Source organism: Amphiura filiformis, chromosome 2 (genome assembly GCF_039555335.1).
Source record: "Amphiura filiformis chromosome 2, Afil_fr2py, whole genome shotgun sequence".
Classification (NCBI taxonomy): Eukaryota; Metazoa; Echinodermata; class Ophiuroidea; order Amphilepidida; family Amphiuridae; genus Amphiura; species Amphiura filiformis.
The window spans coordinates 20,787,869-20,917,174 of NC_092629.1; the positions used below are offsets into that span (position 1 = coordinate 20,787,869).

The 129,306-nt window shown below is 37.5% G+C and overlaps 5 protein-coding genes, 1 long non-coding RNA gene and 1 other non-coding gene across 8 annotated transcripts; 5 read left to right on the forward strand and 2 right to left on the reverse strand.

Moving 5' to 3' along the window:
* The first annotated feature begins 2,665 nt into the window (after nucleotides 1–2,665).
* Nucleotides 2,666–4,400, forward strand: LOC140138925 (uncharacterized). The gene is made up of 3 exons (XM_072160711.1): nucleotides 2,666–3,274; nucleotides 3,517–3,889; nucleotides 4,075–4,400. Exons 1-3 carry the CDS (start codon nucleotides 2,666–2,668, stop codon nucleotides 4,398–4,400), a joined length of 1,308 nt encoding a protein of 435 aa, XP_072016812.1.
* Nucleotides 4,401–13,489: 9,089 nt separating this feature from the next.
* Nucleotides 13,490–15,359, reverse strand: LOC140145982 (uncharacterized). Of its 2 annotated transcripts, none has more exons than XR_011858163.1 (3): nucleotides 15,296–15,359; nucleotides 14,940–15,067; nucleotides 13,490–13,892 (listed from the first exon to the last, which is right to left on the reverse strand). It is a non-coding gene; the product is annotated as an uncharacterized lncRNA (long non-coding RNA). The 2 variants fall into 2 exon arrangements; XR_011858162.1 differs by having other exon boundaries at nucleotides 15,253–15,356.
* Nucleotides 15,360–18,988: 3,629 nt separating this feature from the next.
* LOC140145979 (uridine diphosphate glucose pyrophosphatase NUDT22-like) lies at nucleotides 18,989–34,703 on the forward strand. The gene is made up of 6 exons (XM_072167713.1): nucleotides 18,989–19,083; nucleotides 22,952–23,107; nucleotides 24,887–25,273; nucleotides 25,669–25,877; nucleotides 26,590–26,683; nucleotides 30,554–34,703. Exons 2-6 carry the CDS (start codon nucleotides 23,009–23,011, stop codon nucleotides 30,653–30,655), a joined length of 891 nt encoding a protein of 296 aa, XP_072023814.1. The 5' UTR covers nucleotides 18,989–19,083; nucleotides 22,952–23,008; the 3' UTR covers nucleotides 30,656–34,703.
* Nucleotides 34,704–37,313: 2,610 nt separating this feature from the next.
* LOC140145980 (bromodomain adjacent to zinc finger domain protein 1A-like) lies at nucleotides 37,314–80,667 on the forward strand. Its single transcript, XM_072167714.1, is given in 28 exon segments — nucleotides 37,314–37,575; nucleotides 37,775–37,925; nucleotides 39,322–39,597; nucleotides 41,304–41,441; nucleotides 42,223–42,327; nucleotides 49,444–49,531; nucleotides 50,677–50,890; nucleotides 51,400–51,668; nucleotides 53,240–53,335; nucleotides 53,569–53,704; nucleotides 54,256–54,408; nucleotides 55,975–56,070; nucleotides 56,413–56,637; nucleotides 57,316–57,481; nucleotides 58,506–59,631; nucleotides 60,343–60,483; nucleotides 61,334–61,521; nucleotides 62,014–62,177; nucleotides 62,845–62,946; nucleotides 64,020–64,255; nucleotides 64,683–64,960; nucleotides 66,934–67,149; nucleotides 70,362–70,567; nucleotides 71,169–71,236; nucleotides 73,977–74,117; nucleotides 74,120–74,339; nucleotides 74,802–74,962; nucleotides 76,561–80,667. Coding segments are annotated over 27 exon segments (5,619 nt in total). The 5' UTR covers nucleotides 37,314–37,575; nucleotides 37,775–37,812; the 3' UTR covers nucleotides 76,858–80,667.
* A 3,256-nt stretch (nucleotides 80,668–83,923) lies between these two features.
* LOC140145981 (uncharacterized) lies at nucleotides 83,924–89,388 on the forward strand. Its single transcript, XM_072167716.1, has 2 exons — nucleotides 83,924–85,733; nucleotides 87,868–89,388. Exons 1-2 carry the CDS (start codon nucleotides 84,722–84,724, stop codon nucleotides 88,959–88,961), a joined length of 2,106 nt encoding a protein of 701 aa, XP_072023817.1. The 5' UTR covers nucleotides 83,924–84,721; the 3' UTR covers nucleotides 88,962–89,388.
* On the forward strand, nucleotides 89,110–98,445 carry LOC140138934 (uncharacterized). Its single transcript, XM_072160721.1, has 6 exons — nucleotides 89,110–89,217; nucleotides 89,289–89,405; nucleotides 93,343–93,688; nucleotides 94,402–94,623; nucleotides 94,867–95,072; nucleotides 97,055–98,445. Exons 1-6 carry the CDS (start codon nucleotides 89,110–89,112, stop codon nucleotides 97,289–97,291), a joined length of 1,236 nt encoding a protein of 411 aa, XP_072016822.1. The 3' UTR covers nucleotides 97,292–98,445.
* A 30,717-nt stretch (nucleotides 98,446–129,162) lies between these two features.
* Nucleotides 129,163–129,235, reverse strand: Trnai-gau (transfer RNA isoleucine (anticodon GAU)). Its single transcript has one exon. It is a non-coding gene; the product is annotated as a tRNA-Ile (tRNA).
* Between the last annotated feature and the right edge of the window lie 71 nt (nucleotides 129,236–129,306).

Here is a 129,306-nt window from a genome sequence, read left to right on the forward strand (position 1 = left end):
AGTGCAATGGGACGCGACAGGCTCATAAGCGGACCTTTTGTGATTGAAGGGCTTATTTTCAACGTTTTTACAGAAAAAAGTGGACCTTTTCATTCGGATTTGCATTTTGTCATAATAATGTGAATCAATTTATCACTGTCAAACACGAGAGGGCGCTAGACCATTAAAACAGCGGTCGGACACCGGTGTTCAATACTATTTTATCTCCAGCCTTTATGGGCTTTATTGACACAGGCAATTACCTCTATTGAAATAAGCTGATTGGTACTTCAGAGTTAACAATGAAGTCAGATTACAGTAAACTTACTGAATCCCTTGCGTTTTCGTATCTGAACAATAGAGTTACGGAAACTGAAAAGATAAAAAGACCCTTTGTGACTTTATTTGTGAGGCGGACGCTCTAATCACTGAACTACACAGACTGTCCCTGATAAACAGGCCTCAAATCTGGTACTCATGGATACGGGCAGTCATGATCAGGGTAAACAGTACAAACAATACACAAAACACACCAGCGTACGAGATCAATTAATGATGCTTACCCGCCAGTCTAATATCACAGAGGAATTTCTGGTTAGCATGAGGCTTCACTCGGTCATTTGAGTTTTAGTTTTGGTTTTGGTCACGTGGTTTCCTATTAGACCCTACCCTGTCTAAGCTCTTGAGTGACGTCATTATCGATATCTTTGTCTATGCCTTTTGTTATAAACTTAAAATCTGTAGCAAGTCGTTTCAGTTAACAATTCAGTTTGTTATATAATCGGAAATCAGGTTTGAAGTTACCTTGATCAAATTATACAAAAGAAGTTTTAAACTTTCGCAGTGCAATATTCACTAGCAGAGAAGTCGTACAAGTCAATCTACATTTGAAAGCGTGATTTAGTTTTTGAAATAGCCTAGGCTTATTTCACTGTGAAAAAATATAGACCATCGAAATATTTCCACCGATATAACAAAAGAATACACTGAGAATAGATACTAAAGTGATAAACACTGTTATACACTTCTCTATTTATATGCATATCGCATGCATAGGATCAATATAATAGAAAGCTATAGGACTTCCAATATCTAGGTTGGTTTAAATTGACTTTAATTTATTACTCGAAATGAGAAGCGAGAGAGGTGAGGGGTGGGGTGTGTGGGGGATGTGAGGAGAAAGAGATACAAACATAAGGGAGAGAGCATTGGAAGTGGGAAGGGGAATGGAGTGGAATTTAGGGTGTAGGGGAGAGTAGATATCGAGTGTGGGGCAGGTAGGGGGAGAAGATTATATAGGTGGGGGAGAGGGGAGCCTAAAGAGGCCAGTTGTGCTTTCCGGGGACAATAAACCGGCACGCTTTTGATGGCGCTCGTCTGGCTGCTCATCACATCGGGCTGGAAATCAACTTGATTGTTTTACCGTATTTGACTCGAATTTTTAAATTTTACTTTATTGCTGCATTTATCTGATCATCAAGAACATGTTGTGCTGCAGAAACTGTTTTAACTGTTATGATTTAGTGTATTTTACTTCATTTTCGTCTCAACTGCTGTGCTCTTTTATACATTGAGCTATTGTGTATGTACAATCTCCGAATAAGTATCGACATATTTGTTTATAACTGGTACTTTAACAATTTTGTGCAATGATTCCTACTCTGCAATACACCAATTCCACGCTGATCAATATTGCGGAAAGTGTGATAAACACCTCTCAGAACAAGGTTGATGCACAGACATGGAACATTATCATTGAGTTTGGTTTATCTGCCAGAAAGAAAACCAGACGCGGCTGTCGAGTGGGTAAAAAAAAAAAACAAAAAATACCCTCGATCGTTACAATGTGTCACGATTCAATACCCGATTGCCAGACGAGCATGCCTGCAGTGAATCATTCCAATATTGTACCAATCCCTATCAACCATAATCAGCAGAACGCTCTAACGAATGTAAAACTGCTGAAAACTTTCCGTAAGAAAACCAAACCTCATATTCAAACTAAAGTTGCTACATGGAATACCCGTTCAATGAATAATAAGACGACTGTAATTTGTGATTTTATACTCAGAAAGGAAATTGATATTGATATATTCTCGCCATTCAAGAATCGTGGCTATGTGGTGACGAGCGAGACAATTTTACACTTGCGGACATATGTTACACCTTGCCTAACTTTGACTATTTCCATTCGCCTAGAAAGTCCGAAAGAGGTGGTGGCATTTGTTTCATCCTCAAAAAAGGATACCATCCTGTTATCCATAAGGGTGCAGTGTACGGATGTGACAATCTCCCAAAGATCTTCTTCTGTCAGGGTGTTTAATATATATCGCCCACCATCCTCCTCCGAAAATAAACTTACGTAGTCTATGTTTCTCGAGGACTTTGGGACATTCCTTGAGACCATTTCAGCCATACCTGGCGAGATACTTCTCCTAGGGGACTTCAACTGCGACGCAGACGACCGATTTGCCCGAGCCTTCCAAGATCTGTTGGACGCGGTTGGTTTGAAACAGCATGTCAATGGCGCGACGCATAAATCAGGACATACCTTAGATTTGATGATCAGTCGTGACACATCTAATGTCATCACAGGTGTAGTTGAAATAATACCAGAGATATTCTCTGATCATTATCCTGTTGGCTGCTACCTCAATCTACAACCCCCAAAGCACCCAGAAAGACTATGAAATATCGCAAAATCAGAGAAATAGGCACAACCGAATTCATGCGTGATATCGAGTCATCGTCACTCTATACTAAATCTGCATCTGATCTGGAAGAACTGGTTAACCAATATGAAACGGTAATGGGCATGCTCCTCAATAAGCACGCTCCGCTTGTTGAGAAGTCTGTAATTGGCAGACCACACTGTCCTTGGTACACCGACGAACTTCGATTGCAGAAGAAGCGTCAGGCGGAAAGAAAGTACACCAAATCCAAACTTGAAATAGACAAGCAAATTTATGCCGATCATAGCAAAAGCTACAAGACTACGCTTGAGACGGCAAAGCGTGACCATCACCGATCCAAGATAGAGGATTGTGACAGCAAGGAGTTGTTTCGCGTTGTTGACAAGTTATGTAATCCCGCTGCCGAACTAGCCCTTCCCGATCACAATTCTGAAGATGAACTTGCAGAAAATTTGCTACATACTTCGATGAAAAAATCCAAAAGATCCGCAATGACTTGGACTCGGCTGATCAACCCAAGACATCTTCTGCAACTGGAGGCTCTTGTGTTAGCTCATTTGAGACTTTTCGTGAACTCCCAAGTGATGACATCCGCAAGATCAGTATGGACTCCCCGGGTATGGACTCTCCCACGAAAAGCTGTCCGCTTGTTCCTATCCCAACTGATCTCTTCAAAAAACGCGTGGAGAGTCTTCTCCCTGTAGTCACCAAAATAATCAACCGGTCGCTGTCACTAGGAACTGTGCCTTCGAGTTTTAAAACGGCGAGAGTGTCTTCGTTGCTGAAGAAATCAAATTTGGACAAGAGCGTTTTCAAGAATTATCGCCCGCTTTCTCAATTGCAGTTCATGGGTAAACTTCTGGAGAGGTGTTGCCTGGCACAAATTCAAGAGTACTTTATGTCCAATTATCTCTACGCGGAAGCCCAATCTGCGTACAGGCCCAATCATTCAACAGAAACGGCATTACTACGTGTCCAAAACGACATCTTGCTAGGACTTGACAAACATCAGGAAGCAGCGCTGATCCTACTGGACCTAAGCGCTGCTTTTGATACCATAGACCACACCATCCTCCTTGACAGACTTCAAGAGCGCTATGGTATCTGCGGTGCAGTTCATGCCTGGTTTCGCTCTTATTTGGATAGTCGAACTCAAACAGTTGTCATTGGTGATTCTGAATCGCGTCCTCGAAATCTTGTGTACGGTGTGCCTCAGGGTTCGGTTGCAGGAGCTCCACTTTTCACATTCTTTAGTGCCCCACTCAGTGACATCATAAAGAGCCACAACATCAGCCATATCATTTACGTGGATGACACCCAGGTTTACTTTGTTCATACTTATGCTAAGGCGCTATATAAATTCCGTTTATTGTTTATTGTTTATTGTATCTTTTCCATCCAGATGACAAAGACTCCGCCGTTCGCCAAGTTGAACAGTGCGTGAAAGACATAAAAGCCTGGGCTGTCACTAAGTTGCAATTTAATGACTCTAAGACTGAGGTACTGCATCTAACATCGTGCTTTAAGGACACCAGTAACATCGATCCAGTAATTATCGGCGATTCCGTTGTTACCCCATGTTCGCAGGCTCGCAACCTTGGAGTAGTGTTCGACGAACATATCACGATGGAATCTCATATTTCCAACATTCTTCGTGCAGGGTGGGCATGCATCTATAAACTGGGCAAGATCAGGAGGTTTTGGACCGCTCATCTACTAAAAGGCTAGTGCATGCATACATAACATCTCGTATTGACTCATGCAACAGCTTACTTGCTGGACTACCCACGAAACAATTGCATCGCCTTCAAAGACTCCAAAATGCAGCTGCCAGACTTGTTTCGCGTACATAGTGGTGCCAGCACATCACCCCAGTTCTCCTTGAACTACACTGGCTGCCAGTTTGTAAACGAGTTCAGTACTTTATTTATTTATTTATTAAAACCATATTTATACAGGGTTACCCTTCAGATAAATCTGCTATTACAGGGGCCCTGTGTCATGTCATAAAATATAAAGTACATAGTAATTGGTAGAATTATACATATTAGAATGATTAAAAATACAAACATCCAAATAGAACCATATATCAAATACATCAAATATCAAAAGTCATTAAATTCATAAAATAAAAATCTTTGGCTAGTTATTTACATTTCTCTGTATCATAAAATATACATGTAATACTAGTATACATAAAATAATTAATAACTTAAAACATCCAAACATACATCAACTTATATATCAAATAATATCTAAAGCCATTAAATTCATAGTAAAGACCTTGGCTAGTTATTTACATTATTCACTGGGTCATAAAACATAAGATATGTAAAATAATTAATAACACAAACATTCAAGATATAGAAGCATACATCAAAATACATTAATCTTTAAAAGTCATAAAGTAAAGCTTTGGTACAAGTACAAGGTCTTACTTCTGACTTTTTTAGTGTCTCCACGATCTTGCCCCATCATACTTGAAGGAACTGATCCATCGGTACGAGCCCGCGCGTGCTCTTCGCTCAGCATCTCAAAACCTTCTGAAGCAACCATCTCGAATGCCGCGGACTCTCACTTATGGCACAAGAGCTTTTGCCGCGTACGCTCCTGCATTGTGGAATGAGCTTCCTACTAGTATCAGGCATCAGAATACCATTGGACAATTTAAATCAGTTCTAAAAACATATTTGTTTGAGCAATATTTTATGTAATTGTTTCTTGCTCTGCGTGAAGATCGCGTGTTGTGCAGCTTTTGGATTGTGTCTCAATTGTTTCTGTTCCAGTTATTAGTCTTGCTTTGTTCGAATTATGCTTCTGTTCCCTTGTTCATGGTGTCTGCTCCTTGCCATTGGTTTGTTGTCCCTTGTTTCTACTCAGAAACAATTTTATGGCTCGTCGCGGGCACCCGTGCGGGGGACCAGTAAAAGGTTTGGTGCATTGTATTTGATGAATGTTTTTACGTTTCGCTTTTTCTGATGCATGCATCGCCCACTGGGTTTTGTTTTTGTTCGTCCCCGGATGGGTTTTTGCATGCGTCAGGACAACGTGAACGTTTCCTCGCATAATCTTTTTCCAGAAGTGTTTTTTAATTGTTATTACAATATTATATATATAATGCTTGCCTTATATGTATGTTTTTGAATGCAAATGTATAGTTTAAGAAATATTATTCTATGGTATAACTTTTTAATCAATGTTTTGATGTTATTACTGCCTTGGGTTATGTGTAGCACGTTGTATGATTTTATATATTGTAGTTTATTACTTTTGTATTATACTGTTATAGAATTTATTTGTAATTTGAATTTTGCTGTTGTTTTTAAAACCTCTGTTTTATAGCGCCTGGATGCCGCATTTGCATGCATTAGTGCGCTTTTAATAAATGTCTTTTATTATTATTATACTAATTAAACTAATTCATAATCAAATTATCTCCATCATCTTGCATCGTTTATGTTTCATACAAAACAAACAAAGTCCCCCCTGAATATACGCGCAAGATTTCTACGTCGCGGGCCGTAGAACTCAGGCTGTAATTATACGGTGACATGAAAGTATGCCACCTACGACAGACTTCTCTGAAGAGCATCAACTACCGCCCGCGGTGATAGATATCCGACAATAATTATGCTTAGCACAATAGGCTATTATATACTTATGGTTATATACTCTACTGTGTCTTTCCAGCACAATAATGTCATGATTGCAGACCAGTTAATCTCCACTTTTAAATCCCTTAATTTTTAGTTGCTGAACAAAAGAAAAACTTAAACTTATAATTTGAAATGAGGGCTTGTATAGCCTATATAATAATAAATAGCGTATTGTTAATCAAATCTGTGCACTGCACTTTAAATAGCGGGCAGTATTCATGTTGCAGACAGAGGATGGTTCGCCATGTGCCGGGCATGTCCAAATGAGTCGCTGACTGAATGCGTATAATTACCTTATTGTACATGTCTAGGTATAAGCTGGTATATGTCGTATACCATTTCGTATACAAAATGTGAAAAAAAAAAAAACGTATTAAGGAATCGGATAGCAACATTTGCACAGTATCTTTGTGGGACTGAGAGTACGTCAGACATATCGTCATGCTAATAACATACAAACAATGCTTATGCATTGTACATAGACACATTACTAACTAACGCACGAGATCAAATTAATGATGCTTAGGCCTATAGGCCTAGTTGTCATCAATATGCAGGGGAAAGAGGAACCACGCATCGCACACTATACCAGAACAATTTAACATGAAATTACAATGGAAACATAACATACATAAGTCTTGTTCACACGGTCGGAAATAAGTCACTTATTACCGGTAATAAGTCACTATAACACCGGTCAATAAGTCACTTTTGTCCGACCGTGTGAACACGACTGTAGGCAGATAAACTAGAGAAAAAAACTCCTGACATACATGCCTGTGGTATAGTTCTTTATCTTCGATATCGACTTAAGGGTAGACGAGGTATTGTTGGTCGAAGCAACTTAAAAGCGGTTGGCATTATCTAGATCAATATATTATTGAAAATTAACACCTTGATGTTTTGTAAAAGTTCATTCTACAAATCGTATACTTTGCAAACTTGCTTAATTTATTGTTGTTAATGAGTTATACGTTTTACAAAAGTGTTGTTGGTTTCAGCCCTCTTTACAACGTAACTCAAGAACCGCACCACCTATAAAAGTATATCCGTGATATTTTAATTCTTCTATACGCTCGCTATGAATTGAGCAATGCAGTTTTTGCCTAGGCTCACTACCGTTCGTAAGATGCTGTGAACTACCAAATCACAACAGTTAAAAATAATTAATAACCTTAACTGATTTATCAAACGAAAACAACTTCATCAACGCCGATATTATCAGGAGGCCTATAACAGCTTATTTATAATCAGTCAAATTGTTCCTCACCCTCGATAAATGAAACCTATACTTCTTCAAGGCCGATTTCAACAGTAGATGGCTTACTTATAATCAACCAAGTTGTTCTTTACCGTCGATATCAGCTTAGAATGAATGAACATGTAGCCTACAGAGAAAGAATGAATCTTTATTGCCATTTATTTCCATAAAATAATACAAAGACAACAAAAGACCGAATAAACTAGTTGATTTATGAATCCAAACTCATCAAGGCCGATATAGATAGCGTACTTATAATCAATCATAATAGTTCTTCCTCATCGATATTAGCTTAGCTGATTTATTAAATGAATCCTACTTCATCAACGCCGATAATATATAGTTCTTTAACAACGAAATCAGCTTAGCTGATTTGAATCAAATGAAACATTCTTCATCAAGGCTGATATCAGCAGTAGATAGCTTATTAACATCAATTAAACTATTTAGTAGGTATCAGCAGTAGATATATAGCTAACATGTATTCACTCAAATAGTTCTTCAACGGAGTTATAGGGTAGGGTATCAGCAGTAGATATGCAGCTTACTTATAATCAATCAAATAATTCTTCTTTTTTGCTATCGGCTTAGCTGATATATTAAATGAAAACTTCTTCATCACCGCTGATATCAGCAATAGATAGCTTACATAAAAACAAGTAGGGTATCAGCAGTAGATATATAGCTTACATGACTTGTATTCACTCAAATTGTACTTCAATAACGCCTATATCACTCAGCAGTATAAGTATATATAACAACTTAATTACGATAAGTCAAATAGTTCTTCATCTTTGATATCAGCTTAGCTGATTTATCAAACGAAACCTACTTCGCCATGGCCGATATTAACAGTAGATACCTTACTTATAATTAGTTAAATAGTTCTTTATCTTCGAAATCAGCTTAGATAATTTATAAAATGAAAACCACTTTATCAACGCTGATATCAGCAGTAGATAAACTATTTAACAAAAACAAATAACGAAGATTCAAAATTTTGAACATTTTGGCCAAATTTTTTGAATGCCCAAAAAATAGTGTCAAAACACTTAAGAAGACTTAAAAGGGCATTTCGTGATCCCGCAGCCTCATCCCCCACTTTTCTCAAAAAAGTTGAGATTTTTATATCACTGGAAACCTCTGGCTACATAATGTTTATGTACAAAATATTTCTTACAGATTAATTCGTTTAGCAAAGATATTGTGAAATTTGAATTTCGTTCTGGTGCACGCATTGTCTATGGAGCAGTGTAATACACATAATCATGCATAACTCGCGAACGCAAAATCGGAATCAACTGAAATTTTGGGAATAGGTTTTCGTGGATATCTAATGAAAAATGACATAAATAGAGGATGCTAGGATCACGAAATACTCCTTTAATCTATACAGAAGAGTTGTTTTGAGGTCGAAATTTGGTCAAATACCGGTAACGAAATACAAAATTTTGAAATTTGCCCAAATTTTTTAAATGTCCAAAAATAGTGTCAAAAAATTTAGAAGACTTGAGCGATACATAAGACTTGTTTTTAGGACGAAATTCATCAAAATAAGGAATTTCAAAAATTTTAGCCTGTATTCAACGTATTGGTAAAGAATTATTCTGTAGGCCTATAGGCATCAAAGCAGGCGTCTTTATAAACTGCCCGCCGGCTGTTAAGAGTAACTTCTATCAAAAATGAGCTTATTCTTCATACTTGTACTCCGCGCTCGGTAAGCGATTGATTAAACGCAGATTTTTAAAATAAAAACCAATCGCTAATAGCTCAGCGATGTAGCTATGAGTTTCCTTTCACAATAAACAGGACATTTAAGGACTTGACGAGACAAAAAATGTGTTGAATGATTGATCAAAAGTCACTTGTGTTATTGTTTATGAGCTTTCTGTGTTAGTCCTACTCTTTAATATTTGACTGGCTACAATGAGTTTCTGTCAGTTTTGCCATTTTGCTTGTTTAAACCAGGAAAAAACTGGCAAAAAGAGGTCCCCATACACCCTTGGGCCGACCACCTAAACAGGCTAAAATTGTATTGAAATCAGTCTTTTTGGATTAGAAAATAAACACACTGTCGGTTGTCATCTTGTAACTCCCTACATTTTGGTCATCAAATTTTATGACCCCCCCCCCTCCGAGGGAACATACCCGTGGTCATGATGACACCCCGGGTGTCATCATAAGGAAAATTAATTGCGTTACCGTTTTTACAAACTCTCTTTTAAACTTAAAAAAAATAAATCTCAAAATGCCAAATAGGCCTACAACGCACTCATGTTTTTGCTAAACCCCAGAAGTATTTATTTTTATCAGTAATAAAAATATTTTTACTGACCACCAAAAAAATAAGTACTGAAAAGGTAAAAAAAGGTAAAAAAAAACCCATTAGGCCCTACTGATCACAAAAATTATTAAAATCCTTCTCAGGTCCTCCTGGGGCTTTTGGTGATCTGCGCCCCTACTTGAAAGGTGCTCCACTCACAAAAGGAAACAAGTTTCGTGGTGGTCGGCTGCTACGTGCTTAGCCTGAATCCTTCCAGGCCCAGAATTGCGGCGTCTTTATATTACCCACAATCCTTCACGTTGCCTTATTCAGGGCCTGAATTCGTAACATGAAAAATTTTGGTGCACTTTTTTCGTCTGGAGCCAGAATTCTGGCTCCACGAGCGTGCGCAGTAGGAAACTTTTTTTCTCATAGTCTCCAACACCGCCAGTTTTGTTCCGCTCAAACCATGGCAGCTGAGGCCCGGGTTGAGGAGACTATGTCATGAATAAGTAATGAGCTTACGTCATAGCTTGCATATTGTCGAAATCTGGACAATCATAACTGCAGCCAGCGGTGTATAGACAGCATTAATTGATTTTTGCGGGGATTTTTGGAAGAGCAACAGTTTAATATTTTTGTTTTTAATTTACTTTCATTGCCACAAATCATTATCATTCTTATTCTTTAATATTCTTCTTATTACCATTATTAGTAGACCTTTTTCCAAGGGGGGGGGGGTTGTGAAAAGTGGACTTTCTTCCTAAGATTTGGACCCCGGATTTGGACCTTCTTATTTAGACCAAAAAACGTTAAAAACTTGATTTTTGGCTCGTTACGCTCACAAATTGTGATATTTGGGGACTTTTTTTTATACTTTTGCCAAAATTAATTTTTCACTTTTTGGTTAAAAAGAAAACCAATCACAAAATGCCGTTCTCTCGACTTTCACTTTAACTGATTCCCCAAAACCCAGAAAAAAAATCACGCTGTAGTCCTACTACTTTCAACCAGGGTCCAGGGATGTTGTTTCATATCAGTCTCTAAATAGTTCAACAAAACTGATTGCAGAATTTTGCCCTATGCCTTCATTAAGATTTCTCAAAAGCAACCGCAAAAAGGTCGGGTTTATATAAAGGGCATTCAACGTTTTAATAAATAAATTTAACTTTGAACTTTAAAAAAAAAAATACAAATATTTTGACAACATTTAAAAATGTTTTTCTTTTTGGCAGAGTTTTTCATGTAAACACGTCTTCATGACCTTATGTTCTTAGGGAGTGTTCATGACTTCTTTGGTGGGGGTGTAAAATGTGGGGGGATCAAAAAATATTGGGTTCTAAAAAGGGGAATAAAACCAGTCCTTAATAGCGGAGGGGGGTAACAAAATTGAGGGTTAAAAAGTCCGGGGTAAGATGTACCAGAAGGCATGCACATTTTAATTCTTTTAATGAAAAATTGCGTTTCATTTTATAAATTCTAACATTTACAAGTTTGTGTTTTTTACTGGAAAAATGATCACCGAATACATCAAATATCGATTAGTCCTGAAAACACACAGATACCGGCACATGTTATATTTCTTTTCATTTTATTTTTCTAACACATGACTGATACAAAAAGGATAACAACTTGATATGGTCAATATGATTTAAACAAACATCAATTTATTTTAATTGAAAAATACACTAAGAAAAGTTGCATTAATAAAAATCAATAAAAATTGGAGGAAATAAAACTGCTTTTAACATGAAGTACCTGATATCCAGATTACTCAGTTTACTTATTTTTGAAAGTTGCCACGTCCCCAACTTTTGTCCAATCTGCAACCCTAATAAACTATGACCAAAGAGGCCTAGCCAATTCTGAACACCTTTTCATGAAATTGTACATCACTCATCACTGTCAGGGCCTAGATTTCAACAAGCATCACGGAATCGATTCTCGTAATGATTCTTGTAAGATTCGGGTGCGAGAATTAAAATCTCTCTTTGTATCATACAGTAAGTGCAGTGACTAGGATGGATTTTGATTCTTGCAAACCAAGGCGAAATCTAGGTTTCGACTGTGCTGATTTATACAGAGCCCTCGAAGTGACATGGAAGAAAAAAACGGGGTCTGAGATAGCCTTGAGATAGTAACTCGGGGTCCAAGATAGTAATACGAGGCCCGACTTAGTAACTCAGGGTCTAAGATAGTAACTTGGGGCCCAACTTAGTAACTCGTGCCCAAGATAGTAACTCGTGCCCGAAATAGTAACTCGGGGTCCCCAAACTACTAGTCAGGGCCCCAATTTACTATCTCGGACCCGAAGTTACTCTTGGACCCGAGTTACTATCTTGGACCCAAGTTACTAAGCCGGACCTCGATTTTTTTCTTCCATGTCACTTTGGGGGCTCCGTAGTCAGTGCAGTTGAAATTGCTGCTTTTGGAAGTAAGGCATTTTGTGATTGTGATCCACAGCATCATACCCCCCCCACTTTTCTCAAAAAAAGATTTTTATACCACTGGAAACCTCTGGCAACATTATGTTTATGTACAAAGAATTTCTTGCAGATTAATTTGTTCAGCAGAAATATCATGAAATTTGAATTATGTTCTGGTACACCAGAACAAAATTACAACAAATAATCATGCATACCTCGCAAATGCAAAATCGGAATCAACTGCAATTTTGGGAATAACCTTTTTTGGGGATATCTACCTAAAATGATATAAAAAGAGGATGCTAGGATCACTAAAATTGAAAATTAACATTATCTAATTATTGTCCACTGTTTAATACATACAGGTACATGTATAACCTACACCACATCCCTCTCTTCTAGGTTATTTATTATTTATTTATTACTATAATTCATAGTCTGTAAAATGGGTACATACATGTACAAAAGTCATACGTAGCATAACAGGGTAAGGGGACAGTTATTGGCAAGTTAAAAATGGGCGAGTAAGAGCGAGACAAAATGGCAAGTCAGATAAGTTTAATATCCCTGGTCCTGCAGAGGTTAAAGATTGATCCCTGCTGAGAATACGGAAGTCTCGCCATTGAGTTAAGATTTTTTGGCAGACGAGTTACGACAAGTCCCATCGATGAGTTAAAATTTACGGCAAGTCCCATCAGCAAGTTATGGCAAGTCTTATCAGCAAGTTATTTGATTTAGGGTAAAATGGATTTTTTTCTCATCATCATGAACCTCAACTATAGAAAAAATATTAAATTTGTGTACATCGTGGAACATTCAACTACGCTTGTTACTCCGCAACTAATCATGCTAACTACACGCGCAAACAATGCTACTCTACGCGTCCATATTAGCGAGGCTATCTGCGTACAACTGCTTACTACGCACAGCCACGCAAAGAGTATGTTCCACGATGTACACAAATTTGATAATTTTTCTATAGTGAAAGCCATTTTCCATTCATCATTACGGCATTCCTGTAACTCTCTTACAGGACTTGATAGCGTTGCTGTAGCTTGCCGATTTGATCGTGTTGTCGTAAATCGCCATTTGGACTTGATGGCTTTGCCGTAACTCGCTGGTGGGACTTTGATGGCTTTGTCGTAACTCATCTTTAGCTTACTTTGTGGGGGTAATTGAAAAAAACCACACCCTAATCTCTGGGGGGGGGGTAACTTGCCTTTTCTTTAACTCGCCTTTTTTTAACTCGCCTTTTTTTTAACTCGCCTTTTTTTAACTCGCCTAGTTACCACTGTGTCCAGTATTTGTTGACTTAATTGTAGTCCACATTATCATAATTATATATTATGAGTTCCACTGTGTGGTAAAACATGTTCCAAATTAACAGTGATGGCTAGTGGCTACCAGCCAGCTAGTCCACTAAACCTAATTGATAGGTAGGCGTGGCCGTAACAGCCATATGTTGACAATGTCTTTTTCTGTCGATAGTTTTCCCCTCGAAGTTAAATTCGCTTGATTTTTAGTTGAAGTGCCGTTGAAGCTATGGAGCATTTACCTGTCTCTTGCTTAAGCTTGTTGCTGCAGGTGGCTCCTTCCAATAAGTTCATATTTCATCTGTAAAGAAAAATAACCAAAATATCAATTAAAATATTTAGATTTTAATATTGAACAACCTACAGATCCCCAAAAGTGACATAGAAAGAAAAAATATCTTTGGGCCTGAATTAGTAGCACGGGCCTGACCAGGGTTGTCACCAGGACCCAAATAGTACTGGTTAGCATCATGAGCGAAGCTCTCGCCTCGCACTATCTTTTTAGTTGAGCGCTAGGGATCGGGAATAGGCTTTGAGGCCCCTAAAAAATTTTCTTCCTCTTTTTATGATGAAATATCATCATCCACTTCCGGAAATATAAAAAAAAAAATTGAAAAAAAACTTAAAAAACCCCAATTTAGTGAGTGCCAGCGGCCCAGTCCAGCGTGGTGACAACCCTGGGCCTGACTATTAATAAGGGGCCCATGCTACTAAGTCAGATACTATCTTGGGGCTTGAAGTTACTATCTTGGGGCCTGAGTTACTAAGCCAGGCCTTATGGCCTAATCCTTTCATCAACCAATATAGCAGTTACTCATGGACTGTCTTTTGGAACTTGAAGGAGAGCAATAAATAGCTCTTCATGAGCCTTCAAGGAGAGCCGTTTCACATGTCAAACATCACTCTCCTATATCAGATTTAAGGGGTACTACACCCCTGGCCAATTTAGTGCCTAATTTTGCATTTTCTCAAAATTATAGCACATTTGATACAAGTAAGATATGTATATTATAGGGGCAAGGAGTACAACTACGGTACTGCACTGAAAATTCAGCAACTCAAGGCAAGTAGTTATTGATTTATTGATCAAATACTGGTTTTCCTCATTTTTGACTGTAACTCCACAACTGTTGTTTGTGCTGAAATAAAATTTCCAGTGCAGTAGTTGTAGTCCTTGCCCCTATAATATACATATCTTACTTGTCACAAATGCACTATAATTTTTGAGAAAAATGCAAAAATATGCACAGAATTGGGCAGGGTGTAGTACCTTAAGGAGAGCAGTAGAAGCAATACTCTCACTCTCCTCAAAAGGCAGTCCCTGGTTAATCATAGTACATGTACATACCAGCTTTTTGTTGTACCAGTACTGTTGAGTTCATCACTATACATTCTGATTAAAAGCCACCACCTCCTGAAAACAGTTGCTGCAACGTAACTGTACAGTTCACATCAAGTTGACATCACTGGTATCACCTAGTTGGGAAGATTCAAGAAACAAAATATTAAAATGGAGAAACGTTTTACAAGAACAAGCATGCTTCACTGTGCCTCCAGGTTTCTGAAATTGGGCTGGTCCATGCTGCAAGCCCCAGAGTTACATATATGGGAGGCCTAAAGCACGGTACCAATTCAAAATATATTTATGGAAATTGTTTTACCATTTATTTGCACACAAAAGTAAACTGCGGATTTACTGCGCACCTTTTAGATAAAAATTTGATCATTGCATCTGTGTGTGACTTGTATGGCATGCGAGTTGTGTTGGAGATCAATAGTGGTGCATCCGTAGTGTACGTAGCACACGTATTGCAATTTGGCATTTTGCCCATTCATGCCTAAAGGCTAAACTATGATCAGCTCATCATCATGTGTGAGATGGGAGTCAGGACTAACTATAAAGAAAAGCCCAAAATTTTCCGCTTTACAAATGTCAAATTCGCTTTTTTCCGCCTTTGTAAATTTTGCGATCAAAATTTTCACAAAAAAAGCCTTACGCCTTAACATTGGAGATTGTCAATTTCGCACAAATAGCATTTGATTTAAGCATTGCTTGCGACCACCTGCATGGCAGTGCGTGCACCCGGTGGGGTCACTCCCTGGCATGGGGGACGCATAGGACCGTTACCACAAGTAGAAATTACCCCCTTTTGCAGTCAATTTGAAGGACAAATCATGAAGTTTTACCCCCTTTTTTACTCCAAAACAAGGACAAAATGGTACTCTGAAACACCCCTATTTTTTAGATTCCGAGGACACATTTGCAATTTTGACCCTATTTCAACATTTCAAGGAAGGGGTTTTTAGGCCTATGAATGTTTTTTTCAGTAATTAACAAGGGCATCACAGAATTCAAGTAGAACCCCTTGCATATAAATCAGAACCGAGAACAATATTGATCACGGGATGAGTACAAAGTAGGTATTCCTGTGATTTATTTATCTGCATTTGGCCACGGGATCAGGAGAAAATAATGAGAACCCCTTTTTGTCAATTTCGCAGACATTTGTGCAATAAAACACCCCTATTTTTTTTAATTTCACGGACAATTTTGTCCGCGGACATGCCATAAAAATGACCCCTTTTTCCTTGATTTTGGTAACGATCGTGCGGTCAGTATTGCAAGTTGAGTGACCCCACCGGGTGCGTGCATGCCATTCTACATACACATATATCAATACCATGTTGTTTCTTGTTACAAGTCTTATTTGTTCCTCCTTATAAAAAAACGAACAAACTTAAGGTGCCCTCAAAGATCATGTTGTCCGCCCGGGGTTGGCTGCATCCCAATTTAAATGCATGAATGTCACTCTCCTCAAAAGGCAGTCCCTGGTTACTCATTGTACATACCAGCTTTTTGTTGCACCAGTAGTACTGTTGAGTTCATCACTATACATTCTCATTAAAAGCCACCATCTCCTGAAAGCAGTTGCTGCAACTGTACAGTTCACATCAAGTTGACATCAGTATCACCTAGTTGGGGAAATTAAAGAAATAATATCTTAAAATGGAGAAAAGTTTTACAAGAGGGGCCTCTAGACTTCTCGCGTAAATTCACATAATCATGCGCCAGTCCTGCATTACACAACGCACAACTAGCGTAAAGCATTCATACGCTCCTATCAAAGCAGCCAATCAGAAAAGTATGAAACATGCATTGATTGTGTATATTGTGCATTCTGCGTAGTCTACGGCAGTGTTTCATGCGTGTTCGTGTCACATAGGATTGATTCATTTTTCGGGCGGGTTTATATTTGGTTCTAATTTCCAACATTTTGAGTGATAATTTGTTACATAAAAAAGTTAAAATTATGTGTTTTTTTTCTTGTCGTGTATGACATGCGCTTATTTTGGGGGCTTTGGGGCGCCAGCCCCCAGGGTAAAATCAGGGGCAGCGAAATTGAAGGGCTGCAAAAACAGGGGTGGCAAAACAAAAACAAAGGGGGTGGCAAAAAGAATTAATAAATAAAAAAGGCAGAAAAATTTGATAAAGCATACAAATTTTTGAAAAAATGTTGCTATATACATCAAAATGTGTTGCTTTTAGGGCGCTAGCGCCTGAAATCTTTTTTTTTTTTTTGCTCTTCACTTTTTCAAACAACCGGAAAAAAATGGGTCAACCTTTTCGGGCTGTTGAGGAAGGGGCAGCAAAATTTAATTTTCTTCAGCCCCCCGGGGTTGGGGCAGCCACGGTAGGCCCTACGCCACTGTATGAAATAGATTAATAAACACATATTAGTACTTAGGCCCTATTGCTCGAGAAATTAGGCAAAATAATGCACTTGCGCTGATGTCGATTCGTCTAATTTTGTCTTCCCCCTTTGGGGCTCATGCATTAGACGCACCAGCATCAGCGCATATGCATTATTTTTCGAGCAGTAAATAATACGCATTCATAATTACCTATAATTATTGAACCCCAGGCCTTGCCGTTTGACTTTTTTTGGTGGCGTTAAGCCGCCACCTTCCTCCCAAAAAATTTCTAGTGAGCGATTTTCCACTCGCCATGGACACTAAATATTACTGCGCACGTAATCTCACAAAATCAGCCAGCTTAATTAAGTGTTAAAACGATTTAGAAAGGTACAAATATTAGTGCCTTTCGCGTGCATTTGAACGTGAATTTTAAAACCGAAACTCTTATTTGAATATACCCCAATAAGTGTATTGTGAAAATTCAACCATTCGCGTACCATCATTCGCGTACCATCAACCACTCGGCTTTAAAATCTAGACAGCAATGCCTGGCGCTCAACTGCGTGCATGCCATATCAAATCAATTGTCATTGATACAGGTTGTTTATGACTGATGTTTTTTCGTGTCCTGATCCCGGGCCTGGCCTAGCCTACAATATAAGCAGGGCTGTCAACTTTTTGGAATTGCTTGGCGTGAGACAGAGGCGTACCGGGATTTGCCGACTCCAATGTTCATTTTGTACCATGATTATTTGAGCCACGGCGCTAGAGACAGTGAAAAGGGGGGGGGGGGTAGGAGTAACAAATTATTCATGACGATGCGTGAGATTTTACTCATTTTGCGTGAGATTTACTACCTAGGCGTGAGATTATACTACCTTGGCGTGAGACCGTGAGAAAGTGCCCCAATGCGTGAGACTCACGGCCAATGCGTGAGAGTTGACAGCCCTGATATAAGAGTGAATCAGTCATGAGTCACGACACTGCTCTTGTTTACGGTGTAAAAGATGGCCTTATAAACCATGCACACTACACGTGAAAATAATTGAAATAACTTCAGCTTTTATACTTACATTGTTTACCACCAGTGCCACTGCACCGCACCGTGAACGCCGAGGCTGTGCATAGTCAGCGCATCCATGTCACTGTGGTCTGAGCGGGGTCTGTGGCGACGTTCTTTCCTTCTCAAAATCAAGTTAAATATTGCGATCTGACGGTGTGCAATGGACTCAATATGTTACAAAACCACAAAAGTTTCACCATGATGACTAAAAATCGTGCAAAGTTGATTATTTTGGTTTAAAAATGGGAAAATTGTAAAAACTACTAATGGCGGACGCAACAGAAATTTTTTTAAACATCAGCTACCAAATTTGCTGGCAAAGAGGTTTATTCCCTGCATCGGTACTCAGCTGTTTGTTTTCAAGCTCGCTTTATGTGTAGCGAACAAAAGCTACCCAAATCAGCCAAATGTCGGGCTTTAATCAGGGCTCCGTTTGTCTTTATATTCCCATGGTAGCATCATGAACGAAGAATGGGGCACAATAGTAGCTGAAAGCAATGACGTAATCAAAATCTACTAAATATCATATTTTAGCATTTTCACTGCACCAATATTGGATTGCTGAATGATTCAGTCCTCACCATCAGCACAACCCGATGACCGTGCGTAGATGTTGAAAGGACTGGAGGATTTAGTCTACTACGTGCTCACGAAATCCATCCAGGCACCAAAACCGGCTTCAAAGTACTGTCAAACTACTCAGGTTTCATGTTAAATACAAATCAGCATTAACGTAAGAATAAAATGCCCTTTTCTGAAGGGTTACGTTTTCAGTTAAGCTTCATGATATTATAGTAGCTTAGCTTACTAGCTTGTTCGTAATAGAAAGAAAAAATGTTAAGCTTATCAACATCAACTTTAGTTTTCATGCAAATTTGCATGTATCATCATGATCATGATTCATGACTGCAAAATTTGGAAGCAAATATAATGCTCATTGCTCAAGCCAAGCATAATCGACGCATGGCATAATTTACCAGTGAAGGTAAAACCAAGAACTTTTGTATGTGTTTGCTAACAACATTCAACAATTTAGAAACAAAGTTAATGGAGCAAATATTAAACAAAAATAACAACAAAAATTGAAAATTTGGATGATATACATGTAATGTATGTTACTTATTTTACTTGGCCTAATTAATGTAGGCCTATTGATCAAGACCCAGCCATGTTTCAATCACATGACACATGCTTATCTAAAGATTCCTGCCTGCTATTTGATTGGTTAAAAGCGCGGGCATAGTTTTGTCTATATGCCCACAAAAGTGACTATTCTCCGGGCATAGTTCTGCGTGTGCTTCGTTCCCAGCATAAAACGATATTACGCACGCACACGTTAATGTTTTTGCGTGCTATAATTAACATGGAAATTGTAATCTGTGCGTTCGCATTGAAACTATTAATTTCTCTTCCCAAAATCGGTGCTTTTGATGACAAGAATCTTAAGATTTGGTATTATACTGCTTTTTATTCGAGGCATGGTTAAAGTTAGGCCCGCTACTACTACTACTAGTCTAAGGTGACGCAACTCAAGTTCAAGAACATGAGGCGTTGTGACTGAAAGAGTAAAAATACAGTTATTTAAAACAGATCCCACAAGTCTCTGCCATTCTGTGCGGTTTTGCGCTACTCTGAAGGCGTCCTTGATTGTCAAGTTAATGGCGTTGCCGTTGAGAGCTGAGCTAGATATGTGCGGCGAAGTGCACCACCACGGCGATAGGCTTCTGTTTCTGTGGCGTATGCGAGAGCAGGGATTCTGATAATCAGGGTGTCGTGTGGACATGCACCTTCTCACAGTGTAGCCGTCGTCAGAGTTTAAGAGATGTGCGCATTTATGTAGTCCATGACGATGACAAATAAGTAAGGGGGTAGAGTGTCTCCCTGAAGTACTCCCGATGTTGTGTCAAATTCGTCGGTGTAGCCCGATGATGTGCGGTGTCTGTGTATATACATGTAGGGACATAAATTGCATTGATGAAAGATGCAGGAGTGTTGTAGAAAGCCAGGAGGGCTAGTTTTAACCCTATTGTATTACCCCCACAAAAGTGGTATATTTGAGTGGTGTGGAGGTATCATATTATAAACTACTGCGTTGCAGTGTTATTGGTTGGGTAAAAACCAATAAGTGGCATACCATTGGCAAGCTTGGACTTTAAGCTTTTAGAAAAACAAGTTTAATATTTAATTATGTAAATATTATGCAAATTAGCTCATGAATAATTAATGAGCTCATAGCCAAATATGATCAAAAAATTATTTCATTTACAATTTTGAAGTGTATGAGTACATCAATGTGGCATTTTTAGGCAGTTTTAAATACACTGCCGTGTTTCTACATATAATAAAAAGAAATCTGAGTTACTTTGGACCATATTTAAAAAGTTTATGGACATTTTTGGGCTATTTTTAGGGCAAAATTTGGCCTAAAAATGGTCAAAATATGCAGGTTTCCAACATTTTAAACCATGTTATGATGTGTTAATGGTAGTTGTATTAGGAAAAAAGGTGTTTTGTTGATAGAGAAGTGATAAATTATCAAAACTATTCCGAAGACAAGACCTTATTTGTGTAAATATTTTTTTTACATGCAAATTGATAGGGGGTAATAGAATAGGGTTAAGGCTTCTTGATCAACACAGTTAAAGGCCTTTGAAAAGTCTACATAAGGCCATGCGTTTTGAGTTGGGCCCGTAAATAGGTGGAGATGTTACATGCGCGCGACATTTTAGGGTTCATCTTTTTTATTTTCTCAGTTAATATGCAGCCTATGTAGTTAAATTTGGTGTCAAATTAAAGCTTGTGATGAGACCAATACAGTAAACCTTTAAAAAGTTGTAAAAAGTTATTAACATTTGAATAATTTGAATCTAATTAGCATAATGTGCGGGGTGGAGGAGGATCAGGAGGAGGAGGATCAGGAGGAGCAAATTTAATAAATGTGACCCCCAGGGGTCATATGATGCAAGAGGTCCATTTCTTTTTTCACATTTTTACAATACACTTTAAACTGCATAGGCCTACTATAGGGCCTAACACCATACAATCATATTCCAGGTAATTTAATTTGCTTTGAGAAGCAATTTTGCATATTATATTTTCCGTTCGGGTTACACATTGAAGTCAATGGGAAAATATGCCTTGAAAGAGGCTGGCGCAAAATCATTTTAATTTTATTGAACCCTATGATGTTATATATACATTTAAAGCTCTGACTGAGAGGAATTCAAATATGGAACTTTTAAATATGTGGGGTGAAGCTAACTTTTTTTTTTAATTTGTCAAACTTTACATTTTTTCCCTAAAATATTTGGTATTTTCAATTTCATAACTCCTTCGTGTTACACCCTGTGTCATTTTAAAGTGCATTTTTGGATTCCTTGGTTCATTTGCAGCCAGAAAATGTATACTTATTACTTTTATATATGTTAGGTAGGCTATAGGCCTACTATGTGAAAGATATTCATATCTAAACGAAAAAACATGCAATTTTCATCTCGCGAAAACATGTAACGCATTACCGGCCCAACTCAAAACGCATGGCCATAAATCACCACTAGACTTTGTTTCCTAGACTGGCATGCATCAATTGACATGTACGTAGACTCATGATTTGCTCAACTGTACTCCGTGTGTACTCACAAGGTGAAAGTATCATGCGTTCCCGCAGTCGTATCAGTGATCTCAAAACCGTGACTATGCCGCGAGGCATAGCCGTGGCATAGTCATGGTTTTGAGATCACCAGGCGGCGGATGACATGATGGAGCCGGCAACTTGTGAAACCGCCCGGCCCTATGGCATTTTCCAATATATAGGCCCTATAGTTGGTTATTTTTGTGGGGTTCATTATCGAACCCTAACGGTTTTAGCTTGTATTTATATTATTTATCAACATAATAGGCCTATTTGTTTGTGATATTTCAAGCGTTTTAAAATTTCAAAATAATCCCATTCAATTACACGGTTGACGATGAAAATTTACTGAATTTAGAGAATTTGCGGCCACCACCTAGAGATCACCTTGGGCCTATAATTTTAACCATGCACCTCATAGCAGTCAATATTTGTATAGCATTATTTTTGTAGAATAGGTGATAGTATTAGTATGACTGGGCCTCAAAACAATATTCCTTTAATTCTCTATTGGCATATAGGCCTACTGTATTTCCTCAAATAGTTGCCCCCCCCCCCCGGGGCATTTATTAGAGGTCACTTTTAGAACGATAATCCTGTTTAAATCATAATAGGTAAGCTTAAAACTCACATTTGTCATTGAAATGATGAACTATGAACTTCGGAACGATGACCTCCGGTTCGCATCCGGGTTTACGACCATATTTTCGCCCATTAGCGACGATGTGTGCACCTGGGTAAGCTTACTAAGATTGCATGGAAATATCAGCATTTTTGAAACATTGATTCATGATTGAAAAAACTGGGGGGGGGGGCGTTTAATTGAAGTGGGGCAACTATTCGAGGAAATACAGTAATCTTAAAATGGACATTCTGTGTTTTTTTTCTTAAAAGGGAAGTCATATTTCATACTTGTGTTTTCCTTTGAGAGATTAAATTTTATCTTACAATATTTTTTAAACATTGACAGGTCCAGCTTAAGGTCCAGGAACTCTTGGGAGAGAAAGATAGGCATATATATATTTCCATGGCAACCGTTGTCGTTGATGACCCTGATGTGTCCTTGATCTTTTTCACCACATCACCACCAGGCATTCACCGAGCGCAAATAAAAGTGGACTTCAAGGTTTGTGGCAATATGTGTTGTTTTTGTGGCATTTTCCTTTTTAAAGACAGTTCTTGTTTGTTTTGTTTTTTATGTATCCGACAAGCCAAGTGATGGTCAGAATTCATTGGCTAAAATATCATTCGTCATTGTTGACTTAAAAAGCAAAACAAACACACATATTATAAAAGTGCTTTATTTGGCCAAAGAAAAGTGAGACAAAGCTTTTTTTTTTTTTTTCTTTTTGGTCTAACTGAATTTGATTTGTTACAAAGTGCGCTATATACCTGTCCCTTTGGTATAGGCCTACCAATTACCCCTTTTTCTAGGCCAATTTGGATGGATAATGTTTTTAGGTCATTTTTTTCAAATTATCCAATTCTGCCTCACTGCAGCCAAAATTTACCCAATTTTGCCTTGCTGTAGCCAAAATTTTACTTAAACATTTTGGCTGAAAATGTTTGACTTTTGTTTACAGAATATCAAAATATTTTTGCATTGGGTTATTCCAGTTGAAATCCATACACCCCATATGGAAGACATGACCTTAATCTTCTACACAAGGAATGTGAATGTCAAATGGGGTTATCTGAATGGGAGACTCCGTTTGAAATCTATACCCCCTGTGTGGAAGATTAAGGTCATGTCTTCGATAGGGGGTGTATGGATTTCAACTGGAATAGCCCAATATTGGTATTGTGATGGGCCCACTTTCAGATTCTTAGTGGATGGCACCTTCCTACCCACCAAACTTGAATATCACCCCCTGCCACCATATACATGTATCAGGGGTTCCCAACAGGCAAAGGGCCCATGAAGATTTCAAATGGAGTCACCCATTCAGGTAACCCCATTTGAAATTCACACCCCTTGTGTGGGAGATCAAAGTCATGTCTTCCATAGTGGGTGTTTGGTGTATGGATTTGAAATAGCACATTACTTGGTTGTAGCATCCTCTTTGACCAAGTCAATATTATTTGACTTAATTAATTAGCTTTTAAAAAATATGGCAAATTATTACGCACATTTGTTCAGTTTAATGTCATATTTGGCTATTTATATTGTAGTCACAAAATGAAACATTTTCACACAAATTTGGCCTGGTAGCAAAAGACACTCTATTGACTGTAGAATACACCAACTTCCATCACCCCATGTCAAAAAAGAAATCTACACTCTGGTTTTCATTGTTCATCCTAAATTTTGTTAAAGCCTAGAGCTTCAGTGGCATAAGGTGGGCACCTAGACTCCCTGGACCCTATAAGCAATAAGGTGGGCACCTAGATTCCAAGGGCTCTTTAGGGTGGGCACCTAGACTCCATGGGCTCTATAATGTGGGCACTTAGACTCCAGGGGCTCTATAAGGTAGGCATCTAGACTCCAGTGGGCTCTATAGGTAGACATCTAGACCCCAGGGGCTCTATAAGGTGGGCACCTACTACCTAGATTCCAGGGGCTCTGCAAGTATAAGGTGGGCACCTAGACTCCACAGGGCCTTATAATGCAGGCACCTAGGCTCCAGGGGCTCTATAAGGTGGGCACCTAGATTCCAGAGGCTCTATATAAGGTGAGTACCTAGACTCCGAGGGCCCTATAAAGTTAGGCACCTAGACTCCAGGGGCATTATAATGTGGGAACCTGGACTCATGGACCCTATAAGGCAGCCACCTAGACTACATGGGCTTGGCACCTAGACTCTGGGCCTTATACTGGGCCCTACTCTGGGCAGGCACTATGTAATTCAAAATTGCTTAAAAATTCATTATAATGTGTTAACCAGCCTTGTTATTCATTTTTCAGAAAGAATATAATCGCAAGATCCTTTCCACTCATGAGACCAACATTGACACTATATGGTGTGCTAGATGTGACAAAAATCCACATTTATACAATGGTTCCAAATTCCGCTTCCATTCCATCCAACAAGAAAACCAAAATATAACTTTCTGTCTTGGTCTCACCGGCTACAAAGAATACATTGGTACAAATTGGGCTGATAATGCTAAGGAGTTACAAGAACGAGGAAAGGGAGATTATGGGAACACTCAGGCATACATGTCCGATGCGCTAGGTGTGGGGGCGTTTGTCCAAACCAGCGACGATTATGTGATATTCATGAGGAGAAGTCAGCAAGTTGGGGAAGCACAGGGGTTATGGGATATACCAGGCGGCCATCCTGAGCCAGAGGTAGGTATGAATGGGATTTAGCTTGGGATTGGTTACTCAGATGATAGAGCTCAAAATAGAGCTCAATTCTTAACACTTTCAAGGTTAGCAACTATTTTAAACTGTTGCAATTTGGTAGTTCACAGCATCTTGCGAATGGTAGTGAACTTTGGCAACAGTTGCATTGATCATTTCATAGTGAGTGTGTAGAACTTAGAAGAATTCCAATATCAAAGAATATATACTTTTGTTGGCCCTGTGGTTCTTGAGTTATGTTGTAAAGAAGGCTGACACAACAACACTTTTGTAAAACGTACAAAAGTCATCCACAACAATAAATCAAGCAAACTTTCAAAGTATATATATATTGGTACCAACACTTATAAGTCTTTTCCATTATTGAAAATATTCCACAGGAAGTCTCTGGAGGTGCCAAAAAACTTGAAGACATCAACATCTGTAATATGTCATGTGATGATGTTGTCATGGAGATATTTGATGCCACCAAGAGGGAGATACGAGATGAAATAAACATCCCAATGACACAGCTGAGTGAACCATGTTTGATTGGTGTTGCAATAAATAATACTAGCTCAGGGAGGCCGAGTGCTGAGTTCTTTGTAAAGTAAGTAGTCAGAAATACACCAAAATTGTGTACATTCTAGTCTACATACATATCAAAAGGATGCACTTGTTGGCTGCTACATATAGCTGTGTGATTTTACATAGCTAGGAATTACCAGTCTCATCTAAAGTATGTGGAGGTCACTTCAAATCATCCCAAGTCACATGGTTTTGGAACTGCATGTGATTGTGTTCTTAAACCATGTGACTTTGGGTTGATTTTAAGTGAGCTGCACTTGAGATAAGTCTGATATTTATTCCTAGCTAAAAGTAAAAAGATGGATGTACACAAATTTCTCTGAAATACTCCCAAATGTATAATTAGGAATGCACCCAAATGTATTAATAATACACCCAAAGTCACTGAGAATTTGACCATGGAAAGAGCATTTAAAAAAAGGCTGATTCTACATGTACTTTGAAAATGCTTTTCCAAGGAAGCTATGACTTTTGCCTCTGCCTCTTAAAAATTACTCCCAGTGGCAGCCCGGGAGGGGCATATCCCCCTTGACTTACATTGCACTGCAGGACCAATCCACACCCTAGCCATAATGCAGTGTACCATTTCAACCAGAATCAACTTGGTCACCATGTTTTGTACATGTACAGTGTGGAAAATGTGCAATCCTGGAAAAAAGTTTTTTGGTTGAGCTAATAGGACTGGTTATTTATATAAATCACCATTCTTGTACTCTTTCTCCTCAATATTATAGGTGCAGTCTTTCATCCAAAGAAGTAAGGGAGCAATACAATGCTGGTGGGGCTGAAGCTGGAGAGTCTTCAGGACTTAGGCTAATCAGTTTAAAGGTAAGTGTTTCGTGCCAAGAAGTATGGGGTTGGTGAGGTTGAAGCTAAAGTGTCTTCAGGACTTAGGCTAATCAGTTTAAAGGGAAGTGTTTCATGCCAAGAAGTATGGGGTTGGTGAGGTTGAAGCTGAAGTGTCTTCAATGCTGGCAGGAGATTTAGGTCATGTCTTCCTTAATTCAAAATAGCATATTACCTTGGTAAGGTGTATCCTTTGTGCAAGATATCCATAGTTAGGCTAGTGTAAAGACTTCATTGAGGAATGATGCTGACAGAATAAAGCTGAATAATCCTTCAATAGCAGATTGGGATATTCCAGTTGAAATCCATACAACTCCTGTGGGAGACATGATCTTAATCTCCCACATAGGGGTGTAGACTTCAAATGGAATCATCCATTCAGGTAACCCCATTTGAAATTCACACTCCATCTGTGGAAGATTAAGGTCATGTCTTCCATAGGGTTTATGGATTTCAACTGGAATAGCCCATTTAACACTAAGCTACAATCTTAGAAAAATTCGTTCGAACACTTTAAGGGATGAGCCTATAGGAATAACGACCAAACAAAGAAATTCTTGTTTATGCCGTAATATTGTAGTCTTTCAACCCTTTCACAACTTCAGCTGTGTAACTTACAAAAATTCCCGCTAAAAAGTGGTTCTTTTAATTTTAGAAAATACATTAATAATCGCATTGGACTTTTCGTACTGATCATACTATAAGTGACCACCAGCCTATAATGTTCTAATCACACTATAGACTGGGATTACATGTGACGTCATTACCTGGCAATTGGTCTCTATTGTTCCTTGCCCGGAAATATGCCCACGCAGTCAGGGACCTTGCTTTTAAAACGCCCGCCAGATCACAATAAGGCCATTGAACTGTGTAGTGGCCATACGTACTCGTTGAAGTATAATGGTAGCACGTTCCCTTACCGACTCATTATTAATGTGTGGAAAGGGGTCAGGGACGGTATTCTGATCATTCTAATCCTTTCTTTTGAGGTCAATAGATAAAAGAAAGGCCTTGAACACAGGTGCGGAGTTGTAGATAATATTTAATCATCAAAGCTGCTGGCATAAGAAATTTCGAGGAGGCAGCGCTTATTATTTCTTGTAAACACAATCTAATGTGGTACTCACTACATGTAGAAGGCCGGGCGGGTCTGCAAATTAGTGCATGAAGCTAGTAAAGATATAGCTTCATGTTCAGTTTAATCAATTAAAATACTATGGCAGGATATAAAAAAAAATCGCGAGGCATTCTTTCTTGTTATGGACGACAAGTATTAATTTTTATATTATTATGACAAAATCCAGTCCCTTCTCAATTGAATAGGCTCCGAGATTAGACTTTCCTTTCCAAAATAAATTATATGGCCTAGAGGACATGATATAGGCCTAATCTAAACCCATATTCGGTATCCAGAAACCTTCACAGTCCGAAGCGGCGTTTGCACTCTTGATCGCATTAAACTAGACAAAGTTCGCTAAACTGAAGCCTGCTTCAATTGCCAACCTTTATCGAGGGGCGAGTTTGAGGTTTCATAGTCATCTATTACCTATACCATTTTTCACCCCGATGTGCCAGTGATGTCAACGCGTTGTGAACAGCTGTTTCGCTCTCGCATCTATGCGGTGTCTTTAAGTGCGTGCGTATGTACACCAGCGCCATCGAACTCCAGCGAGTGATGCTGCGCCTAATAAAATTCGTATAATGCCCCCAGCATACTTTCCTGCCGCTTGCCGCTGCGGCAAGCAGCAGAGCGTTTCAACCAATGACAAGCCTTGATTGTGTCCGATTGTCTGCAATGCGCGGCGCCACGCCGCTCATTGCAAGCGGCAGGGTAGTATGAAACCAGCTTTATACTGACGTGACCCCGGATGTGACGTCACTGTCACATCAGGGTGAAATGGTATTGAAAAACGCAAACCAGCCAAATTTGTCATAAGTTTGAACAGCCATTAGAAAAACCGTGAATATAGTGTCAGAAAGTCTTACACATCTTAGTATAACCTTGTCGTTAGTGTGATACTGAATGCAGCGCCATATTTGGAATATATTCGTACACGGTGTGGGCAAATAGTTGGTCAAATGTAGGCTAAGTAGGCCTAAATCATGAAAATCGCTCAATCTGAATAATACCAACCAGTAACGGCTATTGAGACAACGCTACTTGAGAAGTTTGACAAGAAAAAACAAGGAAAAGGCAGTCATTTTTATCACAACGCGATATTTAAAAAAAGTACATTTTGAGAGGGCCTACGCTGGTTCTTTTGATTCTAGTTTAAAATCTGTTCATCACATGCAGTCCGATTTGGTATCTATGGTTTCATCAAAGTCTTGAGAACTAATTTGGATGGTATGTTGGTTAACAAAACGATACTGTTAAAAATAGCGGTATTTATGCAAGTGACGTATCTATTGTGTAAAATGCATTGAAAATTGTCGGCTAAAGAGGGCATAAATTAAAATCGCGAAGAGTGATAGCAACAATAACTATCTACATTCCAAGCGGAAACGCTTTTCAAAAACATACCACCTTTTTTCGGGCAATCGCTGAAACCGAAATATGAAATTCCAGGCCATCTGTAAAAAAGTGCGTGAGCAGAAATGACCATGAACTTGGGTCACCGAAACAAGTGTTTATATTGGTGTCAGGCCTTTCATTGTGATACAACAATTAGCCCCCAATAATGGCTTTCATTTGAACCGTTATTTGTTAAACTGCGATTTTTACTTTTTGAGAAATCAATGAATGTATCAAAAAACTTTTCGAAAGTCGATTTAAAATGGCCTAACCCGTTAAAGGCCTTATTGCAAATGGTCCCCCTTCTACCCCCGTACAATGTTGGCATGCCCAATATGCTCATCTCCACCATATCTTCTCCCAATATTGATTGGTGGAGAAAGGGGAGGGGATATGCTTAAGATGAACATTGAGAGAACTCTATTATAATTCTTAGTTTTCAGTAACTCATATAGCGTGCGCACTATACTAAAAAGAACAATCATGGGATTGTAGCTCTGTGCTCTTTTACTCCGATAAACCCAAAATGCATGTTGGTCACATTTTTGTGGAATGCTCTGTGTGCTCGCCATAACCATGAACATAAAAAGTACAAAGTGCCAAATTTTTAAATATTTTCTCAAAATATCAAGAGCTATCCTAAGAATCACTTTACCAATACTATAGAAAAATTATCAAATTTGTGTACATCGTGGAACATACTCTTTGCGTGGCTGTGCGTAGTAAGCAGTTGTACGCAGATAGCCTCGCTAATATGGGCGCAGAGAGTAGCGTTATGCTGGCGTGTGTAGTTAGCATGATTAGTCGCGGAGTAACAAGCGTATAGTTGAATGTTCCACGATGTTCACGAATTTAATATTTTTTCTATAGGCTTGTTTGTACTCATTTTAAAGCAGTTTTCATGCTGATTCCAAATATGGTCATTATGAATTTACAATTCTGACATTTTTCATTACTTTTCACTACCTGGAGAGAATTGATCAAAAATTGAATTCCCTCCCGAGGTTCGTATCTGTCAATGAGTTGACCAGATCACAAGGATGTCATTATAGCTAGAGGCAGATAACACAAATGGGTCAATGAGTTACATAAAAATGACCTTGTGTGGTATTTGGTCCTCAGGAAGTGAGTTTTGCCTGAGGCAATTTGTGGTTAAATGTTGATCCCTCACTACAAGAGTTATTACCGTCAATTTGGTTGAAAAAGGAGACAAGACATGATCAAATCTCTCTCCAGGTAACAAAACGTAATGTGAAATTAAAAATAAATTGAATCAGCACCAGCGTGGAGGAGCTAAATCCCTATTTTGATCAAACCATTGCTTTTTATTATTACAGGACATTCCTACTTTGGAGACAACAGAAATGTGGCAGGAAATGGCACCCTCTGGAAAGGGATGCGTAAGGCTTTATAATGCCATGATGTCTGGGAACAGATGACTGGCGCCCCCTGGAAAGGAATACGATAAGCTATGATATCTGTGGATAAAGTGGTGGCACACACCGCCAAACACTGGTTGACCGCTGCATGGCGACCTGGCAGAACTGTCAGTTTAATTGTGTTCATTGTTACGAAATAGAAAAAGGGTCCAATCTGCGGTTGCTGAAGCTATAGGTAATCAGATAGGGAATATTGGTGTAACTATCTGAATACATAGTGATAGAGCTGAAATTGTGATATGCTTTCACCATAAATCGCAATATGGAAAACACTGACAATGCCCAGGCCTATACCGCGTCCCCTGTTTGGTCTCCCCGTTTCCGGATTCACCTAGGGATGAAATCAAAACTCCAGTTCTGTCCAGTTTGTATTCTACACAATGGAAACTGGACGGAACCGGATGGAGCCGGCGGTCAACCACCGGTTGAGTTTTGTTTTCATCCCCTCAGAAAGTGGGGCCAAAAATGCTGTGCCAATATCCCCCAGTATTTGATTTCTGGAAGATGGGGATGATCAATGCAATTATCCCCCATTGTAAAAGCAAATGTGTGTTTTGGACCAAATTAACCTCATATTTGACCACTCTAGCTATAAAAAATTGCACATTTTCACACAATTCATATTTGATAATTTTAGCTTCAAAATAACAAATGTCTGCACACATTTGTTCCAGAAAAAGATGCCCCATTCATTCCGTCTCTGCCTCACAGATTTACACCAATCAGTGGCATCGGCATGTTTTAAAAAGTGGGGGGGGCATATGTCTTGATTCCCCCGGCTGTTCAAAAAGTTTTGACTCGCTTCACTCTTCGTAATAGGTAAATCCAGAATTTTAACCAGACTGGGTGCATTTCCCCTGACTTACCAGCAAAAGTGGGTGGCCCAGCCCCACGTTGTGTAGCCACTAACACCAACCCCTATCCCCCTAATGTCAAAAGAAAATACATTGCTCAGACACAAATTCATCAGTTCATTGCCATTTATTATTAATTTTTCCACCAGCCTATCCTTGTGATAATTTTGCCATCACAGTGTTGCACCATAGTATGTGTGCGCCAGTCCGTACGCTGACTCTTAAACTTGCCAACTTAGTTACTGGGTGGGCCCCAAAATGTTAAGTGTGTCAGGGCACAGCATGTTGATGAAAAAATGTATTTCCTACCTTAAATAGTATTTTTAAGTTACAATTTATGTATGAGTGATCGGTATAATTCTGGTTTACCCTGTGCACCCTGTATACCTATATGGTACAATTCTGGTTTACCCTGTTTTAGGGTTAGGGTTAAGGTTAGGGTTATACTTGTGTGCAGGGTATACCAGAATTATTCCGATTGATATCATAAATATTAACTGCCTTTATAAATTTGTTTAATGATCAAAATATAATTGGAGGTTACTGCGGAGGATATTGTGAAAAATCTAAACATTCTGCTTTTTGCACCCCACAAGGATATTCCGAGGAACAAGCAAAATGCTTTGATTTTTCACAATACCTGAAAAAAACTGATGCAAAGTCATTAACCTCATTCATAACCATCACTTTTCAATTTGTTTGTTTCCATTTGTTTATTGAATATTATCATATCTTTTGAAGACAAAATACAATTTTATAGTCAGCATCAGCTAGCGACCAAAATGAAGTGCTTAATCATGTAATGTTCAAATACGGTAGTTGCGTCTGTGTAAATTGTTCGTTAGCGTAGGATTTGGCTGGCTATGACCCTAGTAATGCAAATAATGTAATGTTAAACTACTGGGTTGAGTATAACCTTTCATGACTTGAGTATATTATAACCATTTATGGCTTGAATATAATCTTTCATGGCTTTAAAATGAACTGTACCCAACTTCAAAAATTAAAATAAAATACTTACCGACATTTAAATAATTTGTGTTTGTAAGCTGTAACTGGATAGTATGTTTCCTGTTATTGGTGAAAAAATCATGTCTTTACCTCTAATGGTTTTGAAGAAAATTACATTCTTAGAAAACACACCAAAAACGATGTTGCACACGGATGAGTATTTTATTCAAGCTATCTGTTCTACAGCATTTTGCTCACTCAACTTCCCTCAAACAGTTTCAGTTCAACATAAATTGTGAATTTAAAAATGAAAATAAGATGAATTGATAAATAAATAAAATTAAAATTAAATACTTACCGACATTTGAATAATTTTATTTTGCTAGCTGTGATAGGGTAATAGGCTATGTTTTCTATTATTGGTGAAAAAATCAGGTCTCTTGTTCGAGTGTATGGATATTGCACCAGCACCATTTTTATTTGAATTTCCCTCTACAATTTCAAGTCAATGGATTCTTTGTTCTACATGTATTATTTAACATGTAATCTTTGCACACCTGATATTGTAATTGAATATCAATATTATTGATTTAATAATGCGAAATAACATTTGTCTTGGTTTTGCTGTACATGTACGTAGTCATGGTAGTTGCATTTTGTTACTGCGGTAGAAAACACAGATAAACATAGTTCCGTGTGTTGGTCTAAAAATGGGATGATAACTTGAAAATGCGATATCTTCTGACTAAAACCACTTATCAAAATTCAAAATTTCTACTACAGAGCACTTATCACTTTTTTCTATGATAGTTTTTTGATATGTATAATTTCCGCAAAAATATATTTAAAAAAATTGGTGAAGTTGGGTACAGTTCATTTTAAATCACCCTTTATAACTTCTCATGGCTTGAGTATAACCTTTCATGGCTTTAGTGCAACCTTTCATGGCTTGACTACATGTTTAACCTTTCATGGCTGTAGTGCAAAAATGGCTTGACTATAACCTTTCATGGCTTGAGTATAACCTTTCATGGCTGAGTATAGCCTTTTGTGGCTTCAGTAGCTTTTCAATTCATTTTTTGAACATATATCTTTTTCATTCCTAATGGTCACTATGCCAACAGTTGTTGGGCCAATGAGAAAATATGGTATCTAAATGTGCAAAGCATAAAATTGCAGGGGCTTCCATGAGCTTCCTTGCTTTTGCAGTTTGATGCACATATAAAACCTTAAAAAAGATTTGTAACTTGCCCTTTTCAACCAACCCTAAAATCTGTAAAAATATGGTGACATTTTATTTTTAAATTTTCATATTATTTGATATAAAATATGCAAAATGTTTTCCCTGTTGTAATTTGTACTGCACAACTCAATTTATTTTAGAAAACGAAACTGACAAACCTGATAAATCATTGTTTACCATCATACTTTGTGGTGAGCGTGCATTTTTTACTTGAATGTGGCAAAATAAATATATGGGCTTGATTGATTTTATTTCAATATTTGTACCATTTCGTCAGTGGCGGCGCCAGGAATTTTTTTTCGGGTGGGGGGAGGCATTGAGGGGGCAAAGTGAATTTTAGGGTGGGCAAAATCGACAAATGTTGCGCAAAAATACCAGGGGGGAAACAGGGGGCAAGAGTTCTGACTGGGGGCATTCCCCCCACATGCCCCCTCCCCCTGTGGCGCCGCCACTGCATTTCGTATGATATGGGTCTAGTCAAGTAGGTGCCCCATTTACATGACAATAACTGGAACCTTAATTTTTGCTGTCTGTATATCATATTAATAATAAAAGTATTGTGCAATGGGCTAATCCATTTAGTCCACACTCCCCCTGTGGAAAATTTTGGAAATATCCTCCACAGGGGGAGTATGAATTTCAAATGGAATGAACACATTAACCAACTCTATTTGAATTCACCTTTCCTCTGTGGAAGATTCAGTTTGAATCTTTCTTAGAGGGTGTATGAAGTTCAAATGGAGCTGCCTAATGTGTTCATTCCATTTGAAATTCACACTCCCCCTGTGGAAGATATTCTAACATCTTCAACAGGGGAGTGGGGACTTTAAATGGAATAACCCAATAGAGATTTGTCTTCCATTAAACTTCATATACCAAATAAATTAGACATTGTATTATAAAAATATAATAGATATATAATTATCAATAATATATGAACTGGGGTATATTTTTCTATAATATTTTGTGACATAATGTATTTCTGTTTGCGTCATTAAAACTTCCAATATATTATAAATCTGTGTGTATATGTTATATTATTTTTTCAGTGGTGCTTCTCAACATCTTAATTCTGGAATTTGTAAAATTTCACCCACTTTATTCTGGACCTTTTTACTTGCCATGTTGTATTGAGGTATTCCAGTTGAAATCCATGCACCCCTTAAGCAATCGGGTATCAACCTTTGCACAGTATTTTTTGTGGGAGCTGACAGTACACCAGACATATATCGCATTGCATTCTGAATACGAGGAATGCCTTGATATCAAATAATTTTTATTTCTTGAAGTTTGCGATATAATACAAATTTTTGATATCTAAAAGTCCTTAAAGTAAACTTCATGAATCTATTGATACTTAAAGTGTATGTAGCTGGGAGGAAAAGCCGACGATCAAATGAAAAGTTTGACCTTTCATGAGGTCAAAATTTTCAATTGATCTTCGGCTTTTCACCCATACACTTTACTTCGAGGACTGTTAAATATCAAAAATATCAATTTGCCATAATATTTCGACAAATCAAAATTATTTCCTATCAGAAGGACATTCCTCATATTCAGAATGCAATTCAGTAAGTCTAATGTACTCTCATGTCCCACAAAAAACTACTGTGCAAACGTTGCTACCAGAGCCCCTATTCCACAAAAGGAATTTGGGGGGGGGGGTTATGATGGATGACTCCATTTTAAATCTGTCTTCCATAGGAGGTGTATGGAACATGGATGGTAAAAAGGCTGTTGACAACTCACTGCAGTATAAACCTCGGGGTGGAGGGGATGTGAAATAGGCATGAGAATGTTCAGGTTTATACCTGAATTTAGGCTTTTTTGTTGTCCACATTTCTGCACTTTCTTAATTTCAAAAAATTTTGCAAAAATTGTCACGAATTTACCACAGGGGTGTAGTACCCCCTTAACATTGCTGGAAAGCATAAAGAACAGATTGCAATGACCCGCACCTGAAATGTGGTCATTATACAGGGTGGACTATAATAGGCCTACATGGTAACAATTAACATTTTAATTTGTGATATAATTTTGAGAGTGCCTATTTCTTTTAAGCCTTAAGGGATCTGCAATGAGCGTTTATAGCATTTCGACAGTATTTTTTGTGGGACATGAGAGAACCTCAGACGTATCGAATTGCATTCAGAATACGAAGCATGTCTTTCTGATATTAAATAATTTTCATTCTTTGAAATTCACGATATAATACAAATTTTATGACAAATTAGGCCTATTAAAATTAGATATTTTTCAAATTTTTGAAAAATAAACAGTCCTCGAAGAAAATTTTATAAATCTAATGATATATTCTTAAAGTGTATGTAGCTGGGAGGAAAAGCCGATGATCAATTGAAAATTTTGACCTTTTATATTGAAGATACGGATTTTATTCCCAAAAAGACCTATTTTTTTTTGGTATTTTGGGAAAAAATTCCATATCTTGATATCTTCAATATGAAAGGTCAAAATTTTCAATTGATCGTCGGCTTTTCATCCCACCTACACACACTTTAAGTATAACTCATCAGATTTATAAAAAGTTTACTTCGAGTAGGCTACTGTTAAATATCAAAAATATCAATTTTTAATGATTTGCCATAAAATGTGTACATTGCGAATTTCAAAAAATCAAAATTATTTGATATCAGAAGGACATTATTCGTGTTCAGAATGCAATTCGCCATGTCTGATGTGCTCAAAATGTCCCACAATAAATACTGTCCAAACGTTCATACCCCTTCCCTTAAAGCCATATTATAATAAATAGATTAGGCCTAGTATTTATTTTCCATAAAATGTTAGCTTTTATTGTCAGATATGGCGATCACAAAAAAAGGAGATAAAGAGAGAAGGGGAAGAGAAAGAGAGGGGAGAGGGATAGAGAGAAATTTAGAGCCCGGGAGAAAGAGGGGGTGGAGAGAGGGAGAGAGGAGATTTTGGAGATAACTTCAAAAAGTTTATAGCGCCTATTGGGCCGCTATTGGGCCTATACAATGATGTTTGCCTCTTTTTTTTTTTTTTCTTATTCTTTTCTTTCTTTTCTTTTCTTTTTCTTTTCTTTTCTTTCTTTTCTTCTTTCTTTTTTTATCTTTCTTTCTTTCCTTCTTTCTAATCTTTCTTTCTTCCTTCCTTCCTTTCTTTCTTTCTTTCATTCGTCATTCTTTCTTTCCTTTTTTCCCCTTTCTCCCCCCTTTCTAGTAATACCAAGTTTCTTTCGATCGGCTTTGGGGAATGAGGCCTGGTCAGTCTGCCGGTCTGTGATGCGCTGCGCTGCCACCATGAAATTATTTCGGTTGTTGACCTTGATTGAGGGCGGACAACTTTGCGCTCTTATGTGTAATCTCAACCTTAGTTTTCTCTTAATCAATCTAACAGATCAACGGTTGTATGTAAATGTACATCTACATGGAGAATACTAGTACGGAAAGATGTTATTTGTCCAATTAAATTAGCTGGCTTTCAAATGGATAGGGATATGAGCATATAGAAGAATATGTAGGGGATCAAAAAAGATCGACATTTAATGAATAATTTATATATTTTCTGTCAATCAAAGGACGTATCCCCCAAATAAGGAAAACTCATTTCAATATTTTCCCGCCTACCGGGTTCAGTCAGATGCCGTCTTCGAAGTTACAACTCTATATTTATTCAAATATATTTGCAAAAACAAAGATTTAAGTTATAAAACTCCGGAAACATGTAAAGGAACTTCTAATACAACATTTGCGCAACTTTGACTGGAATCGAACGATTTTGTAAGAAGTTATCGTAGGTAGAACTTACCCCTACCCGAACAGAGCTGCACAATTTTGGTCTTGCATACGAAATCAATCGAGAGAGCGAAACAATCGTAGCAGCAAGTGGTAAGAAGCAATTTCTGGTGGTTATTTTCCCCTTATTTTAGGTAACTAATTGAACATTATCCATCTAGATTTTTATAACCCATGTTACTTCGTTGTCTCAAGTTTTGTGTGAGTATGGTATGATGTGTATATGTGCAGTGTTTATGTACGTTTCATTCATTCATAACACGGTGTTTTCGCGGTCATTGTTTCCCGGCAGAATTCGTGGTGTATGTCGCTCAATGTGTACACATAGAGATGCCTCTACTGAAGCGGCGAGAGTTTAAACCAGCTAGGCTGCCTCCAGATTTACGAGCCACAGAGGAGGTTTTCCACTGTAAAATCACCAATGAGATATTCAGAGATTACGAGTAAGTATTGTAGCTACTCTAGACACCATTCATTTGTTTACAAACATTGTAATTACTGCGGCGCATGGACGTAAATTTGACCAATCTGTGACCGGTATGGGGAATTGCGCCATTTTTTATTTTTGTAACATTGGAGTTTCCATCATGCGTGATGAGTTCACACACAGACTGTATCAGGAAGAGACTAGTGTGTGTCATGCACAAATGTTGACCTTTGATTCTATTGTTATTCTCGATCTGCTCTATAATATTAAAATTGATATTTCAACTTCAAGAAATGTTTGAGTTGACTGCTGAGTGTTGTTCTTTTTATCATGTTATCACCATTGACTGTCAATACTGTCTTTACTGATCATATCCAGGCCATGTAATGATGTACATACATGCATATATGATTATATCACCATCACAGCACGGTATTCAGTAATGACATTCATTTTTAGCTGCGCTGTCAGCTCAGTAAATATGTTAAAATAATATCCCAATTTAGCAATCGGTATGCAATAGTGATGACATTCAGTGACACTACTGACAGTGATTTTACTGATTTACGGTACCATAAAATAAATTTGTTCTTAAACATGTTGTTAGAAGAAATAACTTACACAAAAACTAGTAGGCCTACCGTAAATAAATTCTAATGCCACGGCAAATCCTTGCCGCAATTATAACGCCACAGCACGGGCCACGGCTTGACAGTTCAGATTATTTGTCTTTTCACATTTTTTGCTTTTGAGTTTTGTAATTCCTGTTGATTTTTATTAAATTTTGATTTCACTGATTCTAGTCCCCCCCCCCCAGGTTTCATCCGGTAGGTGGCCTCACTGGCCCTGGATATATGTATAAAAATACGATTCTTGGTCTGAAAATTAAACAAGGGAAGGGAGTGGCCTAAACTGCTGAGAATGTGAGATTATTTTTTTCCTGGTGCAAATTGCAAAATATCTTGAATGCCAGCCATGTCAAATAAAAAATTAAAAAAAAAATCCACATTTAAATAATTCTAAGCAAGTCTTTCAAATGATCCGAGCAGGTCTGGGAGTTCATTTAGACATTTCTTTTACTAGATTTAAATTTTAAATGAGGATTTTACGATATGAGTCCCGCCCCTTAATCGACAGCCACCTTTGGCACATTCCATTTGAAACGTCATAAAAATAATTTAAAAAAATTATTTAAAATCATTTCAAATGGACTCTAGTATCGCCCATTCAAGTAATCCTGTGGGAAATTCACACTACGGAAGATTAAGGTCATGTCTTCCAGAAGGGTACTACCGCTGTACCGGTATTTGTATTGCAACTCGGCTAGCCCATTCAGTCTATTGGTTGAATCAGGTACAGGTCTTAATTTATGAACATTTAAATGATTTTCCTGTCTTTATTTTTCCTTACAGTGAGTTTTTCAAGAGGACTATCCTATGCAACAGTTTGGTGTGGTCATGTGGCCTTACGGGAAAACCAAACTTGACATACCAAGAAGCGATCGAGAGTGAGGAGCGCGCTCGCCGATACTTGGCTAGTTTCCCTGTCTACTTAGAAGCACCGGTGCTATTTTTAGCTAGTCTAACAAGGAGAGGAAACCTTGCGGATTTGTGTGACGATGTGTTTGTGTTTGCGAGGGATCGCTACTTCATTGGAGAAATTGTCGATGTCACAAGAGATGGAACCAGGTAATATTTAATTGTATGTCTTAAACCCAGTTACCTGGAAGTTTCATGTGTCCTAAACTAAGTTAAAATATTTTAGTTAGAAATAGAATAGGCCCTAGTGATTTCACATCCCTGCTATTGAAGACAATGTTACGGTATGAAGACAACATTGGCATCAAACAGGTGGTTTAATCTCCTAAGCATTCCAGTTTTTTTAAAAGGTTCAGTAGGTAAATCCCGTTAGGCTAATGGAACTCGATTGTTAGTTTCCAATTGACCGCCCGCATCACATTTTCAATTTGACCAAAACTTTCATTATTTTGATAAAAAAGTCAATTATCTGAAAATTGAGATGGAAATAACCAAAATTGAAACTCTCAAAATGTCTGACAACCCCTGCTGATCATAATCAGCAGTTTTTCTTAGTTGTAGGGGTAGAGGATGTGGTAAATAATGGAAATTTACGGATTACCTCATCATGTTTCTAGTGATTACAAAACTTGCAAATTTCTTTTCATTTAAAGGAGTATTTCGTGATCCTAGCATCCTATTTTTATGACATTTTTCAGTACATATCCACGAAAAAAGCATATTCCCAAAATTTCAGTTGATTCCGATATTGCGTTTGCGAGTTATGCATGATTATGTGTATTACACTGCTCCATAGACAATGCATTGTAATTTCGTTCTGGTGCACCAGAACGAAATTCAAATTTCACGATATCTTTGCTAAACGAATCAATCTGCAAGAAATATTTTGTACATAAACATTATGTAGCCAGAGGTTTCCAGTGATATAAAAATCTCAACTTTTTTGAGAAAAGTGGGGGATGAGGCTGTGGATCACAAAATGCCCCTTTAAATAAAAATAAATTCAAATCTTTTCTCAATCTGTTGCAAAATGTCTGTAATGATGATCTAAGCATTAATACCTGTTTTGAAATGGTCTTTCATCAACAATATACTTTGGTACTGGTGGGGTACCTACATGTAAATTTGGAGAAAGCTGTTCATAAAATCATTGATTTTGTTGACATAATGGATAATGAAAAGAGACCGAATAATGAATAATAAAATAGCGACCTCGTCCTTTTTTTCAAACATCCAATCGGAAACTAATAATCGAGTTCCATTGGCCTTAATTGGGTATTAAATCCAGTTCCTTAGAAGTTTTGTGTGTCCAAAAAATTGTTTAAATCGCTATATTCAACAGTCCACTATTTAGACTGTATGGTACAGAATATGCCTAATGTTTACAAGAATCAAGAAGATTTTGGAGAAGAATTTTTAATTTTTAAGACAAAAAAATGAGACTTTTTATTCATTTTATGATTATTGATTTCCCCAACACTGAACCCTGCTTTTTGCTATCAGAAGTTAAAGAAGAAATGAAAAAGGAGAGAAGATGAACAAAGAAGTGATTAGAAGTCACTTTGCACCCCAGGGTTCAAACCTCGGACACCCCGCATGCCAAGCACACGATCACCAACCGGTAGCCACACAGGTTATGCTGCCCCGGGCAGCGATTCCTTGCACTTGGAGTGCGCAGTGGTTTTCATCATGGTCTTTTGTGGTATCTATGGGTGTTAGGGGGCAAAGGCAATGTGTAAAAATTTGAATGACACCTGACCCCTTCCCAAATTTATGTAATATTGATCTCCTAAATACACCCAGGAGGTCCATAATCATCTGTTTTTTGTTTGTTTTTTCATCTCCCGATATTACAGAGAAACATGTCAGGTGACAGCGGTAGTCCCCCCATCATTGAATGGCAAAGCCTTGGAAGAGAGCAGCGATGATGATGTCATCCTCATTGAAGATGATGGCAGCGAACAGGTGGTTAAATCTCCTAAGCTGGTTATCAGGTAGGTAAATCCAGTTTAATTGGGTCTTAAACCCAGTCACTTGGAAGTTTCATGCATGCATCCCACACTTAAATTTTTTTTTTAAAGCATATTGATTATTACATCCCTGTTGTTGAAGACTGTTTATATTGAACAGGTGGTTAAGTGTCTTAAACTGGTTATTGAGTGGGTTAATCCAGGTAAATGGTTGCCAAACTTGGTAATTTGGAAGTTTAATATAGTGTCATGTGTTCAAAACTTAAAGGGTAAACATTATCAGCCCCTGTTAAAAGCGAGGGCTGTGAACAGGTCGTATTTGTAATCTGGTTATCAGGTGTTGTATAAAATCCGGGTAAATTGGTGTCAAACCCAGTTACTTGAAAGATATAAGTTTTATGTGTCCTAAACTCATAAACACAGGTGTGAGAGTTCAGCTTTTAAGCTGATTTCAGCTTTTTTTATTGCCAAAAATTACATGTTGTCTTTCATTTTCAGCTCATATTGATGTTTTTACTCTGGTTTACGCTGTTTTTTCAGCTTTTTTAGTAATTCCTCTTTTTTTTCGGAGGCCTCTCGCACCCCTATATATTATAACCGTATGTCCGATTTGCTTCAAACAAAATACATATTGGTCAGTGTACTTTGCCCAACTCTATTAATATGTTAAAACATGCTCAGATCCTGTCCAGAAAATGCCTCATATCCACCTTTCGGGGTAAAAGTTTAGCAAAGAAGTATGTATCTGTTCTTGAAGACAAGTACTTAATAGTTCTTTAAATTCTACCTTGTTTTTCTACCACAGCCCCAGGATGCCCAAGCCAGAGACACTAGACCCTTCACTGTACAAGTATAGAGTGATGTCACTACAAGGAAATGGAGTCTTTGAATTGGGAGCCAATAAAATCAGGTAAATCAATAAGAATATTTTATCAATTTTGCTTACCTTTAGGTCCAGTCAGGGGTAGCGCTAGGTTGCTTTTTGGGGTCCCAGACTCACCAAAATACAGTTTGGACCCCCTATTTTAAAATTTTCTGCGAGTTCAGGGGTCCCTGCAGGCCCCCAGCTTTTCAATCTAGTGCTACCGTAGACACATTATTTATGCTGCATTTATGCAACTCTTGACTCGCCAAACTCTACTACGGATCCCCTACTTTCAGATTTTCTGCAAGTTCGGGGTCTCTGCGTTATTCTAAGCGCTACCCCTGGGTCCAGTGCAAAGCTGCAAACCATTAGCCAGCCACGCTTTACATATGTGACTATTTTAGAGCAAAAAAAGACGCAGCTGAGCGGTCTGAATGCTGACATAGCAACTGGTAGCATTAAACAAGACGGTCGGTAGGTCAATATCAGTGTTACCAAAAGCTGCTGTCAACCGTTGTTTACATTTGGCTACTAGGGAGTTGGCTGTGATGACATCACTGATATTTACGGCTGACCAATCTGCAATGTGTATACATCTGTAAGACAGGTCACTTTTGAGATGGTTTATACCTTCGAAAATTAGCCTTGGGTGTTTCTAACTTATCTTTTTTAGTTCAGTCTCAGATTATAGAAATACACCCAAATGTTGCAAAAATACACCCTAATGTATTAAGAATACACCCAAATGTCTTGTAGCGATACATCTAAATGTCTTGACAATAAACCCTGTGTTTTGTATATATTGTCAAGATATTTAGGTGTATCGCTACAAGACATTTGGGTGTATTTTTGCAACATTTGGTAGCGATGACACACAGCACACGTAAATCGGTGCTGCTATTCTGTAACATGTAAAAACTTGCTCTCGCAGAATTGCTCTAGTTCCATTAATACTTGGAATATTTTGCTAGAATTTAATGCTAGTGTACTTAAAAGTATGTTTTAACTAAATATTAATTCAAATTTTGAATAAAAGCTTGGAAAAGTTCCATAAATAAATTGTGAATTTAGTGGTTTGAAAATCGCGATTGTTGAAATTACCACAAATGGTGACCTGTGCACATTTCCGGGTCTCGCATTGCATTGTGGGGTAAAGCATCGGAAATAATCTAGAAACGTTATCGTAAGCAATATATTCCCCAAAATGACAAAAAAATGGTGAAAAAGGTTTAAAATTAGCCAAATGGCTTGGAATTGTGCCATTTTAGTGTAATTTTTACTTATTTTTGACTTTGTGAGCCATTTTTTAAGTTTAACCTCCGCTGATGATCTTTGATGATTGTGATTTTTAGACATATCATGGAAGGTCCTCTTTGCAATGATATCAAACACATGGGGCTAGGGCATTACGCATTTTGCATAAGTAGGGATAATGTGGGCAGGTTGAGAGCATTTTGAAGGCTTTTTACAGATTTTACACAGTGCTCTATGGGAAAAGTATAGTGTAGACATAGCCTATGAACTTAAACACACCTTGTATGCTAATTATAAGATAAAGATAGCATTAATTAAATATTTCAATTTTAAATCATTTATTAATTTTATAATTACATTAAATAAACAGTTTTCTTCTTCTAGAAGACTAGATAATTATTTTTAAAATCATAAAATAACAAATAAAGGAATTTCCCAGTACAAAAATTGCATATATAGTGAATTCGCTTAATTAGCAATTAATTAGCATATTTAATCAAGATTAATACCTTAAACATCTTTATTTAGGGTTATTTCGTGTAAACATTAAACAAACTTAGCTAAAAAATACAATTTGACTTTAATTTTTATAAAATTAGTAAAATACTTCATTCGACAGACAAATTTGTTAACTTTGAATATTTAATTAGCGCTAATTAGCATACGCAGCATTAATTTTAAAATCCTGTTACTTCATTATGTCCGCAACATCATAAGCTTCAAAATGAGGGGTAACTTGATATGTCTAGCACTAATATTTAATTTCTGTGTGACATCACTACATTTGGGTGTATTTCTATAATCTGAGACTGAACTAAAAAGATAAGTTAGAAACACGGCTAATTTTCAAAGGTATAAACCATCTCAAAAGTGACCTGTCTTAGTTTCATGAGTATACAAATGTAGGGTTGACATATGGTGCCTTTTTTCCTGCAAGCACCATGTCAACAATGTCTGGATAAATTGCTTTTTGCCTTGTAAAAGTACATTTTTTTGTCATGTTTTGTGATTTCCTTTTCTGCAATGAAGGCACCAGATGAATCAACCTTCATTTTATGGACCAATAATTAATCACAGGCTGGGGGGGTAATTGTCAGACACTAACTAGTCTTTATCTTTGGCTCAGATTATAATACTTTTGCATGTATTCCTTGTAAATGTGTTGTGTGTGTGTCGGGGTGGGTGTATTCCTAATACATAAAGGGTGTATTCCTAATACATTTAGGTGTATTCCTGATACATTTAGGTGTATTCCTAGTACATTTGGGTGTATTCCTGATACGGCCGTGTGTTTTGAACTCGCCACCCTTAGCGTTACATAACAAATATTATGAATTTTTACACCAATCAAGTTTCAATTAGAATATCCCCACAACTATCAACCTTAAACTAGCAAAAGTATACATTTTTGGAAAGCTGAAGGCAAAAGCAATTTAAATATACACATTTCAACTCATTGTACAGGTGACCTTGAAGTTATACAGGGTGGAATTAAAAAATTCCAAATAAAAAATGGGTCACTTAATGCATTGCTTATTACTAACTGGCAGTGATAAACTGAAAGTAAACAACATTGATTTGGTTAGAGGTTAGGGGGAGCCTACTGACTTAGGGAGAAAAAAAATCACAGCTGATTGGTAATCTTGGAATACAGGGTGTCCCAAAATATGTTCAATTTTTTTTACAATTCAACATATTTTGAACTGAAACATTTTACCCCTAACCCATACAGAAAAAGTAAAGCCATATTCAGATTCCTCATCAAATGTCCTCTCAGAAAATGTATATTTTGACTATGATAGGGTAAGTAATAACAAATTTATAGCAACTTTTAGATTTTGAAGACATACGCATCACTTACTAACAGTGTTTAATATGAAAACGGGTAGTTTTGTATGTAAAAGTTTGTATTTTATAGACTAAACCAATCATAAAGTGCTCAAAATGATTAAAAACAATTAGCAGAATTAATAATCTTTCAAAAGAGCTCTTAACCATGTCTGTAGCCCATATGGATGCAAAGATATGATCAGTTGATTCAACGCGCACACACAAAATCTTTATTTCCCATAGACTTTGCACATACCGCCACCGCCTCAACAACCACCTCGGCCATTCTGAACTCAAACAATTGTACCTCCACTATCTTAGCTGATAAACAATTCTCCTTTGGAGGTCTGTTAGGGCACTCATTTAGCTACAAAATGACACCAAACACACTACAATACCTTTTGTTTAAGCAGAGATATAAAAATTTGAATGAGTCTCGATTTGGACAAGCGTAACAAAACCACCATTTTTGGGTGGCGAGTTTAAAACGCGTGGCCATACATTTGGGTGTATTCCCGTCTTCCTGATACATTTGGGTGTATTCCTGATACATTTGGGTGTATTCCTGATACATTTGAGTACATGAGGGTGTATTCCTAAATCCTGATACATTTGGGTGTATTCCTGATACATTTGAGTGTATTCCTGATACATTTGAGTGTATTCCTGATCCATTTGGTTGTATTCCTGATATATTTGGGTGTATTCCTGATACATTTGGGTGTATTCCTGATACATTTGGGTGTATTCCTGATACATTTGGGTGTATTCCTGATACATTTGGGTGTATTCCTGATACATTTGGGCTAGGGTGCATCATGTCCCCCTTTTGTCAACCAGATTTTATGTAGCCAGTCTTAAAATGTGCCAAATGATGAAATAATAAGATTCCCAAAATTTTAATTCATTCCGAATTCGTCTTATGGGTCCTTCGTGGCCCGAAAGTTTGAACGAATAACCCATATGAACATTACGCAATAGGCATATGGCAGCTATTCACATAACATGCATTTTAATCATAGAAATTGGCTGCTCTAAGTACCCAAGTACTTGGGGTGTTATTCAACTATGTATATGATACAGGCAATCCAAAACTATTACATTTTAACATGAAGCAGCTTTTCCAAACCCATAATTAATCATGTAAACAAATAGCTGCCATATACATTTCTTGTATTTGACACTTAACACAGTGAAATTATGTGTATTTCTGGTGGAGAAAATGACTTTTTGAGTTATTTAAAAATGACTTTGGCTTACAATGTAATTGATGATTGGTCTTAGGCCTAATAATATGAAGTCAATGAGATAAAATAGTGCATGGACTTTCATTGTATCCCACTATTAGCTGGCTTACCCCAGCACAGATTCATCAGACGCACAATTATTAGATGGTATGTCATGTAAATTGATACTTTGGAGATTGTTAAGTCAAAGGCAGAAATGAAGAGAGACTCCCTTGAATTCATTCAGCTATGTAAGGCCTAAGATATTCTTGGGTGATCAGAAGGTGCTGACATTTAAGCAACCTGGTGCAATCCACAAGGCAAGGTGGATGGCAAAGATACTGGCCTCGATTAAGATCACCATGTTGAAAAATAACATCGCCAGGTGCCACAGGAACAGTTACAACAAAGCATCAACTACCCAAGATATGTGACTTCTACAGTTCCTGGTGGATAAGCTGTCGTCAGACTGCTGATATGCACCCTGGAGGGCGGCGAATGATCTTGATCTCTACAAGGGCCTATTAGCATACGATTCTGTGAATTCTTCAGTATCACAGAGTGCAATTAAGGGACTAAAACGCCTAAACTGAAGAATATGTTTCCTCTTGCCCTCTTCAGTAGAATTGTGCCAGACACAGAGAAACAAGCAATTGTGAATAAACTTTAGAGGTAAAACCAACAGAAGAGGTTATAACTCCAAGTAACCGGTTTGGTGTGGGGTTTGGTAAATCAACCTTCCCAGACAACATCACACAGTCAACTTCACTCGCAGACTTGGTAGGACCAAACTCATGGTTCATGATGAGGATCTAGCGATACTGCAGATCGACCATCAATTTCTTGAAGAGAGAGTGAAGAACTGGGCTATGTGTGCTACTTATCAGGCTTCTAAAATCAACATCAGTGCCATCAATGCAATCAAAATTTAATTCAGATTTCCTAAGCACTGCAAAATCTGAGCACCATTATCAAAATGTTCTTCAGGTTGAATAGGAAAGAACAGGCCAAATATAGGTAAACATAAACTTTTAATATGAAGACAAACATTGAACATGTTGAAGGAGAACTAATTGAAAATGTGACTTTCATCTCACTTGAACTGTGGGTAAGTGTTTAGCTAAAAGTATCCTTTGAAATATAGTTAAAATTCAGCTTTTATTTGTAAATGGCAGCACTTTGCTAAATAAGTATGTCAAAGCACATGGCAGCTATTCATTTTTGTGATATAAATGCCATATTCATATGAATTTTAACTTCAAGTTTAGTTGAAAACAAACCCCAATTACATATAATCCTGATCATGTATTTTAAGTACATGGCAGCCATTATATTTTAAACCATTAAGCATTAGAAAATGTGTAGCTGCCATATGCCTATTGCGTAATGTTCATATGGGTTATTCGTTCAAACTTTCGGGCCAAGGAGGACCCATAAGACGAACTCGGAATGAATTTAAATTTTGGGAATCTTATTATTTTATCATTTGGCACATTTTAAGACTAGCTACATAAAATCTGGTTGACAAAAGTGGGGCATGATGCACCCTAATTTGGGCGTATTCCTAATACATTTGGGTGTATTCCTGATACATTTGGGTGTATTCCTGATACATTTGGGTGTATTCCTGATACATTTGGGTGTATTCCTAGGGTCACATGTCATGAATTGGTCATCTTTTGTATAACATAATGTTAAATGATAAAAATATCACCAATTTTGATTCACTTCAAGCAGTGTCCGAAATAAGGAAAATATGGAGGTTATCCAGAGGATAACTAAAGCATAAATTCTGCTTGTCCTCAATACATTTTGGTTGTCCCCAAAATGTGTCCTACTTTTGGAGGTAAAATATAGTGGTTAATATACAGGGGATAAGTACATAGCTCAATATGGTTGTCCCCAGTGATTTTTGGACAAGAGGACAAGAGGATAAGTGCTTATTTCGAACACTGACTTCAACACAACTTTTAATGAAATCAAAATAAATATGGATTCAGAAAGACATTGCATGGGCCCTTCAAACAAATTAGGAAGAAAAACTTTGGTATCTCTTGCGTTAAACATACAGGGTGGTCAAAAATTGTAAAATAATTTTAGAATTTGTATGACATTATGAATTAAAACTTTTTTCCTCCATGTCTGGCACTAAAACTAATAGCATAATTGAATTCCTCATCAAATTTCCTTAAAAATATACGTGTGTACTTTTGAATAAGCAGGGTGTCTCAGGCAAGAGATAGGCCATTTAGAAATGTCGGAGCATTACGTGTACACTTTGTACAGTAACATAGAGGGAAAACTGTCTAAATTAGCATTTAATTAAGCAATTAATTAGTTACATCTTTTGTTACAGTTGATCTACTATGAGGTAGATCTACAGTCCAGGATTATATATGTGCAATTTGTGGTCCATGCTAGTTGTACTTTTTAAGATACAAAGGTTTGAAGTTTGCCATATTTTCACAATTTTGTGTACAATCCTATGGGGCTCACCCGCCGGCTCACCCGCCCCGGCCCCTCCATTGACACATGTTACATATTGAAGTATAACTCTCAAAGTAGTTGTCCAATTGACTTGGGTTTTTTTTGTATTTGATAAAGAACATAATTATCTACAAAATGACACCAAACTTTCTACAATAGGTATTATACTTTTAGAATAAACCAAGCTTGAAGTGCGAAGAAAGCGTTTTCATGTCACGGCCCCTCCATTTTTGGGTGACCTATTTGTGACATGCGACCCTATACATTTGGGTGTATCGCTAATTGGTGATATTCCTAATACATTTTGATGTATTACTACTACTTCGGGTGTATTCCTAATACATTTGGGTGTTATCTCTTACAGTCGGAAGAAAGGCCTCTACACCAGAGAGAAGAATAAGTTGTATCTAAAGCAGCATTGTGAAGTCCAGAGCCATGTATGGGCCCCAAAGGTGAGTTGTTAGAGTGCAGAGTTCAGTTTACTGTGTGCTTCAATGTATGTTCATCACCTCATGAATAGACACAATGTTTTGAATCCAATCACAGATAATAAATTCTTAATATGCAAATGCAATTGCAGATTATTGAAAAAGTATAATGACCATACCATGTCAGTCTTGTGACGTAGTACGTAAGTATGAGTTACAATGACTGCATTGTGTGACGTGTTATGTGTTTGAGCGATTAGTTGGCGTTGGCTGCCGTATTTGGACATGGTATGATTATACCCTAGGTATACTATGATTAGTTTCTTGCGATATTTCCTTAATCTTTTTGATTTTTATGGAGGGAAAATAAAAGATAAAGTTATAATTGTATTTTGTTTCCAAATTTAAAGAAAGAAAATGTGATGCAGATAGAATTAAAAAGGTGAAAAGGACGGTTATGAATGAGGTTAATGACTTTGCATCAGTTACTTGTTGGGTATTGTGAAATATCTAAACAGTATGCTTTGGGGCTGTACCCATTGGGATATTAATCGATTACAATGCATGATATTTAGATACACCTCACAATACCCTCAAATTCACAGTCATTAACCTCAAACTCTTATAATCTGCTTCTTGGACCCATTAGCAAATTCAGAATTGGGTAAAATTTGGCAAATATTGATTATATATACCGGGGGTACACTAAAGATTTGCCTAATGGTGCTTTTGGGTTCCTTGATATAAGTAGAATTTTAGGTACAACCTAAAAGAGTCCTCTCATAAAATTCCCTCCAGCAAATAAGGACACAGAGCCTTAACTCTTGTTTGGATTCAGAGGAGGGAGCTCTCTAGGTATTTGAACATGAAATTTACCCCCAAGGCAAAGGAGCCCAAGTGCGCATGTGCCATTAAGCAAATCTTTACAGTATGGACTACAGTGTCTGTTTGTTTTTAACCAATGGGCGCTACTAATTGATACCTGTAGGTTACAAAGAGGTGCCAATCAAGAGATATGATGGGAGGGGATAATATTTTAAAAAAGAGATCTGAAAGCTTTGTTTTGATTGGTCACTCAATTGAGTAAATCATGTAATTAACCAATCAGAGGTATTGTTAAATGGCAAGTAGTGTCCATAGGATTAATAATCTCTGTTTTTCTGTTCCAGCCCGAGTTCAGGGCCAAGTTCAACCTGGAAGACCGCACCTTCTCCGAATTCTTTGCTGGGCCCCAACCAGTTTTCAAGTTCACTCCAGCCAAGCGTATGAAGAAGACTGTACAGGTTGAAACTGAGAGTGAGACTGGAACTGATGATGATATACCTCTGACGGAGGTTAGGAAAAAAGAACAGAAGAGGAGGAGCTTAGAGGGACAAGATACAGGTATGTCAGCCTAATAATTATGGTAAAAGGGTGCCCTAATATGGTAAAAGGGTGCCCTAATTTGGTAAAAGGGTGCCCTTATTTGGTAAAAGGTGATCTTATTATGGTAGAAGGGTGGTCTGACTCGTGACGGAGGTTAGGAAAATAAAAAAGAAGGGGATGAGCTTAAGTGACAAGATATATCAGGTAGTGTCAGTCTGTTAGGCATTTATAAATGTCTGAAGTGATTGACCAAAAAATAACCTGTACATATTTGCAAAAAAATGTTCAACTTGCTTCATCTGTGTTTTATCAGTCAAAATTAATCCACGTTTCCCAAAGAAAAACGACTGATTTTACATGTCTGCTACAACAACAACAACAAAAAATAAATAAACCCTAAAAAGCAGAATCTGTATCGAGCTTAAAAATGCCAAGAGATCAAAAAAAGTTACATTTTCATTGGTTATGCAGATGATGTCATGTAATTAACCAATCACTAATTGTTGTGTCTTATTATTGTAATGCAGTGAAACACAAGAAATCCCCTGAAGACGACAAGCCCAAGAAACCACGGATAACGGCCGAGGAACGTCTGCGCATCGCAGAAGAGAAGGCTAACATGAGGGCAGCACTCAAAGAAAAGTTGCGACAGGAGAAAGAAATGATGCGCGAGAAAATGGCCCTGGAAAAGGCGCAGGCGAAGGAGCAGTTGAGAATTCAACGAGAGGAAGAGAAAGTAGCCAGGAGGGAGCTGATGAAGAGAGCATTTGAAGAGGAGAAGGAGAAAAAACGCAAGGTGAGATAAATTTGCAGTTTGACTGTTCAGCCCCAGAAGTGGGTATTAAAAAGCAATAGCTGCCTTGTGAGCATTTGGCAATTTACACACAGTATATTGTACTTATCTACACATAAGCTACATATGGTAGCTATTGCACTTACCACTTCTGGCACTGAACAGTTGAGTTCTTAAAAATCTATTTCAAATTCATTTGGAGTAACATTTATTTTGTACAACTGAGCGTACTAAATTAAGAGAGAGGCTACTTGATCGCAAAGTGTGAGCTTGGGACTTTGTGTAAGAGCCTGGACAGTGTATAAGAATCTGTTGTGGCCATTCAAAAAGGTGACTGAATCTGCTCGAATGTAAGTACATATGTGCTGGTAATAAACAATCATGCAATTTCCAAAAGTTTAAACTGACTTTCAGCACAAAAATTCACTAACCTTGAATTTTCAATGTGTGACACACATCTTCATCAGAAGAAGTCCTAAGATGTTGTTGATCATTGGCAACTTTTGGTTGAATGAGGGCATTGTATATGAATCTGATTACATAATTATATTAATGCTCAAGCTGGACCCTGAACATGCACAGATATGCGCTGATAAAAAGTGATTCTCGTATAAATAGAGCAGACGATGCCACAATAAAAACATCTTTTCTCATCTTTTCTAAAGTAATCATCACTTCATAGATTATTTGATATTAGTAAGCCCTGGCAAAAACGCAATCTCTGTTTTCTCGCCGCAATTCTCGCTATTTAGTAATTATCTCGCTTTTACAAGCAATAAAACAAGGTGTTTAATGCCGTAAAAACTTCCGAAAATCATTGAGTTCCATGGCGTGTTGACAATTCATGTCATCAAGTAAGCTTAAATGCGCTCACCAGTGTGTAGTTTCAGTGCTTAATTGGTCTCTAAAATGCCATGTCAAGGTAATTAAATACTAAATTGAAGTAGTTTATTGTTAAATTTATTAAACTGAGAAAGGATTTATTATGTAAACAACATATTGAGGTGGAAATAATTGAACTTTTGTTTACGTTTTTCGTCCTTCGATCGTGATGAATTGGCGCCATGTTTGAAAACATTGGACTATTTGGACTCCAGACGGCAGTATTTTGTTTTGTTAAAAAACATTTGGCAGCGATTTTCTGCGAAAATCTTGTTTTTTAAAGCAAATTTGGGGTAAATCTCGCTTTTAATTTTTTTATATCTCGTTTTTTGCCTTTAAAAATTGTGTTTTTTGCCGGGGCCTAGATATTACCTTTAAAACAAAATGTGTTGTGTAGAGACTTTACCTATTTAGATTTGTTTTTATATTTTTAATACCGATTTAAGCCAGTATAGAGGCCTTGCATGTGACGTATCATCCCGTAAATATGGCGGACTACTCAAATAGGTTGATGACAACATTTAATTGAATGGACTGCACTCCGCCATAACTACGGTGAAGGACACCGGTACAAATCCTTTGTTTGGAGCCAATCGATAATTTCATGCAGGGCCTCTATACTTAGTTCTGACTCGTTGTGCATGATGATTAACAGCTGCATATCTATGTATTCAATGTGTATTTCTTTCCAGGAGCGAGAAGTTCTTCGTGAGGAGAGAGAAGCAAGGGAAATGATCTTGAGGGAATGGAGAAGGCCCAGAGATGACTTGGAGTGCGATGACCTCAAGGTGAGTGCCACAAAGAACTGTTTTGATTGGTTACAAGGAGGATATACGATACCATTTTCAGAGATATGAGGTCACATGAATAATAATGAGTTTATGAAACAATGTTTATTCCTTAGAATCTTCCAAAGCCATCTTAGTGTGTACTACGATACCATTATCAGAGATAATTGGTAATTCCATGATGTCACATCATGAATATTAATGAGTTTATGAAATATTGTTTGATCCTTCAGGAGCTTCCCTGGCCATCTCCAGTGTGCACTAAGATACCACCAGAGATCTTTGGCAATGCTTTGATGTTAGTGGAGTTCGGTCACATATTTGCTGAGCATCTTGATCTGGAAGACTTCCCTGATGGCATCACATTAGGTGAGTATGACAAAGGACTCTTCTATTTGAAATCCATACACCCCTATGGAAAACATGACCTTTTCACCACCTATGGAAAATATGACCTTAATCTCCTACACAGGGAGTGTGAATTTCAAATGGAATTGCCTGAATGGGTGACTCCATATGAAATCTACACCCCCTGTATGGGAGATTAAGGTCAAGTAGGAAGTGTATGGGTTAAATGTTAACAGCTGAAATCATAACCTCAGTGTATCATACCGTATGTGCGTCCCAGTCAATTTGCGTGTTGGATGATGTACGGACACATGCGCACATCTGTATATCAATTGTGTTGTTGCTATCCAAAAGAGGTTAACGGTACTCTTCTGTATGAGCTACTCAAGTGTCTAATATCAGACATCTTGATTAATTGATAATGATATCTGTATTCCAATTGTAGATGTTGTTGAGAAAGCCTTTTGGATAGCCAAAAGAGGTTGACAGTATGCTGAATGAGCTAGGCCGGTGTCTGTCAGCCACCTTGATTGATTGATAAATGATGTCTTTATGTATTTCATTTAATGTAGATGTTGTTGAGAAAGCCTTGCTTTCCAAAGAGGTTGATGGTACCCTGTATGAGCTACTCAAGTGTCTAATGTCGGCCATCTTCAAGATGCAGGATGAAGAGGAAGAGGATGAAAAATTGGACCTGGAGGAACACGGTGTGCAAGCACCAACAGGTGAGATGGGTTAGGCAATTCCACTTGAAATACATACACCCTGTATGGAAGATATTGTATTTACTCTGTTGCACGCCCCGGAAGCATTAGCCTTGCTTTCTCCAAAAGGGAGGCGTTTATTAGAAGTCACTTTTTAGAACGATTATTCTCGTTAAAATCATTGGGTAAGCTTAAAACTCATGCTGAAATGACAAACTATGAACTATGATGAGACCTTTGCCAACTACCGACGCCATTACCGATCATGTGTGCACAATGGTAAGCTCACAACACAAGATAGCATGGAAATTTCAGCATTTTTTAAACATCTTTGTTGAAAAAAAAATGGTGGGGCATTTAATAGAAGGGGCCAACTAATAGTGTAAATATGGTATGACCTTTTAAGGTCATAGGAGCAAAAATTCGCACTCCATGTGCGGAAGATTAAAATCTTCCGCACATGGAGTGCGAATTTCAAATGCGACTACCTGAATGAGTTGTGAACTTCTTCTCCAGATAGGTACTTCGGCATGTGAGCATTGGTATAGACTATGCCATAGTCGAATTTTATTAAAAATATGTTATTATTAGTCATGATGAACCAAAATTATACTGATGTTTATTAAAATTAAAGTATTCAATAGTAAAATGGTCATAAAGAGTTAAAAATATCAGACGATTAGTGACAATAAAAGTAATTGAATGCAACATTATCTTGCATAACGGCTCACTTTTCCTGAACAATTCTGATTTTGGAATCTACCAGTTTATTGATAGCGAACCCCGAAATTTCGACTATGAACTTTGAATTGTAAGCAGAACTTTACCCCCTGGACTCTGCTCTCTAAAAACACACTGTCAAGCATACTTGTTTATCAGTCCATTAACCACAAGTACGCGCTAGATGTTTGATGAGAGATTAACTTTCAGCGTCAACACAAAAGCGCCGCAAATACCACAGACAGTTGTTTACGGTGTAGTTAATGGTAATGGCGCGGGCCCAGACGATTTAAACCATAGCGAGGTATGGGCGACCAATCACAAGGCAGATCCATTTAAAGATGCAAATCATGGCAAATTTTAGTTAGGCCAGAAATTGGCCTAACTCTCCATAGAGTCCCGTGTTAAAAATCTTAACCGCAAGGCAATGTCAGTAGTCCACTTGGGAAGCTAACAAACAGTGGGAGTAGGGTGACTGATCAGATGTGAAAATCTATCAATTGTGCACACATTAATTAAATCAGAGTTTTAAGCTTAAATACAATATCCAGAGTATGCACAATGGGCAAGTGGACTACGGGGTAGTCCAGCATTGGTATGGCATGGCTTCACCAGAAGTATTTAATAAAGAAGTTCAAGGGCATGCTGCACAACCAGTCAAAGCCATATAACATTTTCATAAGAAATAGAATTGTATGTTTTTGGTATAAAATGTTTCAATGTCACTCAGATACATGTATGTCCTCTTTTAATTTTGGCCCAAACAGATGAGGCAATACTAAGAAAATTGCTATTTAATACCAGCGCATATGTGGCAATAGGTCACAAATGTTAAATGCTAACATTAAACATTTTTGTAATTTTCAGCTGATTTATCAGAGACTCTAAATGATGATGATCCAACTTATGGCGCCCTCACTAGTGCCGCAACAGCAGCGACAGCTTGGCCTCAAATACATCATGGTATGTGTTAAAAAAAATAAGGGAGTGTGTGATCCAGACAGAATCATCCTGTTAATTCTGAAGTCTTAATGCTGATTTTGCTTGAAATTGGCAATTGAAGGGATTCCCCCCCCCAAGTCTGATGCCGATCAGATAAGGCTAAAATCGTACTGATTCAGAAGTGACCAATTTAATTGGTTCTTCTCTATAATACATGCAGTAATAAATATTTACAATGTGCTTAATTGCTGTGGCTTCAAAGAAAAAATAAAGAAAAAAAAAACTAAGGAAAAAATAATTATAAAAAAGTGCACATTTTTGCCTTGTGTATGTAATATTTTGTCTACTTGTCATTATTTTCAGGTACACCATTGCGTGCTCTCCCCGTTGATAGCACCACCATCTCGGAGGTCCTCCGTCTTCACCTCCTCTCATCCGGGGCCAAGACGACTCCAAATAATGTCAAATGGCGTTTCCAGCAGCGAGGCGGATACACGCCACATGATGATTGCGGGTTGGAATTCCGTATCCAAGAACCAGCAATATTGAAGGCATTGACCACGGGGAATGTGTACGACTTATCACCAGGTTAGTTTGAATTGGGCTATTGAAATTGACTCTTGCTCAATCACGGCGCAGCTTAGATGGGGATACTGATGAATGACATCATTATGAATATTCATATTAATGCTTCTAAGTTCTATTATTATGCATGGTCTTAATCGAGCTGCTGAATTGATATACTGTATTTCGTCAACTAGTCGCCCCCCCCTCAAATAAACGCCCCCACCACTTTTTTCAACCAAGATGTTTCAAAAATGCCGATATTTCATGCCATCATGTGTTGTAAGCTTACCAAGTTCCCCACATGGTCGATAACAGCATCAATAATTGGCGAAAATCTGGATTGGGAACCCGGAAGTGAGCCAGAAGTCAGTGTTTCTAGTTCATATTTCATCATTTTAGCATTTTTTATCGTTCTAAAATTGACCTTGAATAAACGCCCCCTTGGGAAAATGTAATGCCCCCGGGGGCTTTTATTTGACGAAATATGGTAGTTACATGGTGCTAGGACATGCCCTGTAAAAAGCTGTAGGTGGATGAAAGCTGTAGGAAGCTTAGTTAGGTACGGGCCCTTAGTCGGAACAGTTCCGATTTCTGAAATAGTGAGAAAAAAATTATTAAAAGAAAAGAAATAAAAAATGAGAAATAAAGAAAATTTGCTGTTGTTGTCATTTACATCAACATTGTAATATTTTTTTGTAGTTTCCAAGATGAAGATCATAGACACATTAACAGGCCAAATTCTCACCTATGTTGCCTTCCGAGACATGATAGAAGAAAGCTATGAAACAGTGGTAAATACACGCAAAGAATGGAGAGAATTTAACCGAGCTGAGAGACACAGGGAACGAGAAGAGGCTACTGCTAGGTAAGAACTATTTTGATTGGTTATAAAGAGGACTATATCATGTATTAAGCCAATCAGAGATGATGTAAGTCCAGGCATGATGAAAGACAGCTATGACCACAGAATTAGAGGAGAACCCAGACTCCCTATACCGGTGCTGTCAACTATATGGAGAGAAAATTGTGGGTATTCTAATCCTTGCCGATGGTGCACGGAGACGAACAAAAACAATTCTGCGTCTCATTTGAAGTGTGTAGGTTGCATCAATTGTGTCTCTCAAGTGCACCCATTATCCATGCTGTGCTGGCATGACCATGATTGCCTCATGCGTATCCCGAGGGAAACTGAATATTCCCAATGGTTTGCTCCATACCTGTATCAAGATGGTGGTCAAGTCCTGATTCTCATCTAATTTTGTGGCTATGAAACATGGTGAGTATATCAGTATTTCATTAAAAAATATAGTCCCCGCCACATGTACTTTATGTGGCCATAAATTATAAATGAAGACCGAAAAATACTTGTTTGTGTAGGATGTCCGGTCAACCAGACCAAAAATGCTGTACTGCATAGGTCAGCAACCAATCATGCTCAGACATGCTGCGCCTTTGCCTTGACGTCAGATGCAAACTAGTCTTTTTAATTTGGTCTTCGATAGAAGCACTTTTAACTTAACCCTAACCATACCAAATATCACAAAAGACCACAGGCTAGGTCCCTTCCATTTAAGCAGGGTGAGGGTTGGTAGCATACAGGGCATCTTGGACCAAAACCCCTTCAGATTGTATTAGGGTTTATAAGGCCCATAAATTGGTAAAAAAAATGCCCCCCCCCCCCCCACAAATTTGGAAACAGAAAATGGAAGAAAGAAGTTGAATGGCGGTCATTTTGAAAAGTGTCCTCTACTGTACACTGATTATGTCTCCAATTTGTATTTTTAGGTAGAAACAGAAAGTGTCAGAGAGAGAAATTAAATGGCACCTATAAACACCCTCTGCTGCACTGATTATGTCTCTGACTTTCATCATCTTTTTAATTTTTTTAGGTGGAAACAGAAAATGGAAGAACGAGTCAAGGAGAAAGAATTAGAACGTCAGAAACGAGAGCAGAAAGAGAAGGAACGATTAGAACAATTGAAAAAAGATGAGCAGAATGCAACAGCAGCTGTCGCGGCCATCTTTGCTGCCGCCGGACATCCGTCTCCTGACAATGGTGGCGCTATAAATACAGCTAATGGACCAATTATTCCTCTTCAACCCAGTACTTCTAATATCAATGGCACCGCTGGTGAGTCGGTGCAGAATTCAGCAGTGCAGCAGCAGAATTTGGAACCGCCGCAACCAGAGAAGGAATTGACACCAGAGGAATTGGAAGCAATAAGAAAGAAGGCAGAACGTGAGGCGAAGAAAGCGGCGGAAAAAGCAAAACGGTTGGAAGAGGAACGTTTGGCGCGTAAGGAAGCATTTGAAAAACAAGAGATGGAGTACGCGGAACAGATTGCAAATGCATCAGCCAAATATAGTGTCAATCCCCTTGGATCGGATCGGATATTCCGACGATTCTGGCGGTTGAACGCGACTCCAGGCTTATTCGTCGAATGGGACGATAAGCACCTCGATGACTTTGACTTTACCGCTGTGCCTCAAAATCCGCGATCCAATCCTTTACTTCCTGTATATAGCGTACCTAAACCTCAGGGTATAGTGCAAGTTGTGCACGCGAATCTTCAGCAGCAAGCGCCCTCTCAGGTGGTTGAAGAGGTGAAAGAACATGATACGTCAAATAGCAGCAATAAGGAGAACATTGATATCGAGGCAGTTAGTACAAACATCACTAGTCAAAGTGCTACACCCTTAAGTGACCAAACAAAACAAGACGTCGTTAACGGCATCCTTCAAGAACCTGAAGTGAAAATATTAACGCCCGATCCTCCTGATCTAGCTATGATGCGCAAAAATCACACACGTTGGGCATACTTCAACAGCACGGAACAGATTGACCAGCTGATAGCATCTTTGAATCCAAGAGGATTACGAGAATCGGCACTGAAGGAAGTCTTGCTGCAAGAAAAGAAAAAAATTGAAAAGTCAATAAAAGAGACACCGATAGAATTTTTAACGTCTGGGGATGTGTCGATGGATGGTCCGGACATGGCATCTACACCACGACAGGTGAGGGCGCTGTTCTGTTGCAGCCACAAACTTATATTTTGAAAGTGTAATATATCCAGCAAACACAAAATGTTTTGCAGTCGGGTCAATGCATACCATATATCAATGAGGGCTCCCTCCTGACCCCCTCAGGTTTGCTTTATAGTTTACTCATATGTTGTACCTGTAGAAATATTAAAAACCTGCAAATTTGAGGTCTGTAGCTCTTATGGATTTTCTGTGGCAGCCATTTCAAATGGATTAGGGGGTCTAAATTTGGACCCTAAAACTGCCCTTTAAATAAATTTCATCTTTGGGAGTCTGTACCTTCCTCGAGAGAGATAGAGGTATGAAACCTAATTGCATGCCCAATTTGTCAAAAAGTAAAAAAAAAAAAGTCTGTAATTGCATGTTGTGTTGCGGGGTCATTAAATATGCAAACAAAAATGGCACCTTTGCAGTACATGCGATCACAAGAAAATGGTCTTAAAATGGGGTCTCTTGAACTAAAGTAGGCTTTTTTTGTGCCTATTTTTGATGGAAAACTTCTCAAATTCAAAGTTAATTTGCAGGTATTCAGAGGAAAATTATGCCATAAATCTCTGCCACTAATGAGTTGTATTTAGATTGGGAAAATAAGATGCATAATGGTGTAAGATATGCAGAGTATACCCCCTGAATATTCCTTGTGAGTGTGAAATATAATTCAATTAATTCACTTTGATGTGTCAGGTGGTGGTCAAGATGAACAGCGGCAAGAAGGGGCTTGTGTCGGACCACGCCAACGGAGAGGAATCATTAGAACTACTACTGAGAGAACAGATACTATATATAGAGGATCGTGTGTGGCAAGGAGGGCTAGGCTATATCAAGGTAGGTGTGTCGTCACTGATTTTCTTGTGATTAGGGTTCTAGCTAGCCCAGTTGAGTGCTGGTTAATTTTACTATCCAATTAAGAGTGCTGACTTGGGGCACTATCGTTTTAGCAAACATGAGGGATTGGGGAATAATAGGCTATACTTTATTTGGTTCACCTTTAGTTCGGTAGTGACGTCAATGCTCTTTCGCGGTTGCGCCACAAGCCTGCCGACACTGCTCCTGTACGTGTGCATGTACACTCATGGTGTTTAACTTTATGGGCGCGATTTGATACTGCGGCGAGCGAAATATGCAGGTACGTCACTACCAAACTTGAGATGAACCATATTGTAGGGATTTAAGAAAGGTTATTTTCATTCTTTTGTAATAAAAAAATAATTTGTTTAAAAAATAAATTTGAAATTAATTGTTGTGATGTTGAAGTTGTGATGAAATATAAAAGTATTCAGCGAGGCATTTTTTTGAAAAATTATTGATTTTACTTGTTCAAATGAAAGTCTAGTGAGGGTTTGTTGGGTGTGAAAGCTGAATTAATTAAGAATCATGTTTGTGTACTTTTGATTCTTCAATGTATACATCTAGCACAACTCACTATTATACTAGAAGGTGGTCAAATAATAAATTGATAAATGGGAAGTTAATAAACTATGCAATTGGAAATTGACCATTCCATGGTGTATGTACAGAATGGCTTTTTTTGTCCATAACTGGACGTGTGTTTCAAGTGGTAAAGGGGGGATACGACAGAGATTACATGTAGATAAACTGCACCAAGTCATAAAGGTCCAGTCCTTCAATTGTGTGTTTATTCTGTGGTTGTAAATTTGTACTTCCCTCTCCACAGGTGAAAAACCGTAATCGATGGGTGGAGGCCATAGAACAGGGGGCCTACGACAGGCAAAGTGATGAGATTAGCTGGGGCCCTGTGTGGGCTAGGTCCCTTCTTGATGACAAGGACTTCTTAAACATGTCTGGGTCTGATCTGCCGCTTGCTGACGATGAGAAAACGCCATCTCTCAAACCCAAAGATAGGTAAGAAACGAAGTGCCAAAAACCCTTCCCGGTAGTAAACAGTGGGATTTAGAGATGACAAAAAATTGAAACTTGTTAAGTATGGTTTCTCATGAATACACACATCCTATATCATGGAATCATATATTCATGGGATTCTATGCATGACACTGTATCTGCTATAAAAGTCACCTTAAATGTAATGAGGTGAGAGGGAGTCACTGGGTTAGGTTCAAGTTCAGCAACGACTCCACAGCAATTTATCCATTGCAACGGGATATTCCAGTTCAAATATGTACACCCCCTATGAAAGACATTACCTGAATCTTCCACACACGGAGTGTAAATTTCAAACGTGATTACCTGAATGGGTTCCTCCATTTGAAATCTACACACTATGTCTCTTGTTTGGGAGGCTAAGGTCATGCCTTCTATAGGGGGTGTATGGATTTCAACTGGAATAACGCATTGTTATTGATCCATCTTAAATCATGTATTGCATTTTCATTTCAGGGTTTCTGAGTTGAAGAAATCAGAAGGTGCTGCAACAGGCTCCCCAGGCTCAACGAGGTGTAGCACCCCTAACAACCTCATTGAGCAAGTTGTGCGAGACATGGCATGTGCTCTGCTGCAGATCTCTCAGGGGGTGGGAGACAAATATCTCAAGGAACCCTTGGGTATGTAATAAAATATTAAATATGTTTGGTGTGACATGATTCTTTAGATGTAGTACCCCCTGACAATCTAGTTTACAAGTTGTGTGGGACATGGCACATGCTCCGGATCTCTCAGTGGTGGAGAGACAAATATCTCAACTTTCAAGGGACCCTGGGATAAGTTATAAAAACATTAAGTTTGTTGTTTGGTATGATATGATTTCTTAAGGTGTAGGACCCCTAACAACATCTATTACCAAATCTTGTGGGATATGGCATGTGCTCTGATCCACAGCTGGGGAGGCAAATATCTCAAGGAGACCATGGGTACCGTATAATAAAAACATTGCAACTGTTGGTATGACATGATTTCATATGGTGTTGCACCCCCAACAACATCTTTTACCAAGTGTTGTGAGACATGGCATGTGCAAAAAAAGAAAGTTGTTTTCCGCTCACACCAAATTTTGAAAACTCTACGAAAATTCTTGCCGAATGTTAATGTATGTGCTCTTTGTGTTCAATGCAGCGACCACAAAATTAAAAACGCAAAGTTTTTTTTTTGTATAGGTCTATGTAATTGTGAATTTAAATACAAGGGAAGTAATTTCAAATCGGCAAAGCACAAGCAAGTTACAAACGCAAAATTATAATATTGACTATTAATTTAATAATATGTTTATTGCAGGCAAAGAGGACCCAACAGCAGGTGTAAGAAAAAGTAAACGACAAGCAAAAAAAGGTGACGACAGCGACAGCGATGACGACGTGCAAGAGGTTGATGAAGATGGTTAGTGGGAATACACCCAAATATCTTAAGAATACACCTAAAATGTCTTTGGAATACACCCAAATGTCTTTGGAATACACCCAAATGTCTTTGGAATACACCCATGTCTTTGGAATACACCCAAATGTCTTTGGAATACACCCAAATGTCTTTGGAATACACCCAAATGTCTTTGGAATACACCCAAATGTCTTTGGAATACACCCAAATGTCTTTGGAATACACCCAAATGTCTTTGGAATACACCCAAATGTCTTTGGAATACACCCAAATGTCTTTGGAATACACCCAAATGTCTTTGGAATACACCCATGTCTTTGGAATACACCCATGTCTTTGGAATACACCCATGTCTTTGGAATACACCCAAATGTCTTTGGAATACACCCAAATGTCTTTGGAATACACCCAAATGTCTTCGAATACACCCAAATGTCTTTGGAATACACCCATGTCTTTGGAATACACCCAATCAAATGTCTTTGGAATACACCCAAATGTCTTTGGAATACACTCGTGTCTTTGGAATACACACAAATGTCTTCGGAATACACACAAATGTTGTATGAATACACACGTCTTAGGAATACAACCAATGTCGTATGAATGGAAACAGGTGTGTTAAGAATACACCCAAATATCATTCTAATACACCCACATATCGTACATGAATACACACAATGCCATAAGAATATGCCCAAATGTCGTAAGAATGCACCCACATGTTGTGTCCAAGATGGTGGTGTTGTGTCCAAATGAACCCTGTTTGTTTTTGAACACATATTTTTAGAACAGCAGAGCGCGAGCCAGTCACAACAGCGATGTAGGACATGGGCACAGATGGGGAGTTGCGCTATTGTGCACGACCAAAGTCGCACAGGAATATTTTCATTGGTCTAACAAAATATGGATTCACAAAGTTTTTTAGTCATCATTGCAAACATAACACAATAATATAAACAGTTGCAGATGTCAAAGGACATGCACTCCAAATCCTGATAGGCATCCCATATAAGTTAACTAGTCATTTACCAAGTCTTGATAATGCTGCAAATTTTTCTCTCATTCAACAGACAAGAAACTCAGGAAGAACACACGTGAATGCTGGGAGGAATCCCTCATGGCATCGACTAGCCTTTCCCAAGTCTTCTTACATCTTAACACATTGGAAAGATCCATCATCTGGGCCAGGTCTTTGCTCAATCTAAGATGTCGTATATGTCGACGCAAGGGTGACGCAGAATCAATGTTGATTTGCGATGGATGTGATCGTGGACATCATATGTACTGCCTTAAACCAGCTCTCAAGGTATGTGTGTTTAATTAGAGAATAATCCTGGTTAAAGCCATGATAACCCTGGCCTGGTTTGAGTGAGCCATGTTAACCCTGGTTTAATTATTAACCCTGGTTTGAGCCATATTATCCCTAGTTTTAACCATATTAACCAAGGATTTAGCCATGTTAACTCTGGTTTAAGCCATGTTATGTTAACCCTGGTTTTAGCCATGTTAACCATGGTAAAGCAAGACGCTCTACATTTGACATGTTAACCCTGGTTTAAGCCATGTTAACTCTAGTTTAAGCCATGTTATGTTAACCCTGGTTTTAGCCATGTTAACCATGGTAAAGCAAGACGCTCTACATTTGACATGTTAACCCTGGTTTACTTTAAGCCATGTCAACCCTGGTTTAAGCCATGTTAACCCTGGTTTTTTTTTTTTTTACTCTGTTACAGTCTGTACCAAGAGGAGACTGGTATTGCAAGGATTGTAAACCAAAACAGCAGCTACCAAGAACACCTCGTAAAGCAAGACGCTCTACATTTGACAGCACGGAAGAAGAGAAGGAAGAGGCTGAAGACTCTGATTCATCCGAAGAAGAGGAAGAAGACGACGAGGAAGAGGATGCATCTGAAGAGGAGGACGAAGAGGAAGAAGAAGAGGAGGAAGAAGAGGAGGAGGAAGAGGAGGAGGAAGAAGATGAGGTGGAAGTTGAAAGTGACGAAGCTGAAGAGTAAGTGACAGTCTTTTTATAGAATTTTTATTAAACAAATTTAGAAATTTGAATTTGCAGGAAGTGTTTGTTTTTTAATACCAAGGTGACCTTTTTACTCATTTTATGAAGAATTTTTTATTTAATTTAATTTTTTTAATTTTTATGTATTCACAATTTTTATTTGGGTTTTTGACTTTTTTTCTTCTGTTCATTGTCACATGTTTGTTTATCCGTTGTGTATGTTGTGTTGGTGTTTGTGTCCATATATGTGGGGGGTGTGTGTGCATTGGGGTATTCCAGTTGAAATCCATACACCCCCTGTGGTCGACATGATCATTAATCTTCCATACAGGAGTGTGAATTTTCAAGTGGGGTTACCTGATTGGGTGACTCTCATTTGAAATCTACATCCCCTGTATTGGAGAATAGAGGTCCCAGGTCATGTCTTCCATAGGGGTTGTATGGATTTCAACTGGAATATCCCAATGCATTGCAATTCCAATCTTGCATGCTCAGAACTTAGAAATTAATAATCAAATTTCTTCCATTTTGGCGTTTAAATGAACGCGACTTGTCAGGAATTAAAGTATTATTGTCTAAAACATAATAACAAATGTTGGCAGTTAGCAGGCTCAATGAGTTTTAAAGCCATAATGTGCAATTATTTCCATAAAATTTTAATTTGCTTATTCTTTACTCAAAATGCTGAAATAAATATTAATTAATGACAGGAAAGTGTTCTGTCCATTTCAAGCCGGAATAACAAGATAAAGTGAAAGAAACCTCACTGGCTGTTTTGGCCATTTTAACAATAAACATGCAGTTCTATCATGTGTGAATTCCATAAATATTACCCACAATGCACTCTGTTCTGAGATTGATTGGAATATCTGGATCATGGGTTTCTCTACCGGAAGTTAGTTGTGACCGAAATTCCTTCCCACAATGCAATTTGCGTATTGTATAACCGGTGGCGTAACCTCCAAGCTGTATGTGTATACAAATTGGAGATGGATTAACCTCCCAGCTGTATCTATGGATATACAATAACTCCCTGTTACCTGATGGGAAGGAATTTTGTTTGAATTGACTTACGGTGGTGAAACCCAGGTTCCATATGTATTGCAAAGGGCATATTCTAAAATGTCTTAGCACTTCATTCTAACCAGGGCTTTCTAGGGTTGGCTATTTACCGGGAAATGCTAATAATTTATCCCTCACACCTTTGTTTCAAGCAGACATTTTATAATTCAAAGCAGTGGACATTTTAATTTATTTTTTAAAAGACAAGACCGCATAGGTGAACTATGATATACCTCATGTTCAAAAAACATGTGACAGTTTTATTAAAAACCGAAACCCTTGTTTTTGATTTTTAATTTATTGGTGTTTTTTTGTGAAAAGGGTATTTACATTAGAGTTTACATTCAAGAATGTGGTTATTGAAGGAGCTATCGCTCTAATTTTCATTCAATTTTAAGCTTGTAGTAAACCAAAAGCAATCGTTTTGTATTGAGATCTTGAAAATTTATAAGTGTGAAGTGAATCAAGTGATCACTTTCATCCTTATATGAAACGCCTGAATAACCAATCAATCAATGCGATATTGTTATACAATCGCTGAACAACCTTCGTTCAACAGCTGATAGCTTTGTAAGAAAAAACATTTGTTTTTCATAAAATGTTTACAATATGTACCAGAACTCATCACCCCAATTAATCACTGTGCTAGGGGTATATCATGCAGTAGTTCACTTAAATGTGACCTTGCCCTAAACAAATATATAATGTCCTATACCCCAATGTTAAAAAACAAGTGCCCAGTGGGTACAGGTTGACATTTCAACATTGAATAAACATTGTTTCACTGTTGATGCAACATTGAAATTTCAACCTTTGCCCACTAACATAATGTGGTACTTAACCGGTAAATACCGGTACTTCCCGTCTGGTATTTACCGGTCAACTGTATGGCTTTCTCTCCATGACAGCGACGAGGAAGAAGAGGACAACGAAATTGAATTCAGTAGGGTCAGCAATTTTGACGGCGATCACGACGAAGTTTGCGGCGAGTGCCGACACGGGGGACAGTTACTTTTGTGCGACCAATGTCCGGCAGCGTTCCACAGAGAATGCCTTGATCCGCCGTTGAGTAAAGTCCCGAAGGGAGCGTGGATCTGTGCTGCATGTGTTTACCAAGCCAATGGGTAACTGATTTTTGCGCCTATCTTATACCGCCCAACACTAAGCTCTTGCGGTATTAACACCACCCATTCCTAATGACCTTTGCTCACTCCATGACCTAGAAGTACTAGAGTTAAACCTCATTAACACAAAATTGGCAAGGCTTAAAATTTTAGTTTGTGTTAACAATAACATGGATAACATATTATCAGGTTGTTATAAAGGTATATATTTGGGCCTTGAAAACATTTTGTTTTAACAAGAATTTTGTGTTAATGAGTTTCCACTGTACATGCCACCATTTCATTGTCATTCTGGCTCCATCCATCCCTTTCCTTCCTCCATTGAGTAAAGGTGTGCTGCATGTGTGGACCTTAAAGCAATTGCTAACTTATTTCATTGGCTATTGCATTCATTTTTCTCCATCCATCCCTCCCTCCCTCCTTTTGGTCGGATGAGGACAATCAAACAATTGTTTTCTTTCTTAAGTACAAGGAGTCCCCTGTCCCCACCTGTTACAGCTGTCAGGTGTCATATTTTTTTAGGTGTGTACAAGATTGAATGCAGAAATTGTCCAATGTTTATGAAATGGCAGCTATTGCAGATAGGGCCTTTTTGTACTAGCTTGGAACTAATTCATGCCTATCTAGCTAACCTTTAATCATCTCTCACCTGCATACCCATTACCATAGGGCTATTCCATTTGAAATCTGCCAGACTTCTGTGGAAGATTTTAGAAACATACAGAGGCAGTAGGAGTGTGTTTTTCAAATGGAATTGTCTAGCTAGGGTTAATTATTTTGAAACCAATATTCTCCATGTGTATGGCTTTACCTGTATCTTCCACAACCGGAGGGAGTATTTCATTATTGAAGTAAACTTATCAAGTAAATTGTCTATTCTATTTGAAACCCATACTCTGTCTGTGGAAGACTAAAGCTCAATCTTTCACAGGAAATTTAAACGCTACCTATTACAGATGATAACATTAAACACACACATGATCTGTTAAACCTTTTGCAATTGTAGTAGACGTGTACATGCAAGTCATTTTCAACCTTAAATTTTCCACTGATTCTTCAATGCTAAACAACAGTTGAAAGTAATGAAATCTGAAGACTTCTTTTCAAATTTACACAAAGATTGAGTTTAAGGTGTGCGAGTGCGATCACACACCATTGCACACCTTAAATTGCCTTGTCGGGTTACGATTTAAAGCACACCTCGATTCCTAAACTTCTTGTTGAGTGTAATTTAATAATATGCCTAATAGCCCACCTTAACATTTCCAGAAGTGTGATTTGTAGCATGCCTGTTAAATTTAAGGTCATGTCTTCCATAGGGGGTGTATAAATTTCAAAATCATTGCATGACTTCATTTCAACCTGCCAATTGATACAAATGTTTCTAAGACTTACAACAAAAGCTGAATTTATACTCGATCGCTGAGCGAGGAGCGATTGGTATTTGACCAATGAGGCAGAACGCTTTCCCAGAAGCGCTTTACCTCATTGGCTAAAAACCAGTTGCTATCGCTTAGCTATGTAGTATAAATTCAGCTTAAAAGAGAAAAAAAAACACGGTTTGTCTCGAAGTTAAATTGAAAAATTGCTACCCAGTTTGTGGTGTTTTTTTATGGCTGCAATATTTCTGAATGATCAACAAAAAAATATAACCTCTGAACTAATTGTTATGCTTGCTTGTTGCATGTTTGTGATTTGTTATGTTGCATGTTGGTAACTGTTTAAGCTTCATGTGTGTTATTATAAATACTAACTCATCCTTCATTTTACAGCCATTTTTAGTTTGTAGAAAGTATAACATATCTGTGCATGCTTTGAATGTATAAAAACCTCATTTAATTTATGGAGCATTTCAGAATCGATCACAACTTAATCATAATTATTATGTAGTGCATGTGTTTTCATTAACTGGCATGCTGACCAATGATGATTTGCCCATAATCAGTTCTGGTGCATTGGTTCTCAATAGCCAGCCCTCAGACCAATGGTCATTAATTGCCCTTGAGCCACAGAGGACTACAGAGCGCGTACTACCAGTCAAAGTCTCTGCATCATCCGATAATGAGGGCCGATTGTTCCATGAAATGCGACAGGCGAGACTGCTACGCAATTGCCGCGTATTTTCATGGTCTATCGCGAAAGCACGCAACGCTCTATCGCGTATACGCGAAGGCACGCAGGGCTGGCGTGATTGTTTGACACGACACAATCGAACAATCAGCCCTCATGAATATGCGAGAACTGGTAGCATACAATACACGGGGACTTTGACTGGTGGTACTTTCTCCGTTTATCTCTTTCCTCTATGCCTTGAGCAGATCTGGTGCATGGGTTCTCTATAGATGGCTGTGGCAGGCTGGCCCTTGAGCAGCTTGATTGGATGCATGGGTTTTCGATAGCTGGCCCTCAGACCAATGGTCATATGTCTTGCGCAGCTCTGATGCATGGATTTTCAATAGCCAGCCCACAAACCAATAGTGGCTGGCCCTTGCGCAGCTCTGATGCATGGGTTCTCAATAGTCAGGCTTCAGACCAATGGTGATTGGCCCTTGAGCAGATCTGATACATAGGTTCTCAATAGCCGGGTTGCAGACCAATTGTAGCTGGCCCTTGAGCAGATCTGAAATGTACAGTAAAGCAAGATATATTTTACCCTCAAATGAAGAATTTTGAAGTGTATTTGGCCCTATAGTCTGAGAGCAAATATAACATGAAAACTTCTGGTCTAGTCACTCGAAAGATTGGACCAGGCCTCAAATTTCAATTTTTTGGGGGCATCGATTTTTAAAGCCACTGGGCAAAGACAAAGGGCAGCAAGGTCAACAAGTGATGAAGAATACTTGACAAATAGGCATGCAAAAGGCAATGGCCTTGGTGGCCTCCCTGAAATTCAAGCCCTGGATTGGATTATTCCACTTGAAATCCATTACACCTCCTATGGAACACATGATCTTATTCTTCCACACAGGTAGTTCCAAATGAGGTTATCTGAATAGGTTGCTCCACATACAGGTGGCTCCATTTGAGATCTACACTCCCTGTGTGGGAGATTGAAGGTCATGTCTTTCATGGGAGGTGTATGAATTTCAACTTGAATTGCAGGTCACATAATTATATTGGAATTACCTGCCTGGGTTGGGTGGTGTAAAAATTATTTTTATCAACTTCTACAAGCACGATAATTAAATTTATGCTTCCGATTTTGTCAACAGAAGTTACGAAGACGACGACCATGAAGACCTGTGCGCTAAATGCAACCATGGCGGAGAGCTTATATGCTGTGACAAGTGCCCTCTAGCGTTCCATCTTGAATGCTGCGAACCGCCTCTCTCAAAAGTACCGAAGGGAGACTGGAAATGCGAAGAATGCGCGCCAAAACCGAAGAAGAAATCTCAGGGTGGTAAAGGAAATGCCAAAGGTATGCAGGAAAAAGTTAACTGTCTTTCTAACAGTGCCCCAGATTGGTTAATTTAGGGGTTTATTCATATATTTTCATGACTAAACTTGCCCCGTTCATTCTTACCAGAACATTTTGCGATTCTTAAATAATAACAAAAAGTAACGAGCAACATTATTAAAAAACATGACACCACCAATTTTTTTCAACCAAAATGTATAAATGCTGAAATCTTGTGTAAGTAAGCTTACCACTGTCCACACACTGTCAGTAATTGCAGCAAATGACATCGCAAGCCCGGAAGTGAACCAGAAGTCATCGATCATAAGTTCACATTTCGTCATTTCCGCATGATTTTAAAGCTTACCTAATGATTTTTTCTGGAATTATTGTTGTAAAAAAGATCTCTAATAAATACCTGCTCTTTAGAAAATGTCATGCCCCCTGGGACGTTTATTACAGAATATTATATACGATAATAAATTTCTTTACCTCTGGTCTATATTAAACTCAAATTCCTTTTTAATCCCCATCATCTTCATCCCTCCCATTAATATTCTTACCATGTTGCTGATTGGCTCAATAAATCTTATTACATAGTACTCATTTTTGTTTCTTACAGAATCTCCTTCAACTTCAAGTAAAGCAACTAAAGCTTCTACCAAGAAATCCCAAGCAAGTACCTCCAAGGTAGGCATGGACACATTGCATATTTATGAATATTAATGAGCTAATTTGCATATGTGATGAGATCAATCAGAACAATAAAATACAAAGAAAGTTGAGCACTAGTATTGGCTATAAATCAAAATCAATATTAGTAACAATTGGCTCATTTATTTATGATCATAAAGACCCTGTCTTAAATGTATAATCCAATAGTATAATTTAAAAAAATGTGAAATTTAACCCCCAGAACACAAATCATAATGGGGGAAAGTTAAGGTTAGCCGAGAGTTTTTCATGCGCTTGATTTCAGAGGGCGTAAGTTCATAACAGAAACAGCCATGCAGAAAATGAACAAGCGCATCGGGACGTAGGCCTACTTACAATAGAATATCGATCCACGGTCAAGACATGAAAAGGCTATGAAACTTGGCTTAGCTCGTGCCCGGAGCTCGGATGCCGGGGGGATGGCACAAGCCGTTTTCGGCAATTTTCACAAGGATTTTATAAATTTTAAAATTGATTGGGGGCACTTCGTCAAGCTACGCCCTGGAAAATGTGTTGATTTTGAATTTATAGCCTTGATATCTTTGATGAAATCAATGCTGCTATTCCCCTGATTACAATGTAGGCCTAAGGGTAGGCAACAACAACAATATCAAAAAGCAATTATTTGTAAATCGAATTTGGGATGAAAATCAACAAGACAGACTTAGCAGGCCTACAAATTTCTGAATTATATAAAGTGAAAAACAATCAATCACGATTCACTGCACTCAGCGAATCAATCAAATAAAACTAAAAAGAAAGGAGCAAGAAAGAATAAAGACATAGTGAAAAAGAGGAAGAAAGAGAGAGAGAGAAAATAAACGAAAATGAAAGAAAGAAAGAAAGAAATGAAAAAAAAAGAAATGAAAAAAGGAGAAAGAAAAGAGGAAAGAAAGGAAGTAAAAATGAGAAAAGAAAAAAAAAGAAAATTCAGCCACACGGAGACTCGAACCCACAAAAATAGTTCACATTAGATTATCAGTCCAATGCTCTATCAACTCGCCATCGATCAACTTACGCAATAGACTGTTCTCAAAGCGGGTGATATAACTATAATTGGATGCAATTCAAGATGATTACAATCGCGTCCGCATTATGGCTCTTAGAATAAACACGCATGTCGGCGCTGAAATTTTGAACGAACTGATGGAGGAAAACCTCGCTTTTTGCAAAACTAGCTTCAATTTGGAGTGAAAATCAAATGGAATAGCAATTGGCAGAATGTTGAGAAATAATGTAGGTATTCAGATGTCTAAATTAACGCCTCGTAATCAAGATATCGATAATTTCACAAACCAGCTTTTTCTCAAGCAAATTCTCCAAAATTTTCCCCCCAAAAGGGCTTTTAACATTTAATCGGTACTGTATTTGGTTCTTCCCCATGGCAACATTATTTCTTTGATCGATTTATAATACAATACGAAAAAGAAGAAAACAATCGCTCGGTGTGGATTTATACGGAGCGCAATTTAGAAAAAAACCTCATGGAACATGTTTTTGATGTTGTGAACATGGTGGGTAAAAATGCTTTAAACGAAGGATTTTCAAATTTATTCTAATAATTTGTATATAACACACACAAAAATGTTAAGCTACATCCAATGCACCAACATTTCACTCGCTGCGATATTTGATTACTGAGAAAACTCTGTTTTAGAGAACAACTTTATCGCCTTTTATACGCTTTTTTTATACGCGTCTCTTTGTGTAACCTTAAGCCCAACATTCCCGGAACGGTTCCGACTCGTGATCAAGAGCCTCGGCGATGCCATCATGTTGTCCCCTTGAGTAGGACACTTAACTCAACTACTGCTCTCCATCCAGGTGTATAAATTGATATCTGACATTCTTAAATGCTGGGAAGGTAACAGACTCGCTCTGGAGGAGATGTGGCGATCCTCCCCACCAGCAACATTTCATGGTGGGGTCCAGCCTAATCCCTATATGAAAGAGAGATGGGCACTCCGTCCTGTAAAAAATGCAAGTTAAAGTTTGATCCCTTTACCTGTTAAAGCATTTAACACGGAAAAACAATCCATAAAAATATATAAGGCCAAAAAAAAAAGGTTTGTCTCAAAGGTCGTGGGTGCATTTGTGAAATCATAAGAAATGAAAAAAAAGAAATGCGGACATTTTTTTATTTCAAATTTTTTTTTTTTTTTAGTTTTTCCAGAATACCATGAAAAAAGTCGGGAATAAAAAATAAAAAAAAATAAAAAAATTGCATTTCGCATTTGTTTTTAAATTTCTTGTGAGCTTTGAGACAAACCTTTTTTTTTTTTTTTTTGGTCAAGTAACTTTTCCATAAAATATTAGCTTTTACTGTCAGATGTGTCTCCTTTGAGCCGAACAACTGAGGTAAAGCAAAGAAAATTGGAATTTACTACTAGCGCCAATGCTTGTTACTACGTCGGTCGTGCAACGGCCAACATTCTTTGATGTGTTATGAACATCGAATACGCGTTTGACTACTATTTCTATCGTAATAATAAACCTTTTTGTTCAAACGGTTTATTCAAAATCTTGGGATTTTAACAAAACTACAGCACCTATAAAGTCTTGATTGTTGTGGTGTATTTTAGTTTACTTTAGTACATTACAATCGTATAAAAACAGACTTTTAAAGAAATATTGAGGGCGTCCTCAGCAAATGTTACAATATGGCAAAGGCTTTAAATATAATCCTACTTTTTTTTTGTGCTCATCCCTTTTCCAGGTCACACCAACCCGTGGCACAAAAGGCAGCAAACAGAACACCCCAGCTTCTGCAGAGTCCACCTCGCGCAGCAAGAAATCACGTCAAAGAACCCCGACACGGACGACGCACACACCAGCACCAAAAAGCGTGCCACCAGGAGGCCAGGATCGGCTGCTGCAACATCGGAAGATGACAGCGCGACAGAGACACCATCTTCAGCGCGCCCTCTTAAGAGGAGTTTAAGTAAGAAGGCGTCTACCAAGTCATCAAGATCAGCTTCGTCAGATGAAACGGACAGAAAGCGGCCTGCTAAAGGAGGAATCAAAGTGGTTTTTGGTGGAGGTCGACGGTCAAGAGACTCAAGAAGTCAAAGCACGGATGGTAAGTGCTTTGTGAAATTAACTTAATTGGTAAAGCCTTTGCGATTGTAAACCTAAATTAGAGTCTGAATTTCTCCGTTTTGTAAATTATGTTAAATTCCATGTTGTTTTCTGTTTTCTAAAAATAACCATAAATTTTACCCACTCAATGAAAATCAATAACAGTATGTTTCTATCTAGAAACACTTATCTGGAAACACTTATCCAAAATTGACCATTCAAAAATCGCCGGCATGGCCAAAGTAAAAGTCATGACACTGCAAATATATGACCCCTACGGGTCACAACGAGACAATTAGCAGTAAGTTCCTTGTCCAGGGGAATTTCAAGCTAACTCGAGAGGGTACTAACTACCGCCAGGATTCGAAACCTGCATGTAGATTGCAGAGATTGTTAATGTGGTATGTTCTTGGATTGTTGTCAAACATTCTAACAAAGTATATGTGTAACTTTCTACTTTCAGAATCTGAGACAGAAGGAGCGACATCGTCCACACGTCGCTTATCAGCCGGCAGCCGGGGCAGTCATGAGGGTCAGCAGGTCAGGCTGTGTGAAGAATTACTCAAAGAACTCGTCAAACATCCCGACTCTGGACCATTCAGGATGCCAGTCAGCAAGAAAGCAGTAAGTGTCATTTTAAGTAACATTGCATGAGTAATCAGGGACGTAGCTACAGCGGATGGTGGCGGGCGGCAGAGCCTGGCACTCAGATTTAGGGCCCACCACTGATACACAATTTAAGCTCTGGCGCCCAGCACTCAAGTGTCAAAAATGGCAAAATCACAAGAATTTGGTCAAATTAAGGCAATTTTTTAATGAAATTGTCAATGTCATGACAAATTCCCACAAATACCACCCGGCGCTAAAATTTCTCTAGCTACAACCTTGTACGAGTTATAATATTGAAGCCCTAATGACAGCCCTCGAATTAACCCACGGCACCCATGGCATTTTGCCGTGGGTGCACATCCCCACTGCCGTAATGACCTAAAAATATGTCTTTTACCCAAGGCAGTCACTTGCCGTGCCCTCTAATGAAGTTACCATCGGTGCCCCAGCCCTGCCCCTTCATTATAAAATCTTCTATCTATGTTTGTGTGCGTTTTCTTCACTTTTGAGAAATTGCCTTGGTGCCCTTCTCAAATTTTCAACAGTTGCCATGATGCCCTCTTGAAATATTACAAACTGTCGTGCTGCCTTGCCTTTTCAGTGAAAATCCAAGGCAATTATCAACTTACCCTAAAAAAGTTGCCATGCCCCTTCAGATCCTTAATTCGAGGGCTGCCTAATGAGGCACTAATTACTCAAAGTGGTCAACCAGTAGGGCTCTGAAAAGAATTAATCAAGCAACTCTACAATCATACTGACTCGGGACCATATTCAGGATGCCAGTGAGCAAGAAAGCAGTGTTATTTGGATAACATTGTATAATATTGAAGCCCTAACGAGGCATTTTTTAATCCCATTTGAATGTAATATTCCCCACAGAAATGGTGTCTCCTGTAGTGTAAAATGTGTAGAAATCCTCTGGCTTAGCCCCCTCGACCACCACCAGGGCAGTGCCCCTGGACCCCAACATGGGCCCTTAAGCGCAATTTTCCTCTTTTTTTAGAATTATTCAATACAGGGTTGGGGCGATTTAAATCAAATGATTTTTTTTTAAATCACTGATTTATAAATCAACTTTTTCAGTTTTTACCATTTTTGATAAATTTAAGTTAATTTCTATCTTCAATTGACTGTTTTACTTCATTTGTAATGCTTCTACACCTTTTGGATACAATTAAATACCTCTATGATGTCATTTTATCTATTGCTAAAAAATCATTTTCAAGGTGCAGAATTCAGCAGGTTTTTTCCCATGATTTTACCAAATTTTTCCATTGAAATTTTCACATCTAAAAATGTGTTTTGATTTTTTGTAAATACCTGATAGAATTGTGCATATGTCTAGCATTCCACTGGTCTCTTTTGACTTTTTCATGGGGTATAGCAGTTCTTGGAATTTAAAAAAAATCGATTTAAATAAAAAAAATCCGATTTAAATCAAATAAATTTTTTTTTTTTTTTTTTTTTAAATCAAAAAATCGCCAACCCTGATTCAATATCATGCCTGCTACAGGTATCAGACTAGTTTTCATCAAGCTTCCCATAGATTTTGCTACTACACAGACCAAATTCCAAACTCTTATTAATTTGATGATTCTCCATATTCTCTGTAGGTACCAGACTATCACATTCTTATCAAGCGTCCCATGGATTTCGCAACTATGCAGACCAAATTCCAGACCGTTGAATACCAAACTCCGATGGAATTCATCTCGGACTGTCGTCTAATCTTCACCAACTGTCAACAGTACAACGTGGCGTCAAGTTACGAGGCCAAATGCGGACGTCGACTCGCGTCATTCTTTGAGAAGCAGCTTAAAGCCATGGGTATAAGGGAAGTGGGACCAACAGCAAAAAAGGAAAGTAAAGATGGTGGCGAACAACCAAAGAAGCGCCCTCGTAGGGTGTAATAGTTTTTGTCTAATTGACTGCTGGGAATGGGCTGTTCCAGTTGAAATCCATAACCCCTTATGATAGACATGACCTTAATTGTCTACACAGGGAGTGTGGATCTCAAATGGGGTTACCTGAATGGGTGACCTTCATTTGAAATTTACAACCCTCTGTGGTAGATTATGGTCTTGTCTTCTATAGGGGGTGTATGGATTTCAACAGGAACAGCACAATGTGGTAGTTTTCATGCTATTTAGTTATCCAAGTGACAGTACAACTTTTGAAAGATATTTCATTTTTCATACTTCCAAGATTTTTCTCAGAGATTAGACCAAAAAATTATGAATTGGCCTTATTAGTAACACGATGGTAAATCTACCATACTGGGAGCACGGTGGCCAAGCGGAACAGGCTCTGACTCCTATCGGAAGGTTACGGGTTCGAGCCCCATCAACACCATCGTGTTGTGCCCTTGAGTAATTAAGGCACTTTACCACAATTACTTTTCTCCACCTGGGTGTATTCCTAATACATTTGGGTGTATTTATGAGGCATTTGGGTGTATTCTAATAGCTTTAAGTGTATTTGTGGAACATTTGGGTGTATTATTATAAACCTTCCATTGTTTTTGCAAGAAAGTTACCACTTTCCAGTCAGTCTTTTTCATGTTAATGAAAGTAAAATATCAAGGGTTTACAGTAAAGGCCTTTTCTGCTATAGCTGCCTTATAGACATTTGACAGTTTCTGCATTGTATTTTGTACACATATCACACATAGCAGCTATTGCTGATAGGGCCTTGTTCTAAACTCTCGATATGTCTTGTATTATAGTACCAAACTTTGTAGTATTTTTAAAATGAACAGGTTTAACTTATCATTAAACAAGTTTAATATATCATTGAACAGGTTTAATTTATCCATGAAAAAAAAAGTATTGCATTTTAAAAACAAAATAAGATGGAAAAATTGTATTTCAAAAGTTATTTGAAAAAAAAAAGAAGAAAATTACAATTAAGGAATTGTAATGTAGCAAGCAATTATTTGAGAATTCATGTCAATTGAAAATTTATGTCATTTATTTGGGAATTTATCGTCAATTATTTTGATTTCAATTTCTAATAATGATAATTAACATCATTTTCACTCCAAAGTATTGACTATTTTAATTGGCAAATTGGTCTACTTTTTGTTCATTGCAGAGAACACAGATAAATAATTGTTGTTATTTTGAGCGAGTTGTTTAATTTCACTGAAGATTAAGACAGCTATAGTTTGTCCAGTACAAGTTGGAACATGACCCTGTCCATGAACCTTTGTTATTATCTCATACACCCTGATTAAAGTCATGTCAACCTTTCTATATAGTTTGTTTGGCTTATAAATGGTGAAAATTATTTGGTTTTTGTTACTGCAAAGTCTGATGCACCCAACTGTGTGAACACCATTTATGTCAATACATAATGTTACTAGTCATTTTTTTGCCAGTTATTAGCCGAACAAACTATAAAATGATTTTCACCATAAGTATGTACCACCATTAGTTGGCAACATGACCTTGTCCCATTTGTGAAAAGTCCATGCATTTACCGTAGGTCTTTTTTTTTCTTATATTGGGAGGACAACTTAGGTAGAGAAAGCATGGGGACTTGGACCAAGAGATCTGTTTCAATCATTATTGATTTATAATTATTACTCTTGTACTTCTGTAATATTCAATAACCTCATCCACAGAGACTCAGTCCAATAACCTGTATATGTGTGTGAACATGTAATTTTGACATTGGTATTTGTGGGATCATTTGTCAAACCTTGAAAAAGTACCCAAATTGAAAGAATCTGTACTACTTTAGAAGCGGCTATTTTTGCGGAACATTAACATTTTTGAGCCTATTACAGCTACCGCGGAAATAAAACACGCAAATAAGTTCTTTTTATGCACAGGTCTATGTACAAAACCTCAAAATCACAAATTTAAGGACAAGCAAAGCTGTTCAAAAAAGTCATACACTTATCACACAAATGGAAATGACCAGTTTTGTAGTATTATGATGAACATTTTGCTTGCCCTGTTGGAGTGTAAATGAGCAGGCCTCAAATTATACAAATATTTTTGCGTGCTCTCCAGGTCGGTCTAGTGAAGTTGCTAGGCATGTTGTGTACAAAAATTGCCCTTCAAGAAATCCAGAGAGTCGCATGGATGTAAAGGTCATGTCAGTGCCTGTAAATGAGACTCACTGGTGACTCCTTGAACCAACCTCTAGTATTTTTGCTATCGGAAGAAATCTTGGTAATGCATGAAACAGGAGTAGCAGTACTAGGTTGTAAAACATGGTCAAATTTCAAAATAAGAGATCCTAAAACAATAGAATTAAAAGGTTAAATAGCCCCTTTACGACCTCTAAATGGTAATTTTTGTGTGACACATCTGAAAGTATGACATCTGGTAGCTGTTGCAGATGGGACTGAACTGAGAAGGCAATAGCTGCCTCATAGATGTTTCACAGGTACTGCATTCTATGTTGTACACATGAGACCTGGCAGCTATTGCAGATGAGAATGAACTGAGAAGGTAATAGCTGCCCTGTAGACATTTGACAGGTTCTGCATTCTATATTGTACACTGAAAGTATGACACCTGGCAGCTATTGCAGATGGGACTGAACTCAGAAGGTAATAGCTGCCTTATAGACGTTTCAAAGGTTCTAATGCATTTTATATTGTACACATACATTGTATGACACCTGGCAGCTATTGTATAGTGTAACATGTTGGTGTATGGGGTAGATGGTTTAATGGATTAGATTATTTATATTAGTTATAAAGAAATAAATCTGTGGTATGTTTATTTAAAATCAGCAACACAAAATGTGATGTTATGTTATTTTGGGTGTATCCCATTTCTAAAACATTTAGGTGTATATTCATACATTTGGGTGCATTTCTGATATGTTTAGGTGCATTTTGTGTTCAGTTATTTGTTCAAAACAAGTCAATTTGATACGCTGGTGAAGTTATGTAATAATCGGATTAACTACCATAGCAATAGGTGAAAACAATTTTTGAGTATACCGCGCCACACGGGTACGTTCACACGATACCTCTGCATTGAACCATATCTTGCTGATCAATTGCACGCTTCAGATTAGTATCTTTGAAAAGACCGTATTGTATTCAATCTATGTTTGCAGACATACGCAGGTGATGAGTGCAACCTGCTTGTAGTGCAGCGCAATATATTCAAACATTTTTTTCACCTATTGCTATGGTAGTGAATCCGATTTATTACGAAACTTCGCAAGCGAATTGTCATGTGACTTGGGAAAATGCCAATTAAAAACAAAATATTGTAAAACAGACACACATAGGCTGCAACATGAAAGGAATCTGTGGTTACACACTGCACTTTTGTAAACAAAACTCCAAAAAATTGTTGACAAAATAATTTGTGTGGGCCACTCATGATGGTCTTTTGGATTCAGATATTCCAGTTGAAATCTATGCACCCCCTATGGAAGACATAATGATGTTTATCTCCCACCCAGGGAATGTTCAATTTAAATGAATACCTGAATAGGTGATACCATTTGAAATCTACACTCCTGTGTGGAAGATTAAGGTCATGTCTTCCATGTGTGGATTTCAACTGGAATAGCACATTGGTTTCTCACCATGTGAAACCAACAAGATATGAACCAGCTGCAGTGTCAATAAAACAGAATTATGGGTAATTTATAGTGGTTAAAAGGAAACATTTTTGTATAATTCCACTTGTATATAGAGGTTGCTGTACCAACTAACATGACTAATAAATCACTTTATTACAATAGATATGGTGTGATTAGGTCTGCTTTCTTTGACATGTGTTATTGTATTCGGCAAAGTCCTTCAGCAGTGTCCGACTGCACTTTCTAAATTTCACGTAAAAAGACTCTACGCAGCTTCATCAGCGAATGTGATGATGACGCGATTGAATTAGCCAATCAGAACATCACATCCATGTTTACGCTGTAAATAGCGTCAAATCGGCAGAACCTTGCCAAAAATTGTTACTTGTATTACTTCAAAGCCATGTTTTTGGCATACTTGTAATGTTTGCACATGTCCCAACTTACACTTAATTTGAATCGTCCAAATTTGTTGTGTACGTATGACAACAGCAATTTTGAATTACAATCTCAATTTGAATTAGACATGAAATCCCCCATAGAACATCCTACCTCATTAGGCCCCAGAACCAATTAAATGATAGTTCATAAATAATGATTGACCAAGCATTAATGTTTGATCGAAAAATCAAACTACTTTGGTTCTGTTGTCTTAGTTTTGATTTAAAGTGACTTAAGATTATTTCATAATTTTTGGCAAAGAATAACAAAATTTGAGGTCGACCAAAATTATTAGTAGGGGTAGGTCAAACAGCCTTTAAAAAAGGGTGATGTTTCAAATTTCTTAGGGAACCAGCTTATTTTGATAGTGTTTTTAAGAAATGTGAAACATTACTATTTTTTAACCTACCACTTTCGGTTTTAAAGCATCCCTGGGTCCATCCCCAAAAATGTTAAATTTTAAATATTTTATTTTAACCGGAAGAAAAGTGATTGAAAACATTTGTTTGGGCTATTCCTTTCCCCCAGTGGAAGATTTTTCAAAATATCTTTGACAAGGGGAGTATGAATTTCAAATGGAATGAACATATTATGCAGCTCCACTTGAATTTCATGCACCTGATGAAAGTTCAACCTTCTACAGAGGACAAGCAAGTTTCAAATCTAGTTGGTACCATTTGAAATTCATACTCCTTCTGTGGATATTTCTAAAATCTTTCACAAGAGTGGGATTTAAAATGGATTATCCCTTTGACATTGTGTTGCATGATCTGGTTTTGGCTTTGGTGTATTCCTGATTCAATTTGGTGCATTTCTGATAAATTTGGGTGCATTTTGATACATTTGGGTGCATTTCTGATACATTTGGGTGCATTTCTGATACATTTGGGTGCATTTTGATACATTTGTGTGCATTTCTGATACATTTGGGTGTATTTCTGATATATTTGGACGCGTTTTGATAAATATGGGCGCATTTCTGATACATTTGTGAGCATTTCTGACACATTTGGGTGCATTTCTGATACATTTGGGTGTATTCGGAGCATTTTTTTCAAGCACAAGGGGTGTATGGATTTCAAATGGAAAAATTGAAAACGGAAATTCAACCAAAATCTGACGTTTTAAACGTGAAAACAATTCAATAGAATACATAATACAAACTACACAATATAAACTATTAAATATTGAGACAAATTCAAGTGCAGATGGTAAACTCAGATAGTTAATTAAAAGACCAGCAACAAAGATACATAACATTGACACTAAAATGCATTACATTACATTACATTACTTTATGAAACAGGTGTAGAATAAAAGTCTCATTCTAAAAACAATGTAATGTCAAAAAAATGTATACCCACTCACTTAAAATCTGATAAGCAGCATCATTAGGCAACAAAATTGTACATATTAGATTAATTAAGTTTACTTGTGAGGACTGCTAAATATCAAAACTTAAAAAATAGCAAATTTATAATTTGCCATAAAATTTGTATTATATCACGAATTTCATAAAATCTAAATTATTTGATATCAGAAGGACATTCCTCGTATTCAGAATGCAATTTAAAAAAATCATCCTCAGCGATGCCATGTCCAATCTTCACATATTTCCAAATCCGACTGACCGACCGACCATTCTGATTTTATATTTCAGGTACATCTTATTAAAATGTCATTGCACTGGTATTGAAGCTCACATGTATTGCACAAAAACATTTTATTAATTGGATATAAATACACATCGATTATGGGTGAATGAATTTTATTTTATATGGTTTGAATTGTGCTCGTTTTCCCCCTTTAAGGGCTGGGGTATGAACGTTTGGACAGTATTTATTTTGGGACATCAGAGCACATCAGACATATCGAATTGCACTCTGAATACGAAGAATGTCATTCTGATATCAAATAATTTTGATTTTTTGAAATTCGCAATTTAATACACATTTTATGGCAAATCATTAAAAATTGATATTTTTGATATTTAACAGTACTTGAAGTAAACTTCATAAATCTGATGATTTATACTTAAAGTGTATGTAGGTGGCATGAAAAGCCGACGATCAATTGAAAATTTTGACCTTTCGTATTGAAGATATGGATTTTTTCCCAAAACACCAAAAAAATTAGGTCTTTTGGGGAAAAAATCCATATCTTCAATATGAAAGGTCAAAATTTTCAATTGACTGTCGGCTATTTTTCCTTCCTGCTACATACACTTTAAGAATATATCATTAGATTTATATAATTTACTTCGAGGACTGTTATATATCAAAAATTTGAAAAATATCAATTTTTTATAATTTGTCATAAAATTTGTATTATATTGTGATTTTCAAAAATGAAAATTATTTGATATCAGAAAGACATGCTTCGTATTCAGAATGCAATTCGATAGGTCTGAGGTGCTCTCATGTCCCACAAAAAATACTGTCGAAACCCAATAAACGCTCATTTTAGATCCCTTAAGGGGTAAGACAACACGCAATTTGATCCCAACAACCCTTATTATTATTTTTCAAAGCACATAAGTATAGAAACAATGACATCATAATTTATTTTCCAAATCATAGTAATATTTATTTCAGTTTGCCACTTTATATAATTAGCATATCGATTAGGTCAATACAAAAAGAACAATGCATGGTTAATCAAACTTTATCTGAATATACGAGCACACGCATGATTAAAAGTGTCACAATTTCGATTAATCTCACCCAATATATTATCTAACCCGTGCAGTGATGCGGCAGAATTTCCATTGCAAATGACGAGCGATCAATTAATTGACAAATAAAATTGCTTGTTCCTTCCAAAGTAATAAGGAACGGTCCACCTCATTGGCCATCGCGCGCCGGTAACGACTGAAGTATATAATTCAGTTTAGGTGTGATTATATTCTATCCCTTCAGCAACCTGTGCAACTACTCATGCAAAATATGCCGCTCTGTCATTCTACGTGCGTGGTGATTGGACCCACGCCCTTCCAGACAATCAAAAATCACTGAAACTACCTTTGATTTACTATAGGCCTATGCGATATGGAAGACAAATGAATAGGATTTAGGAAATATTACTAGTTTGGTGTTTACGGCGAAATGACAAAATGTGTTTCACATATTGTCAGTGGAGCAACTTCTAGGATGTTTAGGTGGTACCCACTGGAGACATGCAAACAACTTCGATTTGAACTAACGCGCAAAAAATAACCATCATCGTTCAAAAACTAATTTAGTATTTGAATAGGGAGAAAGCAATGAGTATTAACACAACACTACAGGATAAAGAGAACTCGGAGTTCAGGAAGCATCAGGAAGCGTGATTAACAATATATAATAGTGCAGGCTTAATTTTAGAACGGATGAATCCTAAATTTGGAATCGGTGACATTAAAGTGAACATTTATATAGTATTAATCGGCATATTCCATAGCGAAGAACAGCGGACAGGTAACGTTGGATCTACAAGTATTGGAAACATCAAATCAGTTTCATCATAGACTCTGAATACAGAGTCTATGGTTTCATATCTGTGAGCTAGTACTGATTTTAATTATTTTGTACTGAATTTGCTAAAGAATACTTATAAAATACCACAGAATAGTGAAAATGCTTAAGAATATTAATACTTTTAAAAGTACACGACACCAAAGTGTGAAAAATATACTGGACTTGTATTGAAAACACTGATTTTCACATTTGAGTATACTGGAAAGTGTTTAGAAGGGTGGCACCTCTACAGTTTATTTTACAATGATTGGAGTCTGTTATGTACGCCTATTGTACGGCAGCAGTGACATATAACGGGAAACTAAAACAAACGCCTTTAGGGTTAAAGAAGCAACAACAGTATCTTAAAAACGATTTCGAACTTCAACAACAAGAAAACCGGAGAAAGGATAGTAAAGTTGAACAGAGTAGCCCTGGTTTGGGGAGCAACAACGGTAGGCGTAGTTATACACAAGGAGGAAACAATAGTGGCGTAGAGGAAAATGATATAAGTTTACCCAAAGTTGGGTTCATTTACCGCCTTGGTAATACAAAATTTGAAGTTGGGACAAGTGAACCCAGGGAGTTGAAAGATAACGCTACTAGCGAATTTGAACAGACTAGTAAAAGTACTCGGGCATCCAGTAAATGGAAAAATAGCACTACTAGCGAATTTGAACAGACTACCAAAAGTACGCGGGCATCCAGTGAATGGAAAAATAGCACTACTAGTGGATTTGAACAGACTAGTAAAAGTGCGCGGGCATCCAGTGAGTTGGAAGATAACACTACTAGCGGATTTGAGCAGAGTGCAATCAACGCGAAAAACAAAAGACATCACAACCAAATCACTTTTAGCGGTGAGAATAGCCACGCTACATACGATCTCAAAGAAGTCACCAGCGACGGCGATAGCGTCGCTAACTTAGAAACTGCAGATAGCAGCTCCGACGAAGAAGACAATATACATGTATTAACATTAGAAGAAAGTCGCATCAAGACTCCAAAAAACGACACCAATTTTTTGCTTAAAGAAAGCAGCACCAAAAGCGAAAATATAAACACCAACTTCACACATAGGGGAACATCTACAATAACAGAAATTGACACCGGTTCACCACAAACCCGTTTTATCTATCGTCTTGGGAAAACCCAATTTGAGAGCCATCAGTCCAAAATGGACGGGGTTGTAACGTCATATGTTGGTGCAAGGAAGTTTGTAGCATCTGAAGCAGTTGCTCGAAGTCGACATGGGGCGTCATCGGAAAGACCGGCAAATTCTCCCGATGGCGGTAAGAATTGTTTTATTTTTTTTTTTAAATGCTATTTTATTTACCATTTTTTAGTTGCTAAAATGATCAATGATAACCATCTGTATAATCAGTTTCTCTATTTCAAATGTTCACTTGACCATGAAAATGTCATTGCTATGTTGTGTTTCTGTTCCTTCTTTACCTACACACACAAATTTAAAGAAAGCAAAAAGATAAATAATGACAAATATTTTGATAGGGAATACTTCACAAAAATAAGTATATAGGTATGCACTAAAGAACCACTTACCGCGCATTGGTCATGTTGGTGCACGGAGTGTAATTCAGTGACATGAAATTGACATTGCTTACCGAAGGCCGACATCACCTTTTTCTAAGGTTCACTAAAAGATACGCAATCAACGAGGACCAAAATAATCCCTCTTTCGGAATGACTGTGCACTTTTGGCGCGATCCACAATAACTCCTTAAGCTGAATTTATACTACATCGCTGAGCGAGAGCGATTGGTTTTTAGCCAATGAAGTAGAGCGGATTTTGTTGCTTTGTGAAAAGTGCGCTACCTTATTGGTCAAATTCCAATCGCTCGTCGCTCATCGATGTAGTATAAATTCAGCTTTAAGTGGTCGAATGTGAACACTTTATGAACGTTACTATGCTTAATTCATAGATCACAGCTCATTTCATTTCATCAAGGATTTGCCAAGATCTTGTCTTCCAGTCCTTATGCCAGCTACAATACCAATTGACAGTGCAATCATGTTCTAACATTAGATAGGGGATTTCCTTCCTTGGGACTTCCCAGTATGATGTAAGAGGGAGAGCGTGGCGCAATGGTTAGGGTACTTGCCTTTAGTGCATGAGGTCCCGGGTTCGATTCCCGGCGGTGGCGATTTGCTGGGATATTGACTTGGAAAAAAAGTCTGAAATTAATTGGCAACTTCTGTAGATTAAATTCAGACTTCCGCTCTCCCCATGGTTCATTTAGAATTGGGTAAATGAATCATGAAAGTACTCCGTCCTTCGGAGGGGACGTTAAGCCGTCGGTCCCGTGTACAGAGAGCCATACCTGTACATGTATCTCGCAGCCAGTTTCGAAAAGAGTAGGGTGTTAACCCCTGACTGTTCCTAACCGTCCCGGTGTTCAAATGGACCCCAATGGAAATAAGCTTCAATAGAGGCTTTCTTGGGTTATCCAGGGTTGTCAAAACCCGAACAAATCAACAACAACATGTAAAGCACTACTTATTTCTGGGACTTGGGTGTTTTCCCAGTACCGTAAAATGGGCTAACTTTGGGCACTTTTCAGAGTTTTTAAACCACTGCTTCCAAACAAAACCAATAATGTTTCTAATTTTCTCTTTTTTATGACATTAGGGTTCCCTTCTACACCTGAAGTTGAAAAAGATTTTTTAATAATTTTGTAAGCGTGCCCTTGGGGTTAAAAATAGCCTGCCCAAAGGGGTAACTTTGGTCAGTGTATTACATTCCATGAAGAAACAAAATTTTAAAAAAAATGATCTTCGCTGTATATGGGCAAGTTGTTGTTTTTTGTGACATTTGACCCCTTGTAAAATTAATCAAACACACATTTTTGCTCACAAATATTGATTTTGATTTTCTGAAAAAAAATGTTAAAAAAACGCTAATTTTTGGTCAAAAATCACGATTTTTTTGTAAATTTCAAGGAAATTGGACATAAGCGACTATTATGTCTTCCAAATATATTTCTTAACAAATTGACACCAAATATGACTAAAAGCAATATTGCTGTACGAAAATATGACCATTTAAAAAAATATATTTGACCGACCAAAGTTACCCCGCTGACCGAAGTTACCCCATTTTACGGTACATATTAAACTTGTATGATGTCATTATAACCAAAGGACACTTCTTCTGGTATGAGATGTTGTCGTCAACAAGACATGAGAGTTTGCAGAAATCTCAAGAGGACATTTACTTATGATTAGGTGGTTTCCCCAAATTAAATTATATAAGTACACAACACACATCAAATATCGTCACACTACGACGGAAGTCTCCCCACTCCACCCCAGAAAAAACACTTGCCAACACACATAACAAAAAGATGATGAAATATGCCATCGTATAAATGCTATTAAAATTAGTTTCTTTCTCTTTTTTAACAGTCACCAATCCCGCGTATGATACCAGCCTTGATGACGATACAGGGGAAACAAAACGCGCCGTAGCTAATGACGAAGCAAGTCTTCACTCCTCGCCGATAGAATCCAAAATCGATTTGGACAAATTGTCATCAGAAGGTTCTACCCCAGCCACCATCATACCACAGAAAACAACAACGATGACATTCAGACTACAGCAGCCATTCCCATCTACACAGCAGTATTCCTCTGTATCACATACAGTTACAACTATCTCTTCAACTTCTTCCACAGTGACCGTGTCACATACTCCATCAGCTTTCGCTCCACCACCTTCATCAGTAACTTCGTCGTCTGCTGATACAGTTTATGCTTCTCCGACGCCTGTATCCCTAGCTGAGATCAGTAACACCCCGACAGATTCTCCTGCAGTAAAGTCATCTGCTACGTCAGACAATGCACCCATGACGGAACCTTCGTCTGGAATTTCCACATTATCAACGAATAAATCCTACTCATTTACATTCCCACGACCATACTCATCGCCTCCAGCACCGCCAGAGCCCTCTCACCCGGCTCCACCGTCACCACGTGCTGGAACAACTTCCATCTCACCGGCCCCCTCATCAGTGACGTCACCATCTGAGCCTTCGCATCCTGCACCTTCCTCACCACCAACATCCACTGCATACTCGTCTTCATCACTCCCATCGGGGTATGGAACAACACTACCGCACAATGCCGCACCAGTACCTGAAACACCAACACAGCAACAAAAATTGAAGCGATTAAGACGGACGAACACAGCGCCACCATGGTTGCCTTCATTACCCTCACAACCATCAGAGCCAACACCACCTCCCACACCTCCTCCATCACCACCACCACCAACACCTCCTCATTCATCACCACCATCACCTACACCAGGAGAACCATCATCATCACCTTCACTAGATGAACCATCGCACTCATCACCAGCACCCTCAACACTCCAATCTTCTGACAAACCTACACTACTGAATCTATCAACTACATGCACACCCTCAGAGCCACCACCCGATCTGCACATCCCTCCCTCCCAATACACCTCCTCCTCCACTTTCTCCTTCTCCTGGTGACGACACCAAAGAAATCTCTGAAGATGTTATTCAAAAACAAGAAGTCAGTATTGTCGAAGCTGGTTTAGTTTTATCAGAGAACGAAAAAGATTCTACTTTGAGATTAGTAGAGAGTGAGCAGAAAGGAGATGACTCTAAGAAAGAATCCATGGAAGATATAATCCAGGGGATGATCAAAGAGCTTCCACAAGACTCAGATGACGAAGAACCCCATGAAGCTTTGCCAACAGACTCCAGAGAAGAAGTACAGGAGGATGTGATTGGTAAAGAGACCGTTGTTCCAAGGAGACTCAACCCTACGGAAGCTATGCTTCCTGAAACAACTAGTCTCGAACCCAAGGGCATGTGTCTAATGAGACGATTAGTCTACCGGCAAATAACCCCAATGTGTTCAGAAAGAATCGTGCAAGGGAGGAGGAGACCAAAGCGGCACATGCTGATGATGTAAGTAAAATATTTTCTTATTATGCAAATTGTATTCAAATTTGGACGACGGGTTATCGCTAGTATTATGCCCATTTAACCCTGAACTACTGAGCCATATTTTGTAACACAGACTACGAATCCCCCTCCCCTTAATTTTCAACTGTAAAGTCTGTAAACGTCATATCGTCATTCTGCTACGATAATTGCTCTCAAAGGTGTGCTCACATTGTGATGTCATAGCGACATTATGTGGGGAATATGTGCTTATTTTTGTATCACTGGCTAGAGGAGAACATAGCTATACATCAGTTTAGAACGGTATATCATCACTTGCTACGATAATTGCCTTAGTCCTTTTTTGCAATTTTGAGAACAAAGTAAAAACTATGGTTCAAGCATGCATCTATTCATCAATGTTTGCACAATAATAAATGATAATGAGGCAAATTAAAGGGAATAATCAGAAATAATAAGGGTGATTACGTAACTGATGCATGCTTGAACCATATTTTCTACTTTGTTCTCAAAATTACAAAAAATGACTTTGGCAACATATAGTGCAGTTATTCTGCACAGCAAACATGATTCGACCTTTGCAGTACTTAAACCTGGTTAACAGGAAATTACTACAGCAAAATCAATCGATAAAGTCTATCCCATCTTCCACATTGAATGGTGGACGGTACTTATGCCCAAATATGGCTCTTGCCAATCAATAATCACCCACTTGAAATCCCCTGGCTCGCACCACTGACTAAAGTTATGGACAATTAATATGAGAGTTGTTTTTGCTGTTATTTGTCACTTACATATCAGGGAGGTACGAACATTTGCAGATGCCCCACCTACTTTTTAGCCTACATGTAATATATACATTATTCTTGATTGACATCAAGTACAAACAATATCCGTCAAGTGGTTTACCTTTAATGACCTTTGGGAATGAGCGGTCCACAAGTGAGTGATAGTCACTAAAGGTTGCATTCGATTTACACAGGGAATTTTGCAGGCCATGCGTGCCCTTCCTTACTAAATCACCAAAGTGCGAATATTTCCAAACATCTAAATTAGCTAAAAATTTACAACTATATTTCAGAGAGTACAAAACATATTGGCCGGTTATTTTTCACACAGTGACGTTAACTAGGCAATCCCCTATACCTATAACATACACTTTGTAGAGGTCACACGTCAATGGTGAGAGCACTGTGTATTGTGTATAAAAAAATGAATAGTAACTGCAATATGATTATCATAGCAGGTGACGATGTACCATTATATACTAATGTATAGCTATGGGTCTCCTCTATTCAGTGATACCAAATAAGCACTAGACATTCCCCACATAATGTCGATATGACGTCACAATGTGAGCGCACCTTTGCAAAATTGGGAAATTCTGGCTATGTACAAAAGTATAAATGAATCCAATTTCACGCATTCCTATACCTCAATGGCAACCATAGCTGGGTCTCGTCTGGGCATATCCCACTTAAAATATGAAATGATGCTGCCTCGACGGAAATTTAAACTGCATTCTATCACCCGTATTACACGTAGACAAAAGAATGAAGAAAGTTTACAACACAAAAGAATCTAACATTGAATTTTAAGCGGGTTTAATTCACCCAATTGGGCAGTCACAACACCAGTTTGGTGCAGGGGGCAGTAATGGCCGAATGAATTCTGACCATCAATTAGCTTGTTTGATTCGTCTATAGGCAAAATTGAATTTCGGCTTAAAAATTAAATAAACATGCGATTTTCCTCGAAAACTATAAAAGGAAATGACTAAGAGCGAAATGAAAATCATGGATTTTACTGTAGAAACCTATGGTTAGCCTAACCAACCCCTGGTCATTTTTGATACCCAATGTAAGGTGTAGTTTATTCACTAAAATGAGTGAAAAGTGTGGATCTACAATTAGCTTAAAATGTTTGTGGGTCATACTGCAGTTACTGTCCATTTTCCTATACATAATATACAGTACTCTCACCATTGACGCGTGACCTCTACAAACAGTGCATGTTATAGGTATATGGGCATTGCTTAGTTAACGTCACCGTGTGAAAAATAACCGGCCAATATTTACAGTACTCTCTGAAATTCTAGAAAATATAGTTTTGTAACATGTCCTAAATTTTTAGCTAATTTAGGTGTTTGGAAATATTCGCACTTTGGTGTTTTAGGAAGGATATGTAAACGACAGATAACACCAAAAATATGAAGAAATTATTTCCAAACCGTGTTAAGTCTGCAACCATTATGTTTCTCATTTTCAAGAATGCTGGTTATTGTCTCATTTCGTAAACAAAGGCCCACCAGTATTGTTACCTTTCGTTTGCTTTATAATCGTTCACCCAACTGAAAATAATACCAGCTCATTGCTTATTGCACAGGTAAAACAGAAACATGTATAGTGTGGATTTAACCAGAGAAGATCTGATTTAACATAGTTGAGCTGTTTTCAATGAGTGTTATCTTGGTTTAATAGCTTTTAATGGGGTTTATGTCCTGCAAAGGTCGTGGTGAATTCTACCCGGGGAATTCTACTATAGATATGACTGCATCATGTTAAGACACGCTTTTTAAAACCTTAGGGGTTGGTACAACCCCCTTTTCGTATTATTAGGGTTAAACATTTTATTATAATTGCAATGCGCATACTGAAGAACGCAACAAGTACAACTCCAAAAATCAGGCACAATTATAATATTTGCTAGTTTTAATACATTTTGAATATAAAATAAGCTGATTCAAATTTGCCGAATGGGAACTCATTTTATTTCATTGGGGTATTACATTTGAAATCCATACTGTTTAAATTACAGAGAATTTATGGCGAAAAACTAATTTGAAAAAAAAAACACGTTCAAATTAACAAATTACTGCATTCGTATGAAAATATTGCAAAATTAAATCAAAATATACGTGAAGGTAATGTATTGAATTGTACATAATCGATTCGAATCGATATCTGTAAATTTGATGGAACAACCTGTAGGAAATGCATCGATAAACCTTGAACTGGTTTGACCTTGACACGGACATGAAAATAAATATTATTATTTATCTAATTTTACAAAGAATTAGAGGGGATCATATGTTGTTCGGAGGTGCCATACATTGGCGTAGCCACTGGCTACTAACTAGTGGTTGAACACCCCTTCCCCCTGTACGTGCAGTCCAGGGGAAGAACCACAAATTACACAATTGCCTTATTCTGTGACGTGCTTCTTCCCTTTCGTCTGTTTCCGTAAATATTAACCACATTGTGGTACATAAAGTGATGCGGTCAAAATATTTCCGAATGTTTTCAGAACATTTTTGTGTTTGCTGGGTATAATAAGTAATTTCACTTCTATAATTATGTCATAATGTCACAATATGACAGGATTTGATTTGGTGGCTTTAAAAGCGTCGAACCGGCTGAAATTTTCACAATCAATGATCTTATACCGAAAAGCATTAATCATCGTGTACAATAATTGGGCAATGTTACAGTTTTTTGTATAGATGTAAAACATTTTGCTGCACATTTTGACGCCTCTTTGGAACTGCTGCGACATCTACAAAGGAAAATTACGGGCGGAAGTCACTTTTGTCAAACTGCCCTGCACAAGTAGAAAAGATTAAGTAGAATATCAAATTGTTTGTCAAGAACTCAGGGAAATGTTCAAAATTAGGGATATTCTGGTTATTCCTTTAATGTAATTTTACACGAAATTAGGGTTAGGGTTGGGTTAAGGTTAGGGTTAGTTTAGGGTTAGAATTAGGATTAGGGTTAGGATTAGCTTACACGAAATAATTACATGAAGCATCGACCGATATTCTGTAAAATGTTGTATTGGATAAGCAGAATTTGTTTTAAAAATTACATTGACTTTTATATTTTAAGCAAGAATAGAACTGCTATTGTGAATGACTGAATTTTCATAATTTTGTTATTTTTAGACCAAAGTACCTCCACGAAATGCTCGCCATCTTGAAGGTCGCCATAGCGACAGTGACGAATCCGACCAGAACACCTGGTACATATCACCACCAGCAAACAGAGGGGGTAAAAAGACAAATGGGGACCGTCAAACCGTGATTGACAGCCAGCCTAATGTATGGGTACCCTACACTCTAGATCCAATCTCCAAGGCTGAGTTAGAAGATCTGAAGTCTGCTCATAAAACGCACGACGCACTGAAGGATATATTAAAGACTGAATTGGGAGAGATGTCCAAGGAGAACCCAGAAGGAGAGAAACACATCGTCTTGAATGATTCTATATCATACACGGAGTTTTTTCGAGGTAAGTTTGAAAATTTACAAATTATACAAGTTGAAATACCATGTTTGGTATCAGCATGAAAAATGCATGAAAATGAGTCCAAACAAGCTAGCAGTGGTTCAGTGGTTCTTTAGATAGCTCTGGAAAATAATTTGTTAAAAACCCGTCTTTTGTATTTTAAAACAAAATGGCCACGCAGAGTATATTAAAGATTGACTGGATTAGAACAGGTGAATTAGAAAAATCAGAAAGGCGAGAAAAATCCCACCAACCACGGAAATATTTTGAAAATATTTTAGAATTTTCATCTTGCAAAACCAAAATTATTTTAACACTGACCTGACAGTTTCGTTTGTCATGGACGGCATTCTTTGTCTGAGTGATTTGTATCCCATGGCCCATTAACCTCTTTGCTGGGGGTAATACAGCTTCATGGTGGGGGAGAGGTGGTCTTGAGGAGAGGGTCATACACGTGACTTAAATGGTAGGACCCTTGTCTCTGTTCATGACGACAGGACCTCTTACGAATCCAGGTTGATTCTCTTGTGAAGCTAGGACTCGCACCACACTCCTGTTTTCTAAATGTTTTGCGTTGTATACGTGTGCTCGGATGATTTGCGCTTGCAATCTTTTTTAACTGTAGTATTTTGTAGTGTTCAGTGCGGTTCGGGTTTAAGTACAACCTTTCTAAAGTTATTACCCTATTCAACAAAAAGATAACTTAATCCGTGCAGATTTTCATTATTTTACAGGATTATTATACGACGACGAAGAAATACTAATGAACAACCAGTTTATTCCATTTCGTCACGCGGTCTTTAATCTGTTAGACAATTGGCTGCCTGCACCAAACTCGTCAGCCAATCAAAACACAGCTAGCTGTCAAGTTATGATGATGGGGAGAGCTATTTTGACCAATCACAGATTGATTCTGATATCAGCAGAGCAGCAAAAAGGTAATAATATTATTTCAAAACTCTCGTTAAATTTAGCAGAATAAAAACAAACCCTCCCGCGGATTTGATCAATTTAAGTCTTCAAAACCAGGCGAACAGGCCGAAAACGCCTGGCGAAAACGTACTTATTTTTTGCATCAGCGCAAACACTGAATTTCTTAAAACTAGTATTGTCAGTTAGCTAAATACTTTTAAAAAATGAAACAATTTTATGACGCTGCTTAATGTTCATTGCAATTTTAGGTGCCGAACTACGTAAACTAGACTTCACCAGTGATAACGGCAAAGCAGATTCATACCAGATTCGAACCAATCACCATGACACTTTGCATTATCGATGTATACCACTTAATAAGTTTCATAGTATAGAGATGCAGGCGGCAGTGGGCGTGGTCAAAACGACTAATGTCACCGGCAATAGAATGTCGTGTTGCTCATGGAGATGTTTGGTAAGTTAGGTAACACGTCCAGTTTGGCACTATAGCGCTATCGGTGCCCCGATAGATACCAATGTCTCTTTCTATCGTACCTGTAAAGATTTACAGGTATCTGCCTGAGTGGTCAATACTACAATGTACTATGTTACCGGCAATAAAATGTTGCTAATGGAGATGCATAGAAAACAAGGCACTACGCTTAGTTTGGTGCTATAGCAAAGAGCTTGTAATAGAAATAGAGTCGCAATAGATTATATAATGCTTTGTTCGTTTGATGCCGATTAGAAGTTGCGACAGGCTATTCATAAAAGTGGTACCATTGTTTCGAACAAAGGGGTTCCGCCATTAAATTGGTCACTGATCCGGCATCATATACAACGCTCTACACAACAGGCGAGTATCAATAAGTGACCACAATACAGTCATGTGTAAGGGCAGTCATGTGCAAAGTGGTACCGTTGTTGTCACGTATGTGTGGGTCGGAAGTCTAAAAGGAGGCTTTAGCTGTCGATACAATAATCTTTACCACCCACCTGACTTTAGACGCTTCATTTAAATAAATTGAATGCTCTTGCTGATCGATTACACATTAGAATGTATGAAGGCTACCATGTACACATATCTATATTACACTGCACTATAATGGTAATCGCTATACGTATACATATAAGTATAAATATAGGCCTATAAAGATTGTTTTAAAGAAATTTCCATTTAATTTTATTTTAAGAAGGAGATTGGTATAGAAATAGTGGCGTACACAAAGAGGGGGGAGGGGGTTGGAGAGGGGCAGATTCACCCCTGTGAGAAGTCTTGGGAGGGGAGGAGGGAGGAAGAGGGAGGAGGGGATATGGAGAATGAGAGAGGGCTGGAGGAAGGAAGAAATGAAAAGATATAATTAAGACAAGTAGATAAATAGAAATATAATGAAAATAATGGGAATGATAGAGGGAGGGTGAGAGGGGACAAGGAGAGCGAGGGAGTGATAAAGTGTAAGCCTAGGAAAGAATAAGTACAGAGAAGGGAAAAGAAAGGGATGCTGAATACATTTAATAATAATTATTAAGCCTATATAATAACTAAACACATTTTTTTAAATGCCTTTATTCGTTACGTAATTAAAACGCCCACTCAGATGTATTTCACACCTGCCAAACACAAGTCACCCAATTTCGAAAACTGGACGTTGAATGTACACTCTCATGAATATTGATTGGCAACATTTTCCAATATGTCAGCGCTCTAATCGGAAACAATAGAACAATATAGACCCTGCAGAGCGTTGTGCTATAGCGCTATAAGTGCCTTGGATACCAATAGCTCTTTCTATGCAGAAATGCAGGTGGTATAATGAAAGACAAAGATAAAGAGAATTTATCGCGTCTGACGTCATCTGTCAATCAAACTCGAGCACGGTTTGTTTACAAGTGTCGTGATGATGACTTGCTGAACGCGGATTTATAACAGGGCGTCTTATTGTTAATTTTGCACCTTTCGACATGCAAACCATCTCAAAAGTTAGGTCTTTATAGTAGGAAACTTTCTTAACCGAAGGCACCATGTCCACAATGCCTAGAAAAGCTGATTTTTGCCTTGTAAAAGTACGTAATTTGTTGCCATTTGCTGCTATTCCTTTTCTCCGATCAGCACCAGATAGATCGGTCTTCCTTTTACGCGCTGATTAACCTGTGTAAACCAATCAATGATCGTAATTGACAGTGACGTCAGACGCGATAAATTCTTTTTATCTCGGTCTTTAATTATAGTGGGTGCTATCAAAAAATACCAATGATACCGGCAATATAATGTCGTGTTGCTCTTGGAGATGATTGGTAAGTCAGATACCATGTTTAGTAATAGCGCTATCGGTGGCCCAATAGGTTATAATGGCTCTTTATCTCGTACCCGTAAAGAAATATGTTTTCTTGTATTAATATCTATTAATCTTTTACTTGCATTAATTTTGCAGTTTTTCTGTTTTGTTCTCCTTGTAGCCCGGATGTGACTTCTTTTCTAAACGATGGCAAGCACAAGAAACCCTCAGCTCTCGTACAAACACCAGACTTGTGACATGCGGTGTAATCTTACCGCCATGGGATTCTCGAGCTGCTCTCCAGATCTATATGGACCCATCCGTGCCACTGTATCACGTGAAGAATTTCATGCTTGAATTACAGAAGAACGCACCAGGGCTGCACCCTTCATCCATTCCTAGTTTTGCTGGATATTAAAATTGTATGCTTAAATTGAGCGCCAAAGATTGCACCCAAGTTTATCCATTTCTAGATTCGCTAAAACGTTATGTCAATACTGGCCCCTATCAGGGTATCGAAAGACAAGAAAGATCATTGCCCCATCTACAGCAACAATTAAATTGAAGATGAAAGACTCTAGCGGTACCTTTTGTGAGTGTCCAATAAGCGACTATGACTGCAGACAGACTTCTTTGCATGTATTGAAGCCATGACACTTCCTTTGTTACGTTGTAGACCAAACTTGTGGTCAAAGAATGCACTCATGAACACGGCAAAATGCTGACAAAATTTTTAATCTCTCAGAAGTTTGTAGCCTTATTTGAAATGGTCTTTATGTATATTATAAGTTTGTACATTTTGTAAGTTTTTGAAATGATTGTTGTTGTCTGTCAATTAAATCTCCTAATACTGGGTGGTAGTGCAGAGTGCAAGAACTTGTTGCTGGATATTGAAAGTTTTGACAGAGGACCAGGTTGTACAAGTGCTGCGAATGTAATATTTTTCCATGGTTAATCCTCTGGAGTTTGAAAACAAACTCCAGTGTAAGTATTTTTTTGTTTTAATTGATATACGACTATTTTGAATCGAGTTTTAGCCGAGTTGTTCTTGGCAGCCTTGTACGTCACTTAAAGTTCACGTGACGCGTTTACATCATCGTGTGCATTGGACAATACGATGTGCCACTACCCCCTCTATTGGTGATGGAATAGGCAAGGACGTAGTTACAACTTGTAGCTGTGTAACTAGTATGCCCAATGTTTAAAGTTACGTTAGTGACATGATTACCGACATGATTACCAACTATACATGTATAGTATATGTACATTTTCACTTTTATCCAAGTCATATTAAGTTATATTATTAAATATTTACCATGACTGGAATATAAATATAGACTGGCATGGAAGACTGATTTCTTTTAATCTAAATTTAATATTTATAAAAACACACATTTTTGGAAATTTATATTGGTTCTTGAGTTAAAGTCATATACCATGGGTGAATTAACACAGAAGTGGGTTCCAAGAATGGATGTAATAAATGATGCAAATGGCATTACACTAACTGAAACTTAAGATATTAAGAAAAGGTTGGTGGATAATGCACCAAACTGTTTGAGGCACACGATCATCGATCAACAACTGTATACTCGCTGTGAAATTATGGAAGAGGAGCCGCCATATGATGGTTTTGCAGCAGATGAAAAACAAAATGTAGCGCGCAAGACTACCGTAAGTGGCACATACGACAGTGTTGCAGGCATTAATAAAATTGCATTGCACTTACGATATCTTTTTTATTAATTAAAAAATAATTAAGCAATTCGTCAACATCTCAAATTGGCCAAAAATGTCACTTACGATAGTGTAACACTCTGCCGACGAGATACATTTGAGATGTGTTACTAGAGGAGGCTGCGCACATATTTGGCCGATCTAGCACAATCATTAGTGATTTGTCTACTAATTTATCTGACCTCAACGCGTCTGCATTACCTCAACATTCGTATAATTAACATATTCCTAGTTTATAGGCCCCTATGGAACATCTATTATTTTTGAATAGCATCGTACATTAGTATCGATTTATTCTATTCAGCAATATCAAGGACTCACAGCTAATAGTTACTTGGCTCAGCGGTAATGCACTGAGTTTTATAACAGGGAGCTCCCGGGTTCGATTCCCAGCTCTGCCTATTTTCTCAAGGCTGAGAAAAAAATGCAATTTCTCTTAAAGGCACACTCCCCTGAAATCCAAACCAGGTTCCCGCCCATTTTACATATTGAAGTGTGACCAATAACCCTCTTGACCAAACAAAAGGAGACATTTGGAGACAAATTGCCGTTAAAGATTAAGTAAATTTTCAAACTTCATTTCACAACCTCTCGGTTGACTTATATTTGTGAATATTCTGAAACATCCAGGTAGATATCAGTAAATAGATGCATTAATGTAGGATTGTAGATAAATAATTCAAACTTTTTAGCTTTTAGGATTTGTCAAGCTAAAAAGTTTGAATTATCCAGGTAGATAGATCACTTAAAATTAAATATCAAACTGTTCATCTGGACTTACTGTTTTGAGTTGGCTACAGTATCATATCGATGCGTCTCGGATGAGACGTGATACTGTAGCCCACTGCAAATAGTAAGTCCAGATGAAGCTCTCTATTGACTTGTTTCGCTACTGTACAAAAGTTTAATTGCAAAAAAGCTTTGCAGAATGTTTATCGACCTTTTACAAAATTGCAAACGAAAAAGCTTTGCATAAGGTTAGTTGACATCTTTACCATGGATACAAATCTTTACATACGGATACTTTCATAACTCGTGTTAAAGACCTCTTACATCTTTTGAGTTTGAATACTAGTAATCAGCTTGGGTATTCGTGTACTCAATTGCGACTTGCTAATACCATTGACGTCATGACAAGATAAATCCTACCTGCATCAATCTCAATTCAATAGGTGTTATAAAAGTGTTCGACCTTTTTACAAGATTGCAGCAACAAAAAAATGCTTTGCGTAAGGTTAGCAGAGCTTTTGCACAAGACTGCATAAAAAGCTTTGAATTACGTTAGTTGACCTGCTTATAAGATTGCAAAGAAATATTTGAATACACTTATAAATTGTTTAAGATTGATTGAGATTACATTTTTTTGAACTGGGCTGATAAAGGCGTCAATGTAAATGGAAAGAAATTAAACCATCTAAGGTTTGCAGATGACATTGTAATCATATCTGGAGATGCAGCCGAGTTGGAAGGAATGTTAACTGATTTGAGCAATGAGAGTAGGAAAGTCGGGCTAAAAATGAACATGTCAAAAACAAAGGTCATGTTCAACAAGTATATTCAACAAGTATGCAGATAACAAATCAAAATTGGAAATGAAACACTGAAACATGTATCCAAATACACTTACCTAGGACAAGAGATTTGGCCAGATGGGAATCAGTCGCAGGATGGGCAGCTTTCAGCAGACACAAAGATATATTAACAGACAAACACATGCCAAATTGTCTGAAAAGGAAACTTTTCAATCAATGCATCTTACCCGCCATAACATATGGAAGTGAAACTTGGACATTAAACAAAGATATGGAAAGGAAACTTCAGAATACACAACGAAGTATGGAAAGGATGATGCTGGGGTATACATGGAGAGGCCGGGAAAGAACAGCTGGATTAGGGAACAAACAAGAGTAAAGGATGTGTTAACAACAGTAAAAAGAATTAAATGGAGGTGGGCTGGACATCTGAGCAGGATAACAGATGGAAGATGGAGTCAGCTGACAACAGAGTGGCAACCGTTATATGGCGTAAGGAAAAGAAGAAGACCTCGAGCTAGATGGAGCGATGAGCTGGTCAGATACATGGGAACAACAGTCTGGACAGGAATTGCAGGAGACAGGAGAAATTGGCAAAATTTGGGAGAAGCTTTTACCCAGCAGTGGGATGATATGGGCTGATGATGATGATGATGATGATGATGATGATGATGATGACGTTTTAAGCTAAATCCTTTTACAGCTCATATCCATATTTGTCCCTTTGAATTCATTTACATTATTTACATTATTACAGCTGTTTACAACTCTCAGTGAGAAGAAACTACTCCTTAGGTTCAAGACTTTGATCAACCGCTTCTTGTATATCTTCTCAGCGTGGCATTAGGTAGAGGTGAAGAATTTCTCGGCATCCGTGTCATGGAAACAGGTCAAGATCTTGAAGGTTTGAATCAAGTCATCTCTCATCATTATCACCTTCAGTGTACAGCTTCAATTTATTAGAGAGTTTGCGAAATGCGGTTCAAAATCACTAGAGGATTATCTGTTCAAAACCACTCTGCCATGAAAGCCTCCTGAAGTCGAAGTGAACGCAAAAGTCTATATTGAGCAGAAGGACGTCAATTTAAGAACAGTGTACAAGTTAAAAGACAAATTATTGGAAATCTAATTTTATTTAGGTATAAACAAAATGTATTGATATAAAAATGGATCGATTGAACCCGAATTTATCGGTCGAGCTATATATATTGGACGAGACGTAGTCGAGTCCAATATTTTAAAACTGATAGCGAGATCAATAAATATTGGGCGTAAAGCATCCAATTTTATCATTATTATGTTTTGGGTCCAATATTTTTACACACTTGGATTAATTAAAACATGATGATGTTGAAAATTGGTGATTGAATTAGGTTAGAATAATTTTCTGTTCCAAGCATCAGGCTTGGAATATAGTTTTGTGTGTGATCACGGCCATAAAAATCAGCTTGAGAAATGGCGTTCTGTAATAACTTCAACGGTAATTGAATTAAATGGCATATTTTTTCTGGAGCGAGTAATGTAGCATACTTCTGGAAGAATAATATATAGCAGGTGTATTTTTAAATATAACATGTTGTCATTTGTTGCGTCTGGTAAGAAAGAGGGTAGAGAGGAGATGAGGGGGGGGGGGTGGCATTGGGAATAGACAGGGTCAGGGAGGTACAGCGGTGGTAGTAAAGGGGAAGAGTCCTCCCGTTGGACATCTTGCCATTCTGTCATTTCCTCTTGAAAGTCGCCCCTGTCGTTCTCTCCTTAACGACCAACCCTGACAACGCCACTGGCGACGGGGAAATGAGTCCCTGAGTGGGAGTGAGGAATTATAGGAGGGACTAAGTCGGAGAACGTGGAGATACGGTGGGGGAGGCGAATATGGTGAAGGAAAGGGCCGGCCCATTGATACACATGCCGCGAGCAACAAGATGCTGTCGGTGCAGTAACCAAGTAAATGTGTCTAAAAATCCAATCGATATAATAATAAGTTGCAGTAGAAGTTGAAGCAAATTTTCAAACTTCATTTCGAAAACTCTCTATTGACTTGTTTTTTGACTGTGCAAAAGGCTAATTGCAAGAACGCTTTGCATAATGTCTGTCGACCTTTTTACAAAATTGCAAACGAAAAAGCTTTGCATAAGGTTAGTCGACATCTTTACCATGCATAAAATCTTTACCTAAGGATACTTTTAAAGACCATCTGACGTCTATAGTTGAGTAATCAGCCTGGGTATTCGTGTACTCGATGGCGAGTTGCTAATACCATTGATGCCATGACAAGATAAATCCTATCTGCCTTTACTGACATCGTTCTCAATTCAATAGCTTGATAAACTCCTACGGACTATTTTAGTAATAATTCCTTGTATAGCACCACAAATGTAAAGAAGATGCGGGATATAGCTGGGGCCTTAGCAGACCAACATATGTCAAATAAAATCATGAATATGGCCTTGTTTTTTCCAAGTCTTGAGATGATACACTTGTAATTCAATAAACTAACGAAAGTAGTTGTGAAAGCGAGTTTTTGTTTTGGATTTTGAATTAAGGGTGGTCTTATTCCTGGAATTATGGCAACTTTTGGGCCTCATAACTGCTAAATTGTTCGTCTAAGTTATTAAAAAATTAAAAATATCTTTGGTGAAGTTGTTCAAACTTTAATAATAAAAAAATATATAATAAAAACACGCGTCCTAGATATTTATATCTAATAAAAAAATACACACAAGAATATATTTATTTTATATTATACGTTTCTTAGTTCCAATGTCTCTGTTCTTGGTTTTGTAGACCCACTTTTTTGTCCAGGACGGCGCTCAAGATTCTAACAAGTTGGGGGGGGGTTAGAAGTCATAATATTTTCCCCTTTTTTAATAAGTAAGTACTATAACATAACATTAACAATAGCAACAATAGCTCTATTACGTAACAACAGCACAATTTCGTAACATATTAATATTTTATATGACTCTTGCAATTGGCCGACAATCATCCATAGCTTTGACTACATTTGCCGACAATCGCATGGTGTTGACGACAACAGTCAATTTTTGCCGACAAAATTGTTTATGGGGGGGGGGTCCCCCCCCCATACTATCCCTCTAGCGCCTGCCCTAAATTTGGTCAGTAATGGCAGACTTGTTTTGTCCTGTCAATTATTCATTTCTTTTTGCTCTGGTGTAATTTCTGATGCTTGTTATCTTCTCGGCGTCTTTTTGATGTTCTTTTAGCCTTGTTGCGAATGCTCTACCTGTTTCACCCACATACATAACACCCTTTGGAATCAACTATGTATACTACTTCACAAGTCCCGTTGGCATCCCGTTTATCTTTGGACTGGACTAGAAGGCTCTTTAACGTGTTGTGGGGTTTCACGGTAGTGGCGATCCGGTGTTTCCAGAAGATGCGTTGAAGCTTCTCTGAGAGTCCTTCAATGTATGGAATGACGACCATTCCTTTAGATAGATCATTGTCTGATTTTTTGGTTTTCGTGTCTTTCTTAGCTTTGTTTGTTGTTTGACCTTTTCCGTGTTATCAACTGGGAGGGGGCGAAAAACATAGACAAAGACTGAAATCAATACAATAGAAAGATCCGCGAACCAATATGGATTCGCAGAGGGGGCGACAAAACCAGAACAGAGACATTGGAATGTATTCTCTTGACCACGTATATGACTCACTGATTAAGCACACATCACATCGTAGGAACGAAACTACCACCTCCTCCGGGAGACGCAGTGAGCCTGGAAAGCACCTGTGATCAAGATGGCATACACTGCTATCGAAAACTAAGAAACGTAAGTTTTATTCTCCGGATTTGCCTACAGGGCCGTTCCTAGGGATTTTGCCGCCCTAGGCAGAGCATTGGTGGAGCTAGGGTTTGAGGCGCCCAGGGCTTAGGATACATAATTCTTGACACAATTACGCGTGGAGCGAGCAAAAATGTGCACAAATAGGGCTTACCACTAATTAATTTTGGTTATAATGATATTGAATATCGGTCTTAAATTGATATTGCAAATGATTTTGCGCGAAATGCGCGAAAATTTTGACTTTCATCACTTGGAGGGGCGCAGAATCTATACTGAATGGGTAAATTCGGCGCCCCCGAAGTGAGGCGCTGTCATTTTGTCTTCCCTTTTCTTTCTCCATTCCTGTTTTTGTTTTCTTTTTGTGCCCTTTTTTTGCGCCCCTCTACGTTTGCCGCCCTAGGCGACAGCCTTGGTCGGAACGGCCCTGTTTGCCTATCAAAAATAAAATAATTGTTACGAACAATCCTACAGATGAAACTTTTCAGAAGAATATTTTTGTTACGTGGTCCAAAAAATCTTTGGTCAAAACCAAGAACATTTTGGGAATTTTCGCCAAAAATTAGCATTTTTGCCCAAATTTGACTTCACAGATAAATTCATTGAAGTCTTTGCACTTTTATATACTTCAGACCAACAATTTAGCAGTTATGAGGCCCAAAAATGTCCATACTTCCCGGGTCAAGACTACCCTTAAATTAATTTACGTACAACTCCCCCTTAGTTTCAATCCTTTTGGTCAACCACTTTCTGAGCGTGGCATTGTTTAGTCGGAAGCCTACATGTGGGAAGGTAATAGATTTCTCTGCATCTCAGTACATGCATTTTCTTCTATTCACCTTTTCCAATCATACGACTTGTTCTGCACTATGCGAAAGGTTATTAGACCATTTTACAAGCTCGCAAAAAAGTTTTGCATAAGGTTAATCTTTGCAAGATTGCATAAAAAATTGCATACGGTTACTTTTATAACTTGCCTTTTAAGAGCTATCTTTCTAGTTCGGGTGATCAACCTATGTACATTCGATGACAATTGGCAAATTCCATTGATGCCATGACAAGATAAAGCTTATCTGCTTTAATACGAATATCAAAGTGAGATTTTAATCTGACAATCCTAATTCAATCTCTTTTAGACGAGTCGGGTTACGTTTGAGCAAAACAAAGTTCGAAAACCAATATTTGTTGCTTGTTAGTGACTCTAAACACCCTCCTGAACAACATATCCAAAAAGAACAAAAAAGACATCGGAGGATGGTAATTTGCATATATTCAAAATGGCCGCTAATTTAAGTTCAAATTTAAATATTGGACGTACAGCGATAAAAAAAACACCCATCTAATTGTATTCCTCTAATTATTTGGATTCCAAAAAAGTATTGGCCTATCTACAATGGTCAAATATCAAAATATGGTCTCCGCCATTGTCAAAGGGGGTAAAAATCAATATGCTCCAATTTGGTCGAAGTGATCTTAAATTGATCCGCTTAAGCAATATTGTAAACAACGAACTGTTTGCTATATGTCATGTGTATTGTTAGTCAGGTAACATCACAAAAAAGTTCACATGATTGGCGTAACAAAACACCTGAGATATGACAACCTGTTACGAAATTAAGGGAACTTACAAAACAACACCAAATGCTACGTTAATTGTTACTGAATTTACATTAGCATATATGAATAAATTACATATTTTAGCACACTCAATTTCATTGTGTATTATTACTTTAGCATTTTATTAGTTAATAACAATTCTACAATAACGGGCCATTCCTAAGTCTAGTATATTCGTCTGGTTTCCATAGAAGACACCACAATGGCGAACGAAGCCGACACTGAAGAAACCTGCAAAACAAGAAATGCATATATATACAAAAATAATCACACAATCACACTGATTAATTTATCTACTCAGTACTTAACCAGCAGTCTTCTCCTTGAAGATTATCTTGTTCATTTACAGTGTTCTTGACGGCTGATCCCGGTGTTCACTTGTCCTGCAAAAATCAGCGAAGTCCATCATGTCCATTGTACACTTGCATATACAGTCTTGGACAAAAGTTTGGAATATTTTTTATTTTTTGCATAGCCATGCTTTTAAGTGCAGATTTCTTACCAGCAATGACCCGTCCAGGCGGCGGATGACATGATCGAGCCGGCAACTTGTGAAACCGCCCGGCCGTATGGCATTTTCCAATATAGTCGGTTACTTTTGTGGGGTTCATTATCGAGCCCCAACGGTTTTAGCTTGTATTTATATTATTTATCAACATAGGCCTATTTGTTTGTGATATTTCAAGCGTTTTAAAATGTCAAAATAATCCCATTCAATTACACGGTTGACGATGAAAATTTATTGAATTTAGAGAATGCAATGCGGCCACCACCTGGACCCGTCAGAATGCAAAACGGATCCTATTATCTTGCCTAAGCTCTTGACTGGCATGATTATCAATATCTTTGTTTCTACCTTATGTTAGAAACTTAAAGATTGTAGCAAAGAGATTCGGTTGTCATTTCAGTTTATGACCCCAAAGGTAAAAGTTCATGGGTCAAAGGTCAAATTTTAAAATTGGTCCAATCGAGCTCTAATTCAACAGGTATGATTCTTACGACATTCCTAATGTTAAAAATATTTATGACTCCAAAGGTCAAAGTTTAGGGGTCAAAGGTCAAATGTGACCCGGCAGCACAAATGAGCCGTAAATTCCCTAAATTGTAGTATGAGTTACGGTGTAAAATGTGTACGAAGGTCGTATTCATCGGTAACTTAAGCTGGCCCGACATCTGTCCCATTTTGATAGTCAAAAATAACCCTATTGTTGACGTGGATAATAAGCTTCTACCTTAGATGGCTATATAGAACTTTTAATAGCTCTGGTCTTTGTTTGCTTTTGCTAAATCCTGTTCAAGTGGTGGGTTACCAGGCATTGTATTTTGCACATATGCATAACCAACAATTAACAATAAGAGAACTTTCTTAAACCTCGTACACTTGGGGATGATTTGAAATGACCGCCAATTATGACCGTTTGATATTTATTGCCAGCAATGTGGAAAACGAGACACATGTAAAAACGTAAAAAGCTATAATTTTGTTGAAGGAGCAAAGTTTAACAAACCATAACCCCGTTTCTGGATATCGTTTGAAGTCAAATGATATACCATTTTTAAGTTTATGATGTTTATTTTTTAAACACCAAATAAAACCAAATTGACCGGGGAGGAATTTACGGCTCATTCGCCGTGAACGGTCACAAATGTTAAAATTGGTCTGATCGAGCTCAAATTCAACATGAATGATCCTTACATCATTCTAAAAATATTTATGACCCTATACTCGAAGCCTTACGGTACTTGTACTGGATTGTTAATTTTGCCTTTATTCTGGTTCCTCGTGTGCTTCAATTGTCATCCATTGTCTGCCTTGTTACAATAGTACCCACTGAGCTTCTTCACATTAGGACCTATTACTGTTTCGTCAGAATCACCAGAAGCCATCGACACTTGTTCCATCTTGCTCTTGATTAAGTAGTAGCTATGACCCTCACTATTCTCCTCTATCTCTTTCATTCCTCTCCCTCTTTCCTTCTCTCTTTCTTCTCTCTCTCTCTCTCTCTCTCGCTCTCTTCTTCTTCTTATCGGATAATGTGTGTGTTTGTCTGTCAACGAGGTCTCTGCACCCCACGCCCCGCGTTTAGCAGAGTCCTCGTCAATCATCTTTTCCCCTCCCATTTTCATTTTGCTCAACAACCTAATTCTAAAATATAATCTCTGTCATCATGTATAGCCCCTCTCACTGTAAAGTATGCAGAGATTGACTCATTAACATTATTATCCATTGTATCAATGGTCATTTATGTATTTTGTCTAATGTATCATACTTATGATTCTTATCATGCATTACTATGCATTATGCATCCATTGTATCAACAAACATCTAAAATGTACTCTGCCATCAGTATAAGAGAATTAGAAATATTATTATTATACTATTTTATCATTATGTTATATATTATTATATTATAATATTACTATATTATCATTACATTATTATGTTCTTATAATATTATATTAAAACATTAAAAATTTTATATTTATTATCATGTATTACTATGTTATATTTTGATAGTATGTATTGTTCACTGAGCGTGTTTGTAGAGAGCCAGCTTGTCCGTTGTTGGGCGCTTATAATCGTGGAGGTACTTCGAAATCGATTGCCATTGCGGTGTTGTATTTCCGTGATGAACTGCTACATGCACGCTCGTAGTGTCATTATGCATTTGAAGTGTATTTTGGTCAGTCATACATAGTGATGCTATTCTAATTTAATTATATTGATTTAATTGTTACTACCTAAATGTATTGAAATTTATTTATACCAATGACTCTTGTTTACATTTAACTTTATTACTTTGTTGAGCTATTAGTATCACTTGTATATTGATGTTGATGATTGATGAAAAAAAATATGAATGAATGAAAACAATTAAGGTTTTTGCTTAACAGGAACAGCTAGGTTTAATCTATATCTAGCTAGATCTAGATTGTTACTTTAGCCTTAGTTAAAAAAATTAAATGTTTTCATTCATTCAATTTTTTTTTAATTCAAATCAATTTGAACAAATACTAATAGCTCAACAAAAGGGAAAAAGGAAAAAGTAATAAAGTTAAATGTAAACAAGAGTCATTGGTATAATTAATTAATTAAATTTTAATTAAAAAAAAAATTGGGGGGCGGGTGGGGGGGTTACTCATTTAGTGGATGTTTTAATTTTGTAATTATTTCCAGATAAAGTATAAACATTTCAGTTGAAAACCCCTAAGGTTAAATAAAAAATTAAAAGGGCATTTCGTGATCCACAGCCTCATCCCCCACTTTTCTCAAAAAAAGTTGAGATTTTTATATCACTGGAATACTCTGGCTACACAATGTTTATGTACAAAATATTTCTTGCAGATTAATTCGTTTAGCAAAGATATCACGAAATTTGAATTTCGTTCAGGTGCACCAGAACGAAATTACAACGTATTGTCTGTGGAGCAGTACTAGTGTAACACACATAATCATGCATAACTCGCAAACGCAATATCGGAATCAACTGAAATTTTGGGAATATGCTTTTTTCGTGGATATGTACTGAAAAATGTCATAAAAAGAGAATGCTAGGATCACGAAATACTCCTTTAAATAAAAAGAAATGAATGCAAACCAGTCTTCAATCCAAGTTCTGCAATACATGTATTTCCATTAAAAGTGTGCTTGTTATCTCACGCAATTCAATAATAATAATAACCGTGTCAGATTGAACTGACACCAATTTTTCAGGAATTTCTTGTTTGTGTATGAATGTCAATGTCTATCTCAAATTGACAGCGTTGAATGCGCTGAAGCTTAAAAAGCGGGTCCGTTGCAAATATTTTGCGTTTTTTTGTTTTTTTTTGTGTTTTTTTGTGACATTAAAAATCCATCGTTCGCATGGCCGGTGTTGGTGTGTGTGTGGAGGGGGGTGAATAGGGGTAAGCTATGCGCACATGGATTCTGTTGATAACGACCTGCATGCAGAAACACTAATACTGCTGGCCGAGTGTACCAGTCATAGCAGGGTGTAAAAATATACAAAACAGTCAATGTTTATTCTTAAATATATTATGGTGTAAATATAAGCATTTGAATAATTTAACAATAATTCGAACCTGAAAAAGAATGAACAATAATGTTGGATAAATATGGGTGCTGCAGCTTAGGATCTAAGGCAATATGGCGCATTACATTAAAGTTGGTAATGGGTAAATTACACTGTGTGGCGTACACAATAGGAGGTAAGTATTCAATATAGGTAAAACCCGCCAAATACAAAAGCCTTTACCCATTTCGTGCAGCGCCATCCTATTGTATCCGCCATACCTCTAAAATGCTAATAAAGGTAAAATGGGAAATTTCAGTTCATTTAAACGAAGTCCACACGGTCACTACACGGACACCAAATTACACGCAAATGAATTGTACTGAAAGAATAAGCAATGCAATTATAATACAAGGGAACGTATGGCGTGAAAAAAGAAATCCTCATTCTACACACTCGGCTGACACAATTAAAAAACACCATGTAATGTATATGTAGTATTTCTGAAAACATGTTATATATTGGATTATTTGGCTGTTATTCATATTCATACTTCCAAAGTGGTGGAAATGATTTTATTGACAACCTTTAATCAATTTAAAACAGGAACCGAGGTATAAATAACACCCAGTTATTTTCATAAATTTCACGAGGATAACTGTTGGTGACTTTAAAACGCAATTTCAGCCAACTTGGCTTTGCTAGTGAGCGGACGTAAATCCGTGAATGGTAATAATAATTACACACATTTCTTTCTATCAGCACCGTACTACTTTTATCTTACGTGTATCACTTTCACTATATAGAAGTGACATCGGATAGGAAAAGGGTTAAGTTAAAATCAAAGTAAATTGAAGGCGTTTTATGATCATGAGTTACTCATTCACACAGCTGCAGTTTGTAAATAAACAAAACAAAATAAAAAACACACAGCATGACGATGAAAATTAAAAACACTGCTCTACATATTAAAAACAAAATGACGACACTTTCTTGTTTAATTGTAAACATTTAATTCCAAGCTATATTAATTTGATATATTTTCTGGTAATATTCTTTATTACACATTTATTTATCTGGTTCTGTAATTCATACTCGTATTTCCGAAGCGGCAACAATGCTTTTATTACCAACTTAGAACAGGAACAGCAGTAAGAACATGTATGTTATTAAAAAGAAAGTCCCAACGACCCGAGTTCAAATGTCGATCCGCCCGTAGAACAAGGTTTTCTTTTTTCGTCCCACAATGCCCAATGACAAAGTATGAAGCGAAAAGAAATGTATTTACCTTCTCAGCTTGAAATATCGTTTTTGGTGTTGAATAATTATAAAAATTAGGTAGGAATTCCATTTGCTATACATACACTCCCTGTACAAAACATTTGTAATTTGAGCATTTTGAAATGTTTACCCCTTTACAATTATGATTTTACCTATACTTCACTATAAAATTATACATTCTAGAGATTTTTGGCCATTGACTGTTTACTCCTTGAGACTAATTCTCTCTCTCTCTGGGTCAGATGGCGCAGGATTGCGCTGAGTTGGTCGTCACAAGAGTACGCCATCTACTTCTATCAAAAGCCAAACGTGTTGCACCATACATTCCGTGTGATGAAACATTCTTCACATCATTTGTCCAAGATGTTGATGGACGTCCCCTTCCACGATGGCCTTCCACAGCTCCCTGAAGAATCTGCTTCTCAACTCCACCATCCTTTCTTACAATGTGGCCAAAGTAGCGCAATTTCCTCTCAATGATGGACTTTCTGATGTTTAAGTTTGTGCCAATCTTATTCAGGACCCAGATATTTGTCTTCTTGTCTTTCCAAGATACTACCAACAGCCTCCTATAGCACCACATCTCAAATGCATCTATCTTCTTCCTGTCATTCTTTGTCATTGCCCAGGATTCGCACCCGTATGTAGCAATTGAGAAGACTGTTACACGGAGTAACCGTACCTTGAGGTTGATTGATAAACCACGACTCTTCCAGATCTTTGACATACTCTGAGTTGTTGTCCTTGCCATAGCTAATCTTCTTTTGATCTCAGATGTGCTATCACCTTTGTTGTCTATCATTGAACCCAGGTATTCAAATTGTTTAACCTCCTCAATCTTTTGACCATCTATCACAAAGTCCTCTCCAGTTCCATTACTATCAATAACCATTACTTTAGTCTGCTTGGCATTTAGCAGAAGGCCTTTCTCCTGACTGGCTTCCTTGATGCATTTCAAAAGGGCCAGCAGTTCCTCTCTACTGCTGCATATTAGGGTGGTATCATCAGCATAGCGTAGATTTGTGACACTGCTACCGCCAAATTTGACTCCACCAGTTAACCCGTCCAAAGCTTCTCTCATGATGTCCTCTGAATAAATGTTAAACAGGTTTGGTGACAATATGCAGCCCTGTCTCAGCCCTCTTCCAATCTTGAACCATTCAGTATCTCCATTACTTGTCCTGACTGCAGATTCCTGGTCCTCATATAGTTGACTAATAAGATCAATAATGTGACCAGGGAATCCCATCCTTCTCAGTTAACATGCGCTGCAATCGTGCAAATCATGTTAAACTTGTCATATTTGCCATATTTGGCAGTACCCTCATTCTAGTAGAAAAAAAAGCCATTGAACTTTGCACAGAGGGTCAAGTTCAAAAATACTCAGACCTCATCATTGTGATCCTCTGGTAATAAGGATTCAGAAAAAAGTATACTTTGACATATCTATGATGTACGGTTATGGAGTTATGGGCAATGGTAACATTGTGACGTCATTGGTCCAATTTTGCCCCCGCTGAAACTTGATTGCGTAACTAACCGCCTGTATTAGAGAGATTGCGATGTTCCAAACGCAGCACGTGGAACGTACGTTTTCACCTACGTTTTTACGTACGTTGATACGGTGTTGCTAGTCTCGGTTCCAAACTGGATTGTGCTCATAAGATTGATAAAGGTTCTTTTTCAGATCCAATAAAATGATACTACTCACTCAGAAATATTTCAATTCCTTTCAGGAATCTTGTGCTCATTTGTCACGAAGGAGAACAAGTCAGCTGGAATGCTGGAATGAAGACTATTATATTTGATCTTATCTAATCTAGGTCGATAGAGGGCATAGTGATTGAAAAAAATGTAAGCTAAGTCTCTGCCTAATTCAAACAAGCCGCCTTTGATTTTGACTAAAATTTTGACCTACATGCTGATTAAACTTAATTATTTTTTTTGTGCTGCCCAAATATTATAGGTGCCCAAAAACATATATTTTGGTAGATTAAAGATCACTACATCCATACATCATGACTTTACTTTCAAAATGAGACTTTTTCGTCCTGAAAATTGGGCGCGATGCATGGACTTAGACATGAGGTAAAATCAGCATATTTCAACGTAGCATCTGCGTTTTATTCTACGTTGGAATCCAAAATGGGAAATCGCAATGTCATTTTTTGTACGCAAAGTATCACACACATTTCAATGGGCAATCTCTGCGTATGAATATTGCGTTTAAATTTAGTCCATTTTTAACACATCGCTGTACCTTTATTATAATGATTTGTTACAAACAAAAAGGATCATAATAATAATTAGACTTTCCTTCGTATGTTCATTATCTTTGACAGCCTTTAACAGCGGGCTGCAACGTTCATTGTTCTATTGTGTCTTATTAGAGCGCTAACATGTTGGAAAATAAATATAGCGGACCAGGTAGCAGCCGTCGAGGTGCAGGAATTGGTCATTCAATTTGAGAAAGTGCTAAGTGTTAGCACGAAACTGTCATTGATCGAGGTATGTAACATCTATTTCTGGATTTGCTAAGACGAAATTTGCTATATTTATTTCATTGACAATCCTGATGAACTTATTTGCGGATGTTGGAAAATGTTTCCTATCAATATTCATGAGAGTGTATATTGAACGTCTAGTTTTCGAAATTGGGTGACTTGTGCTTGGCAGGTGCGAAATATATACATCTGACTGGGCTCTTTAATCACGTAACGCACAACGGCATCGATGTCATCGAATGGCTGCTTAGTGCTGTTATGTGTTAAGTTTTATTTATAATAATTATTTTTACATTTCTTTTCCTTTCTTTTCTTTCTCTGTACTTATTCTTTCCTAGGCCTACACTAACTTTATCACTCCCTCGCTAGCCTTCTCTCTCTTGCCTTCTTCCCCCTCTTTCTTTTCTTTTTGTCCTCTCTCACTCTCCCTGTCATTCCAATATAAATATGTCCTTATCTTTCTATTATTTTATTTACTTCTCATTATTTCTTTCTCTTCATTTGTCCTCTTTCTCCCTTCCTGTAGGTCCCCTCATTCTCCATATCCCTCCTCCCCCTTTCCGCCCTCATATCCCCTCTCAAGACTTATCACAGAGGAGAATCTGCCCACCCCCTTCCACCGCCGATATTTCTATGCCAATCTCCTTCTTAAAATAAAAATGAATGGATTTGTGAAAACACCTTTATAGGCCTATACTTATACTTACATGTATACGCAGCGATTACCATTATAGAATACTATAGAAATATGGACCTGGCAGCTAATTCATTCTGATGTGTAGTCGATCAGTCAAGTGGGTGATGAAAAAGATTATATCGACAACTAAAGCCTCCTTTATAGACTTCAGACCCGCACAAGCACACATTTGGGATACGTAAGAACAATGGTACCACTTTACACATGACGGCCCTTACACATGACTGTATTGTGGCCACTTATTTATACTCGCCTGTTGGGTAAAGCGTTAATATGATGCCGGATCAGTGACCAATTTAATGGCGAAACCCCTTTGTTCGAAACAATGGTACCACTTTTATGAATAGCCTGTCGCAATCTCTAATCGGCATCAAAGGAACAAAGCATTACGTAATCTATTTCTTCTCCTTTCTATCTTTGGTCTTTAACATATTGTGAAATGGACAAATTTTGTGCATTTTACGCTGTGGAGGGTAACGATTTACATTACAAATAACGAACAAGACCGGGCGGTTTGAGTTGAGTTGAGTTCTGGTTGAGTGTTCTGGCTAACCGCTACCTTAAGGTCCGGGCTTAACCCGAAGATATTTTAACCGTTACAAATGAACGCACTCGTTTACGCCCAAACGACCTAAGCTAATCGTAGAACAAGCCTTTGCGCTCATTTTAGTGATAATTTTTTTACCCCAACCCGGGGTAGGACCGGCAAGTCAAATTATTTCAAGAGCTACTGACGTTTTTCTTATCACTTAGGTTGAAATAGTCATTGTTTTTGATATATAGGAGAAAATTCGGTGAAAATCGTATTTTTGTAAAATTTTTAGCCGAAAATCAATTTTGCCTATACTTTTGTACATAGCCAGAATTTCCAAAATTTGCATGGGCGCCCTAATATTATGACGTCATATTGACATTATGTGGGGAACGTTTGTACTTATTTTGGTATCACGGTATGAGGGAGACCCATAGCTATAGACGAATCCAACGAGCCAAGTCATGGTCAGGATTTATTCGGCCATCTTTGGTTTCCCGCTAGCACCAACCTGGGGTTTTGAGCACCCGATTGTGCAAATAAAAGCCGCCTAACACCTAGAGAAGATGCAAAGACGAGGAGGGTTAATAGAATAATAATATACAATAGAGGTAATCTTGTCGCATCTATTCAGTATCGAAGTTACGTAATGTTACTATGTCAACGGGATCACGCGCTAGAGTAATGAACCACGATCGAAATGATCACCACATAAAGTATATGGCACTCGAAGGCATACCAAAGTAGCGTGATCCGGTAACCAAGAGAATTACGTAACCACTTCGATGCTGAATTCATACATCATGTACATAGTCCTTTTGTTCATCCATTTTTACATCTATGAATAGATGCGACGGGATTACCTGCGGAATTATCTCTATTGTATTATTCTATTAACCCTCCTCGACCTTCTCTAGGTGTAAGGCGGCTTTTATTTGCACAACTGTTGGAACTGTATTGTGTTGTAAACTTCTTTTGTCTACCTGTGTTTTCGCGGAAGGTGTAAAACGAGTGATGGAATGCAGTTTAAAATTTCCGCCAAGGCCGAATCATTTCACATTTTGGATGCATTGTAGCCGACGGGGACCCAACTAAAGGCTGCTAGTCAGGTGTAGGAATGCGTATATTTGGATTAAAATTATGACGTTTATAATTGAAAATTAGGGGGAGGAGCGCAACAACCCTCTTCTCCCCCTTCGTAGTCCGGATCAGTAGTTCTGGGTGTCATGGATCAGGGGATTTGAAATAATGTCACTCATTCGTGTAACCTCTTTTGGTATTTACAATTCTTGCGTTGGAGGTTATTAAAAGTTATGTATTTTACAGGGGTCTATGAATTCAACTCTATCAGCCCATAATATTCTTTTAATAAATTACGCCATTGATCAAATATAATTATCAGCCGCAACATCATTACAAAAATTATTGTAACACTCATTTCTCTAAAGTTACACCAGCTTTTTGGCACCAATTAAATCTCAACCGGAGTATTTCCTTTACATATGATGTAATTGATGTTTGTGAAGGATGAATGTTAAGGGTGAATATCCTTGAAATAGCCCAATTATTTGCCAGTGGCGAAACTGACATTTTTATTTAACTGAACAAATACCATCATGTTTGCAAGCGATGGACGAAATCTAGCAAATCCTTCAATGGCACGTTTTTGCACACCGATCATGCGTGCCATTTGTTTTTCTGCAAAAACATCCTAGTATAAATTTACCTTTAAAGTAGGACAGGTCATATAAATTCACACCATGTCCTTGCACCATATAATAGGTTGATAATCTATGCTTTAGGAGATAGAAATTTTAGGGCAAAAAGCCCTTTCTACAATAGCTGCTATTTAGACATTTGATAATATCTGCATTCTATATTTGTCTAACTTTTACTTTTGTTAGCCACTGTTGCCTTTCACAGCGTCTTGGGGAAATGTATGCTTCTTGTCTCGGCGAGTCAGTAATAAATAAGAGATGCCTTGTCCTACTCCCCCATTCCAGAAAAAATACAGAACTAATTGTATTTGGATTAAAAAATATTATCCTGTTTTGCCAAATGAAACATAGCTACATCCTAATCCTTTAGTTAGTCCTAACTGGCAATAAAAGTCAAATTTTAATATTTTTGCAATTTGAGGGAAAATGGTCCTAAAACATGCAATTTTGCGTTTTCCAAAAATTAAAATGCATAACTTGAAATTACTCTTAACTTGTTCAAGTCTTTGGGCTTGATTGTCACAGAATACAGAAAAAAGGTCGAAAAACGCCTTATGTTTTTTGCCCTTATTTCCAAACATTGACCAAATATTAAAATTTTACTTTCATTGCCAGTTAGGACCAACTAAAGGATTAGGATTTAGCTATGTTTCATTTGGCAAAACAGGATACTATTTTTTTAGTCCAAAAAAATTTGTTCTGTATTTTTTGGAATGGGGAGTAGTTCTTGTGTTGGTTGGCTGCTGTAAGTTCATGTAAGGTATCTATGGGACAGCCGCATAATTTAGGGCTGTAACCATCTTACTTGCTGTTTTGCAATGTAGCATGTGATTGGTGTAGTGCCCATCATCTTTCTGATATTCTTATCACTGATTTTATCCCTTCTTGACTTGTTAGCCGTACGTTCTTTTTATGCATCTCATTTTACAGGTAATGATTTTGATTAATGTCACTATGTTGAGAGTCCAGGTTTGGCACATCGGGTTGGGAAAATATGGCACTAAGTTTTGCTTACGTATGTATCCATCGGTGTTGCAAAATTGTCTACGAAGTTTGACTAGTTGGTAATGATATCATATGCCTTTTGACATCGTGTCTCTATGTCTCTATTGATACTTCCGTCGTCAGAGATTGAAGCTTCATAAGTCTGTTATTGTCTGTTTAAGCTTGCTGTTGTTTATGGTGATATCAAAATCCTTGGGTAATCATCTAACCAACATAATCTTCGTATTACCTGCTTTTAGCTATGCTGAGTTTCATCCGTATTTCTCACATGTTGTTCTGAGTTCATTGGTATGGTCTTGAAGTCCTGCAGAGTTTTTGCGGTCATCTGTAAAGATAAGCTCATTTACTTCTCCACTATCCTGTACATTATCTTGTATCCTGTACATGGCAGCTATTGCAGATATCTCCTTATTGAAGAATGGATCGCAAAAACTGATAAAGACATTCGCGGAAGCAGTCAAAAGTTTAAAGATAGAGGAAACCAACGCAAATAAGTGGGAACATGTAACAAAAACTAAATATCACAAACGCAAATTTCACACCAAGTCTAACCCGGTGTCACAAAATCGACAATCTGGAAATGGATCGGCACGCAAACATGACAATGAATCCAAGCACAAATCAGAACGCAAAAGACACTTAAACCGATCAAGACGCGATCGCGAACGTCATGAACATTCACAGTATCACAGTCACGAGAGTTATCAAAATTACTCAGGTTGCTGGAAATGTGGACTGTTTAATCACAATGCAACCACTTGTTATTATGACTCTAAGCTCCAGTGTAGATCATGTGGGGAATTTGGTCATAAGGCTAAATATTGTGAAAGTGTTTGGGGCCACGGTTCTTACTGAGATGTCGGCCACGAAGGTTGTGCCGCAGGTGACCAAACAAGTAATAACGGTATCAATGTTTTTGCAAGCAAAGAAATTAGTTTAGTAAGTTATAACACCCGTACGCAAGTAAACGAATGCATTGATAACCATGTTGTTGAAGAATATAGTGTTGTTGATAATAATGTTTTAGATAATCATGTTGTTGATCATAATAATGTTGTTGATATTCATGCTTCTGATAATAGTGTTGGTGATAATAGTGTTCTTGATAATAATGTTATTGATAAATATGTTATTGATAAATATGTTGCTGATAGTCATGTTGATGATAATAATGTCGTGGATAATATTGTTGTTGATAATCATGTTGATGATAATCTTGTTGATGATAATAATGTTGATGATAATAATGTTGTTTTACCCAATGACGTACCATTGTGTACTCATGTAAATGAAGATGAAAGTAATAATTATGTTGTTTTATCAAATGTTGTTTCATCAAATAATGATACTTATGTTAATGACAATATGCATGATAGTTGTAATATAAATGACATTACCGCTGCAGATGAGAGTTCTGATTATGTGGAACTTCAAAATGGCAAAGTACCTAATTTTAAGACCAAAGGTATTAAATTTGCCCATCTTAACATAAGAAGCCTTGTTGGTAAAATTGATGAGTTTAAATATATGTGTGGTGATGCGTTTGACATCATTTGTGTGAATGAAACACTTTGTGATCACACAGTGTGTGATAACGAGGTTAATTTTGATGGTTTTAATACACTCAGGAAAGATCGTAATAGGGGTGGCGGTGGTGTGGCAATTTTAGTTAATAATATGTTCGATTTTAAGAGAAGGGATGATCTATGTGATGATTCTTTTGAATGCATTTGGGTCGAAATTTCACCACCTCATACTAACACACTTCTTGTATGTGCTGCATATAATCCTGATGGAAATGATAATGATTTTTCAAATATATTGTGTACAATGTTGTCAAAAGCTGCTAATGAAGAAAAAGAGTTAATTTTACTTGGCGACTTTAACTGTGATTTTTCTCCTCACGTCAACTGTAAGCAAGTTAGAGATTTAAAATTTGTGTGTGATTTGTATCAGTTGCAGCAATTAATAAACCTTCCAACTCGTGTGACATCTCACAGCAAGACGATTATTGATTTGTTTTTTACATCAAAGGATGAGCTTTTTAGTGAAAGTGGTGTGATTCAAACTTCAATCAGTGATCACTATCTAATTTATGCTATAAGAAAAACCAAGCCAATTAAGGGTCAACATAAAACCATTGATTATCGCTGTTTTAAACGTTTTAATGATCAAAGTTTCATTAATGGTCTCTCTGAACAACCATGGAGTGATATTGAACAAATTGACAATGTTGATGATGCGGTAAGCATGTGGAATTCAATGTTATTTGATGTTGTTAACTTTCATTTACCTAAAAAGACCAAGCGTGTTAAATCAACTCCATCGCCTTGGTTAGGTAGGGAAATTAAGCAGTGTATGCATCATAGGGATAGCCTCCATCGTATTGCAACTCGTTCTAATAGTGTAAGTGATTGGAAAGCCTATAAACTTGTTCGTAATCAAGTTACTAGTATGATAAGATCTGCAAAATGTAATTATTATAAGGGCCTAATAGATGAGAGTTGTAATGATTCTGGTAAGCTATGGCAAACACTTAAAAGGTTATTCCATCCAAAGTTTCCCCAACTCCATCATCTGTTGGGTTTGGAGATAATGTAGTTACATCTGACATTGATATATCAAATGTGTTCAACAGCCATTTTGCAAGTGTTGCAACTAATTTACTTAAATGAAAGTGATGAAAGAATTAATGATGTAAACAATGTTAATAATATTGCTGATGTTAATGTGTTACATACATGCGAAGATCTTCAAGTTAAACCTGTTCTTAATATGCCATGTATTTCATATGATTTTGTTGACAGAGAAATTCGCTCCATGAGCAATAAAAAGGCTACAGGTCTGGATGATGTCAGATGTAAGATACTAAAACTGTCTCGCCCAGTCATTGTAAAAAGTTTAGTTTATATTATGAATCTCTCTTTGTCAAAGGGTATTTTTCCTACTTTGTGGAAAGAAGCCAAAGTAATCCCTTTGCATAAAGGAGGTGATCTTGATAACATCGAAATGGTATTTTGAATGTTCATCAATCAGGCTTTCGTCCTGGTCATTCTACCGAAACTGCTCTTGTTGATATGGTTGACGATTGGCTTGCGGGCATCAACAATGGTAAAATGACCGGTGTTGCCTTTATCGACCTTAGAAAAGCGTTCGACACCGTAAATCATGATATTTTGCTAAGAAAGCTCCACGATATTGGAGCATCTGAAGATACAGTTAAATGGTTTGCTTCATATTTGTCATGTAGAAAGCAAAGAGTTACTTTTAAGGGTATTGTTTCTGATTCACTTGAAATGAAAGTTGGTGTTCCCCAAGGCAGTATATTGGGCCCATTATTATTTCTCATTTTTATCAATGATATGCCAAATGTAGTATCACATGGGAAAATATCCATGTACGCAGATGATACCACGATGTCTGTAAATGGTACTGATACTGATATTATTTCTAAAAAGCTCACTGAAGATCTTTCTGCAATTAAGGCATGGTTAAATGTTAACAAGTTGTTTCTTAATACTGAAAAGACAAACGTTATGCTCATTGGTAGTGAGCCTAAGTTACGTAATGATAAATGTTCTGCTTTTTCAGTTACCATTGATGATCGTCAACTTGAAAGAGTTCATAGTGCCAAATGTCTTGGTGTAAAGATTGATTCTAAATTACTCTGGCACAATCATGTTAACTCTGTTATACAGAAGCTTTTTTGTAAAATATGACTCTTAAGACGTCTTAAAACATTTCTTGACGTACGCACTCTTAATGTTTTATACAAAGCTCTTATTCAACCGCAGTTCGACTATTGTAGTGTAGTGTGGTTTGGTCGCTTCAATGAAGATATGCGTAAATTTACTAAATTAAGTGTGTTACAGAAGCGATGTGCAAGAATCATATTACGTGCCAATTACATTACGTCTTCTGATATAATGTTTCCTATATTAGGATGGGAATCACTTCCGAATCGTGCAATGTATTTCAAATCTTTGTTAATGTTTAAATGTCTAAACGATATGGCTCCACAGTACCTAATCAACAGGTTTTCTTATATACACCAGACAAGCTGCGACAAATGTATTGGCTCTTCCGCCTTGCATGAATGGTTATGATACTGAATATTTTAAATCATCTTTTTCGTACAGTGGGGTTGAAGTTTGGAACAAGCTGAGTAATGAATTAAGAAGTTCAACAAATATGCAGACTTTCAAGCAAAGATTCAAGTCGTAAAATGTTGTGCATATACTTGTAAATGATGTGTTTTTATTTACTTTGAAAATTGTATGTATTTTTGTATTTTAAAATTGTATCTAAGAGTTGTATATACTATATAAATTGTATGTTGAAATTTGTTGCTTTTAAATTATTGTATATGTGTAGCAGGGCCCCATGTTAGATCAGCTATTTGGCTGAATTGGGCTACCCTGGATAAATATGATTAAATAAGTAGTCACTCGATATACTAATATCAATAATTATACCAGTATATATAAGAATCCAGATGTGGATTTAGGGCTGAGTACGTGGGTTATCAACCAAAGTGTTTTATGCAGGGTATATATCAGGAGTTGATTTATGATAGAGCGTGGATAGTTTATTAATTTAGCTGAATCTCTGCAAGACAAAGTTACAAAATTTACGTGGTAAAAATGTTTGCTGTCTTTGGGTATTGAGAGCACTATCATTACTTTGCTGTCACATTCCAAGATCCAATAACATTAATACAAATAAGAGTCAATGAACTGAGAACTCGGCCATTGTGATGTAAAACAGCAGGACCAATGAGATGCCTTGTTACATACTAAACAGAGGGTAATTGTCTCTGCTACATATCGTGGCCTCCATGCACTTTCATGACTGTTAAACCAAGCAACAATTTAATAACATAGTGTACAAGAGGCGGCATTTTACCTCTTACCAGTATCTTTCTCACACATATAAATCAAGTTTTATTAACATAATATGCTAAGAACTAGTAGTGGTCGTTTTGATTAGTCTGGGCAGATAGTTCCTGTGGAACAAAACAACAAATCTCCAATTACAAATAATCATATAATTTTATGTTACTGATTTCACTTTTACATACAGTGGCTGGAGGTGACATAATAGTAGGTAGTAGAGGGTTAAGTTAAGGACTCAGATATCAACGCGTTTGCACAGTATTTTTTGTGGACCCTGAGAGTACATCACACATATCGAATTGCATTCTGAATACGAAGAATGTCCCTCTGATATCAAATTATTTCGATTAAAAAAAAAAATTTTATGGCAAACTATTAAAATTTGATATATTTTTTTATTTTTAAAATTTAATAGTCCTCGCAATAAACATTATGAATCTAATGATATGTCCTTAAAGTGTTAAAGTGTATGCAGCTGGAATAGAACACAGACCATCAATTGAAAATTTTAAATTTTCATATTGAAGATATACATTTTTGCCCCAAAACGACATAAATATTTTTGGTGGGGGGCGGGGGCGGGGGTAATCTGTATCCTCCATCAAAAGGTCAACATTTTCATATGATGGACGGATTTTCATCCCAGCGACATACACTTTAAGTACATATCATTAGAATTATACCATTTACTTCACGGACTGTTAAATTTAAACCTTAAAAACCTTAAACATAAAATTTGTAATTATATCGCGAATTTCAAAACATCAAAAATTATTTGATATCAAAACGACATTCCTCGTATTGAAAATGCAATTCAATATGTCTGATGTGGTCTCAGGTCCCACAAAAATGCGTTAAATCTTCGCTATCCGAGCCGTTAAGGTAAACGTAAATTGAATTAATTATTTGCAGAGTTGTAGTTTTATAAAACATCTGCAAATTTAATACATGGAATGCCGACAAAACCAGCAAACCCTGCTCTACACCTTTGTTTCCAATGGACATTTTATTGTGAAATGTCATTGTACAAGGAATACATAAAAAAAAATTCCACATAGCCCCCGAATGAAAAGTATTTAATTATCTTTGTAATCACTCAAAAAGCATTTTGTGTGAATTTTACATCCGAACTAGAGGCTATTAAATTTTTACGAGCCTTTTTATTTTACATGTAAAGCCTATGGGGGTGACGATTAGAAATGGACGGCAATATTGAAAAACCCTAATTTTGGGCCATTTTAGACACTAAAATGCCCATAAAAAAAGAATAGCCTCTAGTCCGGATGTAAAATTCACACACAATGCTACCTGAGTGAGTACAAACATAATTAAATAAATTTCATTCGGGGGCTATAACAAAAACAAAAAATGTCCTATACCTTCATGGTTATGAAACAAAGGTGTCTAACGTCCGACCCGCACATTGAAACAAAATTACAAAAAAAAACTTTTTTACTGTACAAATAAATACTATCCTATTAATATTAATTTGGAAAATTTCGGAAAGTATTTTTGTTAGGCACCAGAAACAAAATGTTCGAACTTTGAATCGACCGTCGATGCTGCTTCGATGCTTGTTATTAATATACTATCAACTAATTGATCAGAATTAATGCTAAATTTGGTAAATATTGGGAATATCACTACAGGCACAAATTACTACTCTATCATAATTAACAATAGTAAATTAATTGATTTATAAATAAAAAGGATCGACCAAGCATCGATGAACATATTTGTTAGTATTGCCTAAGATTATCTGGTTCTGTATTCATACAAAGTGATGAAAATGCTTTTATTGCCAACCCTTAAGCAACTTATGCCTTCTTCTAGGTAGTAAAGTAAAAAAAAAATGGTAAGAATCTGTTCATGCTAGTTGGATTCATTTTTTTCATCATTACGATATCTAATGACAAAGTCTGAAGCGAAAAGAAATAGACTTACCTTTTCAATTATTGAGTATTGGATAATTCCATTTATAATAAATACACCCCTATGGAAGACACGACCTTAAACCTCCAGCACATGGGGTACACAATGATTTGGGCTGGCATTTTCTTCGGAAATGTATGACCCCCGTATATTTGGGAACCCCCCCTTCCGAAGAAAATGCCAGACCCCTAAAGAAATCTTATTTTAGTTCATAATTTCGTGAGTATCACTGCTAGTTCCTTTTATAAACATCTACCAAAAAGTAATACTTCCCTTTAAATAATGACCATTATTCCTAAACATTTGATTGTATGGCAAAGTTGGAATATGCAGTCAAAGCAGAATTTATTTCTGCGAATTATGACACCTTGCTTGTTCCAATGGCTACAATATTGTTGTCGCAGCGGACAATTTAATGAAAAAACGCAACGTTTGCAGCAAAATCCTATTGCCTATTCAGTATCCGTTGAATGAAATCTTATCAGCTCTCATAGGATTTTTCTTTTGTTTCATGCATTTGGGTGGGATCAAACCATGTGATAATCATGTCATTATTCAGTGATCATTATTCACGTAATGTCAAATTGAAATATGAAGATTTCGATCTTGTTTTCTGATTAACAAGATCCCAAATTGCCTATAATTGCAAGTTGTCCTTTCAGTGGTATAAAAGTTAGGTTCAAAATTTACTGATTGGGAGATGTTGACATTTTTTATTGATTATTACATGTTTTGCCCTCTTCCAAATTCTAAAAAGACTAATCAAATGAGCGCAGAAAACATTTCTTTCCATGGACACTGATTACAAGACAATAGGACTTTGCTGTAACTTTCAAATCTTGAGTTACTTTCATTTAAATGTACGCTGCGACATCAATATTGAGATCATTGCAACAAATGAGTTGTCATAATGCGCAGAAATAAATTCTGCTTCGACTGCATATCCCAAATTTGGCATACAATCAACCAAGGTGGTAGTGATAATTGCATGCATTATGTCTCGATCAGCAATGCATTAATTCTTTCATGTATAACTTTCACTTTAATGTTGAATCAATTCTGATAAATATCTCCAATTACAAGCTATCATTAAATGTCGTGCTATTGATTACACTATAGTAACTAGAAGTGACATCGGATAGGAAGATGGTTAAGTTAAAGTAAAAGTAAATTGAAGGCGTTTTATGGTCATGACTTACTCATTCACACAGCTGCAGCTTTGTGAGGAAACCAATGAAAATTTTATATACGGCAAAGTGACAAACAGATAACCCATCCCTGGCTTCATATTTAAAGAAAAATTGACAACAAAACTTTTTTACTGTAAAAATGCAATCATTCATTTTCATTTGCAAAAAAAGTACTTCAAAAGTGGTAAAAATGATTAACTTAAAACAGGAACAGATGTATATAATAATAATAAACATGTATTGAAATTTTAATTACCCGAGTTCAAATATCACTAGAAGCTTTCTGTTTTCCTCCCCTTATGCCCAAATGTGACGCGAAATGAAATTTATTTACCTTTCAACTTGAAGTGCCGTTTCGGTGTCGAAAAATTGGGCAATTTCAGTCGTAATACACACACCTCCTATTGAAGACATGACATCAAAAGGGGTAACACGTGAATGGTTGAGTCTATTTGAAATGTCCAAATTATGTGTAGGAGCTTAAGGCAATGTCTTCCATATGGATTTCAACTGGTATATAGGTAGCGTAAATAGGGTTCATTTGGTTAATAAATACTTTTTTTGAAAAAATGGAGTCATTGATTTTGATACAAAGCATGACAAACGGGGGCTGCAAAATGGTGCATCACGGGCTTATCAGCGGCCTGTACGCATGATTTTAGGGGGTGGTGCGAATTTTGAAAAAGCGGGCCATTTTCCCAAGGGGGGGGGGGGATTTGTGAAAAGTGACCTTCTTCCCATCATTTTGACCTTTTGTGACCAAAAAAATGATTAACAAATCTGATTTTGGGGGCTCGCTACGCTCGGAAATCGGAATATTTTTGGACTTTTTATACTTTTGCTAATTCCCCCCTCTCGCGTACGGGTCTGGGTACCAGATTGCTAAGGCTTATTGGGTAGATGATTTACCAAAAAAGGAGATGGCCTAATAAGGAGTCTCATAGTGCAGTTATGCTGCACAGCAAACATGGTTCGACCTTTGCAGTACTTAAACCTGGTTAACAGGAAATTACTCCAGCAAAATCAATCGATAAAGTTTAGTCTATCCTCCTCATTGAATGGTGGACTGCACTTAACAGAGTGACATTAACTAGGCAATGCCTATAACATACACTGTTGGTAGAGGTCACGCGTCAATGGTGAGAGCACTGTGTATTGTGTATAGGAAAATGAACAGTAACTGCAGTATGTATTGATTGGTGATTAAAATTATCATTTAGGCATTTTTAAATGGAAAAAATATTCCTAAAAGGAAGAAAATGGCAATGTTGATAAATATGAAGCTTAAATCCAGAAGCGTGTACATTGGTACGGTGAGACTCCTCAAATATTGCCTATGTCAGCCTTGCAATTTAACTTTATTATGTCTTGCTCGGTCACACATCTAATTTTCGATTTTTTTTAAGGTATCCCCATCTTAAACTCACACTATTTGTGTAGAGGATTTTTAAATATCTTTCACAGGGGTTGTATGAATTTCAAATGGAATAGCCCATATTATTGTTATGTTTTCTCTTTTAATTTACAAATAAAAATACATTCCGATACAACCGATACAACTGCAATGTGTAAGCTACTACAGTGCATGTACATTATTGTTAATTCTTACAGATAATTATTTAATGCATGATGTGGCTATGTATTATAACATGGAGAAGCAATATATTACGTAAAGCAATTTATCTTTGTACCGATTTGATTTGCCGACAAGCTATTCATCGAGAGGTACCTTTTGTTCAGGACAAAAGGGTTCCGCCATTAAAGCGGTAACTGGCCCGACAGCGTATTAACGCTTTACCAGGCGCAGGCTACTGCCAATAAGTGATCAAAAGAAAGTCACGTGAAAGCGCCTACTTGAGAAAATGGTACCTTTTGTTCTCATACAGCCCATGGGTGTGATTGAGTCTTCGCCAGCAAAGCTGATGTACAGTTATTTACCGCCCACCTTAATTTAGGCGCCTCATTCAAATAAATTGAATAGAGTTGCTAATCGATTACCCGTAACAACGTGGCGTGGCTGCCAGGTATATTCCATGTATATCTGACTGTGTTACTTTCTATCATTTTGCAGTATATTTTATCATGGTTATAGGCCTTTTCAAAAATGTCGAATGGATATTATTTTTATATCACGAATAACCATTTCAAAAGACATGGGAAGTGAGGGAGTGAAGGAGGGAGGGGTGAAATGAGGAGAAAGGCGATCCAGAGGGAGGGGAGGGAATCAAGACAAAAGAAAGAGAAAGAAAGAGGGGAGGGAAAAGGGGAGAGAGGGGAAGGGGAGAGCGGGGAGAGAGAGGGAAGGGGGAGAAGGAGAAAGAAGTTATCAAATGTGGGTCTAAGTCTAAGTGCAGATAAAGGAACAGAATAGGATCAGTTAATAATAATTATTTTAGAAACTAATAACGCATAACAGCACTAGAGAGCCCATTCGATGATGCCACGGCCTCTATGCGTTACCTAATTAAAACGCCCAGTCATAAGAGCCGCTGTCCTTTCCAAGATCGATTATGGCAACGGGCTGCTTATTGATTGTTATAAAGCAGGCAGTTAAAGACTACAACACGTCCAGAATGGGGCTGCAAAGCTGATGTAAAGCATCATGCCAGCCCCTAATTAAAACACTTTCACTGGATCAATGGTGAAGAGCGCGTCACTTTTAAAGTTACATTTCAAATGCCTCTCCCCAGATCCTTCCTGAGTACCTGTCTGATAGTGTTTGTATGCGCTGCCCTGCGCCGTGCTGGCCTGTGTTCCTGCCACTGATACCACCCTCCAGACTGAGCACAATACCACCAAAACCCTTATGCGCCTCGCACCTGGAATATACTGACAATGGTATCAGGGAATCACACTCAGTGGGTGCTTTCAGGAAGGCATTGTATCCTCAGATTATATAGCCTTTCCACAGGGTGTCCCTGAAAGAACTGTATCGTCGAAAACTTTTTGGGTATTTTAACGCCACAACTAGGCATAACTAATACTCGGTGTGGTTGTGGGGTATTTTAACGCCACAACTAGGCATAACTAATACTCGGTGTGGTTGTGGGATAAATCAGCGATCACATACTTTTTTGACAATTGATTATACCGTTTTTGCGCATCATAAGCGTTGTCATTGATACGAGTTATTGACTTCGTGGAATGGATTGAAAATTAGGTAGTTTCGTAAAATTCTGGTATTTAAAAAACGGAGCACTCAATTGTCAAAATTGGAAAAGTATGTGATAGCTGATAATTTATGTTTATAAATCCGAAATTTATTTATTATTATATTATATGTTCCTCATATCTAAAACACTCGAATAAAATCTTTCAAAATGATTTTTTCCGGCAAATGTCATTCTGAAATCTTCAAAATGAAAGTTTATCCAGACAAATTTCTTAAAGGTGGACAATTGTCTACCTTTGGACGGACAATTGTCTACCTCAACACATCATAGAGGTATTTTATCGATAAAAAGTGATTTTGAAAGATTTTATTTTAGTGTTTTAGATTCGATCATGACTTTGGTTTATGCGTTAACGTACCCAAAATAAATTCAGTTTCCGACGATACAGTTCTTCCAGGGACACCCTGTATATCACAGAAACTGATTTGGTTATACAAACAGAGGAAGAGGCTTACGCATCATACACTGGAACATGGAAACATTCAAACATTTCTAGCGCACGAGATCAAATTAATGATGCTTAATCGTTATTCTTAATATATCAATATACAGGGGAAAGAAGAATTACGCATCGCGCACTAGCACATTTAAACATGAATTTACAAATGGAAACATAACATGCATAGGCAGATATACCAGAGAAAAAACTCCGGACATACCTGCCTGTGCGGGGACTTGAACCCCAGACCTCTCGCTTATCGGGCGAGCGCTCTAACCACTGAGCTGCACAGACTGTCCCTGATAAACAGGACTCAAGTCTGGTACTTATGGATATGAGCAGTCAAGGGTGAACAGTACAAACAA

What these genes read in the sequence shown, in the direction of transcription:
- LOC140145981 (XM_072167716.1), top strand. Translation starts at nt 84,722, where the DNA reads ATGTACGCCTATTGTACGGCAGCAGTGACATATAACGGGAAACTAAAA. An exon ending in GGCAAATTCTCCCGATGGCG is followed by an intron (nt 85,734 to 87,867) that starts GTAAGAATTGTT and finishes CTTTTTTAACAG; the next exon opens with TCACCAATCCCGCGTATGAT.
- LOC140138934 (XM_072160721.1), top strand. Translation starts at nt 89,110, where the DNA reads ATGGAAGATATAATCCAGGGGATGATCAAAGAGCTTCCACAAGACTCA. An exon ending in GAGAAGAAGTACAGGAGGAT is followed by an intron (nt 89,218 to 89,288) that starts GTGATTGGTAAA and finishes TGAAACAACTAG; the next exon opens with TCTCGAACCCAAGGGCATGT. An exon ending in ATCAGCAGAGCAGCAAAAAG is followed by an intron (nt 94,624 to 94,866) that starts GTAATAATATTA and finishes TTGCAATTTTAG; the next exon opens with GTGCCGAACTACGTAAACTA.
- LOC140138925 (XM_072160711.1), top strand. Translation starts at nt 2,666, where the DNA reads ATGAAATATCGCAAAATCAGAGAAATAGGCACAACCGAATTCATGCGT. An exon ending in TGATGACATCCGCAAGATCA is followed by an intron (nt 3,275 to 3,516) that starts GTATGGACTCCC and finishes TCTCAATTGCAG; the next exon opens with TTCATGGGTAAACTTCTGGA. An exon ending in TGTGTACGGTGTGCCTCAGG is followed by an intron (nt 3,890 to 4,074) that starts GTTCGGTTGCAG and finishes TTTTCCATCCAG; the next exon opens with ATGACAAAGACTCCGCCGTT.
- LOC140145979 (XM_072167713.1), top strand. Translation starts at nt 23,009, where the DNA reads ATGGCAACCGTTGTCGTTGATGACCCTGATGTGTCCTTGATCTTTTTC. An exon ending in AAATAAAAGTGGACTTCAAG is followed by an intron (nt 23,108 to 24,886) that starts GTTTGTGGCAAT and finishes TTCATTTTTCAG; the next exon opens with AAAGAATATAATCGCAAGAT. An exon ending in AGTGCTGAGTTCTTTGTAAA is followed by an intron (nt 25,878 to 26,589) that starts GTAAGTAGTCAG and finishes TCAATATTATAG; the next exon opens with GTGCAGTCTTTCATCCAAAG.